The sequence below is a fragment of the Mesoplodon densirostris genome, chromosome 6 (genome assembly GCF_025265405.1).
Source record: "Mesoplodon densirostris isolate mMesDen1 chromosome 6, mMesDen1 primary haplotype, whole genome shotgun sequence".
In the NCBI taxonomy this organism is placed as follows: Eukaryota; Metazoa; Chordata; class Mammalia; order Artiodactyla; family Ziphiidae; genus Mesoplodon; species Mesoplodon densirostris.
In genome coordinates, this window is record NC_082666.1 from 62,777,575 (window position 1) to 62,921,753 (window position 144,179).

The window sequence follows — 144,179 nt, forward strand, 5'->3', positions numbered from 1 at the left end:
AGAAGGTTGTCCTGAGAGAGCGGAATGTGAAATTTACAGTTTAGAGGTGGAGAAATTCCTGGGAGTAACAGGGGTCAGAATGTAAAGGTGATGGAGAGGCCAGGTGGAGTGGAATCATCAGATTTCAGCCAGGGTACTGAATAGGACATCATGTAATACTGATGGCATGTTATTGGTCAGACCCATCCATGTGGATCCTGAAATTTCCCAGGGTAATAACTGGATCTGGGGTGAAAAGAAAGGCAATGAGCCAGATGAGGAAAGCATGGCAGGTGGTATTTTTTCTGGCAAGGTTTAGGGACATGAAGTTAAGTGCCTGAGATCATGTGGCTTCATAAACTGCAAGGCCGGGCCAGATAAAGTTTTTCTGGCTTCAAATCTGGAGTTACTTCCACTTACATTACTCTTTCTGAGAGCAGCTTTCTGCATAATGAAAAATGATCCAGGTAAATTTTAATGATTAGGAAGAAGGAGCATGACAGATGCTTAGCATCAATGAAGGCATCCTGGACTAGCTATAAATAGAGGCTGTAGGCAGTGGGGGATGGATGGATGGTGGATGGTGGGGCACATAGTGAAGTCGCCTTGGCTGCCTTGGCCTACTTCTCAGATTTGTAGGAGCCCTCTATGCAATCTTGGTAAGTAGCTTATTTGTCAAATTTAGGTATTGTCCATGACTTGTGCATAGTAATAGATACATCCCCAGGTGCAAAAAGTAAAATGCTTCTTTACAGTGTGGGAGTGTTTTGGACAGAGAGCAGTAAGATCATTGAAACTGCTAACAGAATAATCTGACCTTAAAATGTAATGCTGAGATCAGTGCCGAAGAGTGGAAATGGGGAAATTTTATAATATGGTACACCATTTGGTATTTGTCCTTTTCTATTGTCTACATATTTTTTCTCTTTGAGTGATGTATTAGTTTGTTACGGCTGCCATAACAAAGTACTACAGACTTGGTGGCTTAAACAATAGAAATTTATTTTTTCACAGTTCTAGAGGCTGGAAGTCCAAAGTTAAGGTGTTGGTAAGGTTGTTTCCTTCTGAGGGCTCTCTTCTGGGAATGTAGACAGCCGTCTTCCCCTTATGTCTTTACATGGTCTTTCCTCTGTGTGTGTCTTTGTCTCAATCTCTTTTTCTTTTTTCTTTTTTTTTTTTTTTTTATTTTGTGGTACGTGGGGCTCCCACCTTTGTGGCCTCTCCCGCTGCGGAGCACAGGCTCTGGACATGGCTCATGGGCCCAGCCGCTCCGCGGCATGCGGGATCCTCCCGGACCAGAGCTCGAACTCGTGTCCCCTGCACCGGCAGGCTGACTCCCAACCACTGCGCCACCAGGGAAGCCCTCAATCTCTTTTTCTTATGAGGACATCAACCTTATTGGATGAAGCCCCACCCTAAAGGCCTCATTTAAATTTAATTACCTCTCTAAAGGCCTTATCTTCAAATACAGTCACATCCTGAGGTACTGGGGGTTATGACTTCAACATGTAAATTAGGGGGAAGACAAAATTCAGCCCATAAGCGGTAACAATTTTAAACAATTGAATATAAATAAGTTGACAATACTGATGGCCTCCACGGGAGGACAAGAAGCCTGGGAGTTCAGAGGAAGACTTACTTTTTACCATACAATTTTTTTGTATAATCTCAATTTTGTTGCTACACCTATTTATTACCTAATCAAAAATAAAAGAAAAATTTTGCATGACATCTATTGCACTGCCTGGTGCAATATTTATTTGCAAATGTTTATTGAATAAAATTAGCAGAAACACAGTGTGACAGTCCACCGTGCCTTTGGGATTTGGATCTACCTGAAAGTCCCTGATTAGTACTAGGAATATTGTGTGCCTAGGTTTTCCTTGTGTAACTCATTTTGAATAAACTATACTCTCCCTCTAGATCGCAAACTTCATTAGGCCTGGACAAGGACACCTTCACTATTTTATCCTCAGGACCTAGCACAGAGTTGGCACTCAAATATATGCTGTATGAGTGAGTGTATCCATGAGTTCAATAAGTTAAGTAGCTTTGGGGAAGGAGGCCTTCCTAATGTTTTCTTTCCATAGAAAGTGGAAAGGAGGGGAGTGGAGAGGGAGAGAGAACTATGTTTTAAATAATTACTAAACTAAATCATGATAAAGCGTTTAAGGGGAAAGCACGTACCCTAATTTGCTGTCTTCCTTGTCCTTTGGAAAAGAAGAGAAAGATTTTGCCTTCTTTTGAGTTCTTTTTAAATAATCTAAACTCCCATGGTCCTGTGGCTATTCTCTATTTTGAAAAGAGAGAGAGTTTTGAGGCAATGGCATGTACCCTAGACAGGTTTCTTCCACAAAGCCATAGCCCAAATTCCCCTTTCTGTCTCTCAGTTTTAACTCTAATGCCTATCTCCTACCCCAACGCTGCCTCTCACCTTTTGTTGATTTAGGTCTGGGGTTTTTACAAAAGAATTGAGTTTCTCCATTTCCCCTTAGAGAGCACTGGACTGCTTTTAGCTCCTTTCTGAGAGTCTGTAAGAGGGACAGGAAAACATAGCTGTTACTGTTCTCTCACAGGCACACTGGGAGCTCCACCCAGTCCTGAAGACATCCTAGTGCCTAGGAAGCCAGGTCAAGTTGAACTCAGAGTTCAGATCATGCCGAGCATGAGTTGTAAATCGGAAAGAATGAAGGATGAGATTGGACCCTCTGGCTCGCACGAAGGCTTGAGATGGTCCCAGAAAGCAGATTTAGGCAGGCTTGGGCTCATGAAAGCTCAGGCCTGCCTTCTGCTGTGGCATTTGGTACTAAGGACACCAGCAATTTGTGGTGCTCTCTCCACACAGCAGCTCCCTGCTGTGTCTGGAGACCCCCTCCACACCTATATCTCCATTTGGCTTCATCCAAATTGGGAGGTCACGGTATGCTTGTATGACTGAAGACCCACACCAAAATGTTTATGTTTTTAAGAGTAAACTATAATGTACCACATACACAGCTTTAGAACTGATGTAAGGACACAGTGGTGAAAGGAGAATGTCGTCTGCCCTTAACTGTAAAAGGCAGGGGTTGAAGATAGACTTCTGTACCATAGTACTCGTCACAGAAGGCTTTACTTTGCTAGATTTACCCTTCAAGATATTTGCACATTTTCTCAACAGGAATGACAGAACAGCAAAAGGAAATGCTCCATGAGTAATTTTTAAATGACATTTATAAAGACCAAAATTAGTATCAGAAGAAGAGGGTTTTAGGACTAAGGAAAGGATAAATATGCATAACTGACATCCCTACAGCTAATTTAATAAAGTTATAAAATGTGTGATACCACTAGGCTACTTGAGGGCAGGAAGTAAGTTTTCATCATTTTCTATCATATTCTAGTATCTAATATGATGCTTGGCTCACAAAGTAAGTCTTCTACCAATTTTAATTCAAAAGAAATTATTTGAATTGTACCCTATGTTCAGAGACAAGCAACCTGAGACCCCGAGTAGAATTTCTGGAATAGTTTTCAGTCGGGGGAAAAACTGTGATTGATGACAATGGAACTTCAGGCATGAAAAAGTAAAGTCTAAAAGGAATCAGGAAACATATCATAGTTAGCTCCCACACCATATTTATAATTAAGTGGTCAGCTAATATAAATTATGTAATTTATATTTAGAGTGGCTAGCTCTGGAAGGCCTATTGCATTGGATGGCTGAGGGAAATTAAGAAACTCAAACAGCAGGCAATTTTTAAAAAAACACTTTAAGAGAAATGGCAAATACTAATGTTCATTTAGTATGAATCAACTGTACCTTAAGTAAAACTAGCACAGGTTCTATGGGTACTTGGTACAAGTAAAATATATCTCTTCTGATAGATTTCTGGAAAAATGATGGTTCATTTAAAAATAATGCATTATTGTAGGTAAAAGGACTTGATACTTTGTCTCACAGAAATCATGCCTGACTATTAAGAAGAACACTAGTGTCTGAAAAAAATATTCAAATGGATCACTTCTTGGAAAGAAAGATTAATTGGTACTGAAAAAGAGAGGGGCATGTTCCAGGCTTATGTGTGTTACTGAAAGCAAACAATATGATGATTAAATTAAAAGGGGAGAAATACAAGCAAGTACTGAGTCAATTCCCAGTGGAAATACTGTTAGTGTAGAGGGTAGATTGAACTCAATTCTGGGGTTCCATTTTTGTGGATATGTTCCTTTCTCATACCCTCATCTGATTTATAATATTTTTGAATGATAGTCATCTAACAAATTTTCCTTTGATCCCTGAAGAGTCATGTTTGCCTTCATCTTTATTTAACCTGGTCATCAATTACTGCAGAATAAAGATGATGTGGATTCTGTAAGGTAAAGAATGGACCAGCCAGCTTCATGCCCAGAGCTATCAAACCTGGTTCTTAGAATCCACGTTCTCAAGTCTGGCTCTTTGTTTAGAGAAATTAAAAAAAAAAAAAAAGTCAATACGGTGACTTGAGGGAAAGACACTTCCCCATCCTCAGTGAGGGCTAATGAGCTGTCAGTCTATTACTTAGGATCCTGTTGAGAAATTTGTGAACAATTGAAAAAGCTTATCTGATGATTGACCAGTTGTGAAATTTAGCACCAAGTATTTGATTCTTAAGGTGAGGGGATTACTTGGGAATTGTGAGTTTCCATGTGTGGAAAAGGAGAATATACTCCCTTTACTGTTACCATGCAAAAAATCAACAACCCTAACCACATCTCAGTAACAGGGCGTGTCCTCTGCTTCACGAACTCAACATCCCTCTACTTCTTCCTTTCCCTTTCTTACAACTTTTATATACTTTGGCTGCTTCTCTCTCTCTCTCTCTCTCTCTCTCTCTCTCTCTCTCTCTCTCTCTGTGTGTGTGTGTGTGTGTGTGTGTGTGTGTGTAGAGCCTAACAGCCTGATCTTTGGCTAAATGTATACGTGAATTTTTATCTGATATACTTCTCTCTTTAAAACATGTCTGTTCTATCCCAGCACAAAGCAGATGCACCACAAATGTCACCTTACTCTGGTCCTTCTAACAACAGTGATGGGAAATCCGGGCAAAGAATGTGTTGTTTTCACTAATACTGCTCTTTAAATCTCAGACGATAAAGTGTCAGCTAATTACCCCCTGGGTCCCTGGCTTTCACTGAGGCCTTCTAAAATACACAAAACCAAAATGAAGGCAGGACACCATTAGCACTACATAATTCAAGCAAACAAGGAATGTGTTTACTCTGCCTGGCTACTGACCACCTGCCTTCCCATCCCACAAGGCAGGTATCTATATATAGCATCTCCTTGTTCACAGTCCTGCAGAGAGTGAACCTCTTTTGGGGCCTCACCATCTGTGAATCTGCAAGAAGCTTCGGCCCGGACAACATGCATCTTCTCTTCCTTCAGCTGCTGTTGCTCCTGGCTCTAGGGAAAGCTGCAAGGCATGGGGATGGCCGCCAGAGTCAGAATTCTGTTTCTCTCTTGCTCCTAGAAAGGCATCGCAGAGAGCTCTCCTTGGGCAACCATGAGGAAGCTGAGGAGAAGCCAGATCTGTTTGTGGCAGTGCCACACTTAATAGGTGACAGCACTGCAGGGGAAGGCCAGAGGCAGAGAGAAAAGATGCTGTCCAGGTTTGGGAGATTCTGGAAGAAGCCTGAGAGAGAGCTGCACCCACCCCAGGGCTCAGTCAGTGAGCAATTCTTCCCTGGGACCCAGGGTCTCACTCAGCCAAAGGAGGGGATGCCAATGGAGAAATCTCCTCTTCGGGAAGAAGCCAAGAAATTCTGGCACCATTTCATGTTCAGAATGAGTCCAGCTTCTCAGGGGATCATCCTGCCCATCAAAAGCCATGAAGTGCATCGGGAGACCTGTAGGACAGTGCCCTTCAGCCAGGTATTTGCTCTGGGTGGGGAAGGGGATCCAGGTTTTCAAGAGGGGGTGGACAGCTGGGACAGGTGGAAAGTAGGGGACGAATGTGCCAGGAGCCTGAGTCTCACCTCATTCCCAGATTTGGTCCTTGGGCCTTCATCAGTGGATTTTGCAAAGTATGATCATACTCCCTAAATTTCCTTCCAACCTTGGAAATGCTACAAGAATGGTATGATGGTACTGCTAATAATAGTAATCATTCATATTGATGGCATAGAGCTTTGTTTTATGGGGTTTTATTTACTTATTTTTACATCGGGGTGGTCTTATCTGGAGAGATAATTGACTGTACCCCCAGTTAGGAAATTGGGAATTTAGAGCAATCACTAGAACTTCTCTCTAGCTACATCTCTACACTCTATTAGGATATGGATGAGCAGGTGGATTCCATCTGTAGGTAAGATGGGATACATTGGACCCCTCCCCAAACATGCATGTATGATGGTCTTAACCCCTATATTTCACACCTAACTACTTCATAGGTCTATAAAATATGTTGAGGTTGTCAGGCAGAAGTTGCCATATTACTTCTAGCATTACTATCACAAAAATGATTTAATTTAATGTATTTTCTCGTAAGCTTTCAAAAAGTAATCTTGATGTGAAATCACATTTCCTCCTCGTAGAAACGCCTGTTTCCCAGTTCACGTTGTGTTGGCTGATTTGCAGTTATTATGATTGATTCCACACTATTAAGACAAAGGAGCGTTCTACTATCTACTGCCTCCAGTCAGTCCTGGCAAAGCCCACACTCCAAATGTTAAATTAAAATTGAGAAATTGCATCAGGTCCTTAAACACAAAGATACTGAACCAAAAGCAATGCAGGATAGAGTAAAATTTTACAGTCCAGTAAAGCTACACAATTAAGCAGGCAGTATTATAAGGTAATTGACTGTGCAAGGCAGTTAAGTATTCTGAAAAGGCAAGGATATGTAGCAACGACAAGTCAATGATCAAATAATAATGACTGCTTTGTTGGCCCATGTATAATTAGAAAATTGCTCCTAAGCATTGGGCAATCAAATTCCCTTTGAACTCTTATTTTGAATTCTATCACTAATTAAATTAAAATTAAGGTGTTTGGCTCATATATTTTGAAGGACACATAAAGCTAAGTGTATGGGGTTATGGGAGACGCAAAGATGATATCATGCATGATGACTTAGAGGCACAGGTGCTGCAACTTTGCTCCATGCAACTTAATAGATTTGAATGTACTATAAGCACTGTAAAATAGGACAGAATTAAACTCTGGATGTTCTGATCTATTCTATGAGCAATTGAACAAACATGTATTGAGAAGTTATTCTGTGCAATGCACTGTGAAGAGTAGAAGGGTAAGGCACATTACTTATAAGAAGCTAGCCGTTAGAATTTTCAGACAGGTAACACCCAATTAGACAAAATTTCTTAGAGTTTGGCATTTAAGTGCAGAGTAAAATAGTTTCATATTACCTTAGTTATTTCCTACAGGCTAATTTATTAATGTATCCAATAAAAAATTTAGTTAAGGTAGCTCCATGCTCTTAAGATACCATAACTTGATCATTGCAAACTGTATCCAACATTGGAAAGATTTTTAAATCTTTTAATTTATTTTTTGGCCACTGCACTGCACGTGGGATCTTAGTTCCTTGACCAGGGATCAAACCTGTGCCCCCTGTAGTGGGAGTGCGAAGTCTTAACCACTGGACTGCCAGGGAAGTCCCTGGAAAGGCTTTTAAATTTTAGTCTAAGTTATCCTCGCTTACAGTCTATAGCTTTGGCATCATGTATGGTAAAGAAATGACTCAAGATAATTTAATGGAGATGTGTTTGCCTTTTAGACTATCACCCATGAAGACTGTGAGAAAGTGGTTGTACAGAACAACCTTTGCTTTGGAAAATGCGGGTCTGTTCGTTTTCCGGAAGCTGCACAGCACCCCTACCCCTTCTGCTCCCACTGCCTGCCTGCCAAGTTCACCACAATGCACTTGCAGCTCAACTGCACTGGCCTGGCCCCCGTGGTCAAGCTGGTGATGCTGGTGGAGGAGTGTCAGTGCAAGGTGAAGACAGAGCAACAGCATGGCCACCCCGAACAGGCTGGCTTTCAGGCAGAATTTCACGTCCAGGATCCCTTTATCCCAGGATTCTCAACATAAAAAAAAGCCATCCCACTATTATCAGCAAAGTTGCTGATTATTCAGTCTGAAATGTTAAGTGGGTATGTAATATTTTAAGAGAAATGTGGTTTACAAAGTAAGAACGATTTAGAGGTCGTGGCATTCATCTAGTTATCGGTGCACATTTGGGATCTGGTCTTGACTCTGCCGCTCGCTAACTGGCTGTAGGATGTTAACAAGTTGCAAAAGCTTTCTCCCCCTTAAATTTTTCATCTATAAAGGAGGGACTTGAACTAGATGATTGCTAAGGTCCTTTCCGCTACTAATATTACATGATCTATTGTCTACAAGTTTTGGTAAAAGCCTTCCATCTGAAGAAGGAAAAGAAACTAGACCATACAAATGGGTTTCTTTAATAGCTTATCAAAGCATTAGCAGAAAACTATATGTATATATTTATACATATATGTATATATCATGTATATATACATATCTGTATGGTATTTGTAGAAAGGATTCCTCATACTTATAGCTGCCTTTGCCCTCAGGCCATGTTTTATTTGACTTCTATCAGATGATTAAGTAGTTCCATAGATAGAAGGAGTAACTTGTTTGGTTGCCTCCTTATTTTTGATACTCCCCATATAAAATTCTTGATGTCAGATCTCCAGCTTTGAAGAAGGAACATTGACGTTACTTTTAGTGGTTTACATAGGGATAAGGAACAATCATCAGTAGCCAAACTATACTTAAATTATGGGGAAGGAAAAATATATGACCAGTACCAGGTTTAAAGTTTAATCCAGAAATGCTAATGCAAGTGACCAAGGAATTCCAGTAGATGTCAAATTAAATAAACTGCAAATGATTTAAAATTTAAAAAACGATTTACAGGTGAAATCCTTATCCACATGCATTTTGGATTAGGTAGTTTAGTAAGGGTTCTGTGTTTGGATGACTGTGTTTTTGCTACTGTATAAAAACTCCGTACTAGAAATTTTATTTGCCAATGTCGCAGTTGCAAATTCTGAAAATATTCCAAATATTTTAACGTATTAAATTTTAGAGTATGAAGCATTCTGGGAAATGTTGTGGCATTCAATTTTCTTATATTTTGTCCTTATTTGTTTTGCCTGTCCCATAATTTAAAGACACTATTGGGAAATTACCTAGTAAGAGCATTTCTGAAATGGCTTCATAGGCTAATGACACTGGTCCAAGTGTTTCTTTTAACACTGCAAACAGCTTTCTGTTAAGGTCCTTCAATCACTGTCTTTTAGTCATTACATTTCTCCTGTCTGTATTTATTTGTATGAAAAATGTGCCGAACTGGCTTTCCTTACCCATATTTCTTTTTCTAAAATCATTCTCTAAAAATTCATCTTAAAAATAATTTTATTTGAATCCCTTTACTTTCAGAATATACAAAAAGTATTTCTCAGAATAATTGTTGTTTAAAAGAAATTAATGCCTATTTAAATTCTATTCCTCTTTAATCACACCATTTAACCTTGTGTTCTGAAGAAACGAATGCATTTATATTTAGTGTATATTCTACAACACATCAAAGCAGCAAGATACGTGCTACACATATACACATGTGGCATTTACATCAGAATATATCATACCCTTCGGTGGTCAAAGACAACCTAATTGGCCAAGGTATGGTCATGAGGATAAAACTGTTAAGCATTAATGATATCCCAGCTGGTCAATATATTTTGGTGCCAAAAGCTATTGAGCAGCTGTCTAGCTTGCAGTTGCCTAACCCTGATTATGTAAACCCTTCTCTGCCAATTGGACTATCCTTCTCCTCCTTACACACTTGCAAATCCCTTTTATCTATCCTTGCAAATAGACTCTCCAGCCCAAGCCCCAAACAATCATCAGTTTTATTCAAACTCTGCTCTGCCCTTCCCTCATGTGTGAATTCAAGATGAAGTAGCTGATGGTTGTTATCAGAGGTCACATTCAAAGAGTAGCAGCATGAACCTCACAAAATTGTCCATATTCAATGATTTTTATTAAAAAAAAGGCAATTTCTAACTGTTCAACATAATACATGGTAGCATAAGAAACTGAGAGGAAACACACAAATACTGAACAATCTATTAAGTGCCAGATACTACGCTGTGTCTTTTATATATATATTATATAATTTATGTCATACATAAATACATAAATTATACAATGCTCACAAGAAGCAAATGAGGTAATGGGACTTCCCTGGTGGGGCAGTTGATAAGACTCCACGCTCCCAATGCAGGGGGTTGGGTTCGATCCCTGGTCAGGGAACTAGATCCCACATGCATGCTGCAACTAAGACTTCTCATGCCACAACTAAGGAGCTGGCAAGCCACAACTAAGGAGCCCTGGAGCCACAACTAAGGAGCCTGCCTGCTGCAACTAAGGAGCCCATGTACTGCAACTAAGGAGTCGGTGAACCACAACTAAGGAGCCTGCGAGCCTCAACTAAGACCCAGTGCAAAAAAAAAAAAAAAAAAAAAGAATCAAATGCTGTAAGTAAATACCCTATTTTATAGGAGAGGAAAACAAGCCTTAAAATGTTAAGCAACTTGCCTGAGATCATGTGAGGCATATTTTCTATTTGTATTAAAATATTTACCTATTTGTTGTTCGTCAATTTAGATTTAACTCTTCTAGGTCTCTTGCCTATTGGCCTCAAAGCTAATTTTTTTTTACCTCTGGTCTAGCCCTCATGTTTGATGGGGCAGTGATGTTATCTCTTGAAAGAGAAATCGTCCCTAGGTCAGGTTCTCAGCCAAGCATCGCCCTTATCAGCAAGCCCCCTTATCAAGCTTGGTCTCATTTTCCTCCTGTATAAAATAAGGCTGGTAATAATTACTTCAGAATTACTGTGATGATCAAGTATAGGTAACAGCACATCAGAGAGCTTTAGATCCTGTAAAGCTAGGATAAATTCACTCTTCTCTATTCAGACCTTTAAAAAACTTGTTTTGAGAAATTTAAAAGATAGAGAAAAGTACAAAAAGCAATATAACAGACACTCAAATTCTCACCACCAGAATAGTTAATGTTTGTCATCTCGTGCTTCTTGTCTATTTTCTTAAAGAAATAAACCATTTCTCATGTAAGTAAAGTCTCCTTTAACTACCGTGCTGAGTTCTATCCTCCAAGACTCTGACCACTCAATACTTACCCCACCCCCAAAGATTCTTGTTTACACTTCCAATACCTTTTATATTTTTGCAAAGGTACATAAACATCCGTAGATAATACATAGTATTATTTTTGTGAATGTGTTCCTTTATTTGGCAGGTATTTATTTGTCCACCAGCTTTGTGCAATATATAGCTCTAGGTGTATAGTTGTGTCTATAGCAAGGAAACAAGTCACACAAGGTCCCTGGTCCTATACAGTTCACATTCTGGTGGGAGGAGACAAGCAATTTGAAAATCAATCAATTCATCAATCAATCAGCTGAAAAGGAAAAATATCAGATGGTTGTAAATGATATGCAAAGAATGAAAATAGAGGAGTGTGCTAGAAATTAGTTACCTTAGACTGAATAGTTTCTGAAAGGGTGACAATAAAGCCGAGTTTTTAATTACAAGCATGATATTCTATATAAATTGCTCTATGGTTACTCTTCTCTCCATATAGGATTCTGGTTTGTTTTTACAAAAGATTTTAGAGCTGTTTTTCCCATATATTTTATCTCTATTCTAGGAAGTTGGCATTAAGTATTCCCTACAGAAGGTGGTTAACTTAGCTTTGATAATTCATCAAAGCTATTGGTGTACATAGTCTCCTTAACCTGTCAATTTAATTCCTAATTAAGAATGTTATGTGTTCTCTGAATTTTTACTGATCATTTATTCTATACATGACACTATTCTGAGGACCCTCGGATAACCAAAGATAGATAAAACACATTTTCCCCTACCTTGTAGCTTATAATATAGTAGCAGAGATAATATATGCAAATTATAAAGCAATAATAGTGAGCAAGCCCTGTATATTATACATCTTTGTTATTCTTCCATTTCTAATATGTTTTATATTTTATATATTACATTATTGTAATGTATTATTAGATATATATATTTCTGTATATATTATAATATGTATTTATATATTCTGAGATTGATATATTTGCATGTATATATGAACATACACCTATGTCTACAATGTATAACTTTAATGTTTTGTAAGGAATAGAGGTTTATTACCTGTAAAGCTAAATAAATGAATTTTGGGAGATGCTCTTGAAAGTATAGGTAGGATATATATATAGCGTGGGGCACTTTGAAAGGCAGCCAACAGGTCTTAAGCATGTATTTGGTAGGCCATGGGGCGTTTTTGAAGGTTTTTGAGCAGATTAGATGGTAAGGATTTACAACAGTAGCTTCAGAGGGGCTCATGACCCACCTGAAGTGTGCACAAATATTGTGGATATGGACATACTTCAGGGGAGATCTCCAGAATTTTCCTCTGCTTCTACAAAATTTCCATGAGCCAAAAATTTTAACAGTCGGGCTGGTCAGTTGGAATGGAGAGAAAGCATGGAGGCCAGAAGAGCTGGAAGAAAACTTGGAAATCATGTGCACAAACCTCTTCTGCCTGAATCTCAAGAAAGTCAAATTTCCATGTCAGGAACAGAGGACAAGTTTTAAGTATACGTCAGTGGGTCCTCTTCACCTTGTTTAATCTACTGTTCACATTCAGGAGTTGGCAGTGGTGAAGTGGGTGAGTAATAATACCTTGAGCAAAGGAATGGACTTTCCTGAAATACTAGTTTTCCAAAGCCAGGCCCCACTTATCCACCCACATATCTGGGAGAGAGCTCAGATTTTCATTTTATTGCCTTCCTCTCTCCTATTTTGTTTTGTTCCTCCTCCTTTCATCCAAAAGAAAGAATCACCAGTGACCCATCTCTGGGTGGGGACTTGGGTTAATGTTTCTCAAGGGAATGATCACAACTTCCTCTTGTCTACCAGCTAAGGGAAACACACCTATTTATGTTCAATATACAAAGAACAGTAGTTTCCAGTACATGCTTCTTTATAAGTCACAATTCCATTACTAAAGGAAACCTGCATGCTGCCCAAACCTCAGGCAAGAAATAGATAAATATTTAAATGGATACACAGATTTTACATCTTACAGCAGTTCAAGTAAGACACTAAAAGGATGCCTCCATCAGGGGCCCTGGGATCCATGGGATTTAGTCATCTTTGACCATTAAAAAAATAATATTCTGGAGCTTTTCAGGACCATGAGAACACAGTGTGAACCTATCATGGAAGGGGCTCCCGCATGTGTAGAGATTGAAAAAAGAGGCTTTATGTCCCTCACTCTCCTGTTCGTTTGCAAAGGAGATCATGAGTCCTGGCATAGCTCTAAGGAAAATGGCAAAGCAGGTGGAATTTTCTTTGGTGTCTACTTTTCCTTCTTTCTGCCTCACCCTTGAGCTCCCTTCCCTCTCTCACCTTGATTTTAGGATATTCAAATTATCTACAATTGCCCAGGGTTCCTAATTCATGTCCATTCATCTGTGTAGCTCATCAGTGTATTCATCCAGTTAACATCTATTTAGAATGGATTAAGCATCAGGCACTGGGCTGACCCACTGGGGTACCAAGATGGCTCTGACAGCTTCCCGTCCATGAGGAGACAGAACTTACTGACTAGAGAGTTCGGCTTTCGTTGTCGAGGTAACTAGTTCTTAACCTTGGCTGTGTATTAGAATTATCCATGAGCATTTTAAATACAGAAATTCTGTTCTAATAGTTGGAGGTAGGGGTTGGGTACAGCAGGTAATAGTTGATATATTTTTTAAAGCTCCACTGGTGATTTTGCCACCAGGGCAGATAATGAGTAGGTGGGAGCCACTGCAGAATTCTGGTCACAGGAATTCTGAACACTTGCTCAGACTTCTTCTAGAACAAGAATATCATGCTGTTCTCCCAGACCTACTTGATCCTCCTGTTGTTCTCCACCAAAACTCTCTTTTAAGTTCTTTAAATTTCATTTTCATGCAATTTATGAGTAGCATTACTCTTGCCCAGTTAACTAAATTGCACTTTTTTGCCCACAGGAAATAGAAGTGTTTAATTGAGTTGATTTTTCTCCCCCAAATCATTTCCTCTTTTTCTCATGTACCTATTGCATGTATGCTTCCATGAGCACTTAGCACTGTAATTCAATAACTCTCATAGTTCAGTGTGCCTAAAACTTACTTTGGGTGCTCACAAGCAATGCGTTTTTCATTTCACACCCAGGGCATCTGATTCACTGGGTCTGAGATATGTTTGGGAGCCTGCATTTTTTCCACTTTTTCATTATGGAGGTTTTCAAACATACCAAAAAGTTGGAAAAAACAGATCCAAGAATACCTCCATAGCCTCCACCTTAATTCAACAATTGTTGTTTGCCATATTTGCTTTATCTCTCTGTTTGTATGAATGTGTGTATATGTGTGCTCACTACATACTTTTATAGTGTTGAATCATTCAAAAGTAAATCACAGATATCATGACATTTCACCCTTAATACTCCAGTATGCCTCTCCCCAGAATGAGGAAGTTTTCCTATGAACTAAAGATAATGATATCGTTATCACTCCTAAGGAAATTAGCAATATTTCCAACACGTTACCAAGTTATTTGCATTTTAACTGATGTCTCCTGGATCTAGCTCACTCTCTCAAGTATAGAGGTGGAAATTTCTGACTTTATGGTGGGCTAGTGGAGGAGATCCCAGGGCAGCAAGCAGGACTTATGAGACAACCCAAATAAGTCTTGACTTAACTCTGAGTAGATTTCACAAATCAGGACAGACCAATGTCCCAGCTGGCCAGAAGACCCATTCCACTCGACACAAAGCCTAAGAGAAGCCAGACAGGTCATACAACTCCTAGGGTGCACTCCCGCACACTGGCTTGAACTCTAAGAAAGGTGAAATGTTGTTTCCTCCCTTGGGAAACTTCAAAGAAAATCCTCCTGCTCTTATGTTTAATCTAGAAAGTTGGGTGGTGAGTGTACAAAAAGGTATCTACAATCATTAACTACAACCCTAGTTTAAGAGATAAGATTGGTTCCGTGGAAATGATGTTGAATGATTCTCCGCTGTGATTAAAGAGTTAAAATTGTGGTCCAGCGTCAGGCTTCAGGGGAGCTGTGAGGAACAGGGATGGTGGGAGTGGTAGCCTGACACTTTTGCATGCTCGCTAATATCGTCTCCATAAAACAGCATCAACTGCTGCTGCTGCACACAGTGTAAGTTTAACATGCTCCTTTAATATTTACAGCATGCCCGTAAAAGATTTCAGTGATGACTGTTGGTGATTTCTGTGGCGAGTAATGAATGACAGCACAACCATGATCAGACAGCTTCAGGAAGAAGTCTCTCAGAATGCTGGTATTCACACATCCAGACCCAAGGACAATTCCTGGGTTCAGGATTTTCTAAGGTTGGCACCATTTCATTATTGCCTACATTCTGTGGGGTCATATCTCCAGGTTCTCTCCAAACAGCAAAAGTGGACTAGGAAAAGGTGAAGGGAACAAGGGGGTCGCTTGCTAGAACAGGTATCAGCTTGGGACAGACTTTTTGTTTTTGTAATGCAGATACAGTGAAAGTTACTCCTTGACTAAGAGAGCAAAGAACAAAGATATCCACAGAAGTGTGTGTGTGTGTGTGTGTGTGTGTGTGGCGTGCATGTCTATCAGTTTGGCAGGTATTGCTATCCAAAGCAGCACAGGTATTTAGTAAACCCAAGATGTGGTCAGCGCATTCTAATAGTTCATCAGTCTCACCATCACTTGCACTGAATTCCTCAATTACGCATTTGCTGGCCTCATGCTCTTCTTCACTGTGACACTCTGAGCCTGCATTACCTATGGAAGTTTCCCAGGCATCTCTATTTGGTGGAGCACCCATGTCAATTACATTTTTTTTTTACCACCTAAGGCTACAGCTTCCTGCTGTGGCACTGCAGGCTGTCAAAAGGTGAAATGCCTCGGGGCCTCAATTTTTTTCATCTATATTAGGTGTAGATTCCATGAATCCAAAGCAGGTCTGTTGAGTTAGTATATGTGGAAACCAACAAAAGTTAATCCTCTAAAGTGTTTTACAGCCATAAGTACTATTATGCAGAACAGCAGAAAGTACTATTTTTATTATCTCTGGCATCTGGGTTTTCTTTGAAGGACTCAGAAATTGTTTTATCCCCCTAGTCAACATTATCTCCACATGAGCCACGTGGGCTGTCCCTTTTAGCCTCTTCATCCCCTTTCCTAGTGCTGAATATTCCCCTATTTTCTTTCCCTTTCAGAGAGCCCAGCACCTCCTGTTCTTGTGTCTGCACAAAGATGGAAGCCATTGAATTTTAACTCTTAGCCACCCTCCTCTCGCCTTCAAGATTTCCCACTTGGTCACCCTCTGGCTCTTCTTTGCTCTGACTTTGAGAATTAAGCAGCTGTTTCTTCTCTACCAAAGAAAACCCTCCTATTTGGACTCTTGATTCTACTGGTGCTCCTGCCCTTCACTTTGTTTAAGCTCCCAATTCTAACTTGTCTTCCTCTTCTCTGTTTTTATGGTTTCGTCTTGTTGGTTTTCTCCGTCTCTTTTTGCTGTTTTCTTTATAATAACATCTCTCAATGAAAATCTCACTCAATCTTTCTCTGTCATGCAAAGAGGTCGGCATCATCAAAATTGCCCTATTTTTAATACGTTGTTTGCATCGAATCAGGGCAGAACTTGCCATCATCTCTCTAGACCCATTTTATTTCTGTCTTGGAATTCTGTTAATCCCATTTACTTAGAATAAGCTGTTTTCTGAAAATACCACTCACAGAAATAGTTTTTAAAAGCATTTAAAAACCTTCTATCTCAATCCATATTTCTCTAAAGGATGAAGGATCAGGGGGATCTGCCCAAAGCATCACTTCCTCCCATGTTGGAAGAGTCCACGTGTGAAACTGCTGAGTCTCATTGCTGAGAATGGCAGCTACTTTGCTGTGCCTTTGACACAGAAAGGGAGACCTCTTTCCTGAAGAACCTTGACTTTTGAGTCCTGACAACAGGTAGCTTTCATTATCAAATGGGTTATTAAAACTTACTCAGCCAAAGACTACCAGGAACAAGTCTATAGCGTGAAAAAAAGCAGATTTATTTCCTTGGAAAAAGGGAGGGCACATCAGAGGAGTGCCTGCTGCTAGACAAGCAGGAAGAGGTAAGCATCTTTTGTGAACTGGGCTCTCACTGAAGGACTTTGAAGATGGTCTAAGGGAAGCAGGGATCAGTTTTGCATTGGTTGTTGTTTTGAGGTACGATTAGAAAAAGAGGCAATTAACTGGGAACTGGGTGTTGTCATGAAGTGAAGGTGTCAAGATGACTGAGCAATTGGGTATCCCTAGTAAGAAATGAAAATAGCACGTGGTCTGGGGCATCACTGGTCAGTAACCACCCAAAGAGAGGGTCGTTATTGTTATTTCTAACGGCTGCTGGATCTTGGCAGAAACAGTGTTTTCTATTAACGTTGCAGCTGCCTTCATCTGTGTCTGTCCTCCCAGCCTGATTAGTGGCAGGGCTTTTTTCTTTTTTTCTCTTTTCAGTCCAAGTTGGTTTTCCCTCTTTCAAGATTCCAAACAGATTTTCAGCATCCCAGACTCTTAACTCACTGAAATACATTCCCCCACCTAACCAATTGTAAGTATTTGGGTTCATCTTGATTTAACTTAATAGAAAACTCTAGAGCAAACATCAAGCAACCTTAAAAAGTTGAGGCAAAGCCATGTGGTTTCGCTCACAGGTTCCAATTTAGGATATTTAGAACTTTTCCAAATGCCCCACCACTCTGCCTTTTGATGATGCCACTGCCCTCACAAATAGTCTTTCCAGATTAGAGCAGGTCTATTACCCTACTCCGAAAGCTTAATGGCTCCTCATTGGAAATCTCATTGTCTTTGAAGCTCACCATGATTTGGCTCTGTTCTACCTTTCCATTCTCCTCTCTTTCTATGTGTTTCACATTTGAGCCACATCAGAGCGACCCTTGTACTTCTACACTTCCACACCTTTGCTTACACTTTCCCTCATCCTGGAGGGATCCTCTGTCCCAATCAAAATCCTATATTCATACTTATCTGATGCAAGAACTTTCTCCACGAAGCCACTCCTGAATCACCCTGTTGGCACTACCAGCTGCTTCTTTAGCATTCCCATAGCACTTTGTTTATGCCTCTGGTTAGCGTTCCTTTTCTTCGGTCTCCTAAGAATGCAGCGTTCTTTAGAGTTATCCTTGATATTTGGGGGGAAAAGTGTTATTTTACCGACTCTCTACGTCCTGGGGAACATAGAACTCTCTACGTTCTTAACCTGAAGTTCATGACTTCATCTCTGGGGACATGGGAAGGTGAAGTATCTTGTGAAACTTTGTATGTATACATCTGTATGTACATGTTATATAATTGTGTAACTTGTTGGGAAGAGGGTCTACAACTTTCAGCAGATGCTCAAAGAGATGTGTAACCCCAAAGAGGTTAAGAATAACTATTAGAATATTAGACTGTTGTGGAATGGGCACTCTGCCACTCAGACAGATGGGGGAGAGGACTACAAGCAACCCAGAAATCATGAATGTGCATCAAATGTGGGTGCTTAGGGCATGGTACCCAGCTGGGCAGGTGGAGAACTCTATCCACCCAAAGCTGCCAAGGGCTATTTGCCAGTACTGATTAAACTCTGGACTGTACTCTCACTGACTTTAGGAAATTGCAATAAAATTCTATCCTCCCCAGTCAAGGCACAGCAGCACAGTCATTGGCTGAGTTTGTCCACATAAATGCCCTGACCGTGCCTTTGTTGAGAAGCCAAGTTGGCAGTGGCAGCAATGCTACTTGTCCTCATCTACTTTTTCTATTCCCAGATAAATATTACTTGGATTAATAATCACATTTCAGTCAGTCACAGGCACCATGAAGACTAACATTCTGGAGGGAAAAAATAGTGCATGACATATATCTTTTCTTCATCCTTAGACTAAATAGAAAAGCTCCTCAAAAGGATTATATGATGCCATATCTTCCTATTCTCTCACTTTAACACAGGTGTCTAAGTATATGGGTTGCAAGACAATACAGTCAGTGTTGAGCATGAATGAGAGAACTAGGACTTGACCTTCAGTGCAAGGGATAGGCCCTTGATGATACTGCCCATGAGAAAAAGACTCATGATTTTGAGAATGTTTTTCCTGCCACTTCTCTCCTTCCATGCCTTTCTTAGAAAATTCTCTGTGGAACTGGTTTGGCTAATAACAGATTAGCATTAGAAAAAGGCATGAAAAATATGTACACTTCCAATAGTCATGTGCATTCACATGCCCATCAACTAAGTCTCATTTTGGCACCTGTTGAGATCATTTGCCACAGCTTATTCTCTCTCACAAGGGTATGCTAAGAGAGAGCAAAAGAATATGCTATTCAGTACCAGGGTTTAGGGGGCAAAACTCCATGTTTCCTTTTCCTCAAAGTGACTAGTTATCATTATTACTTCCTTCTTTTCAAACAAACCCAGTTACAAAAATCCTACAACAGCAAAAGCATTATGAAAATCAATGATAATTCTTCCAAAAGCAAGTGTGACTACCTTCAAACCTAGCTATTCGTGAGCGAAGGAGCTTAGTTCTCAATCTGAAAAGCAATAAAACTTGCATATAGTCAAATCAACCCCTACCAATGAGTTCCTTTGGGATTAACAGATATTTTAACTCAGTAATTTTAAAATGAGCATGCATTAGAATCATCTGAAAGGCCTGTTAAAATACAGATTGCTGGGCTTCACCCCCAAAGTTTCTGATCCAGCAGATCTGGGGTGGAGCTGGAGAATGTGGATTTCTCATGAGTTCCAAGGTGATTCTGATGCTACTGGTGTGGGAACCACACGCTGATAACCACTAATGTAGGACTTTAAGGTTGCGAGGTATTGGTAATTAATTCAGAAACCAGGACATAACATGTTTTAAACTACCTAGTAATACAAGGTAACATAAGGGTCCAAAATAAGCTACAGTGTGTGTGATATTGAGAGGATTTGAGCTGATATTTGGATTTGAGTGATATTTGGCAGGATTTGAGCTGACTTCCAAGTCCAGATGGAATTAAGATCATCAGAGAGGAAGGTGGAGGGCATTCTAGGATGGGCAGAAGAATCAAGTTAGTTAGCGGTAAGACTGGAGGGGTAGGTAGGGACCAGTTTGTGGAGAATGGCTTTCAATGCCATTCTATAAAGAGTTCAGACTTTATGTAGCAGGTAATATTTCTTCCATTCCCACGTTATTCCTCCCATGGCATGCAGTCACAAAGCTCTAGTTCCAGGTTACTGCAAACATTTTAACCTTCCCAAAGTATTGTTCAGCTGAGGTGAGGGGGGAGAGGGAAGGTTTTAGCGTATCTCCGATGTTTGATGAAGATACGAATTGAGATTGGGAGGTGGATTATTTGCAGTGTAGAGTCAATTTATTTTTCCTAGGTTGCAGGGATGGGAAAGCCAGCAACTTTTGGAAGGCATCTGGAACACTAAGTAAAGCTTGTTTCAGTATGGATTTTGGTTGCCGACAGGAATAGGAAAAAATCATGGATGTCTTGGGCAACTGGCTCTTGAAGTGGGCAAGACCATTCACTAGAGGCCAGTGCTTTTCAAACGTTAAGGTGCACGTGTAGGAATCATTTGTAGATCTTGTTAAAATACAGATACTGATTCAGCAGGCCAGAAATGGTGCATTTCTAAGAAGTTCCCAGAGGATGCTAATGCTGGGGTCTGCAATTTGAAGCAGGGTACCAGAGGACATTCAGGGCGCGTTAGGGGTAGAGAGGCCCGTGGGGCATCCCTCCCGAAGTACGGAAGGAGCATAAATGCGATCCTTAAAGGCCCTTCTCCAGTCACTCAGGAGAGCGGGACAATGGTGTGGAAGGAGGAGGAGAGCGTGGGCAGAGCTGGGAAGGTGGCAGCCGGGGAGGGCGGCGGCGCCGAGGTGCGTCAGGTACGGGTGTTCGGGTGATGGCTGTCCGGCAGGGCACGCTGCCGCGGCGCGTCTCCGCGCGCTCGAGGCGTGATTTCTGGTCTTTAGGCCCTCGGCGGCTCCCATCGCGGCTCCCGGGCGCCCAGCTGGGACCGCGGCGGCGGCGGCGGCGGCGGCGGCGGCGGAGGCAGCCGGTCACTCCACCGCGCGGGCGGCGCACACCTAACCCACCGGCCCCGGCGCTCTGGCTCCCGGAAGCGGAAGGGGAGCGCAGCCCGGCTTGGGCGGTGGCGGCGGGACTAGAGGAGGAGGAGGCGGAGGGGGAAGAAGCGGAGGTGGAGGGGGAAGAGCCGCCGGCGGCCGCGAGAACAGCGGCGGGGAGAGGCGAGCCCCCGTCGCCGGTGAGTGTGTGCAGGCGCGAGAACGCCACGGCCGCCCCCCCGCCCCCGGCCCCTGCAGCCCGGCGCCCGGCCGCCCGCCCCTGGCTGCGCCCCTGTTCCTCGCCCTGTTCCCTGCCCGCACCTGCCCTCGTTCCCGCTCAGAACCCCGGGTCTTCTGCGTGCCCTGCCCGCCTGGGGCCTGGCCTTTCTCCCAGCATCTTCAGCCAGAGCTGCAGCCGCCCACCAACTGCCCCTCCTATAACTGGTGGTGGGTGGGTTCGTGCTCCAGTCAAGATGATTTGGGGTAGTTTTTCGTGTGTGTGTGTGTGTTTAATTTAAAAAAACCTGTGCCCTGAGTTTCTCGCGTATGAACTGTAGTTACCCTCTCTGTACCCGCTCCCGGCGACCTGCGTAGGGATCTGGGATTTATCCTTGCCATCACAGCCTTTCATTCATTTCCAGATCGCTGGGTGAGGCTTCAGAAGACTTGCAGGAGGAGAAATAGTTTGCTCCTTTACTGACCTTCTGCCTCCCTCCCCCACATTCAAGAGTGGTTTTAAGAAAATGGCTTATGGATGGCAGCAGTTTGCACTTGTTACCATTCACTGTAATAGACCGCTAGATTTTAACTGGAGAGTCTATTTAAAGTTGTGGTCTTTCTCAAGCTGTATTTGGAGCGTATTTTAAGATCCCTTGTGAGTCAGTGGAGGATGTCTGTATCTCTAGGGCTAAGAGAACCTGACCAGTTTATTACTTGAAAATATTGCAATATAGCAGTCTATAAAAGTACAAGGGGAAAAAAGAATCAAGGTCGTTGTGAGCGGGTCATAAATCATAGTGTAAAGTTACAGTATAAAATCATGACAACTAACGATAATTAAGCATGCAGGTTAAAAATATTTGTCAAATGGATCCAAGGCCTAATATGTGTACTTTGAAAAATTCACTGCCTTCCTTGTAGTAAAAAGTAATAATAATTATCATCTGATGATTGCTTAGTATGTGCCATTCCTGAACTAAAAGGCTTTTGGTGTAATATCTTGTTAAATCTTTCCAACTCTTTAGATTTTATTTATTTTAAAGATAAAATCCAGAGAGATGCTTTATTTTGCCGTAGGTGTGCTAAGTTGTCGTGGCAAAAAAGATTTTTGAAGAGCTGAGAAATCAGTTGGAAAGAAGGAACCAAATGATTTGGTGTCGTGGAAAGAAAAACTAGATTTTAGTTCCATTGCTGTCACTGTTTAGCTGTGGGGTCATGGGTAGGTCAGTGACCCATGCCATTTTTCATCTATACAACCAGGAAGTCAGGATAAATTCTTTAAGCTTATTTTAGCTTTCCCATCCTTACTTGGCGTATGCTAAGTGTGTAAATAATTTAAGACCCTTTAACATGTTAAAGTTACTTTTAAAACATTTACCTGAAGAAGTATTAGTAAAATTATATCAAAATATAACCAAAAATGTATAATTCCATACTTTTAGAATAATATTTGGTGTAGTACTATTCCAGAATTCCTCATTTTGGAGGTAAAACAATAGGATTATATTAAGTCCCTTCAAACTGTTGTGACTTCTGTTAAATTTAACGTACTTTCGAAGCCGTAGTTGGAATAAATGAACTGGAGCATATTTTAAATAAAACAGTGTCACATTGCCTATCTCTGGGGTGTTTTACTTAATAAAAAGGAATTTAAGCATTTAAAAATGCAAACACGTAAGCATCAGCTTAACAGGTATGTTCTAAAGAAGTAACTGGTGAATCGTAAAATTTTTTACTTCTTATTTACTCACTGCCTGATTTCTCTAATTCATAGAGACTGATTCAGAACCTGTGGAAAAGCACATGGATAAAATAATGTCGTGTATTAGTGAAGAAATGAATTTAGAAGTCTAGTAATGTCTCCATGGAGCTTTTTTTCAGGAATTGTAATTGAATGTGAGTCAATAAAGTCTTTTTCAGTGTAGGAGGCTACATAGTGGCGTTATCAGTACTACCAGGCATAACAGGGAAGGCGGAGGAAAAGCTATTTTTATTACCAGGAAGTTGTTCCCTAAGCTCAGTTTTACTTTTATATTAAGGAATGAAGACATTTTATATTACTTTAGTAAAACATTAGGGCTCAGTTTCAACTTTTCAAATGCACTAAGTATAAACGGCATCGTAGCATGTAGTAGAATAATCAATGAATTAACACCTCTTATTAAAGTTGAAGATGTATTGATTTGAATCAGTAAAAAATATAGGTGAATGACATGAAGAAGAAATGGAAAAACACCAGTCTTGCTTATTATCAGAGTAGTGATTTTTTTTTCTTTATTGGAGTATAATTGCTTTACAATGGTGTGTTAGTTTCTTCTTTATAACAAAGTGAAATCAGCTATATACCTACACATATATCCCCATATCTCCTCCCTCTTGCGTCTCCCTCCCACCCTCCCTATCCCACCCCTCTAGGTGGTCACAAAGCACCGCGCTGATCTCCCTGTTCAATGCGGCTGCTTCCCACTAGCCATCTATTTTACATTTGGTAGTGTATATATGTCCATTGCCGCTCTCAGAGTAGTGCTATTTTTGGTTAAGAATCTTTGGTAAATTGAGTTAGCCTAGGACCTCCCTGGTGGCGTAGTGGTTGAAAGTCCGCCTGCCGATGCAAGGGACACGGGTTCGTGCCCCGGTCCCGGAAGATCCCACATGCCGTGGAGCGGCTGGGCCCAGTGAGCCATAGCCGCTGAGCCTGCGCGTCCGGAGCCTGCGCGTCCGGAGCCTGTGCTCCGCAACGGGAGAGACCACAACAGTGAGAGGCCCGCATACCGCAAACAAAACAAAACAAAACAAAACAAAAAAATTGAGTTAGCCTAGTTTAAAAAGCATATCTTAATAGACATGAAATAGCACTGCTCTCCATGGTAGCTACCTTCCCCAAAATATCTTAAAGTGATGGTAGATTATTTACTTATTTCCCTCTTTTGATGTAGCATGGGAAAAAATGTGGTATTTTCAAAGTTTGTCTTCTGCCTTTTAGGCCTCCTCTTTCCCTGTGCTTTTCCTCTCAGGTAGATTGACTTGATCCATTTAAGAGACTGAATAGGTTTCTGCTCTCTTCATCTATCTGTTGCTGCCACTTCCACAAAAGGGCAAGTTAGGTAAAAATTAGTATTTTACTACTCACTGATTCATTCAATTTTAACTTAATGTGCTCCACTGTGATCTCAACCAGGCTTCTGATTTTAAGCCTTTTATCTGTAATTATGGAATGAATAACTTTTTTACCTGCTGCAGGATTTTCAACTTCAGCAAGCAAGGAGAGATTTTTTTTCTTTTAGTGTTATTGGTTTTAAATCATGTCTGCTCTGGTAAAGCCTGGTGTGAAGGAAATCTAATTTAGCCTTTTGGTTTGTGGTTTTTTTTTTTTTTTTTTTTCAATCTGTTCTTGGTGCAGTGGGTACTAGATAGAGGTAAGTAGCTGGCTTGCCTTTCCTCATGGAAGAACATGTCTGATTCACACCCAGGAATGATGCCAGAGCCTAATTTCTGGCTTTTACTGTAGCTGAAGTTTTTTCCTTGTGCTGTTTTTGGAGCAAAGGTTACCTGTGCCTCCTGTTCCTACCCTGCATTTAACTCCAGTTCTTCCCTTGCCTGTCCTGTCCTTTTTCCCACACCCATACCTTCCTAAATGAAGAGTCCTGCCTAGACATTTTGTACTGATTGAAACAGTATTTGGTAGTCTTTAATTCATATCATCACACACCTTCCCAGTTATTTTTGCTTTTTGTTGGGAGAGTCTGAAGAAGTGTGTCGTTGTAGTGCAATACTTTTAATAAAGGTATTAATTTACATTTTTTTCACTCACGAGGCGGGTACACAGAAGAGCAACAGCTTATGTTCAGTTCTGCCCAGAACATAGTGATTTAAAGACTTGTTCTAGGAAGTGGATCCTTGAAACCATTGATGGTACAGGTTTGATATGCTTTGACACTTTGTCTACCCACATTTTAACAGAGTCTTCCTGGAGAACTCAGCAATTGGGTCAGAATTCCCTACTTTAATTCTGCATTCTTCCTTAGCTTTTGAAATCACATCCTGATTATCTGCCATGCTTCATTGCTTAATTTCCCAGTCCTTCCACTTTTACCTGAAAGAAATTTAGTTTACAGGCTTTAGTTCAGTCACTCTATTTTAGATCAGAGCTCTATTTTTGGTTTTCTGCTTGAAGAGACCTCACGCCAGCCTTGTGGAAATACAACCTCCCTACGTGCTTATAGTGTGATGCGAGGGAAATGGCTGTGTACTGTACTATCTGAGGTTTCTCATCTCTGACAAGTAGTTCTCAGACTTCAGTGTTAGAGAAGGTAGGCAGCTGGGTATAGTTAAATTGTATTTAATGATGGTGACCCAGAAATACTGTTTCACCCTGGAGTTTGTAAGACTAGATGTACCACTCATCTTTAGTCCCCCCTGTCCTCCACCCCCCACAAATGCCCCTTTAAAGTTGCCATTGTTGGAGGTGTTTATCATTTGCCAGGCAATTTCCCTTTTAAGTATGACAACCACCTTGTGTGTTGATACTTTTATTACCATTTTAGAGATGGTTAAACCGAAGCTTGAAAAGAAACTGAAGTTTGGAAGCTAATAAGAGGCTGTTTCATAATTTGAATGTGGCTCTCTTAAGTGTCTGTATAAGATTAATTTCCTACTCTATTGAAATAAACTGAATACCTCTGATGTTTTAAAAATTGGATTACCTCTTTGGCTAATTATTAAAGACAGCTATATCCTGATATTTTAGGTAGAATTACTTGACCAATTTTTCAGAGTTGATAAAATCAGAAATTAAATAGCTGTGTAAATATGTAAGATTCATTTTAAGCTGCATTTATAAGGTTTAAATTTTATGTATTTTAAATTTTTATATATTTGTATATTAACCATTTTGTTTTGACCCTGGGGGGGATTTTTTTTTTTTTTGGTTTGCCCTGTAAATTGTTGATTGCAGTCTCAGATGTAGCAATGTTAAAAACACTTAACATTTTGTAGTTATAGAACTTTGAGATATTCTTTGTTATCACAAAATGTCTTGGGTTTTTAAGACTAGAATTGCTTTTATATCACGTGGGTGAGATTTGATTCCACAGTGATGGCGATGCTGAACTAGATAAAATGTTCATCTCATTTTGGATGCTATGGCTATGATGTAGTTCTGATAACTGTAAATGTAAAGTAGGATTTTTTTCCTTGATTTTAAGCCAGTGAGTGACTAGGGTTTGACTCATGGATGGTTGACTTGTGCTGTTACCTAATGTTACTGATGGAAACTACTGTTTTGCTGCAACAGTAAGAAGCCACCCTAGAGTCATAGCCTTAGCAGAATTACTGACTTTGGCTATGTTTCAGAGCACTTCATTGTACCACACTTAATTCTGCTTGAGATCTTTTCTAGAAGAAGATGAATTCATTCATTGCCACTAGAGTAGCACCTCCTTTACTAAATCATTCTGTATTTTGTCTCTAAGAAGCAAATGTGCAGCCAAAGAGACCACTTTAAATTAGCTTAGAAAGTTAGAGTATAAATAAGTTATATTTCACAGTCTAACAGTCATGGACCATAGAAAAAGTGACCCTGGGAGAAAGTACAGTTTAAAAAAAAAAGTCTGTAAGGGGAATGGAAATGTAATGATAATGATTTTGATGTTTTTTTCCACATCCTCAGATGTGGAAAATAGATTCCTATTGCTATGGTAAGCAATATGCATAACAGACTCACAACTTGTCCTTTATTTCCTTTCTTGGAGAATGGTACCACCATTCACCTAGACCCTAAGCCAAAAACTTGGGAGTCATCGTAGCATCTGCCCTTTGCATGATTGATTACCACGTCCTATCAGTTTTACTCATTAAGTTCTCATTCTGCCCTTTTCCAGCATACCTCCTACCTTAAGTGTTCCTTCCTCACCCCCTCCCCTCCCCACTTCCTTTAGAAGTTACTGCTTTTGGGGTACTTACCATGTGCCCTCATTTCTCACCTGAATAACCAGTAAGCCTAGCTTATTCCATATAGTCAGTCTTGGAGCTTTATGCATCCACCCAAGTTCATTCTTCAGAGTGTTACTCTTCTTTCCAAAATGCACATTTCATCATGGCATTCTTCTGCCTTTAATCCTTCAGTACTTTCCAAACTACTGTCTTCAGGGTGAAGTCCAAACTCATTGGCATGGTTTAACAGTGTTTTTTATTCTTAGATCACTCTCTTCTTGTAGGTCATGAAATCAGTCTAGCAGGCTGTGACCAGCATTATATATTTTTAGTAAAGTGAAATATAATAAAATAGTACAGTATCAGAGTACGTCACATATAGTCAGGGTGAATATCACTTCATTAAACTTTTTCAGTTATATATTTTATATATGTGAAATATATACTCACATATCTCATATATTTCTGTGTATATATTACCAGATGTCCTGAACTATATTTCTTAAAGATGCTTGTGGTCGAAAGGTTAAACGCGTTTTATCCCATTCTTCTATATTCAATGACTCTAGTCATTTCAGTTTACTTAGATTTTCTTTGCCTGCCCTTATACCTTTGCATACTCTGCTCTCTTGTTCAGAAGAGCCTCCATTCTTCATCCACAGGTTTTGCTCTCTCCAGAAATCTTTTCCTGATGGTAACTTACCAAAAGAAATAAATTTTTTATTGCAAGCTCGTACACACAAATATTTACATAATTGAAAAGTTCCATGAATCAATACCCTTCCTGTATGAGATGCATTATTGCCGCCTTGCCCTCTGTCTTACTTTGTCTTACTTGGTATTGATCATGTCTGTTTACTAGTTTGTCTCTATTGAGAATAGGGATGGTCTCTTTTTTATCTATACCAGTGCCAAGGCGTAGTAATATAGATAGTGATTGAATTAGTGAGATACTGAATCAGTATATGTTTTCTAGAACTCTTTACAGTATTATTGTTTAAGCCTGAACTGTAGAAACTAACTTTAATGGTTGATTCTCTTAATGGTTTCATTATAGGAGGATAACTTTTTTTCCTTAAAACATTTAAACTAATACGTGCTTCTATTTTAAACTCTTTATTTTATGTTTATCAATTGTGATTAGATATTCCAGGCCTAATATCTTGATAGATATTACATTAGATTTTGTCACATCAGTGACCTCAGAATTTATTGTCATTTTGTGATTTGTGGTCAGTAAGTTTGATGAAGCCCAAATGCTGGACATGTAATACTAATTTGATTTTATGGGAACTGAGTGGTTTCAAAAGAGATAATGTTCATGTATAGTGGTAATCAAATAAAGATTTTGGGGGGCTGGCTGGATTAGATATGAAAGCATAGAATTAAGTGGAGTTGAATCATTTTATTTCTAAATTTAAACTTTTTTTTGTAATTGAAATTTTTACGGTTAGAATATTTAGTTGCTTACAGTTTTTATCTTTATTGTGAGATATTATTTGTTAAACCATTAATAGATTCACACGGAGAACTGCTCTTGAGGAGAGATCCATTTGTTGGGATGTAATTTAAAAAAAGAATGAATCAAGATAAAACCTCTAAATGCAAGTACCAGAAAAATTACAACACATCTCAGTGAATTTGCAGGTGGTAAGTGCATTTAATTTTAATGGGAATATGTTTCTGAATTGTGTGGCGTAGTATCCTTAAAGTGTTATGTTTAGATGAATTTAACAATCTTTCATTTACAAAAAAAAAGATAGTTACTTTATGTTTATATAAAATTTTTCATATTAACTTTTAACTACACATTTTCTTAAATAAGGCTTTTTCCATAGAGAAAAAAATCTGTAAATAATACCAGTTTCAGAAACATCTTCCTGAATTATAAATCTTATATGGCTTTACAGCTGATGCTTCTGTGCTGCATTTTTAAAGATATTAATTTTAAAAGCATTTCATATAAGGATAATACATAGTGATAAAGAGAGGCTAAAAGTAAAAATTTTGTTTGAGGTTGTAATGTCGAATCACACCTCATTGGCTATCTTTATTTTTCAGTTGGTCGAGAAGAATTTAGAAGTACATATGTCTATTAATAAGCTTACATGAACACATAAATATATACATAAAATGTGACAGCATTCCTTCTCACTACTCTTTCCTTCGTCAGCCAAGTGGTAACCGCTGTTAACAGTTTGGTAGATGTGTTTTCCTCCACCCATACGGAAATTACTTATACATATATTTTTTTTAACAAAAAAAGAATCATGTTATACAACGTATATCTGAATACCCGTCACCTAGATTCTACAACTAATATTTTACTGAACTACATCACATACTCATCCATCTCTCTGTCCACACATCAGTCCATTTTTTGGGGGGATCCATTTGAAAGTAAATTGCAGACATCAGTATACTTCCTTCCTCCTCTCCCCAATAATACAGCATTCGTATCATTAACTGGAGTTCATTATTCGTTTAAAGGGTTTTTTTAAAGGTGAATTTACGTACCATGAAATGCACCAATCTTAAGTGTATTGCTGAGTTTCAACAAATGTATGACCTGTGTATCTCAAACTCGTGTTAAGATAGAGATCTTTATCAGCACCCCAGAAAGTACCCTTATGCTTTTTCCTAGTTTGTCTTTATCCTCCCCTCCCTCCAGGAAGCTACTGTTAGGATATTTCTCCCCACCATAGATTTTGCCTATATAATTTGCCTCTTTTCACTCAACACTATGCGTGGGTAGCCATATGCAAATCTAGATCTACTTCCTTTTTTTCTTCTTTAAAAATTGCAGTAGCTTGGAAATAGTCTACACTATGGATGTATTATAATTTCTAGTATATGACCATTCCCTTCCCTCTACATGGGCATTTAGGTTGTGCAATATTTTTGTGATTACAAATAGTGCTATATAGAACATCCTTGTATGTGTATATACCTGTTCACTCTAATGAATACTTTTGTAGATATTACTAGAAATAAAACTGCTGGGTCAAAAAGTTTGACGTTTTAATAGACACTGCCAAATTGCCCTCCAAAGATGGTTTTATCAGTTTACATGCATATCAGCAATGGATGAGATTGTCCTTTTCTCTCTACCCTTTCAACATTGGGTGTCACCTGTCTTTCTAGAATTTTGTCAGTATGAAGGGTGAAAAATATACCTAGTGATTTCACATTTTCCTAATCAGTAATGATTAACCACTGGATTTTTTTTTTCTTTTGTGAATTGCCTCTCTGTGTATTTACTTTGTATGCCTCTTACTAGTCATATGGTATATTCTTTTTTTCCAGGGATGCTTTGTCTTTTAATTTTGTTTCTGGTGTGTTTTGAGCTTCAGAAATTTTAATCTTTATGTGGTCAAAGGTGGCTTATGGGTCTTGTTGAAGAGCTTCCTCATTCTAAGATTATAAAACCACTTGCTATATTCTTCTACTAGTTTTGCTTTTTATTTGGAATTTTGAAGAGAAGGAGGAATCACTGTGAACTAAGGTGCCAGGAAAAATTTCATATGGCGAGTGAGATTCAAATTGACCTTGAAGTATGAGTTGAATTTAAATAGAGTAGACAAAATGGTAGAGGCATTTTGGACAGAAGGAATGAGAGAGGGAATATATTTTTCATATTCATGGAACAATAATAAGACCACTGGCTGAGGTGGCGAGTCATATAAAACTGCAAGTTTAGAGATATTCATTTGGCTCCATTTCTTGTAAATTATTTTAGCTCACTTTTATCATTTTTAAAAATCTGTATTCTGGTGTTATAGTTTTCTGTCATACAATAGTTTTCTGTCACTTTCTTTTCATAGTGACTTCAGTATTCTTCCTGAGGAAAATATGTGGTGAAATTTTGTTGCCTGAAAAGGCAAAAAAGGGAAAGGTGGTTTCCTACCAGAGTAGTTTGAACATTGTGAATATATACTAGTCTAGTTTATTAGAGTTGAGTTATAATTTCTTTAAAAAAAAAAAGTCGTGCTGTAGTAATTTACACCATTAATGAAGTGAGAGCACTCAAGTATAGTTACCAGATATCAATCTTCAAAAATGTTGAAATACCAGTGTGTCCACTAGTTACATCAAAGAGTTATGAGCTTACCAATTAATATACAGATTAATATGTTGGATTCTCTAGCTGATGAAAGTATTTACAGATGCCACCCTTAAGACTGAGTAGCAGCATTGTGTTCAGTTTGGTTGTTGCTCAGGATGTGTAATAGTTTCTGTTCAGCCGTGATCCACGCCTGGTAGATAATAACTGAGTGGAGTGATCCTGCAACTTTACCAGTTACACCTTTCTGGTTGTAATCTGATTTGGAGCTCTTGGAAGGCTACTGTTTTCTTCTCTACAATCTAGTTGTAAGGATTATGTGGATTAATTTTCACTACTCAGGTATTTAAAAAAGTATTCAACATCTTATTTGTTCATTGTTTTATTTTTCTCTCCTTAGCGCACTTTTCCTTGGGGATGCTTGTTCTTTTAGAGCTTGTTGTCTTTGTATGTTTATATCCAGGAAAAACAGACACATTTTTAACTATACTTTTCATTTATAGTTTCTGTTGTGAGGAACTCTTGCTGTGATAAGAAAAATTTGTTATTCTCTGATAGAGGAGAATAAAAATAGAGTTTAAAAAAACAAATGAGTGTTTGATAATTTTGCTACTTGTTTTGCTGGCTCGTATGCTTTTCTGTTTCTAATACTAATACATTTAGAAATAAGTAATGAAATTACTCTGTTCTGTATAGTTACTAGAATTCACTGTCTGTTTTTTTAGTCGTGAATGGAACTGAAACATTAAAAGAAAGAAAGTACATGAAGTTAATGATATTGAACATGTTGAGAGACAGAGCCTTCTGTCATTCTTTTAGCACTTGATGGTTGGCAAGACTATAAAAATAAACATTCTTTTTAATGTTTCTCTTTTTAGGTATGTTGATAGCTTGTCATTTGTATTTGAGTTCATTTAGCTTTTAAAATAATCATACCTAGAAAATTAAATCCTCTGTGACTTTCCTCACTTTAATGATACTGATAGGTCTTTTAATTTTTAAATTAAAAGGTAATGAAGTTCAACTTTTACTTTTTTAAAGGCCTAGGCACTATTCCTATTTTAAAATTCGTACATAAGTGCTAACTGAGACCATATCTGATTTAAAGAGTTGGGTGGTGAGTTTGAGTTCTTGTCTTTTTTTCTGCTGTCCCAGTGTTTCCAGGTTCTAGGGATAACAGGATAGGGGTATTCTTTTAAAATTAATCCTTAATCTTTTTTTCTTTGTCCTGGTAGCTTTGTAACTTTAAAGAACATTGGCAAGGCCTCTAAAGGGTAGTACCCTGAGGCTCTTCAACTGATGATAAATTATCCTTAGAATGAAGTAGTCTGGGATATAAGCTGGAAATCTGGGAGTCATCCTCCAGAAGCTTACTGGTTTGATTCTGTTTTTTCAGCTGATCTCTCCAAAACTAATTTTGGCTTTTGCCTTCTCTTAGCCTAAATGATCTTTGTCTTTAATTTCATCCTCCACACCAGAGCTTTAATCCTTCATTTAAAATACAAACCTCATTATGTTACCCGCCTGCTTTAGTAGCTTTCCAGTGCCTAAGAATGGCATCTTTATATCCATCATGATATAGCCCTTTATTTCTTACCACTTGCTCTCCACTGAAAGGTTTGTGATTTATCATGGCAGTTTGTAATACCTACTACAATTTTTACTCTTGTCTACCTCCTGCTCTTCCTTCTGTTTGCAGTATTGTTGTCACTTTTCTTTGCTTGGATAACTTTTACTCTTTTAAGATTGAACTCAGCTCACTCCCCTGCAGGGGGTCTTGCCCTGATTTAATCAGTCTCCATCTTTCTGTGCCTATAGTAAGATCTTGTCCACATCCCTGTAATGTATTATATTAAACCCATTTTATGGCTCTTTTCCCAATTAGACTGTTAGTTCCTTTAAGCAAAGACCATGTCTTATTCATCATTGTATCTACAGTGTCTAGCAACTGACAGGTATATAGTGGAGGCTCAATGAATATTTGTTGAACTGAGTTCAGCTCATTGCTGTACGTTGAAGTCTTAGTGAAGCTCCTGGATCCGTGGTTCCTGGATACCAGTCAGCTGTATCGAGACACCTGGGGAGCATTTTAGAACATTTTATAGGTTTTTGAGCATTACTCTGTAAAGAATTATGATTCAGTACATCTGGAATGAAGCCTGGGAATAAGTATTTTTAAAAAGCTCCTCAACTGATTCCAGTTTGCTTATAGGTTTGAGAAACATTGTCCTAGTGTATTGTTGTATTATTCCATTGTATTTTGTGTAAAAATGTTGCCCCCTAGATCTCATATAGTAATTTATTATTTAAGGTTTATAAGTTATAGCTACTAAAGTAAGGATATATTTTAGGTCACTTTTTAAATACCATATGTAGAAGTATCTTAACTTTAAGCCTCTTATTGTGAGGCCTATTAGCATTTTGTTAATACTGAACTGAAAAAAGCCCCATTTAAGCAGGAGTCTTCTCGAATTGATAGTAATATTAGTTGGGCTTCATTCCATGAATTTAAGTATTTTTGGCAATTTGTAATTACTTTTCACTTTTTATTATAATTTTTCAAAGTGATTTTTAAGCATTTTGTTGTGGTTTAAAATTAAATTAAATTGAACAAATCTTAAGTGTTTATAGTTCAGTGAGTTTTTACATATGTAGATATCTGTAAGGCAACAGGTCAACATCTAGAACATTTCTAACTCCTCAGAGTTTCCCCCATTTCCCTTCCCAATTAATAAACACCCCTCCCACCACAAGATGAGCACTCTTTTGACTTGTATTGCCATCAGTTAGTCTTATGTACAAAACTTTTTAGTAGTTTAAATCATATCTTTTGGTGAATATGTGCACTCATTTCTCTTGAATTTACACGTGGAATTGCTGAGTTAATGGCAGACTTGTGTTTAACTTCAGAAGGTAATGCCAGTTTATACTCTATGATTGCAATTCATATGAAAATTGAAATTAAATTATTTGAAGCTTATGGTGAAATTTTAATAGGCTGAAACTTCCCTTTGTTTTACAAAGTGTTCTATTTTGTCAAAAATATACATAGAGGGGGCCTCCCTGGTGGCGCAGTGGTTGAGAGTCCGCCTGCCGATGCAGGGGATACGGGTTCGTGCCCCGGTCTGGGAGGATCCCATATGCCGCGGAGCGGCTGGGCCCGTGAGCCATGGCCGCTGGGCCTGCGCATCCGGAGCCTGTGCTCCGCAACGGGAGGGGCCACAACAGTGAGAGGCCCGCATACCGCAAAAAGAAAAAAAAAAAAAAAATATATATATATATATACATAGAGGGCTTCCCTGGTGGTGCAGTGATTGAGAGTTTGCCTGCCAATGCAGGGGACACGGGTTCGTGCCCCTGTGCAGGAAGATCCCACATGCCGCGGAGCGGCTAGGCCCGTGAGCCATGGCCGCTGAGCCTGCGCGTCCGGAGCCTGTGCTCCACAACGGGAGAGGCCACAACAGTGGGAGGCCCGCGTACCGCTAAAAAAAAAAAAAAAAAAAAAAAAAATATATATATATATATATATATATATATATATATATACACACACACACATACATAGAAAGAAAATTTAAGTGTCATTTTATAGTTGCCAAAAAGGTAGTTTTGTTTTATTCAAATAATTTTTCCTATACAAGTAATTTTTTCTTTTTCTCTTTCCTTAGGTTCATCTTTCCTTGTGGGTTGGCAGGCAGTCATAGGACTGCAAAATGGGTCTCCGGATTCACTTTGTTGTTGACCCACATGGTTGGTGCTGCATGGGTTTGATTGTCTTTGTCTGGTTATACAACTTTGTTTTAATTCCCAAAATTGTCCTCTTTCCTCACTATGAAGAAGGACATATTCCAGGCATATTAATAATAAGTAAGTTTCTAGATCTTTATTTATTTCTTTGGATAATTAAAGATTTTTCTCATTGTGAATGTTTTTGGAGTAAAATACCACTATAATAACCTTCCTTTTAATATTATTCAGTGCTATTAATATGAAGTTATTTACTAAATTATGGACATTTTAAAAAAGAATGGCCTTTATATATTTTGCAGGGTTAGATAAGTGTGATATCTTCATATCTAACTCTACAAAATATATAAAGACCATTTTGTTTAATAAAAGACTGGCACAATAGTGCTATTTATGTAGGTCTGTGTGTATTTTTAATGTTTCTGTTATATACTTATTGCAAATGTGGAAGGAGTTTTAAGAATGATTATGATACACATTGTTGAAAAAGTTTCATGATATAAAAATTATTGATTATGATTTTGATTATGATAATACTTTGAACTTCTGGATAATTATTTTCTCCTATAGTTTAATGGTGATGGTTTGCGTATGATTAAAAGAATAAGATTGAAGTGATATGTTTTACATGTACATGACATTTATAGTTTTTATGTACATTCTGTCATTTTGATCTCATAAGAGCTGTGGGAAGTATAATCTGTTTTACAAATGATAAAACTGACCAATACCATGCAGTCGGTCCTGGAGTTAGCACTTGAACTAAGTTTCCTATTACAGGTGCAGTACCTTTATCCCCCCAACAAAATGCCTATTTCTTTTTCATCTAAAAGGTAGAATTATGATGAATGAATATATTTTCCTTTACTGTTATTTTTTCTGGTTATTCATTTTAAAACACAAAAATTTCTAGATTCTTTATTTTCAAATTAACTATCTTAAGATCTATTGAAAAGAACAATTGAACATCACTAATCCAATGTAATTTTGAAGCTAGCCACTTAGAGTTAATGAAAAAGTTTAATTGTAGCATAGGTTTAAAAATGCTGCTTCGATTCTGTCAAATATAGTACATGTAATAATTAAAAGGGATTCATTTATACCAATATTAGTAGGGAATTTCTGTTAATAAAGAATCTGGTTTATAACAAGTTTATCAGTTATTATTATACAAAATAACTATTTAAAATTACTACATTTTAGATAATCCTCTTGGCAGTATTATTTGATGAATGAAATGAATTAATCATCTTTCCATCTTATTTTTGAAAATTATTTATCCTGATGGTATTAATTAAAATATACATTTATCCTTTAGATATGCTTGTTGAAAAATGTTTTGAAGGGTAAATACTAATTTTATTTATTTACTTATTTGTTTGTTTATTTCCAAGTATTCTATGGCATTGCCATATTTTGTCTGGTTGCCTTAGTGAGGGCCTCAATAACTGATCCAGGAAGACTCCCTGAGAACCCAAAGATCCCACATGGAGGTATGGTACCCTTCAGATTTATCAGTTTTACAATGCCAGAATTATCATCTTTATTAATGTATTTGACTGCCTTTAGTATATTAATTATATATGTCATGTAACGCCACTTTCAAGTCTTTCCTCAATTGTTTCCTTTCCAGACTTCTCAATTTAAAACCACAAATCTTAGCTGACTCCTCATATCCCCCACTCTCTGGCTCTCCTTTTCACTTTACTTGTCTATTTATTTGTCTCTCCCTCCTCCCACTCCAGATCTATATAACCTCTGTGAGGGTGTAGATTCTTCGTGTTGTTTTCTTCATGTGTTCAGTACTGTATCCTTAGTGCCTAAATAGTCTCTGTCACTTATTAATAGTTGCTAAGTAAGTATTTGTTGAATGATATATAATTACTGAGAAATTATATTTTTATTTAGTAAAGGAATTTTTTTTTTTTTTTTTTTTTTTTTTGCGGTATGCGGGCCTCTCAGTGTTGTGGCCTCTCCCGTTGCGGAGCACAGGCTCCGGACGCGCAGGCTCAGCAGCCATGGCTCACGGGCCCAGCTGCTCCGCGGCATGTGGGATCCTCCCAGACCGGGGCACGAACCCGTGTCCCCTGCATCGGCAGGCGGACTCTCAACCACTGCGCCACCAGGGAAGCCCTAAAGGAATTTTTTGATGGTGCCACTTCATGATATTATTGATATAATATTGCTTAAATATTTGTAGTATTATAATACTATTGCCTATATTTCTTCAAGTTCGAACAATTCAGTGAAAATTTTGAAAGCCTTTTATTCTAGTGTCAATGAAGGTAATTTTTGGTCAGTTTATTGCATAGAAACCATTCAGGCAACACACAAAAAATTACAAATGTATTGCTTGTTTTATTACATGCCAGATATAGTAAACCTCCTTTACCCTCTTTCCCAAGTTTCACTTTTCCATCATTTGCTATGTAAGCTTTGAGAACTCGCTGTACTTTCTTCTAGAAAGAAATTTATATGTCTTTGTTATACATTATAGAACCAGAAAATTTTTTATAGTAGTTTCCGAACTTGCTGTACATTAGAACCACATGGGGAGCTTTAAAAAACCTCAATGTCCAGATCACATCCCATATTAATTAAATCAGAATATCTGGGGGTGAGAGCCAGGTATCCGTATTTTTGAAAGATCCAAGGTGACTCTAGTGTGTCACAAAGTTTGGGAACCAATGTACTAATTCTTTCCAAAATTAGATTAACTGTTAAGTCACTTAGATAGCCTCCCTTTAGTTTCCGACTGTTTTTTGAGATCCATCATTTGGGGCTTACTTGGTCTTGCAAGTTTAACGATTAAGTGGGAATGATATGACACTGATGTTTATGTAGAAGTTTCTGAAAATTATCTTGAATATTTAGTTTTTATTAATTTATAGAAACAGTATCACTGTCATTTAGCAGTTATCATGTGTGTGCGCGCGCATGTGTACCTGTGTTTGGACAGGGAGGATGGCACTCTGTAATTTGTATAGAATTTCTCTTCTCTACTAGCCTAAACCAAAGGCTCTCTAAAATATTGATACATGTATTTTCTACTTCAACTCTAAAACCCAATGTTATCAGAAAATCAAAGAAGCAGGCTTTTCCTAACTCAGGACTCATTTCTGATGAAATCTTTAGTTTGCTGTGGTCAAACATTCAAATGCCTACATCTGTCAGATACTGCAAATCAGTGAAAGGGGCCAGGGAGGAACTATTTTATGTTGAAAATCTCATATCTTATCTAAAGGGAGTGGCACTGTTCAGCTACAGTGAAATAGTCATACAGGCCTGGTATTATTAGATACTACAGTTTTTGAAGAGAAAATATGGAATCTCAATTTTTATGAGACATTTCATGATTTTTAAAAATATTGGCAACTAATTCAAAATTTTTAAAGCATTGTTTTAAAATAAATACCAAACAGATTATACCTGTGGGTCAGATTGAATCCACCTGAAACTGCTGTGTTACCTTTAGCTTATAGACTCCAGTGATGGAGGACACCATGGCGTCTTGCCAACTGTTTGGATATTTGCATTATATCTGGTCTCATTGACATTTGGCTTGTTTTTCTTCAGTGAAGAGTTCCCATTTGCCCAACCAAAAAAACATGCATTCATTTATCACATTTTAATGTTTCCAAAGTCTCTTGGTATTGTTATAAAGCTACACTGGCAACCGATTCTGTCAGAAAACCTCTGTTAAAACCCAACCCTTGGGCTTCCCTGGTGGCGCAGTGGTTGAGAGTCCGCCTGCCGATGCAGGGGACACGGGTTCGTGCCCCGATCCCGGAAGATCCCACATGCCGCGGAGCGGCTGGGCCCGCGAGCCATGGCCGCGGAGCCTGTGTGTCCGGAGCCTGTGCTCCGCAGCGGGAGAGGCCACAGCAGTGAGAGGCCCGCGTACAGAAAAAAAAAAAAAAAAAAAAAAAAAAAAAAACCCAACCCTTGTATTGATTTTTGTAGTTTCAAGTTATATTTTTCTCCCCAAAACATTAGTTTGTGATTTGAGATATAGTAATTGAGAAAAGGCCCTCTAATATGTGAGTCTTTTAAAAGACTCAAATAGAAGGTGATTCCTTCCTTTTTGAGGGATAAACCAAACCAAATCTTGCTTTATAGTCATTCATGCATTTACAGAATTAATAAGGTTCCCTGTTAAACAATGAGATGTTGTTTACCTTACATTAAAGAGCATCTATCATTTATAGAGTTTACCTTTTTTCTTTTATTTGTTTTATGTTTTGATTTTTCTTTCCTTTAAAAAATGTATCTGTTAATTTTTTATCTTCTATAGCTACCATAAATTAGCAGTTGGATTCTGTCTCCCATAGGCTTTTATTTTATTTTGTTAGATGGGTAGTACAAAAGTCTTGTAGGTGACCATCAGACACCAGAATGTATCAGTCATCAAGATCCTATTTGGACATGAATAAACCCTGAAGAAGAAAAAAGGGAGATGACTAAGAAATGGTTTATAGATACATAGGGTGGTAGGTTAAGATGGATGGCTTTTTTTCTTGCTCTGCAAAGCAAAAACATAGATGCTACTTTAATTTCTGGATTTTAAAAATAGTGATTTTTTTCTTTTCTAAAAACATAAATGTGTGTGTGTACTTGTGTGTGAAAATGTGCATTTTCATTCGTATTTTTCATTTTAGATTCTTACATCTTAAATTGAGCCTTAAATGGCTCATACCCTTTCTTTGAACAAATTTATGTTCCAGACCATAGGTCAACACATTCTTCTGTACTGTTAAGGGCCAGATAGCAAATATTTTGAGCTTTATGGACCATATGGTCTCTGTCACAAGTCCTCAGCTCTGTCATTGTAGCCCAAAAGCAGCCATAGAAATATGTAAATGAACGGGCATAGCTGTGTTCAAATAAAGCTTTATTTATAGACACTGAAATTTAAATTCCAAGATTTTTATATACCACAAATTATTATTGTTATGATCATTATCATTTTCAATCATTTAAATTTGTACAAAACATTCTTACCTTATGGGTCACACAAAAACAGGTGATGGCCTGGATTTCCCTGTTCACCGTAGTTTGCCAACCATAGTCTACACTACAGAATGAATTACAGTCTTTCTCTGACTCTAGCCAAACGCTCTTTTCTGAGGATACAACATTTTAAGTATGAAATAAATAATTTATTCTTTGCAGTATTATGTGCTGAAATTGCCAATAACGAATACCCCATATTTATTTTTTAAGGGGCTGGTTTAAGAACATAAAGTTTTCATGTTGTCTTTTAATGAAAATCGGCTCATCGAAGAGAGTCTCCTTCCTGACCATATTCCTTGTAGTATGTGAATTCAAAGTTTTAACATTGGGATATTTGGGAACATCTAACATCCACTAACATCTAGGGGGAAAAAAAAGTGACATGCTTGTGACCTGGTATTATGCTACATATGAAATATTTCTGTTTCACTAACAGTTAAATTATCATAGTTTAATTGTACCTAAATTAAGCTTTAATATTGTTGCCCTCTCATGTAATATGTTTTCATTAAAATAAGGATTGTAAGTAAGAAATGGAAGAGAATTTTATTTTAAAGTGAAATATTTTAAATGTAAAAGATAATTTCTCAACTTTCATATTGTTGGAATGAACAGTTGATTTGATATAGCTTTTATTCATACTTTATTGATTTCTTCAGAGACATTTGTAGCAGAATGTTTTTCTAACACTTTACTATAAAATTCCAGTATATTGATTTTACTTCTGGCCATTAAACTAGAAATAATGGAATTAAAATAGGGTATCTTTTTAGAAAATTGAAAACTACCCACAATTCTATTACTTATATTTAGAATCTTTCATTTAAAAAATTTTTAAACTTTTCATGCTTTAGCAAGGATTTAGTTACTACTTACTGTGTGCTAGGTCACACTTTGCATATACTAATACTCACTCTGAGTATTGGAGTTAGGTTAATTTTACTATGCCCATACTTTTAGTGAGGTTAGGATATAGTTTTCCATAAGTGATATAAAGTTTAAGAATGTTTATAAAAAAATTCCATTTCAAGGGCCTCCCTGGTGGCGCAGTGGTTAAGAGTCCGCCTGCCGATGCAGGGGATACGGGTTCGTGCCCCGGTCTGGGAGGATCCCATATGCCGCGGAGCGGCTGGGCCCGTGAGCCATGGCCGCTGGGCCTGCGCATCCGGAGCCTGTGCTCCGCAACGGGAGAGGCCACAACAGTGAGAGGCCCACATACCGCAAAAAGAAAAAAAAAAAAAAAAAAAAATTCCATTTCAAGAAATATTAAAATGATATGTTCTATATAACAATTGCCTTATCTTGGTAGATGACTGTCCCATAGAGTTTTTATGGATCTAATTAGAGCAGTTCTTAATGAAAACAAATGACTTTTCCCTTTATTCCTGTAAACTTCATGTTTTTAGCACAAAGCTTAATTGTGTGCTCTTTCACAACAGACTAGAGGAAATTGCTACTTGGTGGTAGGATAGAATTTTGTAAAGAACTCCTTTATTTCTGTTAAATAGTAATCTTCTTGTAATCTTCTTCACTTCTGAAACTATTCTAGTACCTCTTAAAGCCATCTGAAATCTTTTTCCAACCCTATCTCATTCCCAAATGAATCCATTAATATTTTAAAAAATGGTTTCGTGTGGGGAGTTTGGGGGGATGCCATCTCTGTTTTTCTTACGATATCATACGATTGATTTTGACTTATTAATCTATTAAACCAATACTCAGCATTTTTTCTTCTTTAGAGCCTTTAGATAATAAATTTCTAGAAATTAATTTGTTTAAATATAATTCTGTTTTAATGTAATAATTTGGTTGTACTTCGGGGTTTTGTCATTAAATTTTACTTACAACAAAATGCTTAAACTCAAGTATGTTGTTTTCTATCTCTTAGTTTGACTATTAATAGTGTCTTATTTTTATAGTGTTTAAAATTAGAAACGTACAAAATAAAATATGCATAGAATAGAGCAGCAACATTTTTGGCAAACATTTACACTGAAGACTTAGACATATATATCGAAGAATTCCTATAAACTCTTCTAAACACTTGTTGCTAAATTTCAACATTATTCATGTGCCTTTATTAAATGGATTTTAATTTCCTTCTCTAGAAAGGGAGTTCTGGGAATTGTGTAACAAGTGTAATTTGATGAGACCAAAGCGTTCCCATCACTGCAGCCGCTGTGGCCACTGTGTTAGAAGAATGGATCATCACTGTCCGTGGTAAGAAATAAGTAATTCACTTTTTGGAAAAAAAGGTAATACAAAATAAATCTTAGTACTTAGCAGATTTAAACAAAGGTTATATTAGAGTTATACAGTTTAAGAAAACCTTTTAATGAAGATCCCTTTATTTGATCATATGGTTCTGTCAACTCCCAAACTCATTTTTTCCAGAGATCCTATATTTTCTCACAAGGAGATATTTGAGCAGAAAACTAAGAATTAACATGCACCCAAATAAACAAAAGAACTAAGGTGGTTTTATTAAATGAGGCAATGTATGTAAAGCATTCAGTATAGTATCTGACATAGAAAATACTTAAATATAAATATAGTAGCTGTTATTGTTTCTAACTGTAATAAACCGTATACATCTCATTGTTTGTATTTCCCTTCCAATTTGTTTAATTAAAGAGTAACACATTTCAGATACCCTTATACCTCATTTCACCCACTTTCAGCCTTTTTCAGTGTTATGAATTGGTAATAGGTGTTAATATTACATGCTGGCTGGATGTGTAAAAAGTGGTAGTTAGCTGATTCTGCTGAACTGCCAACATTTTTGGTCAATAGGGGGCTCTCTTGTAATATTTAAAGAAAATGTTCAGTTGAGAAATAGAATTTTTGAAAACAAATGCTGTGAGAGTTCTTCATTGTATCTCATTTCAAAGCTGTCACAAAAATCTGTGAAAAAGATATTGTATTTAATTCTGCTTTCCTAGCATGGGATCTCTGTATAAATATTTAAACTGGTATGGTGTAGCACTTTATAAATATATCTATATACATATATATTTATGTTTGTACACATATACATGCATATATGCAAAGTTAGCTACGTAATAATCTTAAATTTATAATTGCATTTATCTAAGGTTGACTCAGGGTAGAGTTTAGCTTTGCCTAGTAATGCTAATCAATTTAGAGTTTCCCTTATTTTTGATAACACAAGTTATTATTAGCAAGCTTTTAGTAAGAATTTGGTTTTCACTATAAACTGATTGTTTAAATACAAGGTAATTTCCTGAGATTAAGAAAAAGTAAAAGCACTTTGTTACTATGTAAAAAAGTTGAAAATTCCATCAACAGGATAGTTTAGTATATAACATACAGTTGGTGTTGAAAAAATGTGCGTTGACTTTAAACAGATTAATTCTCAAGTGATTTTACAAACCTCAGTGTTCTGTTTACAGTTGCAATAGTAGTAGATTTTTTAAAGTTATATAAAACATGTATTCAGGTAAGGGATAATCACACTTAAAAACTCAATTTTATACACTTTTTAGAGTAATATTTCTGATTAAAAATCTAATAAATGTTCAGGATAGTTGGTTGGATATTGATACCTCCTTTTAAGTGAATGCAATAGCTTAAGCTTAAAAAATAATCAACTAGGAACTGTTTTGGTACTATATAGATTAGTGATTTTATTTATTTATTTATTTTCAAGGAATAAAGATTGACTTGGTGACAAAATAAGGTGCTGTTTAACCAAAATTCTAAGATTGGGGTGAGCTCTCTGTTCCTAGGCCTTGTGCCTCCATAGTTTTAGTCACCTTCTCAGAACACTGGTGGGAAGAAGAGTGAAAGTACAAAGAGCTGGAGCATAGGAAGGGAGGGTAGACCAGGGGGCCTGAGTAGATTTAGGGATTTATGTGATTGAATTCCCTAATAGAGAAATGCTGAGATATTCAGAGAGTGAGGGAAATGTACAGTATAAACTAGAAGCAAGGAGAATTTTTAATTTTTTTCAGAAATTGCATTATCTTAACTGCTTAACAGCTTTGGATTTGGAGGTCAGTTCTCTGATGACCTCAAGGTTTACTCTATTTTTGGCTCTAATCACTCCTTCCAAGGAACTTGCTACCAAAAGAACTCTTACATGTAGATTATCTTAGTGTTTCTTAAAGTTCTGTGCTTAAGAAGAATGCCATGATCATAGCAGTTATTTCTCAAATTTTGGGGGGACAGAAAGGAATGGGGCAAGTATAAGTCATCTTTCAAGCAACAGCTATTGAAGAGTATTTTTGAGTGCATACAGAAGCACCCTTCTCTGGTAGCCTTGCTTGCAGATAACAAAACACAGGAAGTTTTCTTGTTTACGAAGCATGCACTCTTTAGTCTAAGAAATGCCTCTTCCAGGTTTTCTGTTCAGTTATATATCTGATTTAAAAAAATAGTTAGCACACCTTTAAAACAACAATTTAAGTTAGGAATTTGACCCTATTTATTTATTTTTTCAAATAGTGGCAGTGTAATGCTATATTGAAATGAAAGCATTTGTGAAAGGTAATTTGTAGTTTTGAACTAGGGTTTTCTGCTGGAATTGTAAAATATTTTGAAAATTTAGGTACAATAAATAACCTTGGAACAATAAAATAGCTTGCATTAATCTTGAATATTTTGGGATTATGACATTAATCCTTTTTCCTAGTTGTGGTTCACTGTTATATTGGTGGAAATGTAGCTTTAAGAATTTATAAATACTTTTGAATATGTGTTTATTTTCAGGAACCAAGGTTAGATTTTAAAAGTAAGAAAAATTGTGAATGCTTAGCAGTATGTCAGAGTGGCAGGTTTAAGTTATTTCACTTCACATCATTCAAATTGGTCTGCACAGCTAGAATGCTGCAGTGGAAGGGCAGTATAGAGAAGAGGGTTCTTGTTCTCTTGACCACTGTCTCTCTTAACTGTACATCCTCTGGCAATTGTCCTAACTCCTTTGTTCCTTTTTTGTATCAGTGAAGCAAAGAGGCTGCCATCTGTTCTTCCTTGCCTCACTGGGTTGTTGTTGAGTTGAAGGGGAATCATATACAGGACTTCTTTAAAAAGTAGAATGTGCTTTACAAATGTGAAGTGGCATATTTGTGTCGTATCTTATGTACTCTTTGCTTTTAGGTTTGAGTGACTTTAGCTTACCTCCGTGAAGTAAAACACATATGAAGTTTGTGCTTTATGTGAAGTTTGTGTGTGTTTGAGTTTATCTCTAGTTTTACCATACTAAAATTAACATTAAAGTTTGAAATATTTTTTCTTTCTCCTTTTTTTCTTCAGGATTAACAATTGTGTTGGTGAAGATAATCATTGGCTTTTTCTGCAGTTGTGTTTCTACACTGAACTTCTTACTTGCTATGCACTGATGTTTTCTTTCTGCCACTATTATTACTTTCTTCCACTAAAAAAGCATAACTTGGTAAGAAATGTTTATATCAACTAATGTTAGAGCAACTATATTATACAGTTATTAACATGTGGTGCTTTTAAGTGCAGAAAATTGAAAACAAAAACAACAAACATAAACTCTCAAATTGGTGCATTTTAAAATATATTGGAATTGAGAAAGTGGACCCTGTTCTGACATTGCCTTTTAACCACATCTATTTATGATTATTTATTAGTTTTGAGTTCTTTAAAAAGTGACATATTAGATCTCTTAATAATATATTGGTTTAAAAAATCTACAATAATGAAAAACAAAGTGAAAAATGTTAGCTTCTTATTTCTTCTCAGGAATAAAAATAGACTAGTTTAATTCTTAAAGGTTCTCAAAGGAACATTAAGTTCTTGAGAGAAAGGACAAGACGAATTTGCAGGATGCCTTAAAAAGTTATTGCATACACCGTTTGAGGCATTGCTTTTTCCATTTTGTAGAGGAACTACAATAGATGTTAACAAGATTTGCCCAGAATGGTGGTGTTAGTGGTGGCGGTGGTAATAGCATCACCTAGGAATTTAAGGCTTGACTGTATATCAACACTATGCTATGGGCGTGTGATTTTAATTCTCACGTTAATGCTCACTACAGCCACATGAGGTGGGTATGATTTTCCCCCATTTTATAGATGGAAACAGACTAATAGAGGTTGAATAAATAGTTACTGAAGATGAAAAGCTAGGAAGTGATTATTAAACTGGTTTTAGTTGTAGAGCTGGGATTTGAACCTGATTTTGTGTTTTCTGAATCATATCTTGTGTGCTTTGTGTGTAGAACTGGTATTTGAGCCTGATCCTATGTGTCATTTGGACTTAGATTGTGTTTTTAAAATGCCGTGTGTGTGTGTGTGTGTGTGTGTGTGTGTGTGTGTGTGTGTGTTGTGTGTGGGAGAGAAGGAGAGAGAGTATGATCAAGGGTGCGTGTGAGGAAACCGGTAGGGAAGAGAGAAGGAAGAAGGAATAGATTCCCTGATGGAGAAGGGTGTTTCCTTTCCTATTTGTATCATTTTATACTGTTTAAATCTTTTTTATTAAAAATAACAAGTTCGGTGGTGGTACATACAATTAAATTTTGTAATAAGAGAGCGATTGAGAGAAGGTCTTTAAGTTCTGCGTATTTAGATCTTTTTTATACACATGGTCATTGTGTTTAATTAAAAGAAGATATTTACTGTTGTTGCTTAGTTGCGTATATTAGTGGGGCCTTGTGATAATTTTCCTTATTAAATACAGAGTGAGCAATTAAAAACTAATAACTGAAAAAAGTTCAAAAGGGAGAACTATAAATATAGGTGTTTGACATCATCACACACACTTTAGTGTATGCTAGTACTATGGTTTTAGAAACGTTTTATTTATAGATTAATTTCTTTTTTTATGCTTTCTCATATTTTAATTTTACTTTCTAATAAGACCAGGTACAAAAGAATGGTCACCCAAAACATCCAGATCAAAAGTTCTAATGCAATAGCAGCTAATATTTAGAGAGTCATTTAGGGTCGACAAGGTACTTTTTCTGCACGTGTTATTTCTTTTAATTCCCACAACAACTGTGTGAGGTGACCTAGCCATGAGTGTGACTTTAAAGCCAAACTCCCTGGGTTTGAATCTCAATTATAGGTTAATTTCCGATATAATTGGTATTGTAGTTAAAATATGTAAAAGGTTATACATATTCTCCCAAGAGTAACCTGTTTCAAGTAGATTGAGCCTAATAAGAAAAGCATTAAAATAAAAATTTACCAGTAAGATTAAGATCAGAATGTTTTAAAAACTGAGAGAGGTAAAATTTAGTGGTATTAATGAAAAGCTACTAGAGCTTCTCTAGGAGGGAATGCATTATAGTATAGTGAAGGGATTGGCAAACTATGGGCATTGGGATAAGTTTGAACCTCTGCCTGTTTTTTTTTTCTTCTTTTTCCTCTGCCTGTTTTTGTTAATAAAGTTTTCCTTGAAACACAGCTGCTCTCGTCTATTTACATATGTTTATGATTGCTTTTGTGCTACAACAGCAGAGTTGAATAGTTGTGAGAGAGGCATATGGCCTAAAAGCCTAAAATATTAAGTATCTGGCTCCTTTATTTTTTAAAAATTAATTAATTTATTTATTTTTGGCTGCATTGGGTCTTCGTTGCTGCGCGCGGGCTTTCTCTAGTTGCGGCAAGCGGGGGCTACTCTTTGTTATGGTGCGCAGGCTTCTCATTGCGGTGGCTTCTCTCGTTGCGGAGCATGGGCTCTAGGCACGCAGGCTTCAGTAGTTGTGGTAAGAGGGCTCAGTATTTGTGGCTCGCGGGCTCTAGAGCGCAGGTTCAGTAGTTCTGGTACACAGGCTCATTTGCTCTGTGGCATATGGGATCTTCCTGGACCGGGGCTCAAACCTGTGTCCCCTGCATTGGCAGTTGGATTCTTAACCACTGTGCCACCAGGGAAGTCCAGATTAATTCTTGTATCATTATAAATTATACCTTTTTATCTGTAGTAATTATTCTTGCCTTACAGTGTTTTTCTTTGTTATTAATTTAGCTATATCAGCTTTGTTTTGGTTAGTATTTTCATGGTATGTCTTTTTCTATCTTTTTCCTTTCAACCTTTATCAGTTATGTCTTGTCAGTGTGCCTTGTAGACACCAAATATTTCTTTTTTTTTAAGTTTAGTTTGATAATCTTTGTCTTCTAATTGGAATAGTCCATTTTTATTTACTGTGACATATTAATCCTATCATCTTACTGTGTATTTTCTATTTGACCCATCTGTTCTTTGCTTCCATTTTTCTTCTTTTCTTACCTGCTTGGAAATTTTCAATTAAAAAATATTTCCAATTTATCCCTTCTCATGGTGTTTCTCCTTTTACTCTTTTTAAAGTGATTTTCCCAGAGATCAAAACATTCTTCCTTGGTTTTCTGAAGTTTGATATAAGTTGGTACTTTAAACATTGCTTTGATAGTAAATGTAGTGGCCTTAGAACCCCTCCTATCATCGTTTTTGGTATTCTGGGCGCATAAAATAGATGTTGAACTAAAACTCATGACAACAAGAAGTAATTATTGTCATTTATATATTATGTGTTATAATACATATGTTATATGAAGTCACTATTTGTTTAGAGTTACCCACATATTGATGCTTTTTCTAGTCCTTCATGTCTTCGTAAGTTTCTAAGTTTCTTTCTGGGAGTATTTTTTTTCTGCCTCTTGGTGGAAGTGTACTGGAACAGATGCTCCCAGTTTTGGTTCATCTGAAAATGTCTTTATTTCTCTTTCATTTTTGAAGGATTTGTTTGCTTAGCATAGAATCATACGTTTGGAGTTATTTTCAGGTTTTAAAAGATGTTATTTCCTTGTCTCCTGGTTTCCATCATTTCTGTTGTAAAGTCAGTTGTTAGTTTTATTGTTCCTCCATTGAAGTAGTGTATCTTTTCTCTGACTGCTTTTATGATTTAGTCATTTATATTATTTCATCTTTCTTGAGGCATAATTATATAATTAACATATAAATTTATAAGATACTTAAATTGTGCATTATGATAATTTGATATATGTATACACTTTGAAAGGATTTCCCCATCTAGTTAATTAACACATCCAACACTTCACATATTAATCTTTTTTTTTATGAGAACATTTAAGTTCTTCTCTCAGCGAATTTCAGTTGTACAGTATGGTGATAAAACAGTGGTCACCATGTTTTACATAAGATCTTTACCTTATTCATCTTATAGCTAAAATTTGCACCCTTTTACCAACCTCTCCCTATTTCCCACAACCCCAGCCCCTGGCAACTACTTGTCTACTCTCAGTTTCTATGAGTTGAACTTTTTTTTTCTTAATTCCACAGATAAGTGATACCATTTGGCTTATTTCACTTAGTATAAGGCCATCAAGGTTCATCCATGTTATCACAGATAGCAGGATTTCCTCCTTTCTCATGGCTGAATAAAATTCCACTGTGTATATATACAACATCTTTTTTATCCATTCATCTATTGATGGACACTTAAGTTGCTTCCATATCTTGGCTATTGTGAGTAATGCTGCAGTGAACATGGGAGTGCTGATATCTCTTTGATTTCCTTTGGATATATACCTAGAGGTAAAATTGCTGGATCATATGGTAGTTCTATTTTTAATTTTTTGAGGGGTCTCCATACTGCTTTCCATAGTGGCTGCACCAATTTCTATTCCCACCAAAAGTGCAAAAGGATTTCTTTTTCTCCACATCCTTGCCAACACTTACCTTTTATCTTTCTTATGATAGCCGTTCTAATCTAACAGGTGTGAGATGATATCCCATTGTGGTCTTGATTTGCATTTCCCTGATGATTAGTGATGTTGAGTACCTTTTCACGTACCCATTGGCCATCAATATATCTTCTTTGGAAAAATGTCTGTTCAGGTCCTCTGCCTTTTTTTTTTTTTTTTTTTTTTTTTTTTTTTCGGTACGCGGGCCTCTCACTGTTGTGGCCTCTCCCCCTGCGGAGCACAGGCTCTGGACGCACAGGCTCAGCGGCCATGGCTCACGGGCCCAGCCGCTCCGTGGCATGTGGGATCTTCCCGGACCGGGGCACAAACCCGTGTCCTCTGCATCGGCAGGCGGACTCTCAACCACTGCGCCACCAGGGAAGCCCCTCTGCCCATTTTTTAATCAATTATTATTATTATTTTTGCTGTTGAGTTGTATGGGTTCTTTATATATTTTGGATGTTAACCCTGTATCAGAGATATGATTTGCAAATATTTTTTCGCATTACATAGGTTGCCTTTTCATTTTGTTGGTGGTTTCCTATGCTTTGCGAAGGTTTTTAGTTTGATTTAGTCCCACTAGTTTATTTTGCTTTGGTGACTTTGCTTTTGGTGTCAAATCCAAAAAATCATTGCCAAGACCAACGTCAAGGAGCTTACCCAATATGCTTTCTTCCACAAGTTTTATGGGTTTAGGTTTTATGTTAAAACCTTTTATTCATTTTGAGTGGTTTTTGTGTATTGTGTAAGATAGGGGTCCAGTTTCATTCTTTTGCTTGCGACTGTCCAGTTTTCCCAGGACCATTTATTGAAGGGACTGTCTTTTCCCCATTGACTCTTCTTGGCTCCTTTGTCATAGACTAATTGACCATATAAGAGTGGGTTTTTTTCTGGGCTGTCTATTCTGTTCCATTGATCTAAGTGCCTTTTTATGTCAGTATCATACTATTTTGATTACTATAGCTTTGCAATATATTTTGAAATCAAGACATGAGATGCCTCCAGCTTGGTTCTTCTTTCTTAAGATTGCTTTGGTTTTTTGAGATCTTCTGTGGGTCCATACAAATTTTAGGATTGTTTGTTCTATTTTTGTGAAAAAAAATTCAGTCAAATTGTGATAGAGATTGCACTGAATCTGTAGATTGCTTGGGTAGTATGTCCATTTTAAGAATATTTAATTTTTCCAATCTATGAGCGTGGAAGAGCTTTCCATTTATTGGTGTTGTCTTCAATTTCTTTCATCAGTGTCTTCACTGTACAGATCTTTCACCTTGTTGGTTAAATTTATTCCTAGGTATTTTATTCTTTTTGATACAATTGTAAATGGGATTGTTTTCTTAATAACTTTCTGATAGTGTATGGAAATGCAACTGATATTTGTATATTAATTTTGTATCCTGCAACTTTATGAATTTGTTTATTAGTTCTAACAGTTTTTTGGTTGAGTCTTTAGGTTTTCTATATGTAATACCATGTTATCTGCAAATAATGTCAGTTTTACTTCTTCCTTTCTAAATGGATGTCTTTTATTTCTTTTGCTTGCCTAATTGTTCTGATATCCAGTGTTGAATATTGGTGATAAGAGTGGACATCTTTGTCTCATTCCTGATCTTAGAGGAAAAGCTGTCAGCTTTTCACTGAGTCTGATGTTTCTGTGGGTTTGTCATATATGGCCTTTATTATGTTGAAGTATGTTTCCTCCTACACCCAGTTTGTTGAGAGTTTTTAATCATGAATGGATGTTGAATTTTGTCAAGGGCTTTTCTACATCTTTTGAGATGATCATATGATATTTATCATTCAGTTTGTTAATGTGGTATATCATACTGATTGATTTGCAGATTTTGAAGTATCTTTGCATCCCTGGAATTAAATCCCACTTGATCATGGTGTATGATCCTTTTAATGTATTGTTGAATTTGGTTTGCTAATATTTTGTTGAGGATTTTCACATCTTTGTTCATCAGAGATATGGTTTTCTTTTCTTTTAGTGTTGTTGTCTGGTTTTTGTATCAGGTTAATCCTGGCCTTGTACAATATTTTGGAAGTGTTCCTCCTTCCTCTTCAATTTTTTTTGAAAAGTTTGAGAAGGATTAGTGTTAATTCTTTAAATGTTTGGTTGAATTCATCCATGAAGCCATTTGGTCCTGGACTTTTCACTGTTGGGGGTTTTGATTACTGATTCAATCTTCTTACTAGTAATTGGTCTGTTCAGAGTTTCTGTTTCTTCATGATTCATTGTTGGTAGGTTGTTTGTTTCTAGGAATTTATCAATTTCTTCTAGGTTGTCCAGTTTGTTGGTATATAATTTTTCATAGTAGTCTCTTATGATCCTTTGTATTTGGTATCAGTTGCAATGTCTCCTCTTTCATTTCTGATTTTATTTATTTGAGTTCTCTTTTTTTTTTAGTGAGTATAGCTAAAGGTTTGTGTATTTTGTTTATCATTTCAAAAAACCAGGTTTTAGTTTCCTTGATCTTTTCTATTGTCTTTTTAGTCTCTATTTCACTTACTTCTACTCTAATCTTTCTTTTTTCCTTCTTTCTACTTTTGGCTTATTTTGTTCCTCCTTTTCTAGATCCTTGAGATATAAAGTTTGTTTGAAATCTTCCTTTTTTCTTAATGTAGACATTTATAGCCATGAACTTCCCTCAGAACTGTCTTTGCTGCATCTCGTAAATTTTGGTGTGTTGTATTTCCATTTTAATTTGCCTCAATATTTTTTAGTATCTGTTTTGATTTCTTCTTTGGCCCATTGGTTGTTCAGTAGTATGCTGTTTAATATCCACATATTTTTGAATTTTCTAGTTTTCTTCTTATAAATGATTTCATACCATTGGGGTTGGAAAAGATGTTTGATATGATTTCAGTCTTCTTAAAATTATTAAGGTTTGTTTTGCCGCCTAATATATGATTTGCCCTGGAGACTGTTTCCTGTGCACTTGAGAAGAATGTGTGTTCTACTGTTGTTGGATGGAATGTTCTTTAAATGTCTGTTAAGTCCATCTGGTCTAACACGTAGTTTAAGTCTGATGTTTCCGTATTGATTTTCTGTCTAGATGATCTATCCATTGTTGAAACTGAGGTGCTGAAGTCCCCTACTATTATTATAATGCTGTCTAGTTCTCCCTCAGGTCTGTTAATATTTGCCTTATGTATTTAGGTGCTCCTGTGTTGCATGCATCATATTTACAAATGTTACATCCTCTTGTTGGAGTGACTCTTTATTGTTTTATATTGACCTTCTTTGTCTCTTCTTATAGTCTTTGGCTTAAAGTCTATTTCGTCTGATATAAATATAGCTACCTCTGCTTTCTTTTGGTTTTCTGGTTTTCTCTGGTTTTCATTTGCGTGGAATGTCTTTTTCCATCCCTTCACTTTCAGTCTGTGTGTCCCTAAAGCTGAAGTGAATCTCTTATAGGCCCTAGATAATTGGATCTTGTTTTTTTTACCCATTCAGCCATTCTTTGTCTTTTGATTGTAGAATTTAGTCCTTTTATATTTAAAGTAATTATTGATAGGTATGGACTTACTGTTGCCATTTAAAAAATTGTTTTCTGGCTGTTCTGTAATTCCTTTGTTCCTTTCTTTTTCTCTTGCTTTCTTCCTTTGTTTTTTGGTGATTTTCTTTAGTGCTGTGCCTGATCTATCAATATAAGATTCACTCAGCTAGTTTCTGGATTTCATTCAAAGGGATTTGCTTCATGCTTAGTAGTAGATTCATTATGTCTGTGGGAAGAGTTGAGTTCACGAGCCTTCTCTCTTGCCATCTTGGACCAGAACTCCTATGATTTCATTTTGTTTTTGTATTTAGCAGTTATTCTGTGATGTGCTTCATTGTTGTTTTCTTTGCATTCTTCCTGTTTGAGAGTTTATATAACTTCTTAAATCTGTGGCTTGATGACATTTTTAAGTTATGGACATTTCTTGGCCTGTGTCACTTCAACTGTTACTTCTGCCCAACTTTATCTCCTGCATTTCTGGGATTCTGATTATATGCACATGACATCTCACTGCGCTGCATAACTTTTGCAGTCTTTCCTGCATTTTTCCTTTTTTTCCCTCTGTGCTTCAGACTAGGTATTTCCTACTGACCCCTGTTCTGGTTTACTGCTCAACTCTTTTGCTCTGTTTAATCTACTGTCAAACCCTTCTGTTGAAGTTATTAATTCAGTTATTATATTTTTCTCAGTTATAATTTCCATTTGATATTTTTTTCATAGATCACTTCTCCGGTGAAATTCTTCATTTGTCATCTAAAGTTTTGAACATTTTAATGAAAGTTATTTTAATGTTTATGTCTGATAACTTCAGTGTTGAGATCTACTTGTGGGTCTGTTTCCGTTGACTTTTTTTTCTTCTCTCTTGTAGTTTCCAGATAGTTTGTCCTTTCTTCTGATATATCTAATAAATTTTGTTAGATACTGGGCATTTTATATGACAAATTGTAGAAGAGCTGGTTGATACTTTCTTTTTCAAGATATGATTTACTTCTTTTGTGGACTGTCAATAAGAGAAGACTCATCTTGATTCAGTCAAGGATTTGTATAATAAATATTTCTAAGGCTAATAACAGAATATTGGTCTTAATACAGCAGTGCTTTTGAAGATGACATTTACTGTGTTTATTGAGACTTTGTAAGGATTTATGATTTGGGGTTTTGTCTTCATAAAGAACTAGTTTCAGTTCGCCCTTTCTCTTATGTCATAGCCCTTCAGGAGTTTCTCAGCTGGAAACTTCAGTGTTAACAGTGGATTGTGCCTTCTCCTTGTTGTTTCCCCAGTTCTGTGGGATTGCAGAAAACTCTGAGCCTCCACTTCTACTTGACCTTTCATATGTAATGTTTATGAGGTGGCAAGTACCTTTAAGTAAAAAGCACTGAGGAATGTAGGACTCACCTTAGTGCATTTCTGCTCTTTCTGGGATCTTTATCCTTTAAGTCCTGGCTAGTTTGGCTACTTCCCAGTGTCTTCAGTCAACTGTTTATTTACCAATTAATTGGATTTTATCTGGCTTTTAGTAATGTTCTTATTGGTAGGGTTAGTCTCATACAATCTCTTCCTGCCTAGGTGTCATTGGCAGTAACATTTTGTTTAAAAATTTCTTCCCAAGTGATTTTAATCATTGCTCCCAAACTACACAACTCCAGGAGACCACACTCATGTCATAATCTATGTAAACAATATCCTGTGGAGTTGTGCAGAACCATACGACTATAGCCATAAGGTTTGAGAACTATTGTGCTGTAGAAAATGAGACTGGTGATGGACTTGATAATATTGGTAGAGATTAACCAGATGGAGAGGTGAAGGAAGTCATTGCTGGACAAGAGAATAACAAAAAGCTTGAGGCAGTTAATTGGAAATTGGTTTTAAGGTCACATTTCTTCTAAGATACTAAAAAACTCTATAGCAAATATTTTTAAAGCTAAATAATAGAAAATTGCCCTTACGTATAACAGGTTTTTTTTTGTTTGTTTGGGGTTTTTTTTTGGTGATGACATTTATTACATTTTTTTATAAAGGTAGAAAATTGCCCATAATTTCAATACAAAAGTCACTATTGGCATTTAAAAAAAAATAATGTTTTGTAGTGGAATATTCTTCAAACAATCCTGCCCCATCAGTTTTTTTCTAAGTCCTTGCCTGTCTCTCTTTCATTTTTCTCTAAAACAAACAAAGTATATCCAGGTCTTCATTTTGTGTGTAAAGTTGTTCATAAACCTTGTTATTCTTTCCATTATATGGAATATGGTATAAAGACCCCCCAGATATCCCTAATTGTCTTTGGAGATTGTGTTATTGATTACTGTGCTTCTTTCTTACGGAGAAAAAGTACAACGAATGTATGCCATGGACTTTGACTCTATAGTCTGTCAGCCAGAGGAAGTGAAAGCTGTAGTCTGCATTTTTCTTTATATCCTTTCAGGTAGATAGATGGCAGCATAGTATCTTTCGTTAAGTTCTAAAACTGAGTGCTTATCTCTGGGTGGGAAAAGAAAGTGTCAAAAACTCTTACTTAGGTTTTTGTTTCTTTTCTTTTTTCTTTTCTTTTCTTTTTTAACATGAAAGTGTTTATTCATTGGACTGACTTTTAAACTTAGTGGTGATGTCACTTAACCTGTATTTAGTAGAAAACTGGTACATTAATGATTAAGCACATGGGAAAGAAAGTTGAGAGAAAGCAGGCTGTTCACAAACTCTGGAAAATAAAGGATTTGGGACCTGATTTTCTTCCATTTCTCTCTTCTCTTGCTTTCTCTTTTCAGGGGAGTGCTTTCTCTGCTGGATTGTTTGAATTGCTTTGCAATAACCCCATTGTTTTTGAGAGTAACTCAGTGCTTTTTAGATTTCTTCTTAATCTTTACTTTTAAAATATCCACCTATCATGGACTTTCAAGGATTTATGTGTTTTTACTATGTGAAGTTTTGAGGAAATACTTTAATATATCCTTTAGTTAGAGAAGGAGTTAATAAGAGGTAAGGAAGATAAGGAATTTATCCATCATGAATCAGTGCCCCAAAAAAGGATTTATTTTTATGCTGTAAGTATTGATTTATATCCTAAGTCTTATAAAGAAGGCCTACAAACCTAAGAAGAATTAGTATTACCATCTTCTTTGTAAATAGTAACTAAAAAAAATCTCTAAATTCTCAGTTGATATTAAGACAAAAATTCATATTTAGAAAATTGCAGAAATGTAATAATAGGTGTCTTTCCAAATAAATGGGGATAAATAAAGCATTTTTAGTTAAAATCACAGAATCCAAAATTAGTAAAGATTATAAGCTTGGAGATATTTGGAGAAGATTTTCAAATGTTAGATGTCAAATTAGTTTGACCGTCATTTGTATTTATCATGCTGCTATAATGTTAACTTTTACTTAAAATCCTCTTGAAACTAATGTCTTCCTTTAAGTAGTTATTGGGATGAAAATCATTTTAAAGATTTCAAAACCTGTAGAGTGGGGAGTGATGTGGCATTTTAAATGAATAAAATGGATAGATATTAAATAAAATAAATTTTCTTTGGCCAAAGTCTATATTTGACTGTTTTTCACATAGTTATTTTAAATGTTTATAAGCAAATGCCTGGCCATTTGGCGTATTATTAAATTACAAAAATATACTTCGTCTTATTGTATGCTGGTTGTTTACCAAAACCATTATTAGAAAATTATAGCATTTTATTGGGTTGGCCAAAAAGTTTGCTCGGGTTTTTCTGTAACATCTTATGGAAAAAAACCCAAAAGAACTTTTTGGCCAACCCAATGATTAAATATGAAGGAAGGTATCATTATAGTTAGGGAGTATACTTTCTAAAGATTATTATTTATTGATCCATGAATATTTCATTAGTCATATGTTTCAGGATTTTTATATTCTCAATTTGTAAGAATTGGATTAGTGGAAAATGTCAACTTATTTAAAATATCCTTGAGAGGATAAGTAGTATGGTTCCCATTGTACAGAGAAGGTACTGAGATTCAGAGAGGTCCAGTAACTTGTTTAAGCAGAGAATTATCCCACTTGGCAGAGGTGTGATTTGGGCCCATTTCTGTCTGTTCCTAAGTCAGTGTTCTTTCTATAGTATCAAGCTGCTATTTCTCTTTTTCACACTTTTCCCTGAGGATATTTTTTAGCAGTTTAAAAAATACTCAAGCATCACAAAATTTCTTCTTCAGGGAAAGCTTATTGAATCTCCTGATTGGTAAATTCATACTTTGCTGTTTTCATTTTTCATTGAGGCAGTACATTTTTAGTAGTTAATCTAATCTAAAGACTGTCAACATACATCTTATAAAGGCATTATAGTAGGTTAAAAATATTTTTTAAATTATGTACCTGCTGATAATCACATATTGTAGGCAGTACTATCTCTACTTGCTTTCTATGTGAGAAAACCAGTTGTTTTCTTTCTTAAACAATTGGTAGCTATTAGTGTAGAGCTTATGCAACTAGTCATTTGTGTCATAGTTCTAAAGTAATATGTTTTAAATTGTTTTTAGATGAAGTAGATTCAGATAATTTTCAGCTGATTCCTTTGTATCTATTTTTATGTGAAGGGCAAAAACTAATATACTAACTGCATTTAAGGTTATGGGGAGAGTGATAGAAGTGGGGAAGGAAGGGTGAGAATTTGAATAAAGGACATACTACCAATATTCAGAAGAGGAAAATAAATAATGTTTAGCAGTCCAGCCAACAGCTTCAGCTAGGAAGATACATTATTATTCTGATTAGCTCCTATCTAATAGTGTTGCTAGGGATTTGATGTCGGATAGAACTATGCCACAGAGTTATTTGCGTAGCTTTTTGGCTAACAAAGAATAGAAGTAGCCAGAGGACTTAGTTGCAGGTAGCTCTGAATATTAGTAAAGCTCTTTACAATTTAGTTTAATCTTTTTATATAATCAATCTCAAAATATCCTGAGCACTTCTGTTATTTATTGCTATTTTTAAAAAATGATTTAGGCTTTACTCAATATTTATATAGGGTCATTTATTGTGGGCACTTTAGAATGAATAAAATTGCTGAAATATGTATTTAGTTTATTTTTGGCACGAATAGCCAAGAATAGTGTGGAATTAAGATAAATATGAAATGAAAATTATTTCATTAGCAAGTATAAGGGTAATTTGGTGTTTTTGCCTCTGTATCCTGAAATGTTAGTGGAGGTAGTAGGATCTCTTGGTAAATTTTACTTTCCTTTCTCTTTTTCTTTTCTTTTTTTTTTTTTTGCTTGGAAGGTATGGTGTCAGATATATAATTAGTTTACGTTTGTAAAAAAAAAAAGTATAAGACTACCCTATTATTCTAACAATTGTCAATTCTATATGTCATATATCCCTGTGCTTTTACTGACAGATGGAACAAAGAAACCTTATGCTAAATCTTGACCTTGCCTTGCAGTACCAGGTCTACTGAATATATGTCCTCATTAAATTTTCTATAGCTAATTATTTATGAATATTATAGCACTTAGCATAAAAATTTAGCAGTTTTATTTCTCTGTGAGAATGTTTCAGTCACTTTGAGTTTAAATGGTTAAACGCTGGCAGCAATTTTATTGTCTCACTCATCTTTTACTTTTATCAAATGCTATAGCCTGTATTAAACGGTAAATGTAGCAAGAAAATATGGTATCTTGTTTTCTTATTGAACAACTATAACTTTTCTAGAGTTTTTACTGCTAAAAGATGGGAAGGCAGACAAAATGATTTTTCTGAAATATTTTACCCTCAGCCATGAACCTAGCAGTCAGGTGCCAGTGAAATTTGCTCCCTAAGAAAGCTGCAGTTATATCTGTATCAAAATTGAATGTGTAATTCTGGTCACTCAGTGATAGCCATGAGTCAAGTATGAATAGTGATTTTTTTCATTTAGATATTAATTTCCATTAGGATTTAACAAGACTGAAAAAAAGTACATTTTACCTGGAGGCTGGAGGTAAGAAGGATATACAGAATAATCGTGTAACTTCTTTGCCTATAATTTTGAATGTAATGATAAAACTTAAGCTGAGGTCCATTCCCAAAAGTGCTTGATAACCATACAGATATGGTAGGATTTTACTTTATGCAAGAGTAACTGCCACATGAACCTAACCTTAGCATGTGAAGTTGGTTATTTAGCCATTTTGAAAATTCAAATCTGTATACTTTAGATATCTTAGTTGTGATCTAAGCTATTTTCATTTTTGAAAAACAGAGAAAACAAATCCCTTCCAGTAGTACAGTGGGAGAAGGAGGGAGTCTCCGGCCCCACTTCTCCCCCTCCACCCTGGAGACATTGGTAATAATATCTGGAGACTTTTTTGGTTGTCACAACTGGGAGAATGCTATGGGCATTTAGTGGGTAGAGGCCAGGGATGCTGCTAAATATCCTATGATCATAGTACCACCTCCTACAACAAAGGCTGATCTGGCCCAAAGTATAGTAATGTTGAGGTTGAGAAACCCCTTCAGTAGGAGGACGATAACAAATACCTCACATGTTAATTTTCAGGCTAGTCTCATAAAAACACAAAGTGACTTATAAATAATAGTTTATAAATAAAATTGCTTCCTACTGATTAATATAAGATTATTATTTTATATGTAAAATTTTATTTGTAAAACAGTTGTTTATTTTCAGAAATTATGAAGAACAGTCAGTAAATCATTTAACAAATATTTATTGAATGCCTGCGATGTGCATGGTAGCCATTCTAGGCTCTGAGGATGCAGCAGTGAACAAAACGAAGTTCCTGAATTAAAGAGCTTACATTCTAATTGGGGGAGACAGGCAATAAACAAATATATGGTGTACAAGATTAGTATTATGAAGTGTAATAAAGGTGAGTAAGGGATAGAAAGTAATGATTGATTATATAGTCAAGGAAGGCCTTTCTCATAGTGACACTTGAGCAGAGACCTGGAGCTCAAGCATGTCACTGATATTGGGAGGAAGAGCATTTCAGTGAGAGGAAAGAACCAATGCCAAGACTGTGAGGTGGGAGCATGCTTCACATTTTTAAGGAAGAATAAGGAGGCCAGTGTATCTTGAGTGGAGTGAGTTAGGGAGAGAGTTGTAAGAGATGAATTGAGAGCAGTGAGGGCTGGGATTGAAGGTGAGACTTTGTTTTGTCAGGATGTTTAGTGGTTGGGACTTTGGAAGCTTTTGAAGGTTTTTTAGCAAAATTACACAAACTCATTTACATTAGGGAAAGAAACCTGATTGCTAGGAAGAATAAATTTAGGGACAGTCATGGCAGCAAGAAGACCAGTTACTAGACTGTTAAAATATAGTCCAAACAAGATGATGTGGAGAGTAGTGGAAGTGTTGAGAAGTGGTGCGTTATAGTTTAAGAGCTGACAGGATTTAGTGTTGATTTGGATGTGGGGTATGAGATAGAAAGTGACAAGTAGAGGATGATTGCAAGGTTTTATGTCGTGAACAACTGGAAGAATAGAGATGTCATTTACTGAGATGGAGAAGTTTGGAGGAAGAGTAAGTTTTAGGAAAAAGTTAAAAGATTTTGGTTCTATTGAGGTGCCTATTTGATATCCAAGAAGAGATGTTGTTAAGTAGACAGATATGGGAATCTGGATTTCAGTAGAGTAGTCTGAGCTAGATATATAAATTTGGGACCTTTAGGTGTAAAGATGGTATTTAAAGCCATGGGACCTGATAGGAGATTTTCTAGGGAGTAAGTATAGCTAGATAAGAAAGGAGGTCTTAAGACTAAGCCTGGAATACTCTTAAATTTTAGAAGACAGAAAGATGAGGAGGAAACAGAAAGGTGACTAAGCAGGAGTACCTGGTGAAACCAGGGAGCACTGGTGAAAGAGAGCATCAAGGAAGTTGACGGGGGCTTCCCTGGTGGCGCAGTGGTTGAGAGTCTGCCTGCCGATGCAGGGGACACGGGTTCGTGCCCCGGTCCGGGAAGATCCCACATGCCGCGGAGCGGCTGGGCCTTGAGCCATGGCTGCTGGGCCTGTGTGTCCGGAGCCTGTGCCCCGCAGCGGGAGAGTCCACAACAGTGAGAGGCCTGCGTACAGAAAAAAAAAAAAAAGAAAAGAAAGTTGATGGTATATATTGAAGGAGAAATTATAACAATGTAGTGTGGGCTGTAAACAAGTAGGAAGTCAAGTGAAGGTACTGGAGGAAGGCATTGATGGACAGTGAAATGGTGGTTGAGTCAACAGATTGGAGGTTCATTGAGGTTGCAGTGTGTCTGTTTATTTTGCATGTTTGGTAGGGGGGTTATTTGACTTTTTTTTTCCTGGTAATTGTAGGATGTTTTAGATTTGAGTCCTTTTATGATTATGTATGTTGTAAATATCTTCTCTGTAGCTAAATTTTTTACTCTCTTAATGCTATTTTTTGATGAACAGAAGTTTTAACTTTACTCCAACTTACCAGTCTTTTCCTTTTTAGTTAGTGCTTTTGGGGTTCAATTTAAGAAGTATTTTTCTATCCTAAATCATCAATATAATTCTCCTATATTGTCTTCCAAGTATTATATTTTTTATATTTCCACCTGGAATTGATTTTTATAATGCTTATGAGGTAGGAGTTAGGATTTCATTTTTTTCATAGATGGATATCCAATTGATTTAGCACCATTTATTGAAAAGATAATTCCACTCTGCTCTGCAATACCATCTTTGTCATAAACCAAGAGCCATATATGTGTGTATCTGTTTCTGCTTTTTTTTTCTAGTCCATTAGTCTATCTTTGTGGTTGCACCATACTGTTACAACTGTAGTTTTATAATAAATCTTGCTATCCAGTGTAAGAGTGTTTTTCTGCCTTTTTTTTTTCATTATTATTGCTCCCATCAGGAGCCTTTTTAGACACTTTCTCTTCTTTTCTCTATGAAGTTAAATACTAAGGAATAAGATTTTGTCAGGTAGGATTGATTTGTGGACAGCCACAAATCACTGTAATAGCTAAATTTTTTTTTCCTCCAAGAACCAATTTTCTCCCTCCTGGGGGCGATACTGCCCCTACTGATAATGCATGCAGTAGAGCAGATCCTCTTCCTTGTTCTTTTTATATAGGAGTGGTATGCTATCCTTTGCTTTTGTCTTTTTCAGTGAAATTTAGAAACAGCCTACTTAGCAATTTACAAATCAAAACAAAGTAAAAAACTCCTACCAGTATATAACAGTATATACTCTACTGGTGGGGGAATTTTATTGGGATTGTATTAATTCTATACATCAGTTTGGTTAGTTGACATCTGTACCTTACTGAGTTTCCTGATCATAAGCATAGTATAGCAGCAAGAAGAAGCTGGAAACATGGGTAGTCCTATGATCATGAGTGAGTAGTTAAAACTTTTCCTGAAAAGAATATTCACACATTTACCAGTGAGTCCTAGCTCTATCATATATGAAAGGAAACAGTAATTCCAGTCTTATGCATACTCTTCAAAACACTAGAAAAAGAGGAAGCTCCCCAACTCATTTTATGTGTATAGCATATGTTGGGTATATCCTATTAAGGACAATAAGAGAATGTAAGGAAATTAGTCTGATTATGAACATAGAGAAACAACCCCTAAACAAAATTTTAGCAAACTGAATCTGGTCATATATAACCAGCTTGATCAAGTTGAGTTTATCTTAGGAATGAAAGGTGGCTTTTACACTAGAAAATCAGTCAGTATACTTTATCAATTAACAGATTAGGGGGAAAAAAACCCAGATGTCTGGAGACTGTATGTATTAGTGTGTGAAGACAAAGATAAAATTCAGCCTCCATTCATGTTATAAACTCTTAGCAAACTAGAACTAGAGAACTTTTTTAGTGAGATAAAAGCTTCCAAAACAACCAAAAACCACACACAGAACCCAACACAATAGCTGTAGCATGCTTAATGATGAAATGTTGACCTTTCTCCCTCCAAGTTGAGGGACAAGGTGTTGATGCCTGCTGCACCCCCATTGCCATTGTTATTAAATATAGTCCTAGGAATTCTAGTCCATGCAGTGAGGCAAGAGGAAGAAAGAGACGGTATAACTGCTGAAATGAAGAAAACCATCATTACTCTTAGATGGTATGATCATGTAAATAACTTATCTGTAGATTCTTTGGAATTTTTAAGAAAGTTTAAGAAGTGTGACTATAAAACAATATTTTAAAAAATCAGTTTTATTTCTATATGCTAGCAAACAATGCTTTAGACAATGAAATTAACAGCAGAACCATTTATAATAGAATCAAGAAACAGGAATTAAATCTGACTTTGAAAAGCACAAGACCTCTAGGGGAAAATTGTGACTCTTAGTGGAGAGAATATATCATATGTGTGTGTATGTCTGAGTATGTTGTAACTCGAAATCTAATTTAAAAATTTTTATGGGAATACAAATTACAGTTGACCTTGGAACAATACACATTTGAACTGTGCAGATCCACTTATATGCGGTGATTTTCAGTAGTAAATACTCCAGTAGTACAGGATCAATGGTTGGTTGAATCCACTGATGCTGAGGAACCGTGGATACTGAGGGCCTGCTATAAGATATAGGCAGATTAACACCCGCCTTGTTCAAGGGTCAGCTGTATCTAGAATAACCAATACATTCCTTTTTTTACATTGAAGTGTAGTTGATTTACAATATTATGTTATTTTCAGGTATAAAACATAGTGATTCAATATTTTATAGATTATACTCCATTTAAATTTATTACAAAACAAAGGCTGTATTTCCCTGTACAATATATCTTTGTTGCTTATCTGTTTTATACTTAGTAGTTTGTGTCTCTTAATCCCATACCAAGATATTCTTGAAAAAGAACAAGTTGGGATGAGTTGGCCTACTAGGTATGGAGAGTTATTACAAAGCCATAGTAACTAAGATGTGCTCACTAGTACGGGGATAAACAAACCAAGAGAACAGGATAAAGAGCCCACATCAGACTCAGGCATGTATGGACACTTGACCTCTGATCCCTGAGGAAAGGACAGCTTTTTAAATAAACCGTCCCGGGACAATTGAGTATTCATATAGTAAAAGTAAATTCAGAACCCTGTATTTCACAGTGCACAAACATCAATTCCAGGTGGATTAGTGACCTAAATGTGAAAGGCAAAGCTATAAAGCTTTTAAAGGCTTTAGAAGGCAATATAGGAGAATGTCATCATTACGTCAGGGTTGAGAAAGATTTCTTAAACAGGAAATAAAAAGCAATAAAAGAAAAGATTGATAAATTGGACTACATTAAAATTAAGAATTTGGGATTATCCAAAGATGCCGTAAAGAGAATGAAAAAGTAGACTCAGAGTAGGAAAAGATATTTGTAATATGCAACTGAAAATAGTAGTATCGAAAAGGTCTGAAGAACGAATCAGTAACCTTTCTCTTTAAGGTAGGGATGCGGGAGAGGATGTGATGGGGAAGAAATGCACTGAGGAAAGCATCTGCATGTTTTCAAATGTTTGCATTCTTTTCTCTAAACTGAACTTATGTTTTATGCATTTATCTATATATAAGCACATTTCTTAACCAAAAAATGGAAAGGAATGAAAACGATAAAGAAATACAGTTACTGTATTAGTTTTCTAGGGCGACATAAAATACCACAGACTGGGGGCATAAACGACAGAAACTCATTTTCTCACAGTTCTGGAGGCTGGAAGTCTAAGATCAGGATGTCGGCAGGTTTGGTTTCTCTGGAGGCTTCTCTCCTGGCTTGCAGATGGCACCTTGTTGCTGTGTCTTCACATGTGCTTGAGCATCCGTGGTGTCACTTTGTGTTTCTGAGTTTCCTCTTCTTATAAGGATACCAGTCAGATTGGATTAATGTCCACCCTAAGGGCCCCATTTTTCTTGATCTCCTCTTTAAAGGCCTTCTCTCCAAATACTCTCACATTCTGAAGTGCTGGGGTGAGGGTGGGGTTAGGGCTTCCACATACGAATTTCTGGAGAGACACAATTCAGCCATAATAACACTGATTATGTCATAAAGATTTGAATAGCAAATGGATGCTTGTGATTTAGATAAAATTTCCCAAGCCAGTTTTTGGATTCAAAAAGTGCTAGATCTAAAAAAAAAAAAAATCTAAGATAGAAGTAAAGATGTTGTGCTCTGGAGAAGTATGTTAAATGACTCAAAATATGGATTTAGTACTGATGTTAATTATGTGTATGTAAAGTTGGGATGCATTTTTTTGAAAATATAAGAGTGATAAAAAGCAATTTCTGAATTAATTTACTGTTTTACACAAGTACTCTCTAACATAAATGTATACCTAAGTGAATAAATGTAATTTTAAGTAGATCTTTTAGTCTCATCTTCATCCCTAACATGTATAAATTCTAGTGGACAAAAAAGTTTTTTAATCTTTTCACTGGGAGAAAAGAGGATGCATTTTATTTGGTCATATATGGCACAGATCTTCCTTGACTTACAGTGGGGTACATCCTGATAAACCCATTCTAAGTTGAAAATATCCAAAGTTGCACCATCTTAAAAGTCGGAAAATTGTAAGGTGAACCGTTGTAAATTGGGAACCATGTGTATTTTTATTAGGGTAAGCTCTACTATGACACAGTATGTTCATTCCTAAAATTTGCCCCACTGTGCAAAATCATGCGATGAAAACCATAGGGCTTATGGGAAAATGAAGACACAACACTCAAGAACTTTGTCAGTGACACTTAAAAGGGTTCCTAATAAAAATAGCAGCACAGTTTTATACATGTTAACTAGTTAAGAAATATGTAAATACTATAACAAACATTGCACTTTACCTTAGAAGAGACCTGAAATTTTCTTGTGGAAGTGGGCATCAGAAGGGTTGCGTTATGTGAGTTATTACGAAGTGATGGAAGGAGAGTCATATGAAATTGGAGGGAAAATTGTGATACCAGGTACGGATGAGTGTGGCTCATAAACACACATGACAAATTGAGTTAGCCGGTAGATGTTTGGGGGGGAGGTGTTTTGTGTATTCCTGTATGGCTTGGTTTAGCTGGGTGAAGTTTTTACTGTTCATCTTGGGTTTCTTGTGGATAAAATCACACATAAACACAAGAGTCTTGCTATGCTCAAATTGTTGTTTAATGTATCAGTCATGTTGGAACATATTTGTGTTTTCATACAGCATAATAGCAGAGTTTACTGTACTGAATTTTTAATATCATTCATAGCCCCATCTTTTCCTCTTTACATGTTTGGTAAAGATTTTGCATTAAGCTCTTTTTAGTGAAATTTTGAAATAGTCAAAACTAATATGTAACTGTTACATAACACCTTAAGTGTCTTGGTGAATTTTAAGTTTTCCCTGGCTAATAAACTGAGTGGTTTGGGTGTGGACTCAGAGTTTTGCTTAAGTCAGGTGGATGATCACTGTGCCACACAGAAAAGCATCAGTTCTTTTGTTTCAAACAAGATCATTATGTTCGGTAACCCCCCTGTTGCTGGTATTGCTACCAGGGTACCTTTAAGCCTTAACCTGAATCAGTATTAAAAGAGCATGTGGGTGGTTATGTTTTGGGGTCCTTCCCATTCGTTTGTTGCTTTTTATCCACTGTGGCTATTTTATTCCAAAGCTTAGTAACTACAGGTTTCCAGAAGTATTTGTTCTTTCACTCTCTCTCCCTCGACTGGAATGGTCTGGCCAGACAAGGGAGAGAGAGTGAAAGAACAGTGAGGGTAAATGAAATGGCTTCTCCTGGTTTTCCTGACCTCCTGCCACAGTTTCTTTGGATCACTTTCAACACCCTCATTTTCATGCCCTGGGCCGGAAAATCAGTTTTCCCTCACAGCGTTTCCATTTCTCTCTCCTGTCTAGGCATTCCTTTATGTCTCTACTGTCCTCTGTGCACACATTCCTGTTAAAGTATATATCACATTGTTTTGGAGTTTTGCAGAGTTGGGCTCTCTCTCTGAATAAACTGCATACTTCTTGAGGGCACAGACCATCTCTTTATCCTTTTTACATTTCTACTACATAGCTCAGTGCTTGGCAGTGGTAGTTGAGTGAGTGGATGGATGAATGAGTGAGTTGGTCTTGCAGAGAGCTGTTCATGTGATCCTATTATTTGTGTTACCCCTCATTTTGACTAAAATACATAATCCCTAGGTATCTTGGCCACTTGAACTTTAATATTATGAATCAGACTTGTGCATTCAAGCTTTTTAGCAGTACCATAATACAATTTCCTTTTGTTGAACCAGAGATTGTACACCATCTGTTTTGTTTTTGTTTTTTGATTTTTGGAGGGTTTTTTGTTTTGTTTTTGCTCCAAATAGTAAATGAGCATGGCTGATTTGCAACTTTAGGATTGAGGGGTTTTTATGACAATAGAGTAGTAAAATCCCATTTTTCAGCTTGCTACTATGAATTAAAAACAATTATTTTTGAAATTTTCAAATATTTATATGTTTATTAAGTGGAATAAACTAAAAAATGGGGAGAGTAGTTCTTTTAAGATAATAAGGGAAAATGTTATGGCTCAGTTCTTTATTATTGCAACTATTACTGCAAGTAATTTTTGAATTGTTTTTAAGATTTTCTTTTTCTTCTTATAGGACCTCTTTGTTGTTAGGCATGAATTGGCCATAATGAGACTAGCTGCCTTTATGGGCATTACAATGTTAGTTGGAATAACTGGACTCTTTTATACTCAACTAATTGGCATCATCACAGTAAGTATATTTTTAATGTAAAGTAATGTATTTGTGAACATATTCCCTAATTACGAACTTAATTCTAAAAAGTTATAGGAAGTTTAGAAATTAAAGAGGAAACTTATCCGTAGTCATTTATATATTTCCATTTCTGTATGCTTGTGTAATTTTAAAGTAGTTATAATCAGTGTACAGAGTGTACATATAATTTTGTATCCTGCTTTTAAAGATTAGATTAAAGTATTTTTATATGGCTACAGACATCATGTTTATAGTTTTTAATAGTTGGATATACTATTTAGTGAACATACCATATTTTAATTAATCATTTTTCTGTTGATCAGCATCTACTATGCAATCTTTTTTTTCTAAATTACAAATAGCTCTTTGAACATCTCTTTTTCCTCTTTAAACTACTAACTTAAGGTAAATTCCAAAAAATGGAATGTTGCTGGTGGAAACATTTTATTAGTAATTAAACTTTTTTTTGAATGTATTTATTAGCCAAAGTGGATTTGTCACAACAGAAAAGATTTTAAAAATGAGAAGAATAACATTGGTTAAGTATTTAAAAGTTTGGAAATACACTGCATTGCAGAAGATGCAGAGTAAATAGGCTTTTTCGTATGTTGTTGGTGGGGGTATAAATTGGTATAAACTTTTTGAAGCACAAATTGTCAATGTCTATCAAAATTTTAAATGCACAGCCCTTTTGACCAACCTCTAGACACTGTTTTTTCACGTGTGTAAATAAGTATGTATATTAAAAAAGATCTTCATTGTTATATTGATATGTATATAGTGTATGAAAACTTAAGTGTTTGTAAGACTATATTCAGTGGGAAAAAATGTAAGAAAATGCATCAAAACTTACTTTAAAGCAACAGTAATCAAGAAAATGTTGTACTGGCATAAGGATAGATGAAATAGAATTGGGAGTCCATAAATATACACATATATCTATGGTCAATCAGTTTTTCAGCAAGAGTAGCAAGACTATTCAATAGGGGAAAGAAAAGTCTTTTCAACAAATACTGCTGGGACAGCTAGGTATCCACATGCAGAAGAATGAAGTTGGGCCCTTACCTCATACCATATATGTAAATTAACTCAAAATGGATCATAGATCTAAATATAAGATCTAAAATTATAAAACTCCTAGAAGAAAGCATAGGATTAGGGAATAGTAAGGATTAGGCAACAGTAAATCTTAGACTAGGAAATAATATCCTAGATATGAAACCAAAAGTGTAAATCAAGAAAGAAAAAAAAAGATAATTTGGACTTACTCAAAACTGTAAACTTTTGCACTTCAAAGGATGCTATCAAGAAAATGAAAGGACAGCTCACAGAATGCGAGAAAATATTTGCTAATCGTGTATCTGATAAGGGACTTGTATCTAGAATAGATAAAGAACTCTTAAACTCAATAATAAGAAGGCAACCTAATTAAAGCATGGGGAAAGGATCTGAATGGACATTTCTTCCAAGAAGATACAAATGGACAATAAATACTACATGAAAAGATGCTCAACATCATTAGTCATCAGGGAAATGAAAATCAAAACCATAATTAGGTATCACTTCTCATGCACACTAGGAGGCTATAATAAAAAAAGATAATAACAAAGTTTGGTGAGGATGCAGAGGAAGCAGAACCCTCATGCACTACTAGTGGGAATGTAAAATGGTGCAGATACTTTACAAAATAGTCTGACCATTCTGTAAATAAACATGAGTTATGTTTTGATTCAGCAATTCCACGCCTAGGTATGTACCTAAGAGAAATGAAACGTATGTTCACATAAAAATTTGTACATGAATATTTATAGCAGCATTAGTCATAATAGACCAAAACTCTCAGCAATCCAGATATCTATCAGCTGGTGAACGGATAAATACAAAATGTGGTATATATCCATAAAATGGAATATTATTTGGCCATAAGTAGAAGTGAAGTACTGATGCATGCAACACCATGGATGAACCTTGAGAGCATTATGCTAAGTGAAAGAAACCAGTCACAAAAGGTCACATATTTGTATGATTCCATTTATATGATATGTCCAGAATAGGCAAGTCTATAGAGACAAAGTAGATTAGTGGTTGTGTGGGGTTGGGGAGCTAGTGGGGGCTGGAGATAATGGCTAAAGGGTACAGGGTTTCATTCATAGGGTGATGAACATGTTCTAAAATTGATTGTGGTGATGGTTGTATGACTCTGTGAACATACTAAAAAACCATTGAATTGTATACTTTAAATGGGTGAATTTTATGGTATATGAATTATATGTCAATAAAGCTGTTATCAAAAAAATATTTCTAGCATAAATTAAATGTTAATTTTATTCATTTGTTCACATTCATTCATTTATTTATTCATTTTATATATGGTTTCTTGATGTCCTTTGTTTTCTATTCAGGTGTTCTTTTCTCTTATGGTTTAACAAGAAATGTTAATAAAAACATTAACTTTCAAAAAAAAAGAAATAATGAGGAGGTATCTCTCTCTCTATTCCTCTATCTGTATGCAAAGACTATCTATGGAAAGACACATGAGATACTAGTAATGGTACTGGCCTCTGAAGAAAACTGGAAGAATGCAGTCAGAAATGGAAGGAAAACATATTTATTGTGTAACCATTGTTTTAATATTTTGCAAGGTACTCATAATAACCTTTCCTCTCTAGATTTTATAGGAAGAATTTTAAACACACAGGAAATTTTAAAGAATCTTACAGTGAATCCTCAACCACAATTAACATTTTAGAGTATTTGTTTTATCTCACTTCAAATTGTCCATCAATCCATTATATGTTGTAATATATATCAAAGTAATTTGCAGCATCAGATAGTTCACACAAATCATTAACTAGAGCTCAGTGCTTGTTTATGTTTTTGCCTTTGAGGCAAATTTTACATACAATGAAAGGCATAAATGCACACATGTGCAACCCAAACCCCTTTCACAATAGAGAATATTACCATCACCCTAGAAAGTTCCCTCATGCCTCTTATCAGTAAATCCATATCCTCTGCAGAGGCAGCAGTGATCTGTTTTTTTTTTTCCCATCCATCACAGATTAGTATTGGTTATAGAATTTCATCTATATCCATTAATATGTCTTCTTTCTTTCAATGTAATGTTTTTTTTGATTCATCCATGTTGCATGTATTGATAATTTCTTTTTATTGCTGAGTAGTATTCCATTGTATGACTATACCACAGTTTGTTTATCCATTCTATTAAGAGACAACTGGTCTGGTTCCAGATTTTGATAATTATGAATAAAAATGCTGTGAACATTCTTGTTCAAGTCTTTTTGTGGAAACGTTTTCATTTTCTTGGGTAAATACCTAGGAGAAGAATTGCTGGTCACTTAAGACAGGTTTACCTTTTATTTCATAAGAAACTGCCAGGCCTTTTCCCTAAGTAACTGTATCATTTTGCACTCTCACCAACAATGTATGAGAATTCTGGTTGCTCTACATCCTCATCAACATTTATTGTTGTCAGTCTTTTTAATTGCAGCTGTTCTAGTAGGTTTTAATAGTATCTGGTTGTTTTAATTTGCATTTCCTTGATGACTAATGATATTGAACACTTCTTCATGTGCTTATTGGACATTCATGGATTGTATAATGTCTGTTTAAATATGTTTTTATTATTATTCAGTGGCTTGAAATATTTTCTAATATCTCTTGTGATTTATCTAATGATGATGATAAATAACATGATATTAATCACATTCCTGTGGATGAGAATAGGTCTTCCCCTAACATCTTTTTTCTCTGCTTTTATACTCATTCATAATTACTTTATAGCCTATTCATAAGTCAAGTCTAAATTGCCAGGTTATGCTTGCATTTTTAAATTTCCACTTTTGAATTTGCCCAAATCATTGGTATATATTTATATTTCCTGGAATGAAGTTTCTCTGATTTCCCCCAATTTCTTATGATTAATGACTGGAAATGGACGTTTGAGAGTGTTGCTGTTAAGACTACAAGTTACTTCTGAGAGCCGTCAGAGGTTTATAGTTGAGGGTAACAGTTTCCTTCTCACCTAAGCAGAAAGTGGGGTTTGGCAGCAAAGGCTTCAAGATATTTTAAGAATTCCTATTCTCAAATTTTAGTATTCACTTCTGAGCTGGACATAAAGTTATTTGTAGTATTTGCTGGTTTTTAAGGGGTATATAATATCAGGTTCCTTTCTGACTATTCCGTACTACCAGTATGTTAATATTAATTTTCAAATTGCATGATTTTCTCTTTTGCTATAATATTGAACAACATTTCACCACTTTAAGACAGGGAGATTGGTTCTGATGTTGTGATATTTCTAAAACTGAGTAGAAACCACATTTGTTAAGTAATGTTCTCTCCCCAAGTCTCATCTCTTTCTGTATACATTTAGTACCCTCTCAGAACACTCTGTGCTAGACAGGTCTCATGTCTTTGGAAATTATACATTTGTGAAACATTTAAAAAGGAATGCAAGCATTAAGAGAGAGAATATATTCCATTTGTTAGTCCAACCTTTAGGCACTGTACTTCCTCTTGAATCTAAGTACTTAAAAAAATTACAGTAAATTTCAATTCCATTTACCTGGGCTTTCATAGTGAACTTCAAGTTCCACTCTTTTTGAATGAAAAAAACATTTTTTTAAAGGTTTCCAGAATTCACTCCTCCCCACATTGATTTAAAGTTCTTTAGGGCTTAATTATTTGAAGTTGTTATGCATTCAGTATTTAATTTTAAATCTAATGAATTATTAGTGTTTAAAAATAGTATTTAACATTAAAATTCAAATTTAAAATATAGATTTTGCTTCCTTTATAAAATATGCTTGCTGTTTCATTTTATGAAAAAATTAATACTGCCTACAGGGTATTTCACATCTGGACATGTTTTTGTCATAATCTGAATCCATGGATCTCTCTTTACAGTGTGAAAGAAGTGACGAATTTGTCAGTTAGCATAAGAAAGAAAAGGGGGAGAAAGAATCACAGTAAATTTAATTACTTCATTGATGTCTTCCTCCTTCCCCTACTCCTGCACCCCAAAGACCAAGAGGCATTTTGGGAAAACACTGGTGGGGGTATCATTTCATTATAGAAACTACGTAATTACATAGCTTGAATATAGGCCTGTTAGACAACAAACAAGCAAAACAAGTGCTATCTCTGTTTAGGTTTAGGTTGAGGTTTTGAGGAAGCAGTGTATTAATTTTCAGTCATTTTTCCCCATTATTTGTTCTTGCAAAAATCATTTCTCTCCTGAATAAGAGGAAAAATCCCATCTTATTGATAGTAGAAGGTAACAGGATAATCATAGTAATGATAATCTGATGTCATTTTAGACCTAGTAAGAGCAGATTATCTGTGACGCAGATAAAATAATTACAAATTACTTAAATTTAAAAACAGTGGATTTCTAATCCCATTTCCAAGGTTAAAAGATCTCAACACAACCTGATGTTTCTATGGAACAGACTAATCTTAAACCCAGTTTTAAAGGATTACCTTTGATTATTTTTAGATTTAATTTTAAACAAGATTTAACTATACTTGTTCCTTTTTACTAAAATTAATACTGAAGTTAAAGTGTTTTCAAAGTCTGCTTTGAAGCATTCTTTATTTAGTTAGGGAACAGATTATTCTAATTATTCCTTACTTAGACCGTTTAGCCTTTTTGTTTGTTTCTGAATGAAATGGATAGTGATGTTGTCATTATTGTAACTGATGTCAGAATTTCTTATTGAGCAGTAGTTCACACACAGCCAAGAATAATGTCCATTCTGATGAGCACCAACACTGAGAGTGCTGGGTGATTGTATTAGTCATGTTTTGAGTTGCTGGGCTTGCAGAGAGTTAATCAAGAAGCTCTGTAACAGCTGGTACAGCGCCTTCTGGTGAGGGTCTGACAGTGAGCTATTGTATACCATGACACTGCTCTGACAGTTTATCTAAATTTTGTATACAAGCATTTTTGTTTTCAGGGCACCGTGGAGTTTGTGTAAAAGCTTAAGCTTTTGATGGCGTCTCTGGAGCTTAGTGCTTTTCTCAGTTGTGGTGAGATTGAGGGTGGGGTGGGGAAGATATATTTAGTTGAAATTTTGTAAAAGGCTTTAAATTCTCAAAGAAAGAAATTGAGCTTTTTATATTTGGTCTCACAGGTAACTATTGTTGGACGCTACTTGAATTACTAAAGATAGCTTAAAGCAAAGCTTTTCAAAATAAAGGGAGAAAATGTTTTCCCCCCTAAATACTGGCTCATGATTACCTAAATAAATATAGACAGAATCACAGATGCAGGAGTGACTTAATTTTAACTTGATTATGTTATACAATGAAAAGTATCTTGTGTTCAAAATGTTAAATTAGTTTAAGTGGGATTATCTATTAAATAACATTCTTATTAATCAGATGATTAGTGGACTTACCTGCCTTTTAACATGTACCTAGAAATGTAGTCCTGAGATTATTAATCCTTATAATGAAATTTTGCTAAGTGTCCCCTGAATCAGTGTGGTGAATTAACAGCATTCGGTATAGTCTCTATACAAATTATGTTTGGTTTACTCAACTCCAAATCAGCATTGCAAATATGGAAATCATTGCTAATTATGCTGAACCCAGCTTACTTACATTTCTGTAAAGGGAGCTCTGTACAACATTTTGTTTTCCTTTCTGAATTATGTTTTCATTTAATAAAAACAAAATATATTTTTAATACAGTATTTCTAATTATAATATTACAGGAAATATCTTCTCTTGTAGCTTTTTTAAAACCTAGAAAAATCATTAAAATTTAAATTGTTACTTCTTATATGATTTTAATGTCATATTCTAATATTGGCTATAATATTTCTTTGAATTTTGGATACAGTAGAGAACTTTATAGAAACTAGGTTCCTCCTCGCCAAGGAATTAGTTTAAATACATACTGTGTTACATTGTATAGTAATAGAAAAGCTTTCTTTCTAAAAATTCCTGCTAGCATCGTAATTATTACATGTGGAAGTGGATTGCTCTTTAGCATAAACATGTTCCTATGTGAAAATGTATTTATTTTGCATCCTCTCTCTTTACTCAATGTAATAAACTTCTTGAAAGTAATTTAAAACAACTTAAATCTATTTCTATAGATTTTTTTCAATAGAAATAGTGCATATTAATTTTCTTAAAACATGATGAACAGCTTGAGTGATTAAATAGATGCTTTTTTTTTGGTAAGGAAGCTAAACATTTATGAGTTGTACTTGCTGTTTTTCCCATTTTATTGTTCATGTTCTGAATCCACGTGAATTTTTAATCTGAATTTACAACTTTATAGGATTGGAGAAAACAGTGAATTTTATATTTATAGTTAACTTTTAGATCTTTTTCCACAGTGATTCATATGCTTCTCTCTGTCACAGTCTATCACTATATTAATTACTTCTCAAATTCCAGCCAAAGGGGCACATTAGCCCATCTTACTTCTACTGATAATGAAAAATCTTATGAAAGTATAGTTTTGTACTAAAAATGTAAGAGTAGTTGACCTTGATTTGATTGTTGATTGCAAACGTAAGTTTTCAGCTGTTTCTAAATAGTGTATGGCTTATTTATATATGTTATTGTATATAATCCTCCTCTCTGGCATCCTCGGTATATTCCTGTATAATTATTTCTTGTATGTTTAACTACTTTCACTAGACTGTAAGCTCCTTGTTGCTAAGGACTGTGTCATAATATGTACTTAGTAAATTTTTGATAGACAATAAATGAGTAAATGAATCATGTTTTATGTACTTAGTACTTATTTTTTCAACTAGATTATAAGCCCTTTGTGGACATTGGATTTTATCTGTGTAGTCTCCTACAGTCCATGTCATTTTATCTTTGATTATAAAAACCACTTTTTTGTTTAAACATAAATTTTTCTAGTTACATTCTAAGGTAATTAAGATAGCTCCAAACCCTACAATAAAAACTTAGGCCTGTCATTTATTGAGGAGTTATTAAGGGCTCTAACATATTAACTCATTTAATTTCTACAAAAACCTATGAGGTAAATAGTAGTATTTGAAAACTGAGATACAGAATTTTAGTAACTTTCTTAAGGTTTTATACAGCCAGAAAATGGCTTGATGAAGAGGAGTATGGGAATTATGTTGGAAAGAAATGTTTTAAGTGGCTATAAAAGTAACATCTACTACCTTCTCAGTTTGGTTTCATGATTGATTAAATGTCTATGTTAACTTAAGATCTCTAATAAAAGATGTAGCTGGTCCTTTGTTGGAGATGGATGCTTATGAACCATTTCTTTCAAGTGAGTAATAAAGTAGTGAGTTCTGGCTTCAAAGGAGGAGAGAGAGCTAAGGTTAACAGAAAGTTTTCTCTCTTTGGATTGAAAAAAATTAAAGATAAGGAATCATGTTATTTCTGTCCATGTTCAATTAGTTTAGTGCTGCAAACATATATTGAGTACCCACTTTGAATAATTTGTGCTGTTCGGTGCTATGAAAGATACAAAGTTAAATGAGTTGCTCTCTGTATGTTGAGCAGAAATTCTAGGAAGTCAACCAAAAGTCTATTTTAGAAATAGCAGAAATCAGTAGTAGACAAAACAGGTATATAATCTCTAGTTGTGATAAACTTTCCTTAATAGTGTTTTTTACTCCAGGTTAAATCAGCAGAGTCATTGAATCAGGTATGTGCAGTAGAGTTAAAAGCATCAACAAGACCTATGATAAGACTAAAGAGTGCAGGTGATCCTTGAGGTTAGATTGAACTGTCTTCAAGGAGACTTTCTGACAGAATGTTCTTACTTTCCTCAGATCTTCAGTTTGACAGATCTGGAAACTCCATTTTGAAAATGTTTCCAGGGTTAATCAGGCCCAGAAGCAGTGACTCTACTTCTAGACTCAAAAGTGATAGTCATATAAACCAGGTTGACTATTTATTCCCTTATGTATGATTGTCAGGTACCAAAGGACTCTGCAGTACATTCTTTCTCCTGTACAACAACATATATGGCAAAGTGTTGCTTTGTGAGAATGAACTCAAAGCAGAATGAGTTAGTTGGATGGATTGTATCATCAAGCTGTCTATTCCAAGAGGACTAGATTCTCAGGTCTGTTAACCAGGAAACGTCTGGTGATAAATTCTTGCTCTTTGCCTCTCACTTCCCCCCCTCAATTTTTCCAATAGGCAATGAATACCTCCCTCTCCCTTCCTATTAGAAACTTTTTTTTCCATTCCAGTTATAATCTTATTAGTTGAGATACAGTTTTCTTTTAAGTCAAACATATTTCCTTAGACTGAACCTGAAAGATCATTTTTTAGAGTAAGATGAGCCATCCGGAGAAGATAAAGTATAGTTGATAAAATACTTGAGCCCTATATTTCTGTAAGTCTTTCTTGTTTCTAGTTTATTCTTTTTTTTAGAAGATAAACTTCCGGTTTTTAAAATAGGAAAGCATTCTCATTTATCTCAGTTATGCAGACTGGCAGAAGTCTTGGATATTTTGATCATTAGGCCATAATCAAGACATAAATATTTCTTTGGAAACAAAAAAAATATTTCTTTTGGAAATACAATCTTTGACTGTAGATAATACAATAAAAATGTCTCTCTTATCATTCCTTGAAGAGTGAGTTTTTCTAGATAGCTGTTTTACATATAACTAAGAATTTATAAAATATACTCCATGAAGATAGCAATTACCTTTTTGGTCATTTTTGTGATAGTCACTAAAGGTATTGAGTCTTTTATGTTGAATGGAATTAGCTGCACTAAAATCTATTTTAAATATTTTTAGGTTTTTTTTCATGTGTGAAATATTCCACAATTCCCTGCTTAATAAAACAAAACAAAAAGTTTATTAAACCTAGTTTGGCACTTGGAAATAACTTATGGTTGTCAATATTCCTGCCAGTAGTAACCTCTCTTCTCTTCTAGTTTGCTGTTTCTATTGTGCATATAAATATGATAGCATGATAACTTGTGTTGCCCTGAGTATGCTGTATAAATGCCAGTGCAAAAACTTTGTGACATGTTTGGCTGTTCTTTTTTCTTATAATAGTACTCTGGATAGCTGAGAGATAAGCATTTGCCATTTCTAGAGGAAAAAAATAGTCTTTTTTGGCTGGCCTCACAAATCCTGTTCATAAAGTCATGGTAAACATCACATCCTTTGATTGAATGACAATCTGTTTATGATGACTTGAAAGGTAGTGTTCCTCGTATTTCTTAAACCAGATTCTAGAAGGATGTCAAAAGCACTTGAAAACAAGAGCTTTTCCCATATGAAGTCTAAATTCAAAGTCCTTAAAATTGATTATTTTATTGTCACAAATATATTCCTCAAAGTTATAATCGAGTTGTAAGTTTCTGCACAGTAAAAATATCCTGTAACATTGGCTAGTTCTAGTAGTCTAACCTTGTAATTGCCTTCCTTATCCTGAAATAGTTTCCACTTTTAAGTGTTATCTACACCTGCAATTTGGGGCCATTTATATACCTTTACTGATAACACTTTTAAATTTCTTTCCTGTCTTTTCCTTTGTATTTTTGTGCAAGCTATCTTAATTGTTTTGGAATAACCTGTCACCATCAGTTCTAAGACACCATTTAAATTACTTCCTTCACTTTTTTTTTTCTGACATGGAACCAGATCCCCAGCTTTCCTCTAAGTCTTTAATAAATTTTTTATGTATTTGCAGACTGTGTTTTCACAAAGTAAAACATTATTTTGAGGAAATTATGCAACAGAACCGGGAAAGGTTAATTATAAATAGAATTGTCATTGGAAACCATGAATTTCAGAAAATGCTAGGAAATTAGTGAATATAGAGTGACTAATCTATAGCCTCCTCACAGATTCCTGGGAAATCTGGAAATGAAACTCTGTTATTAGTTACTAGTCACCTAAAAAATGATAGATTTGTTTTCCTGTATGTGGGCCAACTGTAGTTAGACAGCTGTTCATACATAAGAATTTAATGTTCTGAGCCATTCGTGTAACTTCTTTAAAGAATTTTTTGAAATAAAGGTGCTTTTCAGTAGTATTATTGGAAGAGAGTTCTATAGCTAAAGAAGTTCTTGCAATTGGAGTTGCAGCCACAAATATTTGCATGAATAGTACTGCTTAATAACTGCAGTCCACCTGCTATATCTGAGGAAGCTAATAACGGAAAGGATAAAAGGAGGAAGACTTTTTTGTATATTTAAAAGAATGTATTTTCTTTTGTACAACTTAAAAGTATATTTAAAATGTAAATATATATCTAAAATAAGATTATATAATTTGTGTTTTGATTATTTGGATATTCCTCATCATCACTGTTTCTCAGTCTAATGATAGGTCTTCCATTAACATGAATTAGACCAGCATGTCTAGAAGCTTTCTTCTCTTTATTGAGTTGTTTTTCTTATATATTTGTGTTAACAGCTTTATAGAAAACACATAATGAGAAATTGCATTATTATGAAGGGACTGGTTTTTCTCTTAAAAAAAAAAAACAGTTTTTTACCAAATAACAGTAATCAGTTAGCTTTCCTTTTCAGAGTAATAAATGTTGTAGTACGGCAAAGGCATACATTGCCTTGTTGAATTTGGCTTTGTTTACAGAAATCCATAACCAGTAGCACTCTTTGGCTCTTGACAGTTTTCTGTTCAATAGTGTCTTTCATTTATCATTTTGGTATTTATTTTTTAATGCATATTTAATGACAGTTGAATTAAATATAGACTTTTAAAAGAATTATCAAGAAGGCAAGTGTAATAAAAGGTTATTTTTTAATGAAGTGAGACTCCTACAATTTGGGTGGGGTGTAATTGAATAAACTGGTTTTTTTTAGCACAACATAATGTTGATTCTGTTTTTCCAAGGGAATTTCAGCAATGTACATAGATAATTTAAAATTCTTTTTTTTAACATCTTTATTGAAGTATAATTGCTTTACAATGGCGCGTTAGTTTCTGCTTTATAACAAAGTGAATCAGCTGTATGTATACATATATCCCCATATCCCCTCTTGCGTCTCCCTCCCACCCTCCCTATCCCACCCCTCTAGGTGGTCACAAAGCACCGAGCTGATCTCCCTGTGCTATGCGACTGCTTCTCACTAGCTAGCTATTTTACATTTGGTAGTGTATATCTGTCCTTATATACACTACCACTCTCACTTTGTCCCAGCTTAGTACCCATATATAAACTTTTTATATCTTTAGAATATTCTCTGAATATGATTAAAAACATCATGAAATAGATATAGAATCAAGCCTTGATAACTGTTATATCTGAGTATTTTTTTTTATTTTTAATAGGATACAACATCTATTGAAAAGATGTCAAACTGTTGTGAAGAAATGTAAGTATAAAAGTGAAGTCTGTAGTGTTATTTAAAAATGCAAACAACTGGTTACATTTGAAAAATGTGTGCATGTAGTGGAAAGATAATATAATGATGGCTTTTTCTTGGTGCCTTTTCTAAGACCTGAGCTAGCAAGCATAATCCAGTCTTACAGTAGGGGTAGGGGTCTTGTAGCCGTGATAGTTTTCAAACAAAATAAGTACCAATCATTCTTGTTCCTTGTCCTACCAAAGTAAGTTAAATTATTTGTCCTGAAAATACATCAAAAGAGATTTGCTACTGTGTTGTTGACACACATTCTGTTAATCCTGAGATTCTCCTCTGCTTCAAAAGTTGCCCTAGGTTGATTGACGACACAGATACAGTATCTGCTATCCAGAGTTAAAACTCAGCTGCATGCCATAATGAAAGAAAAGCTGTATTTGTGATGCTGGGACACAATTCATCAGAGTCCAGTAATGGATCCCCAGCCAACCTGTATTGTTTTAGCTGACTGAAGTGCACCATGGGAGTGCTGTCTTTCACTAATAATGCTGTCTTCTGTAGATCGAGGCCCCGAAAGCCATGGCAGCAGACCTTCTCAGAAGTTTTTGGCACTCGTTGGAAGATCCTGTGGTTTATTCCTTTCAGGCAGAGGCAACCACTGCGAGTTCCCTACCACTTTGCCAATCACGTCTAAACAGATGGATGGTGGGCACAGATGGGTCCTCCATGCTGGAAATGCGTTACAGGTTTTCTGATAATAGAACTATGACAGTCTTCAAGTCAATTAAAATCCACCCACCAATCTTAAGCATCATAATGTGCCCCAGGCTTTATTTTAATAGTGATCTTGATCCTGTTGTGGGACTAATACATGATCTATATTTAAGTTTCAAAGCATGTTTACTTTCAAATTAGCTTTCCACAGGGATTTCTTTAAATGCTTTTGTTATTAAACTCAAAAGGCAGTGATTGGGATGAAATAATTGTACATAATTTCTTTTAGTACTGACAGTGTTACAGATTTTACTTTATGGGAAACTTCAGATGTTTATTTAAATTTTTCACCCTTAAGCAGTACTAACCAAATCTGAATTTCATTCTTTAGGTTTTACAAAAGTTGATACACCTTATATGTAAATTTTCTTTTTCAAATACAATTTTATGTTATACTTCCTTTTATATGTGCTGCAAGATTTTTTAAAATTTAGCATATAGGATTGAACAACAAAAAAACAAAAACAGCAGCAAAAAAGGACAGTGTTTTCTTAGAAGTAGCTTTCTAATGTTTTTTTTTCTCTTCACCAAAAACAAAATAAAAACACCACTAAAGTAAAACACCAACTACCTACCTTACTTTAAAGGAAAGATTACGTTTTTTTTCACATTACCTTTCCCATTTCTTTCCCCTGTACTGTTGTAATTATTGGTTTTTGTTAAAATATTTGCTCCAAGGGGAAATTTTTGACCAAACAGGCATGTGTTCCTATTTTACCCTAAGATTTTTATTAGCAAAAAGGGTAAAGAATTTGCAATAATTCCACTGATACCTTTTCTAGTGTAGTTATGTTAGAATGCATATGTTTTTAAAATGCTAGTATAACTAGATAATATATAATGTATAGTATAAAGAAGAATATTGTGCTTTTAAAAAAATATGTATACTTTTGTTTACCTACTAGTAGATCTAAAATTACACCTTGAAGTTTTTTATATAATAGATATTGGCCAACTAATATTGAAATTTTATTTATAGGAAGTTACTAGTAAAAGTAAGTAAATTTTGTGTACCTGTAATCACCCAGATTGAAATTAAATTTTAATTGACCAACTATAATCTGGATTGAGAGACCTTTTGTTAATAGCCAATGTTAGGAAATGACCTTAAAATGAGAAAATATAATAATCTATATTCATTATTAGCCTTATACAAATTTAAATTGCTAATTGTGATGGTCTCTTGGAAAGCATAGAATATTTGTGTGAGAAAAAATTTAGCATGGTTTGAAAAAAATTCAGTTAAAAATTTTTTTCCATTAGAATACTGCAAAATCCATACATCTTTAAAAAATAATTATGTACTCAGCCTTTCCTTTGAAGAGAGGATTGAAGGGGTATCTAGTGTTCTTGGAGCATATCAATATTTTCTTTTTGGTTAGTTTTGGTAGCAAGGAGTCATACCTGAGAAATCATGAAACAGAAGGTTACCATTGTCAGCTAGTTAACTATACTGTGGTTATTTTTTAGAAATTATAAATATCTCCTAAAATAATAGAATAAGGTCTACTCAGAGATACAAGTACCATGTCTTTCATGTTCTGATTACAATGCTTTATTATTTAAAAACTTAGTGGCAGATGGAAATATTTATTGGTGCTGATAGGATTCATAGTAAATTTAATATAAGTATATTTATAGAGCTTAATGAACCACAAAATTAGTACATATATTCATTCCAGGCAGATGGGTTGGGCTTTGACCAAATTTGGCCTGGTGACTGAACTGTTATAAGGAGTAATGTATAGATAATGTAGATAGATGTCAGTCAGATGCCTTATGCTGTATACATTCCTTTCAAATAAGGACATTGAGAAAACAGCAAAGCCAACTGAAGACCCCCTAAAGAGCTTTATGGACGTATTTATACTTCATATGGTAGCAGTAGCTACCTTGAAAGGTACCAGGGAGGTACTCAGTGCCAACCTCTGCCTCAGTAATGAGAATCAAGAGGTGGTCTCTTCCCACTCCAATGGTTTCTGGTTTTGGTTTTCTTAGGTTTCCCACTTCTAGGGCACCTCTTCCCACCTTTTTCTTTACCTTCCCTGATCCTGATCTCTCTGTACCTGATTTCTCTAAATTACTGGAATACAAACTAATGCACTAGGCAAGGCATATATTTATTTTCGTTTGAATGGCAGAAATGCTACATATCAATATATTTATGTAGGAATCTATATAAAGTATATCTATATATACTTATGCTGTAACTTTCAGTATTTCAAAGTTAGCACACCTAACTGGGTTTTATGATTCTTGTTAGACAACTTGAGAGAGAACACCTGGCACTTTCCTAGGGAGTCCATAAACTCTAGTGTGCTCTCTGCGCCCTCTTTTGGCTAATTGATGTAATTATACTGGCTCGAGATTTATTACCCAAATGAAATGTATACCCAAATTCTGAACATAACAGAGGTACAAACTTAAGGGAAGTCTGTGTACAAAAATGTAAGGTTTTATGAAAATGAATGTGTTCCTATTTATGATTCTGATGTCTGGTTCATACATATATGACTACTTTGCTTCATTTATGTATATTCATATTTTTTACTATCAGACAAATTTATATCAGATCAGGATAAATAAATATAAATCACTTCATGAATTTTATTTTGAACCTTATTTTGGCAAATTAAGTTCTTAGAATTAAAAAGTCATTACCTTAAAATTACCAATTTATTACAAAACAAATTTATCGTAGTTACAATGGCAAGCCAGTGTCTAATGTGTTTTACTGAATATCTAAAAAAATACATTCAGTTTTTTAATCCCAGTTTTGGAATGATTTTTTTAACTGATTCAATTGCATTAAAATAATAAGAGATTAATAATTCTTTCTATACTTCTCTTCATTCTTTTTAACTTTCCTACTGTGAGTTAGAGCTGTAGCTTTAGTAGCCAATTTATTATATATTCTGGATAACCATGAAAATAACTAATGATGTCGAGCATTAGAAAATAATTATGAGCAGTGAGATTACTGATGTAATCTCTATATTGGATGAAGTATTTCCTTATAAACATTTCATTTCATTTTAAGCAAAATGTATTTTAAAGGATGTTTTACATTCAGCATAGTCATTAATTGGACTTCTGGAAATGAAAGTAGTTGTTAAGTACTTGTTATAAGTTGCACCTCTTGAACAATTATGTTTGTTGCTGTTCTTTTCTGCAAACAAAAATGTTTATGGGCTCAAGATTGTAGGCAAAAAGTGACTGAGTTCAGAATTTTAAAAATATTAAGTTAGCTGATGTTCCATTGTGAGAAAAATACTATTTTGCTTCAGAGTTGTATAAAAAATATTTGTGGTTAACATAAGAGATAGGTATACTTAAAATATTAATATATTAATCTCTTTGAACAGAAGAAAGCATAGTTTACTTTTAAGTAATAGAAATAGAGAACATAAGCATAAAGTTTAGTGTAACAGCTAAGTTAAAACTTCTGTCAGAATGAACATCAGTGAATGTTTGCTAATGCTTAGAGGTATTTTCCTGTAAGGATGGTGGCTAATTATAACTGTTCTTCATCAGGCTTTTTCAAGTCACTTTCCTACAAATAATTAGTTGAAGGTGTGTCACCCAAAAGGGTGTATTAATGCTAATCATAAAGACTTGAGTTAGGGGGCTTCCCTGGTGGCGCAGTGGTTGAGAGTCCGCCTGCCGATGCAGGGGACACGGGTCCGTGCCCCGGTCTGGGAAGATCCCACATGCCGTGGAGTGGCTGGGCCCGTGAGCCATGGCCGCTGAGCCTGCGCATCCGGAGCCTGTGCTCCGCGATGGGAGAGGCCACAACAGTGAGAGGCCTGCGTACTGCAAAAAAAAAAAAAAAAAAAAAAAGAAGACTTGAGTTAGAACACCTCCACCCAGGAAGTATGAAGTAGTTTTGATTATAACCACATACCTTTCTATGTGTTAGATAATGGAGCAGTTTGAATGTTCTCACATATGTTGGTATAAAATCACAATGTATCCAGCTCTAGTTTACAGTGGTATTAATATTAACAGAGCTGCTAGTCTTTCCCTGGACTTTTCTCTAGTGTCTACTTCCCTTGTGCTTCATGTATGAATAGACTACTTAGCTCAAGTTTACTAAACTATTGCTGCTTCATTAAGTAAGTTTTTGACATGACCTCTATATATATAGATATATCTAGAATTTACTTGGTACAGTTTACACTTACAAACATTAAATAATTTATTAATAGATATAAGTATTAGATTTTTTACCCAATTCTACTGTTGCTTTCAAAAATATAAGTACTGGCAAATGTAGTTAGTAAGTCATGTACATTTAGTATGTTCTACTTGCTAGTATTAGTAACCATATAATAAATGAATGAGTGTATTATTTAATGTCCACATTTGTTACTTTCGATCCTGAGAATCCTCTGAATTTCTCTGTAAATCACAAATTTCATTATGCTCTGAATTTAGCCATTCTCAATTGAATTCTAGAATATTCTTCAGCAGAATGTGAGAAAATAATAGAACCAACTTGCTTGAAGTATTTTGAACCAATGTTGTTCTTCTGTATATCAATCAGTATTTAGCATTTCAGCTGCATTTAGGATGATGATGGTTTAACTTCAGGAAGTGTTTTCTCTGATGTCTCCTTTCATTATCATTGTGCAATTTTTAACAACAAAATTTACTACCATTTTGTCTGTTCTTCAGATGCCGTTATACTGCCTGCTAGTGCTAATTTGAAACAGAAATAATAATGGTGTTTATCCTTACATCATTGGTATTTTCGGTATTTTCCATTATTTTTTTTTTTTACTATTATTATTTCCTTTTTCCCTTGTCTACCATAGAGGACAGGTACAAATGAGTAGTGAGTAGCCAAAATTGGATAAAGAGAGTATTAAGATGGAGAGAAGGCTAGACAGAGCATGTATAATCAGCATCTCAGCAGCAGGGTTTACTGGATACAGAATCTGTGACATCAGAGAATTCCTCTGCTACAATCATTTTAGCCTTATCTCTTGTTGACACTGTTTCACTGTAAGAGTTGTTGATGCGTGTAAGCATTTCGTTTGAGTTATTTTATCCAAGGAGTGTATATTGCTGATTCTTGTCAGCTAGTCAGATGCCTTTAAGAAATTATTTTGAATTTTAAATATCGTAAGTGTCCAGTGTACGCTAACATGAAGTTCAAGAAAGTACAGCTACTTAATGCCAAGCAGAAATGAATAGGCTGCCCAAGGTTTGATTGAAAAAGCTGGGACCTTTTTATAAGTCTCCTCTTGCAGAGAAAGGATATACTAACTATTGTAGTAAGATCTGTCAACAGAGGGAAAATCAACAGTTTGTATATAAAGGGTGATTTTCACTTTAAAATTTGGACTATTTCAGTTTTTCATATCTTGAGGGTCTCTGTAGCTATTGGTATTGTGGATATGTAGACTCTTGAGGGTCTCTGTAGCTATTGGTATTGTGAATCCCTGTAACATGTAATGTGGTGCTTACCACAGTTGTTCAACGCTCTGATCTTTTGGGTATTGATAGCTTTATATCTAAACAGAGATATGGACAAAACAGTAGCAGTGAAAGGTGGTCTTTTTGTGATTTTGCTTGTCTATTGACTAAATACAGGGTTTACCTGGGTAGGCTGTCAAGTAAAGGGACAGCTAGTCTGCATATTGCACGCTTGGTGTTCTTGCCAGGGTGTGTCGGGTGACATTGGAACTACTGGTGCCTGAAGTTAGTGTTTCACCGCCTCAACAGCTAAGACATCCTGGTGCTACTCACTTTAGCATTGAGTGACATTTTTAACTTCCGTACCAAAGAGGTAATTTTCTTTTTGGTTCACTGAGTTTTCTTCTCACATCCTTGTATTTGTAAAGTAGAATTTAATGTCACTAAGAACAATTTTGATTAATAGATCTTAGTTTTTGCACACTGCTGCCTCAATTTAATTGGCTTTAAATGTCTCTCACTTGGTCTGTTTTTTTTTTTTTTACTTAGAAAGTAAAGTAAAAAAAAGAGTTTTGTTTTTTTTTTTACTTAATATGGTCTTTAATTTTGTATTTTCGTATAATTGGCTACTTTAAAAAGTAATTTAATAGGTCGAACTTAAAAAAATAATTGAAACACTTTACACAAGATTTTTTTGTTTTATTCTGCAGGAATAAATGAGAAATAATAACACTTATTTCTACAGATGAATTCTGTAGCTTGTTGGGCCCTTTTAATAAATGCTAAAGCAAAATGCTAAAAGGAGAAGTTAAGGGCCCATTCTGATTACAGATGAAGAATTCTGCATCTGTGTGTGTGTATATGTGTGTGTGTGTCTGTGTGCGCGTGTGTGTGTGTGTAATCCTTAGTGGTATTAAAGAATGGTAATTGCCATTTGTTTTGCAAATAAAGATAAAATTAAAGAACGTTTTAAAAATATACGCATATGTGATATATGTATGCACACACACACACACGCACGCACACACACACACTCTTGCCCAAGAGGAAATGCAAAACTTTGATTTAAAAGCAAAACGAAAATTGAACTTTACCAAAAACAAAAACAAAAAAAAGCCTGGATGTTGTTACTCATTTTACATAAGTTAGAGTTAAGAGTATTTTTAAAACTAATTCTGCTTTGTGATTCATTTTACAAAAAATGGGAGAGAACATCCTTTAGAAGTAGTTGTCCAAATGTAATACTGCTATGTGTACTATCCTGGTTCCCTATTTTTTTCCACAGACTTCTAAAACACTCATTTAGTGTCCTTAAAAAAACCGTAGCTGAAATGATTAAAAATTTTGGCAAGAAGATAACTGTGTGTATGTATTGGAAAAGTAGACAATCACATTTGAGAATGTTTTGCATAGTTTTCAGTCAACTAAAATCATTCTGTCTTTGAATGTAGATACAATATATGGTTTTGCAGTGAATTCTGAATGGAAAAAAATCAAGTCAAACTAGTGTGAGATGTGACTTAGGATCATTTGAATGATATGTAGAAATACAGATGTACATATTTTTAGGGGTAAAGACAAAATTTAAAAGCAAAATGGGAAGAGACAACATTGTCTCTCTCTGTCAACAATATATTTTCTAGATTTTGTTGGGACAATATCAGTTCTGAGTTACTCAGCTTGTTTATGTGTTACTTAAATTAATGTGGCTGAATGCAGTTATTTGTTCAAGTTATTGGGTAGTAGAAGATTCACAACTATCTGCTCTCCTCCAGAGATGAATATTAAAAAGAAATATCTACTTTAGCATAGGTACAGTAAAGCGACTAAATGATACAATAGGAAGAAGTTTCTCCACAATTGGAGATACTCAGACAAATAAGTTGCAGGTCTAACCTGGGGGAATAGAATAGGCTTTTGGAAGAACTGAGCATAGATGATCTTGCTTGTAGGAGCTTTATGCCCCTGGAATTAGTCTTTTTAAAATGTGACTGGCAAGTTTAATGAATAGGCAAAATTTGTGATATTTCAAGGCTCCTAAAATTGTGTGTCAACCTCAACTGGTGTCTAATATTATATCCCTAAAATAAAAGACTTTTATTTTAATAGTGGTATGTTCCAAGTGCCATATGACGATCCTGTTTTTACATTTATCAGGCATTTTTTTTCATTCAGTGCATATGTTTAAATCTGAGTGCTGTTTTGCTGCATGTCTGTTTTACTTTGTCAGTTCCCCTAAGAGCATTTAAAGAAAAATCTTCACTGACATTTCTTGTGCTAAAGGTAATAAGGAAAATGGTAGTTGAGAAATATGAGAATAGATTGAGAAGAGGGAGGAAAATGACAAGTGGGAGCCATGTATCTGAGATATACTTGTTTAAATGAAAAGTCGACACTGGTTCTTAAAATGAAAAACAAACCATGTATCTACTTTAAGAACGGTGTTTTGTTTTGTTTTTAATTTATTTTAACGATTTAGTTTTATTCATGTAATATTTCTGTTTTCTTTGCAGATTGTTTTTAATTTAAATTGTGGAGTTTTTACTTCTCTTGAAATGTATTATGTACTGTATTTTTAGAAATCTTATTTTTAAATAAATATTTTTAAAAAACATAGGACTGTTCTTCTCCCCCACCTCTGTATTTATTAAAATCAACCCAAATTCTAGATTTCAGCACTATCAGTGTGGCAGGCCACTTTGTTTAGTTTTATGCAATTTGGATAATTATTCATACTTAGTAGCCTTAGGATTTTGTTCTATTATAATCTCAAAATTGTTTATATATTCAAGAAAAACTGGGTATATGTAGTAGGGTTGAAATTGACAAATGCAGTATTTCTAGTTAGGCGTATTTGTTTAGAGATGACCCAGTTGGCTAGATTCAGTCACCCCGTTTATTTAACATTTATTGTGCCAGACAGTATTTTATGGAAATATTTTTTCTTTGTGGATAATTTACATAAAATAAAATGCAGAGAGTATATATCTAGGCATTGTTTTAGATCTAGGGGTATTAAATTACCTAGAGCCTTTGCTGTTATGGAGTTATAGTCTAAGAGTATCTGGGTAGCTTTTTATTGACAAATTTCCTAAGTCTCAACTAATTGCTTTACTTGTATATGCAAGAAGTGAGAACAGAGACGTGTATATCAGTGGGTATAAATTGGTCAAAAATATCTGAAAAGACAAATCAGTATGTCTTAGAAATAATGAAGGTGTAGAAACTGAGATTGAAAGATAGGGGCTTAACTTTATTTTTAAAATCCCTTCTTAAATTTTTATTACCAGAAAAGTAATGTTGATAAATACTCTGAATTAACAGATAAGTTAAACGACTTGATAGAGTTTCAGATAAAACTATAAACTTTGCTGTATTGGTAAATGAAAGCAAATTGTTGCATGCTGACAAACCTTAAAGGATTATAAAACTTTATTCTTGTTCCTTTTTCAGTTTCCTTTGCTCTGATTCAAAGCAGCATTTAAAATAATTGTGCTTTCTCAGTGATGATAAATTATAATTCTCAAACTTTTTAGTCTCAGAACTCCATTGTATTCATAAAAATTATTACAGGCCCCAAGGAGTTTTTGCTTATGTAAATAGTCTTTATCAATATTGACTATATTAGAAATTAAAACTGAGTATTTAAAATGCTTATTTATTAATTCATTTAAACATACCAATAATAAACCTATTGCATGTTAACATAAATAATGTATTTTTATTTAGAGATCCATGATTTTACATTTTTTTCAAAGTTCTAATATCTGCCTTTATAAAAGAGAGTTGGATCCTGATACTCTTCTACACTCAATCCATTGCATTGTTATTTTGGCTGAAGTATCTAGAAAAATCTGGTCTCATGCAAATAATGGAATTGGAAAAAGGAAGAATATTTTAATAGTCTTTTCAGGTGCCTGTGGATATTCTTTGATAATATAAAAATCTCAACAAGTTATGGTTTCTTAAAGTTTAGTTGCATTGTAGAACCGGACACAATACCAAGGAACTTTTCCTACTCTGTTACATTAAAAGCCATTGGTCTCTTTTTCACTTTGGAAAGTTCTCTTCACCCATACATGATTTTGTGACATCATTCATTAGTCATTTGGAAACTATTGGAGTGACACAGATCTTCCAAGTATTACACATTTCATTCGATAAAAATAAGATAAAATTAGATTAAATTAAAAATTTTAAACTAATATTACCACTGATCTGGTCAAAAAAGTAAGTACTAGAAAACTGTTAAGCTCATAATGACACATTACGTTTTGTAAATTCCTAATTTTCATGTAAAAGCTTGAGTTTTATTATTGGTAACCACAATGTCAGTGATTTTCCTTAAGGTGACAGGTTCACTTCACTCATTTTGAGAAAATGTTTGCCAGATACCCATGTCTGAAAAATGAAAGTTTGTCAGTTATTCTTTCAAGAAAAAATGACGTTCCATGAAAAATGTGGCTAGTTCAGCTTGCAACTCAGCACCAGTGCTTTTTTCCTCAGGAATGAACAGTCATACTTGGGAATGCAGGTAAAGGGCTTCATGTTTACTTTCCATGTTGTCAAACAAGAATATTCAAAAATGTACTCAAAGGACAAGATTTAATAAAAAATATTTTTACTGATTCATCAAGGGCATATTAAGTGAAACTGGCTTGTCATTTTCTTTTTTAAGCTGAGGTTTGTTTGAGTCTACTTAATTTGAGTCTGTTTAGGGAGAAAAGCAATGGGGTGGGGGTGGGGGGAGGTAGGACAGAACACTATGCATTTGAGACTCCAGTTCATTTACTCTATATTTGATAAGTGAAAAGGAGCATTAGCTGCTTAAAAAGAGAATTTGTATTTCTGTATGCCTGCTTTTGAAGTACTTAAAATGTAGCATTCTTAAAGATTCACATCTATTTAGCCTTGTTATAAAGAGACAAAAACTAAAAATACATGATAGTATTATAATACTGCAAAATCATTTGAGAAGCTGCCAGATACTGTAAGTGAACAAATGTGCACAAATGCTGCTCTAGGCTGATCAATTATCCATATGAGCAGCAATTACATTAGTGTGCAAGGGCAGTTGGTGGGAAAATTGGACCCTGTGGACATCCAGCTGAGCAAACAGGACTGAGGAAGGATAGAGGATGTGTGCTTTGAAAAAAAAAAAAAATCTAAGCTTACTTAAAAAAATATTTGTATCAGTCACAACACATTCTTTATATGTCCTCTGGTCGCCTAGTATTTTTCAAATTAGCCCTTTTCTCCAAACAAAAGCGCGCCTCTGTTTAAAGATCAAACACCCAAATAGCAATGTGTTTTGCATGTGAAAAAGCCAGAATAATTCAGGAAATAGAGAACTTGGAATATGCAAATCCAAACATTCAGATGCTACTGTACATATATGCTTAAGTATGTTGTTGGTAGTAAATTGTGGAATGGTCTGGATGGTATTTATCTTTCTTAATACTGAAATTTACTATTTTTATAACTAGAAGTGTTCCCTCACTCTAATGAGTGATGGTTCTTGGCATAAACAATGATTGAGGATCTAATACAATGTGGAGTTGTTATAGTTCCACCTTGAAGCTGTGGGTGAGTAATCTTGATGAATAAGGAATGATCATCAAGTTAATGAAATTTATTCTATAAACTGTATAAGCTATGTAGCTGTTGGACCAAATACCCTCATTCCATTTAACAGGTTCATATTTTAATGGCACCTAAAAATAACCAATATCAAATTTTTGGGGTGGTCTACACATGTTTTAACTTGATGTCTGATTTAGAGAGTTCTTGAGTGTTTGAAAGCATTTCACATGTTCTCAACATGGAAAAGTATCCACAATATAAAATACCAATCCATACAAAGTGCTCTAATTTTTGCCATTCATTTTCCATGTGTATTTTTTATATTTGAAAAATAATTTCAGTAATTTGGGTGATCCTGGTGGTAGATAATCTCTAAAAGGACCTCGGGTGTTCCCCACCTCCTGGTATTCAAACTCTTGTAGAATTTTCCCCTTTTCCCTCCCTGGAAGTAAACACTATCCTAAATTTGGAATGTATTATTCCCAAACATGTTTTTGTACTTTCATGTGTGTAAACATGAGAAATATTATCTGATGATTTTTAAAATTTACATAAACCTCCTCACAGCAGTTCTTATCTTTTGTTCTTGCTATTTTTTTTTTCTTCTCCATTAGCACTTACCACCATCTAGAACAAAATGTGAAAAATCCCCTCTTCCACTGTCCACTCCAAAGGTAGCTACTGAATAGCCTGGTATCCATCATTCCTCTTCCTTTCCTTCACATATCTCATATCTATCTAACTATCTATCTATCTATTCTCATACGCATGGTTATTTGGCTTTCAAGGGAGACCCAACTAACTTTTCTGTGATTTGCCTTTTTAACAATATATCTTGGAGATCATCCATATCACGACATAATAGTCTATCCCATTCTTTCTAACTTTTCTGTAGATCTAATCATATTAATATCCTATAAGTATAAAATAAATATAAATATATAAAATAAATAAGTATATTCAACCATGCCTCTATAATGCACTTCAAATATATTTCTTTTTTTTTTGCTATTGGTAACAATGTTACAGTAAACACTTGTACAAAAATCTTTGTGTCCATTTGCTAGTATTTCTGTAAGTAGATTTCTAGAAGTGAAATAAGTCAAAGGATGTGCATATTTTTAATTTTGATAGGAAATACCAAATTGTCTCCCAAAATTCTTTAATTTACACACAGCCTCACTTGGTACCATTAATCTTTCAAATTTGTGTCAGTCTAATAGAGGTGGGCATCTGTTCATTTTTTTTCTTCTCCAAATTCCTTGTTTATGGCATTTGACTCTTTCCTTATTGAGTGTTATTAACTCTTTATATTTTCTGGATATTGTTTTTTAATTTATTCAATATGTTTCTAAATTTTAGCCCAGTCTCTTGTGGTTTTTCTTTACTGCTGTGTAACAAATAACCCCAAACTTAGTGGCACAAAACAACCAACCATTTTCTTATGGTCACAGATTCTGTGGGTCAGGAATTCAGAAAGGGCACAGCAGTTTTTCTCTGTTCCATAGTGTCTGAGGCCTCAGCTAGAAAGTTTTGAAGACTGTGAAGAAATCTATTACTGGGAACTGCAATCAGCCAAAAAGCCTCATTTACTCACACGTCTGATGGTTGATGCTGGCTGTCAGCTGGGACCTCAGCTGGGGCTGTCATTGAGAACACCTGCCTGGGTCTTTCCATGTATCTGAGCTTCCTCACAGTATGATGGCTGGGTTCCAGGAGAGTAGCCCAAGAGAACCAGGTAGGAGCTATATCACCTTTTGTGACCTAGTTTCAGAAGTCACAAGCCTGCTGTAGTCTCAACCCTGCCTGAAAGAGAATGTGGACTCCACTTCTTGGGAAGAGTGTCAATACACATCTAACAAGAAAATCATCTTGGAAGGGAGGTATTGTTGAGGACATATATGGAAAATAAATCTGCCACAATCATATTTTATGAAAGAATTAAGTTATCTTGAAATTTAAACATTTTAAGATGTCTGGGGTTTTATCTTGTTTTAAAAAGCCTTTCCTCAACCAAGATTATATATTTTCCTTTATTTTTCAAAAAACTTTGATAGTTTTGCTTTTTTGTATTATGCTGCTGAATCCATTTAGATACTTTTATAAACTCCAGTGTAACTTTAATTTTAGTAAACTTCAGTGTTTTTGTGTATTTCTGTAAACTTTTATTTTTGTAATAAGTGTATAGTGGGAGACTAACTTTAAATTTTTTTAGATATACAAAATATCACCAACACAATTTTTTGCAAAGTTCATTTTTGCATATATGATTTATAATGTCATTTGTGTTCTTAAAGGTAAGTAGCATGCATTTTATTCTTCTAATAATTATTGGTAAAAATTTCAAAAGCATTCACCTATATTTTTCTAATTGTAACCTTCATGTAAAAATAGTATTTTTTAATTCCTCTACCCATTTGAAACAATAATTTTTCTATGTTTTAATTCCCTATTTCCACTTATTTTTTAGTGAATATAATTTGGAATTTTATAGATTATTTTATATCATCCATTTAAAAATCAATTTTATTAAGGTATAGTTTATATACAACAAAAGGTACCCATTTTAAGTGTACATTTCAATTAGTTCTTAACAAATATATACACCCTATGACTACCAGCACAATCAAGATATAGAATATTCATTCAGTCACCACAAAAAATTCCCTGGGGCCGCTCACTCCCAACTCTAGGAAACACTGATCTGCTTTCTCTCACTCTAGATTAGATTTGCCTTTTCCAAAACTTCACATAGCTGGACTTATATAATATGTCCTCTTTTTTTGACAGGCTTCTCAGCATTGTGTTTTTGAGATTCATTCATGTTGTGAGTATCAGTTTGTTTCCTTTTCTTACTGAGTGGTATTCTGTTATATAAATAAACCTCAGTTTTTTCATCTGTTCCACTGCTTCCTGAAACAGTTATGAAGGATTGGTATTATTTATTTAAATGTTGGTTAGATTTTACCAGTGAAGCTAACTGGACCTTGGCTTTTCTTTGCTAGAAAATTTTTAGTACTTATTCACTTTGTTAACCTGTTATAGGTCTACTCAGGTTTTCTATTTCTTCTTTTTTTTATTTTTTTAACCATTTTTTAATTGAAGTATAGTTAATTTACAATGTTGTATTAGTTTCAGGTGTACAGCAAAGTGATTCATTTATATATATACTCTTTTTTAGATTCTTTTCCATTATAGGCTATTACAAGATATTGAATATAGTTCCCAGTGCTATACAGTAGGTCCTTGTTGTTTATTTTATATATAGTAGTGTGTATACATTAATCCAAAACTCCTAATTTATTTCTCCCCCCCACCCCCTGCTATCCCCTTTGGTAATTATGTTTGTTTTCTATGTCTGTGTGTCTATTTTTGTTTTGTAAATAAGTTCATGTCTATCTTTTTTTTTTTTTTAGATTCCATGTGTGATATCACATGATATTTTCCTTTCTCTTCCTGACTTACTTCACTTAATATGATAATTTCTAGGTCCATCCATGTTGCTGCAAATGGCATTATTTCATTCTTTTTTATGGCCGAGTAACATTCCAGTGTGTGTGTGTGTGTGTGTGTGTGTGTGTGTGTGTGTGTACATATATACACCACATCTTCTTTATCCATTTATCTGTCGATGGACATTTAGGTTGCTTCCATGCCTTGGCTGTTGTAAACAGTGCTTCTATGAACATTGCCGTGCATGTATCCTTTCAAATTAGAGTTTTCTCCAGATATATGCCCAGGAGTGGAATTGCAGCATCATATGATGACTCTATTTTTAGTTTTTTAAGGAACTTCCACACTGTTCTTCATAGTGGATGCACCAGTCATTCCCACTAACAATGTAAGAGGGTTCCTTTTTCTACACACCCTCTCCAGAATTTATTATTTGGAGACTTTTTAATGATGGCCATTCTGACTGGTGTGAGGTGACACCTCATTGTAGTTTTGATTTGCGTTTCTCTAATAATTAGTAATATTAAGCATCTTTTCATGTGACTGTTGGCCATCTGTATGTCTTCTTTGGAGAGAGATCTATTTAGCTCTTCTGCCCATTTTTTGATTGTGTTGTTTGTTTTTGATATTAAGCTGTATGAGCTGTTTGTCTATTTTGGAAATTAATCCCTTGTCGGTAGCATCATTTGCAAGTATTTTCTCCCAGTCCATAGGTTGTCTTTTCATTTTGTTTATAGCTTCCTTTGCTGTGCAAAATTAGGAAGAAATAGAAAATATGAACTGACCAATTACCCATACTGAAATTTAATCAGTAATTTTAAAACTGCCAACAGACAAAAGTCCAAGACCAGATAGCTTCACAGATGAATTCTACCAAACATTTAGAAACGAGTTAACACCTATCCTTCTGAAACTATTGCAAAAAAATTTCAGAGGAAGGAACACTTCCGAACTCATTCTGTGAGGCCAGCTTCACCCTAATACCAAAACCAAAAATACCACACACACAAAAAAAGAAAATTACAGGCCAATATCACTGATTAACATAGATGCAGAAATCCTCAACAAAATACTAGCAAACCGACTTTAACAATATATTAAAAAGATCATGCACCATGAGCAAGTGGGATTTATTCCAGGGATAAAGGATTTTTCAATATCTGTAAATCAGTGTGATATACCACATTAAATAATTGAAGAATAAAAACCATATGATCACTCAATAGATGCAGGAAAAGCTTTTGATAAAATTCAACATTCATTTATGATAAAAACTCTTCAGAAAGTGAACATAGAGGAAACATACCACAACATAATAAAGGCCATATATGACAAACCCACTGCTAACATCATGAGCTCAATGGTGAAAAGCTGAAAGCATTTCTTCTAAGATTAGGAACAAGACAAGGATGCCCACTCTTACCACTTTTATTCAACATAGTTTTGGAAGTACTAGCCACAGCAATCAGAGAAGAAAAATAAAAGGAATCCAAATTGGAAAAGAAAAGGTAAAACTGTCACTGTTTGCAGATGACATGATAATATACATAGAAAATCCTAAAGATGCTTCCAGAAAACTACTAGAGCTCATCAATTAATTACATAAAATTTTTGGATACAGAATTAATATATAGAAATCTGTTGCATTTCTATACACTAACAATGAAATATCTTAAAGAGAAATTAAGGAAACAATTTCACTTACCATCTCATCAAAAATAATAAAATACCTAGGAATAAACCTACCTAAGGAGGCAAAAGACCTGTAGTCTGAAAACTATAAGACACTGATGAAAGAAATTGAAGATGACATAAACAGATGGAAAGATATACTGTGTTCTTGGATTGGAAGAATCAATATTGTTAAAATGACCATACTACCGAAGGCAATCTACAGAATCAGTGCAATCCCTATCAAATTACCAGTGGCATTTTTCATGAACTGGAACAAAAAATTCTAAAATTTATATGGAAACACAAAAGACCCTGAATAGCCAAAATGATCTTGGGAAAGAAGAACAGAGCTGGAGTACTCACACTCCCTGACTTCAGACTATACTACAAAGCTACAGTAATGAAAACAGTATGGTACTGGCACAAAAACAGACATATAGATTAATGGAACAGGATAGAAAGCCCAGAAATAAACCCACACACTTATGGTCAATTAATCTACAACAAAGGAGGCAAGGATATACAGTGGAGAAAAGACAGTCTCTTCAATAAGTGGTGCTGGGAAACCTGGACAGCTACATGTAAAAAAATAAACTTAGAACATTCTCTAACACCATATACAAAAATAAATGGATTAAAGACATAAATGTAAAGCTAAATACTATAAAACTCTTAGAGGAAAACATAGGCAGAACACTCTGACATAAATCGCAGCAATATTTTTTTGGATCCATCTCCTAGAGTAATGGAAATAAAAACAAAAACAAATAAATGGGATCTATTGCTTCTTAAGTCTGTTTTGAGAATTTATGTCTTTCTAGGAATTTGTCTATTTCATCCAAGTTGTCTAATTTGTTGACACAAGTTGTTCGTAGTATTCCCTTAGATACCTTTTAATTTCTTTTTTTAATTAATTAATTTATGGCTGTGTTGGATCTTCATTGCTGCGTGCAGGCTTTCTCTAGTTGTGGCAAGTGGGGGCTACTCTTCGTTGTGGTGCGTGGGCCTGTCATTGCGGTGGCTTCTCTTGTTGCGAAGCACGGGCTCTAGGTGCCTGAGCTTCAGCAGTTGTGGCATGTGGGCTCAGTAGTTGTGGTGCATGGGCTTAGTTGCTCCATGGCATGTGGGATCTTCCCGGACCAGGGATCGAACCCGTGTCCCTGGCATTGGCAGGCAGATTCTTAACCACTGCACCACCAGGGAAGTTCCACCTTTTAATTTCTGTAGTGTAAGTAGTGATGTCCCCTCTTTTATTTCTAATGTTGGTAACCTGTCTTCCTTTTTTGTCAGTTTTGTGATCTTTGTAAAAGACACATTTTGTTTTCACAGATATTCTTTATTTTTTCTATTTCATTGATTTGTACTATAATTTTTATTTCCACTCTAATTTCTTTTCTTCTGCTTGTTTTGAGTTTAGTTTGCTTTTCTTTTTCTAGTTTCTTAAGGTGAAAGTTTAAATTACTGATTTGAAACCATGACTTTTTTTAACATAGATTTTTCAAAGCTATAAATTGCCATCTTAGCACTGCTTTAGCTGTATCCCATAATTTTGATATGGTGTAGTTTTTTCATTCCATTTTAAATACTTTAATTTCCCTTGTGATTTATTTTTTGATCATAGATTATTTGGAAGTATGTTTAATTTGCAAGAATTTAGGAATTTCTCAAATTTATTTCTGCTGTTGATTTCTAACTTAATTTCATTATTGTTGGAAAGTACACTTTTTTCAATTCTTTTAATTTTTTGAGACTTATTTTATGGCCTAGGATATCATGCATCTTGAAGAATGTTCCAATTATGTTTGAAAAGAATGTACATTGTGTTGGTTTGGGGTACAGTATTCTGTAAATGTCAGTTATAGAAAGTTAGTTAATATGTTTGTTCAAGTCTCTCCTTGGTGGTTTTTTGTCTAGTTCTTCTGCCAGTTATTGAGATTAAGCTATTGAAATATTCAAATATATTGTTGAATTGTTTATTTCTCCTTTTAACTCTTTCAGTTTTTGTACCATTTATTTTAAGGCTCTGTTGTTAGATGAAAGTGAATTTATAATTGCTACATCTTCCTTGTTGTATTACTGTTTGGTTTATAACATAGATATTTTATAAAATGTATATAACACAATAATGCAAAGGAGGAGAGGAAATGGACCATACTGAAACAAAGTTTCTGTATTTTACTGGAGTTAAGTGTCATTCCCTAGTAGATTGTGATGAGTTACAATGGACATTCTAGTAGCTGAAGTAACCACTGAGAAAACAGTCCCCCAAAATACAGTTTAAAGTCAGTAGAAGAATTAAAATGATATACTAAAAATATATATTTAAGACAAAAGGAGGCAGTAGCAGAGGAACAGAGGGGAAAAAAGGTGTAAGACATAGGAAACAAATAGTGAAATGGTATCTGTAAATATAACCATATCAATAATTACTATTACAATGGTACCTGTAAATATAACCGTATCAATACTTACTATTATAAATTGAATAACAGCTCCAATCAAAAGGCACAGATGGTCAGATTGGATAGAAAAGCAAGAGCCAGGGCTTCCCTGGTGGCGCAGTGGTTGAGAGTCCGCCTGCCGATGCAGGGGACACGGGTTCATGCCCCAATCCCGGAAGATCCCACATGCCGCGGAGCGGCTGGGCCCGCGAGCCATGGCTGCGGAGCCTGTGTGTCCGGAGCCTGTGCTCCGCAACAGGAGAGGCCACAGCAGTGAGAGGCCCGCGTACAGCAAAAAAAAAAAAAAAAAAAAAAAAAAAAAGCAAGAGCCAGCTATTTGCTGTCTACAAGAGACAAAATTTATATTCAAAGACATAAATAGATTAAAAATAAAAGGGTTACAAAAGATATACCATGGAGGCAGTAATCATAAGAGGGATAGAATAGCTATAATGATATCAGACAAAACAGATTTTATGCCAAGAAATATTACAAGAGACAAAGAGGGATATTTTATAAAAGAGGTACTTAAGGGTCATGATTTAATAATATCAGTAATTTTTACTGCTTCATGAAGAATTTTCTTAAGTGAGACTGACTCTTTTCTGTGCAGATTTAATGATAATGAACAATACAGTGATTGCCAGTACAGTTTGATGTAATATGTTGATTTCTGCTAAGGGACCATAAACCGCAGTTTTAGAACTGCTCAGGCCATTTACACTTAATGTAATTATTTTTATAGTTGTGTTTAAATCTGTTATCTTGCTATTTATTTATTGTTTGTCCTATCTGTTCTTTGTTCTGTTTTCGTATCTTTTTGGGATTAATTTATATTTTCTTAATACTTCATTTTATCCCCACTATTGGTTTATTAACTCTACCTCTTTTGAGTTTTAGTGGTTTCCCTCAAAACTGTAATATGCCTCTTTATCATTTTACTTTTAAATATTATTCTACTTCATGTGTAATATAAAAATTATATAATATTTTGCTTCTGTTTCCCTTTTTTTCCCTTTTGGATATTGTTGTCATATATTTTGTTGATCCATGTGTTATAAACCTCACAATACATTGTTACTACTTTTCTTGTACCAGTCAATAATCTTTTAAAGAAATTTTAAAGTAAGAAAAATATTTTAAAGATTTGCCCATCTCTTTACCATTTCTGGTGCTTTTCATTTCTTTTGTAGATCTTGCTTTCCCTGTAAATCTTTTTCCTTCTACCTGAGAATTTCCTTTCACATTTCTTATGATGCAGGCCTACTGATAATGAATTCACTGAACTTTTCTTTGTCTGGACAAGTTTTATTTCACTTTAATTTTTGAAGGATTTTTTTTTTTTTTTTTTTTTGCAGTACGAGGGCCTCTCACTGTTGTGGCCTCTCCCGTTGCGGAGCACAGGCTCTGGACACGCAGGCTCAGCAGCCATGGCTCATGGGCCCAGCCGCTCCGCGGCATGTGGGATCCTCCCGGACTGGGGCATGAACCCGTGTCCCCTGCATCGACAGGCGGACTCTCAACCACTGCGCCACCAGGGAAGCCCTTGAAGGATATTTTTGTTGAACATAGAATTCTAAGTTGGTGGGGTTTCTATGCCCCCCAACACACACATTCAGCCCCTTCCGTTTCATTGTTTACTGGCATGCATATTTTCTGGAGAGAATTGTGTTATAATTTTTCCCCCTTTATCTGTAGTTTTCAGCAGTTTAATTATAATGTAGCTTGGTGTAGTTTTCTTTGTGTTTATGCTGCTTGGGTTTATTAAATACCTTATTAAATCTATGGGTTTATTATATTCATCAAATTTTGAAAACTTTGGCCATTATATCTTCAAATATTTTGTCCACCTCATCACTTTTAAACATATGCTGTAACACTTTGTGTTGTTCCATAGGTGACTGAGACTGTGGGGTTTTTTTTTTTTCAGTCTTTTTTTAAATCTGCCTCTGTCCTTCTGTTTGAATAGTTTCTATTTTGATGTTTCAAGTTCACTGTCTTTTCTTCTGCAATGTCTAATATACTGTTAATCCCATGTAGTAAATTTTTCATTTTAGATATTGTACTTTTTATTTATAGAAGTTATATTTATTTCTTTATGTCATTCATTTCTCTTTTTATTATGTACATGTTTTCCTTTAAATACTTAAACATGATTATAACAGTTGTGTTTTAGGCCCCTTGTCTGTTAATTCCATTCATTTCTGTCATTTTTGCATCTGTTTAGATTGACTAACTTTTCTCCTAATTATTAGTTATATGTCCATACTTCTTTCTGTGTCTAGTGATGCTTGGTTGAATGCTGGACTTTTTGAAATTGATATTTTTGAGCAACGAATATTCTTTCTTTAAGAGTGTTGGACTTTGGGGGCTTCCCTGGTGGCGCAGTGGGTGAGAGTCCGCCTGCCGATGCAGGGGACATGGGTTCGTGCCCCGGTCCGGGAAGATCTCACATGCCGCGGAGCGGCTGGGCCCGTGAACCATGGCCGCTGAGCCTGCGTCCGGAGCCTGTGCCCTGCAATGGGAGAGGCCACAACACCGAGAGGCCCGCATACCGCAAAAAAAAAAAAAAAAAAGAGTGTTGGACTTTGTTATGACAAGCAAAGTTACTTCTGATCAGCTTGATCCTTTGGAGGCTTTGTTTAAAAACACTAGTTTGATCCTAGTACTGAGGCATGAGTGTTCAGCTTGAACTTCTCCAATCCTGTGTGAGCTCTGAATATTGTTCAGCTCACAATTTCTCAGTCATCTTTTGCTCAACCTTGTGGAGTCTCACCTTATGCAAGTATGGCTCAGTATTCAGCAGCAGTCTCAGAGATCCTCACAAAGACTTCTGGAGTTCTTGTTCTGTGTGGTACCCTTCCTGTGGTACTCTGCCCTGCAAATCCCAGCCTCCTCTGCCTGTCTGAATTCAGTGAGGGTACCATGCTCTTTGTAGGATTCCCTTCCTTATCTAGCAGCCTACAAAGTGACTACAGGCAGAAATCCAAGGGGATTTTAGGATTTACCTCATTTGTTTTCCCTTTTTTAGGGGTCATAGTCTTGTACTGCCTGTCAACCAATGTCTCAGAATGGTTGATTCATACATTTTTGTCCACTTTTTTAGTTTTATGGGGGGGTGGTTACATTACTTTTTTAACATTAAAAACATTTAAAATCTTCACCATCAAGGCTATAAACATACCCATCACTATGCAAAGTTTCCTGCCACTTGCTTTATTATTTTGTATGTGTGTGCTAAAAACACTTAACGTGAGATCTACCCTCTTAGCAAATTTTAAGTATACAATGCGGTATTGTTAGCTGTAGGCACTAAGCTGTTTAGTGCATCTCCAGAACTTATCTTGCATGTCTAAACCTTTGTACCATTTGACCATCACTTCCCCATTTTCCCATCCCCACAGTTCCTGACAACCACCATTCTACTCTGCTTTTATGAATTTGACTATCTTAGATTCCACATGTAAGTGAGCTCATATAATATTTGTCTTTTTGTATCTGGCTTATTTCACCTAGCAAAATAGCCTCCAGGGCCATCCATATTGTTATAAATGCTAATATTTCTTTCTTGTTTATGGCCTTGATGGCGGTGCTGGTTTCACAGCTGTATACTTATCCTCAAATTCATTGAATTGTATACATTATATATGTACCATTTTTTAACCTGCCAATCATACCTCAATAAAGAGGTTTTTAAAAACATTAAAAATCTTTTATTTTAAGGGTGCTTTGGACTTCTGAATGCATTCCCTAGGTATATCTCTGTTTCAACTGGTCACAGGTTTCACTTGACTCACTTGATCTTCCTTCAGCTAAAAAACAAATTAGTGTATATTGTTCCCCTTCCAGTTCTCTTTTCCAGGAGACTTTGACCTAGTGAACCTCTGCTCTCAGCAGATGCTCCTTCTTTACTGTGTGATTCTCTGGTGTTCTGAGCCAAGAAAAGGCATGGAGAAATACAGTGATCAGGGTGCACTTCTTTTGAGGCTCTCTCCATTAACCATTGCCAGTGCTTTGTGACATGGGCTGTAGATTTCAGACAGCACCACAGTTTGCCCTTTAGTTTCTGAGCCAGTTCTTTGTGTGTGTGTGTGTATGTGTGTGTTTGTGTTACCTACTTGGTTGCAAGAAGATGCTGATGAGGACTACTGCAGGAAAAATTGTTTTCATAGAGCATTCCTAATGCATAGAGAGGGATAGAAGCCTGGTTTCCTGATTTGTACAGGCTCAATCAACTGAGTCAGTGGGCTCATAGTGGAAAGATGGGGACTCTTGTACGCCTTTTCTCAGGCTATTTCTGTTTCATGATTTAAAGCTAGAGTTGGTTGTGACTTGAAGCCTTTATATGTGGTTCTCTTTTTAAATCTTGCCCCAACAGCCTTATAACTAATAATAATAACATATACTTTATTGAGGAATCTCAACATAATGAAGCAAAAACATGACACTTTTTTTTCTAAATAATTATGCTCTGTTAACTGCCATTTCCATCACGGGTGTTGGGTCCCTTGATGATATTTTACCCAGATTCTGCAACATTTTCAGTCACTTTTGGTTATCAAAACAGATTAATAAGCCTTGCTCATAATCAGTTTAAAATGTCAGTCTTACATTCAATTCAAAGCTCTTTCTATCCCCATCCGTACCACAAATCAGGCTGGAGATGGGACTTCAGAGCTGCTTCCTCTCCAGGGGTTTGAGTGGGAGAGGACAAGAGGCAGGTCCTTTCACTTTTGGTTGTTCCTGCTTCTCTGGCTACCACTAGCGGGTTATCGACACTTCTGTGTGGCCAGTTTCCCCTTGCCGGCTCTCTAATGGTCTCTTTGGAGGACCCTGGGAGAAACAAAGGACACTCTCCTATGCAGAGCCCTTGATTTGTGGAATCAGGTTTTGGCCTCTTTCCTCCCTTTTGATTCCAGTGAAAGACAGTTCCAGTAGCCTCTGTAGCTGGCCTGCTTTTACATGGTAGATGGGGCTCCTTGTTGAGATATAGGTGAAATGAAAAAAGTCCAGCCACCTCTAAGTGGTATCCATCCAACCATGGAACGTTCTTGTATCCTTGCTATGAATGTAGTGGAAGTGTAACCAGCTTCTCAGCCACTTCTTCCCCCAATTCCGCCATCTCTTTCACATTCACTTCTCCAAGCCCAAGGAACACATTAGATCCTCAGCTGACCTGTCGCCTCACCAAACTTCAGAGTAAGGATGATCATTAAATCTCTTGGTTAATGCAAAATGGGGGTGTTGGAAACCCCCAAACTTAGTTAGAATTTTTCTTAGGATCCCCCTCCCTTAGCCTCTTAGAGAAGAAACATCAGGTATCCTCCCCCATGGGGAAGGGGAGGTTATTATAGACACTTCTTCTGAATATTCACCCAGAGGTCACACTTGTCTGCCAGTTCTTCCTTTGTATTAGTAGTGGAGGTGGGTTGGGGCTAGGGGTGGGGAAGACTAAAATGAGCACCTCACAGTAAACGTAGAACATTCTGTACCATTGCTTCTGCATTTGCTACAATTCCAGGACAATAGAGGAAATCCTGTGTTACAATGACAACATTAATAACCATGAAACTATGCTACTCATGCTAACATTTGCTAAGTATTTACTTGCTGCCAATGCAGGGTGCTGAGGGCTTTATAGGCATATCTTCTCTAATCCTCAGAACAAGCCTATGAGATTGTCCCCATTATCTCTACTCTGCAGGTGAGAAAATTAAGGTTACTCAACTATTAAATAGTAGATTCAAAATTCAGAACTTGAATCTGCATTTTTAACCATTTCCCCCATATTGGGCATTGGGCTGGCAGTCTTTGTGATGCTATTGAGAGTTTCTATTTTTGGGTTTATCTTTTTAGGTATCGATTGGAGAAATTGCAGGGGAAGCCCTGGTACTGTTAGAAGCCATTCTCAACCAGAAGTCTCATTTTCCCCTTTTTAACTTTAGGATTCTGTGACTCAGACGTAAATATAAATATGGTTTAGCAGAGGTTAACAAAACACTCATTGACTTACTGCCAACTTCACTCTAAGTCCCAGGGTTGTTTTTTTTTTTGTTTGTTTGTTTTTTGTTTTTTGTTTTAGGGAATAACTACCTCTCTGGGAATTAATTTTCCCATGTGTATTTGAATGAATTCCCTCAGGCCACAGATCTATAATCTGGAAGAGTTCATTTAGCAAATGGCACCCAGCTTTTCTCACCCTGGTTTGCCAAAGGCACTGTGAGGCTCTGTTTGAACACAGGCAACAGTACTGGACAGCAGATGTTTGCAAATACAACTTGTTTAATTGCTCAGGCACTTTATAATATATTTTTATCCTAAGCTGTGGGAAACACATTCTTTATCAGTTTTAAAAAACAGTGCAACTTTGCAGAGCCACTCTGTCTGCCTGTTTTCCTTGTGCATTGGTCCAGACAGATCGAGTGAACAAAAAGAAGAGAAAGGGGAAGCTGTTGGCAGTTACCCTCAACTTTACCTCTTAGTAGCAGCAACAGCAATATAGAAATGAGTACCTTTTCCCATACAGCTCCCCACTCCCTAAAAAAAAAACAACAACAACCAACAGAAAAGCACTCATGACTATCAAGCTGAAAAGATGAAAAGACAGTCAAGGAGAAGGAGATTCACATGGCAGTAGCCCTTCCTAGCAACCCATCTTACAGTATCTACAGTTAGTGTCTGAATTCTGGGAATTTCACAGGGACTGGGCATTACCTTGGGGCTGGTGTAAGAGCTAATGGGAGGTTCCCATGGGTGCAGTGAGTGCCCAGCGTGGCCTCTCAGTCTGTGCGCTGTCATTTCAGCCTCTCACACATGCTACAGAGCCCCTTACAGTTGCACCCTAGAGGACATGGGTGTGTGGTAAGTTGGTCTAGGTTTCAGGAGATTCGGAGAAAAAAAAATTTTAAGTGTTAGGAATCAACATGAAGGAGACTTCTAAGGCAATTATGCTAAAGAGGATGGATGAAAACTACAATACCGCAGGATGGCAATGAACTTGCAGCTTAAGAAAAGATCACAACTTTGGATTTTATACCACATTCCACTAATATTAGAGGAGAGAAAACTATAGCTTCTGGGGGAAAAAAATACTCAAGTCATTTCCAACCCAGACTCCAAGTTTCTGGAAACAGCTCGTAATGCACCTGGCTACACATGGCCGTTATCTTGTAGATAAACAAGACGGCTTCCTCATAGCAACACAGTATTCAGTGTTCTCATATTAAATGCTTCATTTCAAAGCATTCATCTCATCTCTTCCAACAGATTACAACAAAAGGACAACATTCTTTTGTTTTCCTTTATTATTTTTTTTGCAAGCTGCTGTCTCTGTAACATGTTACAGTGATGGTCAGATTAAAACAGGCCCTTTCAAAAAACACCCAGTTGACATTGGAGTATTTGAAGTGCAGGAGAGCAAAAGTGAGGTGTTCATTTGAATGCAAAAATTAGGAAAATTACCTCAGAGGGTTAAGCTGTGAAATCAACACAACATGGAATACAGAGAAAGTATTTACAACTTTATGCTAAAGAAACTTGTGAGAAAGGGTCCCAGGATAACAATATGATTATTTGCCAATAACTGTATCTAATGATTGAGCATATTTATAAAGAATGATGGTCTATCAGAAGGTGATTTGATTAATAATGGAAACTTAGATAAGCAGGAACTGCTGAATCCCATGTTGGCTGTATATTCCCAAGTGAGACCATTCAGTTTCTTATATTCAGCAAACATTTATTAAACATCTCCTGTGGGCCATGCATTGTCCTCAGTGCAGGGCATGCAAAGATAACTAAGATATAGTGATATAGTGCTTGCCCTTCAAGAAGCTCGCAGTTTATTGGAGGAAACAGTTATAAACAGATAATTAAAACAACTGCACAAGGTCAGCTTGGCTATGTGGAAGTAGGGAGGAAAAGCACCCACCCCACCTGGGAGAAAATGGTGAGGTTTCCTGGAGGAGGTGATATTGGAAAGGAGTCTTAATGTAACTTTTCAAACTATCTATACTAAAGGGCTAATCCTTTTCTCTTTTTAATTTTCAGTCTGCCATGCAAATACAATAAAAATGATTGACTAGGAAAGCAAAACAAAAAAACAAAAAAACTCAAGCCCAACTTTGTGATTAGAGCACAAAGATATGAAATTACTCTAACATATTACTACAAAACATTTCTAAGTGCTGTCTTTCAACTTGCAGACTTACCTCAATTCACTGGTTTAAAAAACAAACAGAAAACTGTTCCTAGGCTGGCACACATCCTCGGAGCACACTTTGAGTGGCCTGGTCTTATAGGATGAGTTGGCATGGGCCATCGGCTAAGGGAAGGAACTGGTTAGTGGGGAGGACAGACTGAGTGAAGAGCTGGCTGTGAGATTTCCGAAGTGGATGGTAGGGCTGGAGATGAAGCGCAAGCATGTGGCAACTTCTTGGCCATTTGAATGACTTAAATGCCCTCCCTTCCTTCTGTCCTGCTTGTGTTTCTCATCCCTCTCTCCCCCACCCTTCTTTCTTTTGTTTTAAATAACATTTTGGTGTGACTTTTTAAACACGGGCTTCCCATCTGCCCTGATTTCTGCACTTACTTCTGACTGGATATGTTTTTACAAGTCAACTTAGATTCTTTTTTAGCAACAAGACTAATTACAAATCCATAAATTAAAAATAAATAAAGGGAGAAAATGTTTGCCTTATGAAGTGGCCGTAATTTAATCTCCACTCCCCACCTCTCTGCATGTTGGGAATGAATGTCTTCTGAATGCCCAGCGTTAAATTAAGATTTAGCTCTGACCTCAAAAAGCCTAAAGCCTAGTAGAAAGGTAGGCAATCGAACAGATACATTACAGGTAAAACGTGGTTAAATGTTTGACTGTGTTCTCACCAACGTATTCATTCATGAATGTGTCAATAAACTAGTCCTATGAACATAGTCACAGGAAGACACATAAAGTAGAGCCATGGACTTGGGAGATGGAGAAGTCTTTCAAGAAGAGAGGATGTTTAAGTAGGTTTTGTTTATTTAAAAAAATAATAAATTTTTATTCTGACAAAGTAGTGCATGTACACAGTTTAGTCCATCTAATAGTTTTATAAGCCTTTTTGTGAAATCAGCCAAGCCCTCTCTTTCCTTCTTAGAGACAATTATTTCCAGCACTTTTCACTTTTAGTTCTGCTACCAATATATTTCTAACCAATATGCCTATCATACTATTGTTTAATATTTTCAGAGGTAAGTATTGTGTGTTGACTTTTGTTTATTGGAAACGTGGACTTGCCTTTCTTATTACCCAAGTTCTGCCACCCACCTCCCCATCTCTTTGGTTGATGTTGGTTTTGTTGCTGTCTCTCATAGTAGAGGCTTTGTTCAAATGTCTCTTGACCTTGGCAGATTGTTCCTGCTTCAAGCTTCCTGGAACAATCTGTACAGAAGAGCTAAGCCTGTGGCTGGAGGCTTCCCTATGAGGGCAGTCAGGCAGGTATCTTGACATTTTACTGAGCAGCTCACAAATGTCAGTATTTTTACATCTTCTTTTTGAGTTGGTCCATTTCCCTAAAGAGGAATCTTACAGTCTCTTGCTTGGGGTGTATAAAGCTGATTGCCCACTTTCTCAGAGCCAGATTGGGCATGCCGCTGGAAGTTTCACCTTCTAGTGTGTAGACATCCCCTTAAGCCCTCCTTTCAGAATGGCACCCCTGCCATGAGCTATGCCTGCTCTTTCTAACTCCAGAGTTCCTCAGGCTAAGCCTCTTCAGGATTAAACCTCTAGGCCTCTGGGTGAAGAAGGGTATTCACCTGGCTGTGTGGGGAGAGTGGGAAGATCCAGGGATTGACGGCTTCCTGTACATTCAACAAATCCAGCGTTCAGCCCCTCCCACTCTACCTTACTAGGCAACCAGCCCCTCGTTCCTGAGTCCTCTGGGTTCTGCAGGAGATTCACTTTGTTGCTTGGTTGCCACACCTTTGGGCACACATCTCTTTCTGGTCTGCTAAGTTAGGCACCGTGCATCTGCTTTCCATATCCCGTTTTGTTGAAATACTTTGTCACCTGTCATTTTCTCTTCTCTCTGCCCTTGTGGATTTGGGAGCAAAGGAGAATGCATCTTCAATCGGTCTCTTTTAACTTGGAGTTGTAAGTCACTCTTTCAAGGACAATTTAAGTAAGGGTTAAGGCATGGGGGGATGAAAAAGGCATTTTAGGTCAAGGAAATAGCAAGTCCAGAAACATGTATGTCTGAAAGTATCTGGCATCGTGTTTGGGAAGTGAGGATTGGAGTTTGGCTGGAGTATAGGGTATAATGGACAGGGGGTAAATAAGGGAGTAGATGGCCCCCATGATAGATGGGTTGTAAAAGTGGACCAAATTATTTTCCTCCCTTGATGCACAGTTCTTGTAACGTGACTTTGAAGCTTCCTCCATCAAGAGGAAGAGTCTTTTCCTCAGCCCCTGGAATCTGGGCTGGCCTGGTGATGGCTCTGGTCAATAGAATGTGGCAGAGGGACAATGTACAGCTCTGACTAGGCCACAAGAGGCCTTGCATCTTCTACTCACCATTTTGGAACAAGCCCACGTGCCATGAGCTCAGCTAGCCTTCTGGAGAATGAGTGACATGCGACCCAGTCTTCTCCGTCCCCCCAGCCAATAGCCAGTTGGTCCCCAGAAGGACCGACACACAAGGATCTTAACTGAGACCAGAAAAAAACAAGCCTTCCTAGGACAAACCCAGGGGTCTCTCCATGCCAGGCTGGGTGCCGGGACCACAGTGTGAATCAGACACCACACGGGGCACAGTGGCAAAGAGGGAGACAGGATGCATTGGTGCTGTAGGAATAAGCTAACTCAAATCAGGAGCTACAGGACTTAGGACCATAAATACGTTCTTCAGTGATTCTGTGTCATCTCCGTTTCTTAGTAAAATATTTTCTGAACTTCAGGGGAGGTGTCCTTTAAAGAAATGGGTTTGCTAAAAGTACTGTGCAGTGAGGTAGTTCAGAGAGAATATGGAAATGTGGGCATGAGTGGAAGGATGTAAGTGCTGTCACTCACTGAGGGTGACAGCTGCCAGGGTTTGTGCATTAGAAAACCAAGCCACCCCCTTGCCTCACCCCCCCTCCTTCAGGTAACGTGGCCCCAAGAGGATGCCTATAGTGTGGGTCTCCAGGTCACTGGTGATGTTGTTCTCTTATTTTAAACCTAGACACCTTACATTTACAGTACAGCAGGACACTTGGAAACCCTCTCAAAAGATCTTCTGACATTGTCTTAAGTATACCTTAAAAACAGTCAAGGGCCTCCCTGGTGGCGCAAGTGGTTGAGAGTCCGCCTGCCGATGCAGGGGATACGGGTTTGTGCCCCGGTCTGGGAGGATCCCATATGCCGCGGAGCGGCTGGGCCCGTGAGCCATGGCCGCTGAGCCTGCGCGTCCGGAGCCTGCGCGTCCGGAGCCTGTGCTCCGCAACGGGGGAGGCCACAACAGTGAGAGGCCCGCATACCGCAAAAAAAAAAAAAAAAAAAAAAAAACAGTCAACACTGAAAACAAAGCAGCTCTGTGGAGGAGATACACACGAGAACTTTCCAGAGGCTTATCACAGGGTCCCCGAACATAGGATACTTTTAATGTAGGTGATTGGAACTTTTACTTTTGAGGGAGAGACTTGGTGTTACCGAAACCCGTTTTCCTCCAGCGTAAACGTTGTTTCTTACTCCTTGCCTTCCCTGTTTGATTCACTCCAGACTCAACCCTCTCTAGGAGTCGCCGTCAAGGAGCCGCAGTTCCATTCAGGGAACATGTGCTGTGCATCTGTGACTTACCGCCCCAAGACTAAATCCCAGAGATGCAGAGAGGCCCCGGAAATGGCTTGCCTCCCCAGCATTCACCAGCTCTTAAGGCAAAAAAATTTTCTTTCTACTCTTTGATGTCATTACCTCCAATCTCAGACTAGGGGTTGACAAAGTATGGCCCGAGGGACAAGTTTGGCCATTCACCTCTCTGTTTCAGGAACATCTTTTTTTTTTTTTTTTTTGCGGTATGCGGGCCTCTCACTGTTGTGGCCTCCCCCGTTGCGGAGCACAGGCTCCGGACGCGCAGGCTCCGGACGCACAGGCTCAGCGGCCATGGCTCACGGGCCCAGCCGCTCCGCGGCATATGGGATCCTCCCAGACCGGGGCACGAACCTGTATCCCCTGCATCGGCAGGCGGACTCTCAACCACTTGCGCCACCAGGGAGGCCCAGGAACATCTTTTTTTAACTGTGGTAAAATATACCACATAACATAAAATAATCTTACCCACTTCTAAGTGTACAGTTCAGTAGCGTTAAGTACATTCACATTGTTGTACAGTCTTCAGAACTCTTCATCTTACAAAACTGAAACTCTATACCCATTGAACAACAATTCCCCCTTCCTCTTCCCCCATCCCTGGTAACCACCATTCTTTCTGTTTCTATGAATTTGACCCTACCCTAGTACCTCACATAAGTGGAGTCATACAGTATTTGTCTTTTTGTACCTGGCTTATTTCACTTAGCATAATTCAACCATGTTGTAGCATGTGTCAGACTTTCCTTCCTTTTTAAGGCTGAATAATATTCCACTGTGTGAATATACCACATTTTTTTTATCCGTTCATCTGTCGATGGATATTTGAATTGTTTCCACCTTTTGGCTATTGTGAATAATGGTGCCATAAACAAGGGTGTACAAATATCTCTTTAAGTTTATGATTCTGATCCTTTTGGGTATATACCCAGAAGTGGGATTGCTATATCATACATTAATTCTATGTTTAATTTTTTGAGGAGCTGCTATACTGTTTTCCACAGGGCTGTACCATTTTATATCCCCACCAACAGTGCACAAGGTTTCCAATTTTTCCACATCCTTGCCAAGACTTGTGATTTTTCTTTACTTTTGATGGAAGCATCCTAATGGGTGGGAGGTGGTATTTCATTGTGGGTTTGACTTACATTTGCCTAATGATTAGTGATATTGAGCTTTTCATGTGCTTATTGACCGTTTGTATATGAGCAGCCATTTTCAACTTTTAGCTGTTTTTTATGTGTTTACCTCTGTACTTCTAAATAACATGATCAAGTGCCCTGTTTTGATTTTTCAGATTTAACACTGTTACCTTTATTATACCCTCTCCTGCATTCCCAATTCATGCACATAAACTTTCCCTTCCATATCCTCTCACTATAATTATATCATAAGTTTGATAGATACATATTGTCTTTACATTAATATAACTAGGTGAATATTTTCTCACAACTAAGCCATGTTATATATTATGACTACATTTCTTTTATAGAACAACTTTTTATTTTCCCTGGAGTTAATAATTGCCATGATTTTAAAAATTGTTTACTTTTCTATGAACCAATCAATGATTTAGCTCTAAGCTCATTGCCAGAAGTTAAAATAGTCCCTGAATATATTCACACATGTCAAGTAGTCCATCTGTTTTATTTATATTCTTCAACTTCAGCTTCCCGAACCCCTCTGTCTCCTCATCTGATTTTCCAATTTAGGGGGAATAGAGATGAGGTTAGGGGGAGACACTCAGAAGCAAAATATATATATCACTCTGGCATTGGAGAGAAGAGAAAACACTTTTCCTCTTTATTTATTATTAGTAGTAAATACCCACTTATTTTATTTTAATAAGTCATCAGTTTATTTCCTATGTCAAGGTATTACATGTCTCTTTGGGCTGTATGGCCTAGAGTTTACTCTGTTACTGGTTTGTGTAACTTACACAAACTTACACACAGCTGGAAAGCACTCATAAACCATAGATTTCTCCATCAACATATAATGGGATAATGACAATGGCTCTACAGAAAATAATGAACAAACGTCTCCAAATTATGTACATTTCATCTTGCAAGTACAGAGAGCAGTCCCAGAACAGGAACAGTTGGGTAGTGGTGGTTTCTTCCCTGTGGAGCTGCACAGGATGCTCTGAGGAGCCACATGGCTCTTCCGTGGAACATAGATGCACAACACGATGTGTTCCAGTTCATTAAACCTTGTCATTCCCTCACCCTTCCTTGTGTTTTGTATCTCTGGACTTCTGTTATTGCTGTTCCACCATCATGGAATCCCTTCCTCTCCATCTCCACCTGGAAAACATTTATTCACCCTTGTGAAGGTTTAGATATCACCTCGTCCAGGGACACTTTCTATGAACCTCCCAGAAGATTCCCTTCTCTGTGTTCTGCAGGGACACACTTTATCTGGCCTCCAGGAGAGCATGCCTTCTACACCAGTATCTAGCCCAGCACTTGGTTCTCTGAAGGTATGTAGTAAAGGTTGACTTAATTAATGTGCAAATGAATGTATGGGTGAATATTCTTAAGTAAATGTTCTCCATGGGCAAAGAACCTTTCAAATTCTCCAGAACCACTTTCCCTGAATAAGAAAAATTTCCAAAGCTGTTCCCCCTCCGTGATCCTTCTCCTATCTTTATTTTTTGTTATTTATTAAAAGTATTACAGAATGGAAAGTGACTGACCCTTAATTTCTGACTATTTTTATTAAGCCCGACTGGCGACTGAGTGCAAGTAATCCATTTCACTACTTTGTTATTTTGTTCAATATTCAACACACAGATTATTCATAAAAATGTGACTTCCTGCTTTATTTCCAGTGTAACACATGAGGGTTCCATAAAATCTACCAGAGAAAATGAAATGTAGTGCAGACAGGAGATTTTATCTATTCACTGTGGCTCCCAACTGTCGACTCATATCGTGTAATTCTACTTAGCACTTCTGGGCCCATTTCCTTCGAAGTACTTTCCAAGCATTACCTAAGTGATGTGAGCGGATGGGACGCCAGGAACTCGAGCTGTAAACGTAGAACTGTTAACACAGTTCTGAGGAAATTAGATTTTAGAATTGGAAAAGAAATATGGTCCTGACACTAACGCCTATCTCAATTCAAATGACCCAACCTCCACCTTCCTCTAGCATCTCCTCCGTGAGAACAAGGGGATATTATATTAAATGCAAGCGCAACTGAGAAGTGGCGTTCCAAAGATTATGGAAAGCTATAATCCCTGATGGGCAGCCATATTAAAGGACACTTTTTTTCCCCAAGGTTGTTGGAAAAAGAACTGCCATCACTGCATAATCAAGACACAGAACACTACACTTGGAAGAGCCAGTGCATTTTAAGAACAACCAATATTTTAAATTGTAATAGCCATCACTATTTATTGCCTACTGTATGCCAGGTGTTTTGCACGCAGTACTTTTAATCCTTTTCACAAAACTTAGAACAAGGTAATGATTCTACAAAATTGAAGAGTTTTGCCCAGTCTCTGTGATTCCTTGTAACTTCAATCTAGGAAGGTTCTCTCACATAAGAAGGACACCTTTTAGAAGATGCCATCGAGGGGAGAAGAAGGCAAGAGACTAAAGGAATTCTGCTCAGAGAATGAACTTATTCAGAGCTTTCTGATCTCATGGAAGATTCAAGTCAGCACAGTTGTGACTCCTGAGGAGTGGGACTAGAGGGTATTGAGAGGGGGTAGCTTTCAGTTATTAGTTTGTAGACTTCTGTATCACTTGCAATTTTTTAAACAATAAACATGTAGTTGATTTAGGAATTTTAAAGTATTATAATGAGAAAAAATATAAAGATTCTTTATAATCCAGGTCCTGTTTTCACGTGCTGCTTCTCTGTCCCAATCCGGTGTCACCTGCAAATCCTAGTATTCCTAGTTCAGTTCATCCTGTGGGCAGGACCATGCTCTGTATAGTTGATCACTGTACCTACAGCATCTAGCAAATGCCTGGTGCCTAGTCAGTGCTCAGCCATTCTTTTTTAAAATTTTTTTAAAATTTAATTTATTTATTTTTGGCTGTGTTGGGTCTTCACTGCTGCACACGGGCTTTCTCTAGTCACAGCGAGCGGGTGCTACTCTTTGTTGTGGTGCGCAGGCTTCTCATTGTGGTGGCTTCCCTTGTTGCAGAGCACAGGCTCTAGGCTCGCGGGCTTCAGTAGTTGTGGCCCGTGGCCTCAGTAGTTGTGGCTCACGGGCTCTAGAGCGCAGGCTCAGTAGTTGTGGCACACGGGCTTAGTTGTTCTGCAGCATGTGGGATCTTCCCGGACCAGAGATTGAACCCGTGTCCCCTACATTGGCAGGCTGATTCTTAACCACTGCACTACCAGGGAAGTCCATCCATTCTTGGTTGAATTAGTTGAATGAGTTCTCTACAGGAATCTTATATTTTCTGTTTCCTTTCAATGACCATATAAAAAATGAAAAGCTCTAGTTGTCTTGAGATCAACATGGTATTTTGGTGAATGGGTTTGCTTTAGTGTTTAAGACTGTGCTTGTAACAAGTGGTCCAGGCTGATGAGAAAAGAAAACTAGGCAACTGGACATGTAAATGATGCATGTGTGCTGAGCTGAGGCCAATGACACTGTATCAGGCTGCAGAAGGCTGACTCACAGACATCCCCAGCCCCTTCCAGGACTGCCATGTGGAGCTCAAAAGCACCTGCCTGTCGCCGTCAGGACCACTTGAGGTAAGCCAGTGATTTCATGTCAGCCAGAGAACATCACCTGTCACACTAATGCTGTTCACTTGACTTTCACGGGGTTTGCGTTTTATTTTTAACGTTTAGCTTTGGAGTTATATAAAAGCCATCAGCAACATTTAATCTTATTTGTGCCTATATTTAAGTAATACTATAATAAAATAATTTAAGTCAAACACTGAGGTCCATCAAAACTTTCTTTAAAAAAGGAATTACTTTGGAGCAACAAAATTTCGTATTGTGAAAATAGTAAACCAGACAAAACCAAAGACAGAGCCCTATGACGTATACCTTGAACTATTGATATTAATCCACAGTTTGGGTACATTTGGTCAATCAGGTAGAAATACACATAATGGAACTACTACCCACACTGTGCAGTGCCCTTGTCCACAGGATATACTCACAGACCTCATGTACTGTTTATCAAAATCAAGACACACGGTATCTTGGGCTACTTCCTCACCTGTCAGTCTAGTCACTCTATTAGGTGTTCATGTGATGGATATTTGCTGAGGGCTCCCTGGGTACCAGACCCTGTTCTGGGGCCTTGGAATCCCAGCTGTTGGGGCTTTTAGCATAGCCCTTCCAGATTCCTCCTCAGACCTCCACCCGGTAAGGCCCTACCACGTATACTGTTTACTCAACTGCACACAGTTTTTAATCATTATATGTTAACTATTACACTAGGCAACTGGAAGTGGGATGTATGCAGTTTCCGCCTTCCCTGAGACTTGAACTCCACTAAGCTAAGCTTCCATTTTGTTCTGGCCTCAGTCCTGAGGCCAAGCACTGCCCACCTTGCTGGGCTTTCTCTTCCTGCTCAGCCGCTTTCTCCATTGGGCCGAGGAGACCTGTGTGATTTCACCTGAACTTAACACATGTGAAGGAGCCCAGGTCAACCCTCCAGAGGAAGAGAAGCTGTGTGGAGAGAGGCCCCGATTGTGTCAGCTGTGCCAACTCTTGCAGTTTCCTCAAAGAATTGTGAGCTTAAAAAAAAAAAAAAAAAAAAAAAACGGTGGTTATTTATTTTTTTCATATTTAAAAAAATTTTTATTTTATATTGAAGCATATTGATTAATAATGTTGTGTTAGTTTCAGGTGTACAGCAAAGTGATTCAGTTACACCTATACATGTATCTATTTTTTTTCAAATTCTTTTCCCATTTAGGTTATTGCAGAATACTTAGCAGAGTTCTCTGTGCTCTACAGTAGGTCCTTGTTGGTTATCTATTTTAAATATAGCAGTGGGTACATGTCAGTTCCAAACTCCCAATCTATCTCTCCTCCCCCTTCCCCGCAGTTAACTATAAGTTCCTTCTCTAAGTCTGTGAGTCTGTTTCCATTTTGTAAATAAGTTCATTCTTATCTTTTTTTTTAAGATTCTGCATGTAAGTGATATAAGATATTTGTCTTTCTCTGTCTGACTTACTTCACTTAGTATGATAATCTCCACGTCTATCCATGTTGCTGCAAATGGCATTATTTCATTCTTTTTAATAGCTGAGTAAATATTCCATTGTATATATGTGCCACATCTTCTTTATTCATTCATCTGTTGATGGACATTTAGGTTGCTTCCATGTCCTGGCTATTGTAAACAGCACTGCAATGAACATTGGGGTGCATGTATCCTTTTGAACCATGTTTTTCTCCAGATATGTGTCCAGGAGTGGGACTGTTGGATGATATGGCAACTCTATTTTTAGTTTTTTAAGGAGCCTCCGTACTGTTCTCTATAGTGACTGTACCAATTTACATTCCCACCAACAGTGTAGGAGGGTTCCCTTTTCTCCACACCCTCTCCAGCATTTATTGTTTGTAGATTCTTTGATGATGGCCATTCTGACTGGTGTGAAGCGATATCTCGTTGTAGTTTTGATTTGCATTTCTCTAATAATTAACAATGTTGAGCATCTTTTCATGTGCCTCTTGCCCATCTGTAGGTCTTCTTTGGAGAAATGTCTATTTAGGTCTTCTGCCCATTTTTTGATTGGGCTGTTTGTATTTTTGATATTGAGCCACATGAGCTGTTTGTAAATTTTGGAGACTAATCCCTTGTCGGTTGCATCATTTTGCAAATATTTTCTCCCATTCTGTGGGTTGTCTTTTTGTTTTGTCTGTGGTTTCCTTTACTGTGCAAAAGCTTTTGAGTTTAATTAAGTCCCCCAAAAAACAGTTGTTATTTTAAGCTGTGAAGTTTTGGGGTGGTTTTTTTACCCACTGAAAGCTAATTGATAAGGCACTTTCGCCAAAAACCAGTCCACTTGCATGTCCAACAGGTGACTGGTTAAATGAAATCTCATTCATTCATGCATTGAAAAAGTGAGATGACTGTCAAGAATAATGGCATTGATATATGTTTACCGACATGGGAAGCTATTCTTGACGTGCTTGTTAAGTTGAAAAGAATATTATAAGACATGTAAAATATCTCCTTTTGTGTAAAAAATCAAAACCTAAGGAAACAAGCTATGAATATGTCTGGAAGTTTATACTCTAATGTGAACATTAGATTATTTTTAGTGTTTTGTTTCTGATGATTTTCAAAAGGTTTTAATATTAATTCTTTGGGTATCTCTATTGTCTCATTTGTCTACTTGGATTAAAAGAAATAATAAGGAGAGTTTTGTTTTATGTAGAAGAGATAGTGAATGTAGTTTGATTTCTACAGGTAATATTTTAATTAACTTTTTTAAAAAGCCATTGTCTCTATCTATGCCCTAGTCCCCGATACTGTGCTCATTTCTTTTCTCGCCTCACCTCTGCTTTGTGTCTTTTGCATCCCTACTCTTGGGCTCCCCTTTTTTTTATTCATTTTTTTGGAGTATAATTGCTTTACAATGTTGTGTTAGTTTCTACCATATAGCAAAGTGAATCAGCTATACATATACATATATCCGCTCTTTTTTGGATTTCCTTCCCATTTAGGTCACCACAGGTGCTCCCCTTTCGTGTCTCTCTCTTTTTCTGCTTTCCTCCCTGAGGTTGTTGGCCTCCATGAAACATTCATTATAATTTTATTCTTTGCTTCTGTCACAGCACCTTTCTATCTTGGGTTCCCATGCTGGATCTGTGTTTGTGGATGAAACCTGAGAGCACTTGGCTACAGACAGACTTTTGTCTTCTCAGTAAGCAAAGTAACCTGAGAAGACTGGGGACAGGACTAATGCTGCCAAGTGCATGGGGATGGCACTGATGGGGAGGTGGGAGATGGCAGAGTTAGTGGATAGGGAAAATGCATTCAGGCTCAACATCAAAAAGGAAGGCAGAGATAACACATTGCACCACACGCTGTCCCTAATACCTGCTTAGTGTTTTTACTGTGGCTTTGACTAACAAGCTGAATTTCCTTTTTTAAATTGTGACTAACCTTGAGGTAGGCAGACAGCCCCTTTCTACTGATGGAAATATTGAGTACCAAAAATGACTAAGTGATATATCTTAGGTCAAAGGAGAATCTAGTGTCAAACTTCATCATCTGATCTCTACCAGAGGTCTATGTATTTTCACTACAAATGGACACTCTGAAAAGAAAAGTGTGGCAATACTGCTGGGTATTTTTACAAGTAAAATGGCAATTTGCTCTTAAAAATGTAAAACACCAATGAATGCAAAAATAATAATTAATGGACTTATAATGGGAAAATAACAATAGTATTTGTCTCTTCATTTCTACTTATCTCCTCTCTGCATCTATCTTTGCCTAGAGTTTACATAAGTAAAGGCACCATGTTTATGATGCATTTTGGGGCAGTTTCTGAGTCTTTGTATCAGGTTTTTCAAACAATCAAAATGCTAAGTGATGCAGTGTAATTATGTGGTTTTGTGAGCTTCAGGATAGTTTTTATTTTTTTTAATTGGTTCAGCCTCACATTTTCCCTAATGGTTACAAATGATGTGAGGCTTGGAGCTATGAAATCTGCTTAGTGGAAGGTAATCCTGCACTGGGAGTCATTCACTGTGCCTGGGGGGAAGGAAAAAAGGAGTGTTTCATCTATTATCAGTGTAAATGGCTGCACTGATGCTAAACTGTAACAACTATGAACTGTGGGTATGTGTTAATCCATAATTACAGTTGAACCACTTTCCTGAAGTAACCAAAGATTTATCTATTTTGGGTATACTTTAATACCATGCAGTAAGTATGGAAATAAATTCCTCAAGCTATATAAAATCAGACTAAAGCACATTTCCTTTAAATGTGCTCTCTAAAATCTGTGCCTAACTTTCTATTTTCTATTGGAAATTCATATCTTATTGAGTTATGCATTTTTCTGGCTGCTTTTCTTTATAACTTATTATCTTTAAGTCCAAATATATTGAAGGAGCAGATAGCAGTGATACTAAAATAATGTTTAAACTAAACATTTTATTTTATTTGTTTTGCAATACATGGGCCTCTCACTGCTGTGGCCTCTCCCGTTGCGGAGCACAGGCTCCGGACGCGCAGCCTCAGCGGCCATGGCTCACGGGCCCAGCCGCTCTGCGGCATGTGGGATCTTCCCGGACCGGGGCACGAACCCGTGTCCCCTGCATCGGCAGGCGGACTCTCAACCACTGCGCCACCACGGAAGCCCTAAACATTTTATTTTTAATCACATAGAACTTGTCTCGTAGCTCTAGTGAACTCCACTTATGGGCCCCCACCCCTCCCCATGAGTGAAGGTTGGAAGCTAAAGTACCGCTGTGCGGGGGGGTTGGTAGGTGGCAGTACTTAAATTCAAAGGGAGAATGGTGTGCCAGTTTACTAAGTCAAATTAGTGCCTTCAAATATGATGTGCAGAGACTATTTGCTTATTCATTACATCCTCATTACCTATTATGTGTCCAGACTTTACGAGGACAGAGTCTTAGGAGGATGTAATCCAAGCCTAATTAGAGATACAGGCCAGCAAACATATCTGCACTGCAGTGTGATAAGTGAAAACCATGGAGGAAAGTATGCATTACAGTTACTTGGTCACCTTCGGTTGGAGAAGGCCAAAGAAGACTTCAGAGAAGAAGTAATGATTGTACACACAAAGATCTCCAACATAGGCACTGGAACAGAGAGCCCTGGATGTAAATCACACTCTTCTACAGAGAAAACTCACCCCATGACCTTGGGCACACTTACTCATCTGCACTCAGCTTTAGTTTCCAACAGTGGAAATAGGATAAATAATACTAGTGAGGAAATTCATGTAGAAAGCTTTGCACAATCCTTGGTACATAGTAAATTCTCATGAGATGAGAATCTAAAGAACTCTGTGGAGTTCTTTGATAAGAGACCCTTGCACCTGTCCAAGGCTCCAGAGTCCCCTGGGAGGCAGCAAGATGGGGGAGGGCAGTTGGAGTTGTGTTTCTTGGTGACATAAGGAGAAGGGAGCAAAGAAGGACCCTTGTGCCTCCTAAATCATCTTGAAACTCTGAGAGCTGAACTGCAGCTGGTAGCAGCCATGTCTCCCTGTCACAGATGAGCCAAACTGACCTCATTCAAACTCCATCCTCCCACGAAGTTTATATTTGTGCAGCACTCCACAGCTTCTTATCTGAACCTCCACAAAGAATCCATGCAACTAGCAGGCGTGGAACACTATCCTTCTCCTAAAGGCAAGGGCCTTGCAGTTCAGAGAAGTTGAATAATATATGCGGTTGATAAAGCTTATAAGGATTGAGCCAGGACTTGACTTTAGGTTCACATTGGTACAATGAGGAAATTGTGTTGGTTCATACACAATTTATCCTTGGCAAAGGGACCTGGAATAGTGAGAGTAGAATTATAATCTTCAGTGGAAGAGAGAAAGAACCCATAGCTTGCTGCTGTACTGGCAGCAGAAGTCCCTATCATTTGTAGTTTTAAATATTCAAGATAGAGACTTACCCCTGGGCTCCCACCCCAGGTTTGCATGGCCTCCAGTTCATAGCAGGTTGTACTCTTCCCATGCCCACCTTCATGGCAGCCCATGGCTCACATCTCCACTTCTGATTGCATTGTTTCATCTCTTTTCAGCCTTGCTCTAATTTCCAGCATTTCCACTCTATTTTGTATATTTTTTGTATCTAAGATGACAGCCCCCAGCCATACTGACCTGCCTACTGGGCAGTCCAATTTATCTCCCCAGCTACCATGGATCACCTTTTTGTTGGTGCTCTGGTTACAAAATTGCATAGGTTTTGAATGGACTGTCTCTAACTTTATGTTTCGCATTAGTCCTGTTACTTGATCCCTCAGCTTCTGATAAGGAATATGTATTTACTTTATTAAACACTTTATTCACATTATCATATGGGGTCATAACAAGAACAGGTAATGTAAAGCCAGTTCTGTAATTGAGTTTTATTGTTACTCCCATTTTACAGAGAAAAAAGTGGAGACTCTGAAAGGTTAAGTAATATTTCCAAGTGGCAGAATTGGAGTTAAAGGCAAGGTCTGCCTGACTCTATTCAGATGTGTAGGTTGTGGCTACCATATTGGATAGCACAGCTCTAGACCATTGTGCTGTGCTCCCTGGTGTCAGTTCTCTGCGTTTAATGGCACTCTGGACTTGCAGTTTGTGAAATTTTAAAATAATGCCAAATGACCTGCCAGTTGGGAATGCAGAATCAATGCTCAGAGTCATAAAATGATAGTTTTATAAGGAGCCCTTTGTTTTGTTCATATTATTATGAAGTATGGTGTTAGGATTTAAAAGAGTATTTGATTTCCTGTTTTTGTTTTGTTTTTTTCCTCCCAAAGCCACATAGATGTGGTTAGCCTGAAAAAGAGAAAACTGGGAAATATTATAAAGCAAAGTACAAGTATCTGAAAGGCAATTTTATGAGAAAAGACTAGATTTCTATGTGACCAAAGGGGCATGACTGGGAACAGTGGACATGACCACAAGGATAACAATGGATAAAGGACAGTCAGCTCTGTTGGGAGAGAGAGAAGGCCAGCTTGGAAGGCAGTGGACTCCTAGCACCGGAGCTGTTCGTGCAGAGTCTAAACAGCCACTTCGTGGGCACGTTGTAAAGCCAACCCATGCACTGGAACATAATTGGCTTGCATTCTTATATCACCAAGAGTCTGTGAGTTTGGAATGACAAAATATGTTTTTAAACTTTGCATGATTCCCTTCTAAATCTAAATTTAGACCTCAGTATACAGATTTTGGCACCATAGTGAAGATGTCTGTCTAGTGTAAATGTCCAACATATAGTCAGTAAACTCCCTTGAAAACTCCCTTGTGTGATGCCTGCCATTGGGTAGAGCTTGGATCTCTGCAAAAGAAAATAACATGCCTTCTTGTTTTATTTTGGAAACATCCAATAAGGATCCTTTAGCTTTTGAATTAATGTAGTGATTTCAAGACCATACCACCAAAATGAAATCTGCATTTCAGTAGATGTATCACTGGTTTGTTATCAACCCTAAGAAGCAGAATATGTTTGCAATCTGAGGATTACTTGTTCCAAAGACAGTGATGGAAAGGTGAGTCTAAATAATGATAAAACACCCAAAGTCAGAAGGAGCCTTGTAGTTATCTTAGCATTCAGTACAAATCAGACCACAGTAGTCATTTTAGAGTCTCAGGATGACTTGCTATACATTTTGGATAGATTAGGTCAGTGTTCCTAATACATATGAATTGTTAAGGACTAAATTGTGTCACCCTCCCAAATTCATATGTTGACACCCTAAACCCCCAAATACCTCAGAATGTGACTGTATTTGGAGATAGAGCCTTTAAAGAGGTAATTAAGTTAAAATGAGGCAATTAGGAAGGGTCTTAATCCAATCTGGCTAGTGTCTTTATAAGAAGAGGAGATTAGGATAACACCATGAATGCATGCAGAGAGAAAAGGCCATGTGAGGACACAATGAGAAGGCAGCCATGCAAGCCAGGAAGAGAGGCCTCAAGAGAAATCAATCATTCTGACATCTTGATCTTGGACTTCCAGCCTCCAGAACTGTGAGAAATAAATTTCTGTGGTTTACGCCACCTTTTCTGTGGTATTTTGGTATGGCAGTCCCGGAAAACTAATACATGAATTATCTGGGGATCTTCTTAAAATGCGCATTCTGATTCAGGAGGTCTGGGGTAGAGCCTGAGACTACATTTCTAATGCTTTGAGTAGCAAAGAGGTTGGGTTGCAGCAACAATTTTATCCTGAAATCACAATGGCTTAACAAAATAAAGTTTACTTCTTGTTGTGTATCTAAAGAGAGTGGGCTTGAGTGAAGCCATCCACATAGCCAGTCAGTAGCCATTCAGGAACTTACACTGACAAAGTCTTCTCACTACCTGCAATATCATTTGTTGCCAAGTTGGGGAAAGAAGGTGTTGAAAGGCTGCCCATCCACATAACTTCTGCTTATATCCCATTGGCCAGAACTAGTCATGCGGTCTTGCCTGGCTGCAAGAAGTCTGGGAAGTGTAGCCTTCCTTGTGCCCAGAAATGAGAGGCTACCTGGATACCAATGATGGTAATTCCACTACACTAGTAATTTCCACTACACTTCCATTCTGATTTTTCCCTTTCAGACATTTTACTGCTATCTAGCAATAGTGCTGAATGGGAACAGGAACACACTTGTTTTCCACTGGAGAAACGGAATGGTATTATCTTCCCCTTACAACCCATTAAACTATATTGTAAACAGATATTTGGGGTGGTGAATACAATCTACACCCTCAAGATATTAATATTAGGCTCTCTTTCCCTCGTGATGCTCTTTCAGAGACCATTCAAGATGCAAATCACTGAGGAAGATGTTAAAGAGTTTCACATTTTATTATTATTATTTTATTACTATTATTATTCTCTGTCCATGTATCCTTCCACGATATTTTAGAAACATAAACTTGCCCCAGATTTCCATTTCCTTAGAGGTTTGGAATATATTCCTAGAAGCTATCTTTCAGAGAATCAGTCTGATTGCAAGTCTTTGAGAAACTCTAAAGTCTAGTTTACAGGAAAGAAAGAGAGGCTTGTAAAGAAAACAAGGGTGTGAGTTTGGCCCTTGACAGGATGAGAAGCCTAGAGATCAGAATGTGGAAAAGGGTGGGAACATGAAGGCATGAGCAAGAGGTTCAGTGGACCACTTTTTAAAGGCTCCTCTCTAAAAGCAAGGAATAATAGTATCCTAGTCTAGGCCATAAAAGAAGTCTCAATAAATTTAAACGAATTAAAATATATAGCAAATGTTCTCTGGCCACACACAGTATTAAATTAGGAGTCAACATAAGTACACTATCTGTAAAATATCCAAATTTTTGCAAAGTTAAAAATATACTAGAACGTAATCTATGAACTAAAATAAAATCATGAGACATTAGAAAATATTTTGAAATAAATGATAATAAAAGGCAATATATCAAATTTGTTGGATGAAGCTAAAGCAGTGGTTAGAGGGAAATTTGTAATTTGTAGGTTTGAGTGATTATATCAGAATGGAATACATGTATAAAATCAGTGATCTGTGGTCAACCTTAGGTAATTATTAGGAAGAGAGAAAATTAAACCCAAAGTTAATTTTTAAAAAGGAAATTCTAAAAATAAGAGTGGAAATAAATGAAATAGAAAACATGAGCAAGGAGGAAACAAAGTCAAAGCTGGTTCTTTGAAAGATCAATAAAATTAACCTTAGCTAGACTGATCAAGGAAAAAAGAGAAAAATAATTACCAATTTTAGGAATGAAAGAAGAGTTGTTATGATATATTTCACAGATATGAAAACAATAATAAGAGAATATGGTAAATAATTTTAAGAATTACCAATTTCATGAATGAAATATATTTTCCACAGACATGAAAACAATAATAAGAAAATATTATAAATAATTTTATACCAATTAATTTGGAAACTTAGATAAGATGAATACATTTCTTTAGAACATATTTAATCAAAATTGACACAATAAGAAATAGGAAGTCTGAATAGCCTATAGCTGTTAAAGACATTGAATTAAATTTAAATTTTTTCCAGAAAGAAAACTCCAGGCTCAGATGGCTTCACTGGTGAATTCTATTGAATATTTAAGGAAGAAATAACATCACTCTCTTTCAGAAAATAGAGAGGAAAAGAACAGTTCCCAGTTCATTTAATGAGGCTGACATTACATGGATATCAAAAACAGGGTTTTTAGAAATTTCATTTAAAAATCTAAAATTCTAAAAATCTTATATGTTCTGGTATAATGTTATAAGTCATAATTCTAGTTATCACTTTAAAATGTATATCTCAGAAATAACTAAATTTCCTTGTCAATTGCATTATTATGAACTTTCATCAAATATTTAACCGTGATCATTTTTAAGTCTTTTGTCATTTACAGACAGTTCTGGGTGTATTCTGATGCTTTCGCAAAAATGTTCCTATAAAAGGGTTTCATCTTCAAGGAATTCATGGAAAAGACTCTGACAAGTACAGGTTTCTGGTAACTGACTATACTGCTGAACTGAATGAATAAGCATTTTCAGAACTCTAGTGGAAAACTGATGAATTCATAAAAGTGCTAACAAAAGATCAAGATGAAAAAAAAGTAATTACATGGGACTGAGTGAACTGATGAGGATGATTATAATTTTTGTGGCTTTCTGTTTGAGTAAAAAAAAAAAATCCCACAAGGACTCAGAGGCAAAAAACATACAAATCAGTTTTCACTGCAAAGTAAAGGCACTGTTACAGTGGAGGATTACTATACTGAATGTCAATATTATGACATAGTATGAGTGTGTTTCGTGTTTGGTAATTGCAATCATTGTTGCTTTTGTTGTGGTCATCCATTTACAATGCTTGGTGTCAGTTAATTTATCTCTTGTAAAAATAAAATACAGTGTGTGTGTGTGAAAAAAATAAAATAAAATAAAAAGTCAAAAAAACACCAGACAGGGTGATTACAAGAATATTACAGAAAATACACCTGATGAATACAGACACAAAAATCCTTATCAAAATATTAGCAAATTTAGCAATGTATAAAAAGAATGATAGGGCTTCCCTGGTGGCGCAGTGGTTAAGAATCTGCCTGCCAATGCAGGGGACAATGGTTCGAGCCCTGGTCTGGGAAGATCCCACATGCTGTGGAGCAACTAAGCCCGTGCGCCACAACTACTGAGCCTGCGCTCTAGACCCTGCGAGCTACAACTACTGAAGGCCACGTGACTAGAGCCCATGCTCCACAACAAGAGAAGCCACCGCAATGAGAAGCCTGTGCACCACAAAGAAGAGTATCCCCCTCTCACCACAACTAGAGAAAGCCCGCACGCAGCAACAAAGACGCAATGCAGCCAAAAATAAATAAATAAAATTAAAAGGAAAAAAAAAGGTCTTCCCTGGTGGCGCAGTGGTTGAGAATCTGCCTGCTAGTGCAGGGGACACGGGTTCGAGACCTGGTCTGAGAGGATCCCACATGCCGCGGAGCGACTGGGCCCGTGAGCCACAAGTACTGAGCCTGTGCGTCTGGAGCCTGTGCTCCCCAACAAGAGAGGTCGCGATAGTGAGAGGCCCGTGCACCGCGATGGAGAGTGGCCCCCGCTTGCCACAACTGGAGAAGGCCCTCGCGCAGAAACGAAGACCCAACACAGCAAAAATAAATAAATTAATTTTAAAAAAAAAAGAAAAATATTTTCACCAACTGGAATTTATCACAAGAATGCAAGATTGGTTTAACATTACAAAATTAATTATTAATTCAAAATATTAGATTAAAGGAGAAGAATTCTATGATCATCTCAATAGGTGCAGAAAAAGCATTTGACAAAATTCAACTCACATTCATGATTTAAAAAAAACTCTCACCCAACTAGGAATAGAAGGGAATTTCCTCAGTGTAGGTCACTATGAAAAACCTAGAGCTAACATCATACTAATGATGAAATACTGAAGCCTTTCCTTCCAAGAATGGGAATAAGACAAGAATGTATTTTCTCACCACTGTTATTCAACATTGTAATGGAGGCTATGGTCATTGAAATAATAGAAGAAAAAGCAGTAAAAATATACAGTTTGGAAAGAAGGAAGTATAACTCTCTTCACAGATGACATGATTGTGTTCAAAGAAAATCCTAAGGAATATACCAAAACACAAAACACACACACACACACACACACACACCCCAACTACATAAATATGAACAAATTTTGCAAGGTTGCTAGAAAGTGGAAGTCAATATATAAAAATCAATTGTATTTCTATAGCAATGAACAGTTGGAAAGTAAAATATAAAATTCCATTGGCAATGGCATCCAAAAATGTAAGACACCTGGAGATAAATTTAAAGAAAGACACGTGAGACCTCTACACAGAAGACTATGAAACATTGCCGAGAAGAATTAAAGAAAATCTAAATAAAGGGAAATATGTAACATATTCATGGATAGGAAGACTCAAAATTGTTAAGATGTCAATATTCTCTGAAGTGATCTGAAAAGTCAGTGCAGTCCCAGTGAAAATCTAAGCAGAAATCGGCAAGCCAATTATAAAGTTCATATGGAAATGCAAAGGACCTACAATGGCCATTTTTCATTTTTGAAAAAGAAAAACAAAGTTGATAGGCTGACACTTCTCAAAAGTGATAGTAATCAAGACAATGTGTATTTTTTTGTTAAAGGATAGACAAATCTAGCAATGGAACAAATAAATAGAAAGTCCAGCCATTCATCCACGAGTATAAGACCAAATGTTTGTCAAAAATACAAAAGCAATGCAACCATTTTCAACAAATTGTTCTGGAACAATAGGGTATTCATATGGAAGACAAAAACACTGAACTCCACCTCTTCCCAAACACAAAAGTTAACTTGTGTTATAAACCTAAACATAAAAACTAATAATGCTTCTCTTGGGGCTTCCCTGGTGGCGCAGTGGTTGAGAGTCCGCCTGCCGATGCAGGGGACACGGGTTCGTGCCCCGGTCCGGGAGGATCCCACATGCCGCGGAGCGGCTGGGCCCGTGAGCCATGGCCGCGGAGCCTGCGCGTCCTGAACCTGTGCTCCGCAACGGGAGAGGCCACAACAGTGAGAGGCCCGCGTACCGCAAAAAAAAAAAAAAAAACTAATAATGCTTCTAGAAGAAAGCAGAAGAATATCTTTGTGATCTTTGGGTAAGTAAAAATTTCTTCAATAGGAAATAGAAAGCACTAACCATAAAGTGAAAAAAGATAAATTGGACTTCATCAAAATAAAAAACATTATGAAAATAAAGAAACTCTGGACTGTGAGAAATATTCACAATACAAATATTTAACAAAGGACTTGTATCCAGAATTTACAAAGGACTTCTACATCTCAGTAATAAAAATAAAAGTCAAGTTGAAGATACACATTAGACTTCAGGACACACTTCACAGAGGAAGAGATACAAATGGCCACGTGAAAAAGGCCTCAAAATTATTAGTCATTAGGTACATGCTTGTTAAACCATAATGAGTTACCTTTACACACTCACCAAGAAGTCTAAAGTTTAAAAGTCTGACAACAACAAGAATTGATGAGGATATGGAATGATAAGAACTTTCATCTATCACTTGAAGGTGTGTAAAATGGTACAACCCTTCTTGAGAGCTGTATGGCAGTTTGCTATTAATTATACACCTATCTTATGCCAAGTAATTTCCTTGCTTATTTACCCAGGAAAAATAAAAACATGCCCAGAAGAAGATTTGTCCATGAATGTTCATAACTTTTCTCATAATAGCCAAAACCTGGAAGCAACCAAATGTCCATTAACAGGATACTGGCTAAGCAAATTGTGTATAGTCATACAACAGAATAAGATTCAGCAGTAAAAAGTAACAAGCCAGTAATGTACAATAATGCAGATAAATCTCAGAAACATTATGTTGAGTGGAAGAAGCCAAACACAGAAGAATCGATACTGTATGATTCCATGCATATGGATTTCTAGAGAAGATATACGTATATGGTGATAGAAATCAGAACAGTGGCTGTGTATGGCCTGGGGGGAAGTGGGTGTACCTTGGAGGGGGCAATAGGGAGTTTTTCAGGGCATTGGAAATGTTCTGTGTCGTAATAGGAACATGGATTGTCCCGGTGGATACGTTTGCAAAAACTCATCACTTATGACTTGTACAGATCGCTGTATGTAAAATGTACCTCAGAGGAACTTTACTGAGATGATATACATGGCAGCAGGAGTCCTATCTTTATGGCTTATAGTCCTCCTGGGTACATTGTAAAAGGAGTAGCTTGGGAGGACCCTCAGCAGAGCTTTTCAGTTCTAATCTTCATTTTCTCAAGACAGAACTCTCCATAGAACATGGTGAATTGAAGGTGCTTCTAGTCCCAGAACACAATCACTCTGTCCCCTGGTTCTAGGGAAGACCAGAACCTGAGACATAATATCAACTTCTGAGATAAAAGCAGTATGAACTTCAGGAACAATGATTGGTTTTAGAGTACAACAGGCCTGCTTTGGATTACAAGCTCCAACACTTACTCTGGGACAAATGACTTAATTTGTCCTGAGCCTCCGATTTTGTAAAATGAAGACGATTATCCTTGCCTTGAACGCTACTGTGAGAGATAGTGGCCAGCTCTCTCCTTTGGTCACTTCTGGGAAGACTTTCCCCATTTCCCGGACTCTTGCAAACCAACTACCTTCCCAATTATATGTGTTCATGGTACTTCTCCATCAAAGCACCCATCATAGATGTTATTTTGTATTTACTTGTGTGAACGTGTGGTTAATGTCACCCCCTGACCCCCGCCCCAGCCCCAGACTGTTAGCGGCTCCAGGGAAAGGTGCATGTATAGTTTTGCTCACCAGCACCTAGCACAGTGGCTGGCACATGGCAGGTAAACAATACATATTTGCTGGAGAAATGGTGACTGGCAAAAGCAAGTGAAACAGTGAAACTATGCGTCCATCCCTTCCTCCCTCCTCTAATTCCAAACATACACCACCCTCCCCCAGACTGCCTCTGGAGGCTTTCTCTTCACCTTTGCCCTTTCCCTGAGTTGGTTAGTACCAGCCTTTACTTGTGTACAGTGTGTAGAGGAGGGGAGTGGAGGGGGCAGGTGTTGGGGCAGCAGGGAGATTTGTCTCTTAATGGCAGCCTCAGAGCCATAACCCTGCCCTTAAGGAACCCTGCAGTAGGAGGCTTTGACAGTGATTAAGAAATCAGCAGCCCTCTGTATTCCGTCCTAAGAAGTTTTACACGGGAGGGCACTCCAGGCCGCCTCTCACTGCTTTCCGGCTTGGGGTTTCGTGCTTATCTGTATTATTCATATGTTGAACTTGTACTGCCTCCCTGATTGCTCTTAGGAGCCTTAGTTGTGAAACTCTCCTATCTTTTGGCAAGACTTACCTTGTTAAAAAGGGGCAACATGGCAATATATTGTTACTCTGCCTTCACTGCCGCTTTATCTTTTTTTTCCTTTTTTTAAAAACATCTTTATTGGAGTATAATTGCTTTACAGTGGTGTGTTAGTTTCTGCTTTATAACAAAGTGAATCAGTTATACATATACATATATCCCCACATCTCCTCCCTCTTGTGTCTTCCTCCCACCCTCCCTAGCCCACTCCTCTAGGTGGTCACAAAGCACTGAGCTGATCTCTCTGTGCTATACGGCTGCTTTCCACTAGCTGTCTATTTTACATTTGGTAGTGTATATATGTCCATGCCACTCTCTCACTTTGTCCCAGCTTACCCTTCCCCCTCCCTGTGTCCTCAAGTCCATTCTCTATACCTGCGTCTTTATTCCTGCCCTGCCCCTAGGTTCGTCAGAACCTTTTTTTTTTTTTTAAGATTCCATATATATGTGTTAGCATATGGTATTTGTTTTTCTCTTTCTGACTTACTTCACTCTGTAAGACAGACTCTAGGTCCATCCACCTCACTACAAATAACTCAGTTTCATTTCTTTTTATGGCTGAGTAATATTCCATTGTATATATGTGCCACATCTTCTTTATCCATTCATCTGTCGATGGATACTTAGGTTGCTTCCATGTCTTGGCTATTGTAAATAGAGCTGCAATGAACATTGTGGTACATGACTCTTTCTGAATTATGGTTTTCTCAGGATATATGCCCAGTAGTGGGATGGCTGGGTCGTATGGTAGTTCTATTTTTAGTTTTTTAAGGAACCTCCATACTGTTCTCCATAGTGGCTGTATCAATTTACATTCCCACCAACAGTGCAAGAGGGTTCCCTTTTCTCCACACCCTCTCCAGCATTTATTGTTTCTAGATTTTTTTGATGATGGCCATTCTGACTGGTGTGAGGTGATACCTCATTGTAGTTTTGATTTGCATTTCTCTAATGATTAGTGGTGGTGAGCATTCTTTCATGTGTTTCTTAGCCATCTGTATATCTTCTTCGGAGAAATGTCTCCTTAGGTCTTCTGCCCATTTTTGGATTGGGTTGTTTGTTTTTTTGATATTGAGCTGCATGAGCTGCTTGTAAATTTTGGAGATTAATCCTTTGTCAGTTGCTTCATTTGTAAATATTTTTTCCCATTCTGAGGGTTGTCTTTTGGTCTTGTTTATGGTTTCCTTTGCTGTGCAAAAGCTTTTAAGTTTCTTTAGGTCCCATTTGTTTATTTTTGCCATTTTATCTTATTCTCTGCCTTCAAAAGCATGAAGGGAAAGTACTCTTACAATCCCCTGGACAGGGGACTCTTATAGCACCACAGTCCTCTGTAGAGTATCCATCCCTGGCTCTAGGGTTCAGAAGTTCAAACATTTAGCTGGAAGTGTATTTACTTACTTTCTTTTCCAAATTTTTTATTTTGAAATAATTGTACACTTGCAAGAAGTCGCAAAAATAATGTACAGAAAGGTCCCATGCCTCCTTCACCATACTTTTTGTTTTTATTTATAAATGTAACACGAGCATCATAAAATTTGAGTACAAAAGTATATAAAGTACAAGTTTCTCCCATTAATAATTGTGTCAATATACTAGCAGTTATATATGCATAAATGAATATATGAAGACAATTGGAGTTTTTTATCAAAAAATTAGATCATGCTATACAGCAAACTTATTTTCTTACCAGAATCTAAGTCAAAAATCTTCCTGTGTCAGTGGCCAGAGCTGCCGCAAATTCTGGTAAACAGGTATGTAAAAGAGAAAATATTTCAAACACTTATATTCAGAAAATGTGGCTTTTTTTTTTTTTTGGAAATTTACTTGAGAAAAGTTAGTAAGAATGAGCACACTTCAATTCCAGAGTCACTTATCATAAAAAAAGGCATGTTCTAAGGGAAGCTCAGCTGGTTCCTGGTTTCAGTCACATTATCCTTCTCTGGAAACAAACACCTGTCTTCAGGAAAAGCTTCAGGTGGGTCATTACTGGTATATCTCCAACTTTAATAACCAGTTGTTTCCATTCAAACCTCAATCTCCTTGTTTGAACAGGTAAGAAGTCTGCCACTTGTTTCAAAAATGACCTTTTGGCCAGCTTGCTGGACAGGGCTCAGGGCATTCCTTTGGGATTCATTAAGGATGGGTGAGACCAATTAAGATTAAGTCAGGACAACACAGTGGGAAGGTGACCAGAAGCCATGGCAGCAGGTGGAGGGGAGCGGGGTCCTCCCGAGTGGGTGGGCACGGGATCGGTTCAGTCCGGGCTTCCTCCCAAAGGAGATGCCCAGGGGCCGCCGACCCCCTTCTGACAGCATCACCAGGAGGGAATGGTGAAGTGCAGCGTTGTGGAGGACAGCCGCCATTTTGATGGGCTCAGGTACTGGAGAGGCAGCCCCTGGGGCAGGAAACTTCCTCGGTTCACCCTTTGGATTCATCTCTTCTCCCCCAGCTCAGATCAGGAGGGCTCTGACTTGAGGGGATTGCAGCGTATGATGCTAGCACCTGAGGGCGAGGGGAAATAACTTGTAAGAAGGTCAAGGTCTCTCCCTGAATCTTCACAGAGGCTGGAAGGTGGGACTCCTTCCCTCAGAGGAGACTCAGAATGATTTAATACTCCTTTGCCTCATTGCCCCTCACATGCCACAAATTCCCTTCTCTGTTACCCTCAGCTGACCGTGGTCCCAGTGGAAGGCTTACTGAACTTTCCTGACCCGAGCCTGGCTTTTTCTATCAGGTCTAGGTAGATGATTGGAGAATGTGTCTGACTCTTCCAAACAGTTTCTTAGTGGAAAAGATTCCCTTCCTACTATTAGCTGGACTTGCCATTCTCCCATGCTTTTACGTTTTGGATCCACTAGGCCTCCCAAGCCTGAACCCCAGGAGGCATTGTACACCCCTCTCTCCATCAGCCCACACACCCAAGACCTGCCCTTCTCTTTTCCATAATTATAACTCTCCACTCCCATCACCACTGTTTGAGTTCAGTCATTCAGTGGACAAGTATTTGAGTGCTCGTGTGCCAGCCTCTGGGCACGGGGATGTGCAAACTCAGGCGTCACCATCCTTGCCCTCCTAGAGCACATGGCTTAGGAAATTAAAGTCTTCATCAGTTTTCCTCAGGCCTTCTCACTGGGTTTCTCTGTTCATTCTCAGCTTTGCTAACCAGTTCATCCCCTGTGTAGTGTCCAGCACATTAAAAAAAAAAAAAAAAAGAAAGAAAGAAACTAACAAATAAACCCCCCAAACCACATCTTCATCCTGTCTCTCTTCCTGGTGGTAAGAGGGGAAGAAGCACTAGATGAAGAAGTCAGGGAGCAAAAGCGGAATTTTAGCTCTTCCACTATCCATGTGACTTCTGGGAAGTGTCAGTTCCCTAACCTTGAAAATGGAGCTGGAGTAGATAACACAACTCTGTAATTTGTACTGATTTAAAAAATAACTATAGCTTGTGATGGAGCTTTACATGGTCTTATTCAATCCTCATAACAACCCTATAAATGATACTATTTATTGAGCACAGGGCTAACCTACTCAGCATTAGATTAGATTAGAATTGAATATCAGGGCCAAAAACCTAAATATAAAATAAATCACAATAGTTTAAGAAAATGATTCTTCAAATAGCATCTAAACTTGTAGTCTTCCATGGGTCAAGAGTCCCAAGTAGTGACCACTCCCAGCCACCGATCCCAACAGGAGTTAGGTAACCCCACAGCCTAGGGGCCGTGCAGGGGCTGGATCAGAAGCCAGCAGGGGCCCAGGGGAGGGTCAGTGTGAGCAGAGTGGGCTCAGGAGCCCCTACCAGGGGCTATGGGGACACCAGAGTGGCTTCATTTTTGCTGCTCATTCTCTGACTGTCCCTCTCTTTTTCTATCTCTGTATCTCTTTCTTTCTTTCTTTTTTCTGATTATCTTTATAGGTCTCTTTTTTTATATGTTGTTAAAATATCTCTTTTTTGGGAGGGAGAGAATTATTTCTTCCTTTCTCATCCCCCCTTAATTATTTTATATATATATATATATATATATATATTTTTTTTTTTTTTTTTTTTTTTTTTTTTTTTTTTGCGGTATGTGGGCCTCTCACTGTTGTGACCTCTGGTGGCTTCCCTGGTGGCGCAGTGGTTGAGAGTCCACCTGCCGATGCAGGGGACACAGGTTCGTGCCCCGGTCCGGGAGGATCCCGCCTCCCGCGGAGCGGCTGGGCCCGTGAGCCATGGCCGCTGAGCCTGCGCGTCAGGAGCCTGTGCTCCGCAACGGGAGAGGCCACAACAGTGAGAGGCCCGCGTATGGCAAAAAAAAAAAAAAAAAAAATGGTGATTGCATTGGGCTAAGATCTGGCTTTTGCCAAGCTTTTGTTCTACGGAGTGAGGTGTGGAAACTGGGGGAGGTGACTACAGGCAGCATGGCTGGAAACAGAGGAGGGGAGCCTGGGAGTCAGGGAGAAAACTGGGCATGGACAGATGCTATGATGAAAAGAGCGATCTGAGGGGAAAAGACTGAGATTGGAGGCATTTTAGGGCTTTAAAACAGGTGGGATGGAACAGTCTACTTACCTCCCCACAAATCTTCCTCGCTAGTCATTAGTGCTTTGCGAGCTTAATTGGTGTTTTAACATCTAGTTAACCTTTGACCTGAGTCAGGTGAAATTAGTTCGGCTAATGAATCCAATCACACCGGCTTCTACCCATGAGTCCGTTCGCCTGATCTCTCCGTGCGTGCACTAGACTGGCACACTAGGAAGTTTCGCGTCGGTGAGAGACGCCCCGCCAGGCCCGCGCATGGTGAGTAGTCAGCCCCTGGGTATGCATCTTGTGAATATGACCCCACATGTTGAGTTTATTCCCTTTCTAGCTCCGCCAGGGATCCCCCGTCTCCTGTTCCTTGGTGCTCCCCAGCCGAGCGAGTGAAGCGCACAGCTTTGTTATTTCTACCCCCGTGTCTCTGTTCCCCACGGTTCACACGTTCGTAGAGAAATGCCACAGCCTCACTCCCACCGGCCTCTGCTTCCCCGTCATCTCTCATCATTTCCCACTTGTTTGTCAACTCATCCGAGGAGGTGTCCCCACAGTGACAATGACAACGGACACTCAGCAGATAGACCTATGCGTTAGCCGTGCCGTGTGCCAAGATTCTTAAAGGATTCTGAGGCAGGCAGTGAAGTGTTGGTGGCTGAGGAGTGTTCTCATATCAGCACCCCAAAGTCAGGCTCTGCCCCAAAAGAGCCCCTTGAAGGCAGCACAGCAGAAAAAGTTAGAGGGGGGTTCTCCTTCCACGCAGGGCAACTGAGAGAGGTGGGCCCTGGCCGGGGCTGCCTGCAGGGGAGAGGGAGGAAGCGTGGAGGCCACGCTGGCCTCACCTCCAGCCCCACCAGCTGGCCCCAGTGAGGGCCCTGGAATGCATGCGGAGTGAGGTCCTGGGTGCCAAGGAGCTGCTGGGCCCGAGCAGCCCGAGGAAATACCTGCCTGAGCCCCTCCCTTCCCCTCCGCCCTGCCTGTCAGGACTTTGGGTGAAGAGGGCTCTGAGAGGAACGGGACGCACGCTGTAGCTCATTAACCTCTGGAGCCCCCGTGTCCGCCATGGGCTGCCTGACACACAGGAGGCGTTCAGCGGAGCTGCTGTTAGCTGAGCAGATTAAAACGGGAAATCATGATTACCATTACTGGGCTTATGATACAATCATTGCTCAAAATTTTTTTAAAAACAAACAAAAAAACCCCAAACGAATAAGACATGAAGAAGCGGGTGGGGAAAGAGAAAGGAAAAAAAGGAAGGTTTGGGGTCACGGGATACTTCAAAGGCAGAGGCCTGGGTGGGGCATTCCTGTCCTCTGCTCCCCCCCACCCTCCTGAGAATAAACACATCCAAAGTGAGGAGGGAGAAGCCAGAGTCTGGGGCCGGGAGAGGATCAGCCGGGTCTGCGAAGGGCAGGTGATTTTGCTGCCAGCCCAGAGGCAGGCCTCCGTAAGCTCCTGTCCTGTCTGAGACTGTGGCTGACAGGCCTCCTCAGTGAATATAAAAATACCTGACGGACCGGGCTCTTCACAGCAGGCGCTTTTCCTCTTTGAAGTTCACAGGCCGAAACAAGTTGCCTTTGCAGCCTCACACAAACCGCATGCAGAGAAAAGAAAACGCCGGTAATGCAGCAATTTTTTTCTCCCTTCACTGTGTCTGAATCAAGTAGGAGTTTGTCCTTTTAAACTGTCTGCAGCAAATGTAAATTCTAAGCCTTTTAAAAGTCATTCGGGGAACACTAGCAGCGCACACTGAAGAAAAAGGTGACTTCAGAGAGGTGACTTGGAGGGGTGGTGTGCTGTAGGGGCCCTGAAAATCAGTATCGCCCGCCACTCATGGAGGTATCTTTGCCTTTTTGTGTTTTAGCAAAAGAGAGGGCAGGAATCCATCTACTTGGCCTGGATTTCTAATTGTATGACTCCTTAAGATTCTCCCTGAAGTATTCAGATTTTTTTACTGTTTAGAATAGAAAAAACTATTCAGAGCAAGTGGTTTTATTAGTAAATGTTAGTTTCTACTTTCTGTGTGTGCTGACTGGAAGAGCTAATTCTAAGTCCAGGATGAAGCAAAAATGATCAGTGCCGAGGGGAAAATAAATGAATCCCTTTCCAAGAGTAGGACAGAGAAGGACTAAGTGAGGAATTAAGTCTGGAGTTGGGATTATGGGCAAACCCTGTCCTTCCCTTCTCATTTTTATCAGGTCTTCCTAGATGAAGGAAGTGTTTCTAGGCTATCTTCAGAAGGGAGAGAGCCCTGGGCCTGATGCCTCTTGACTGAGAAACTGTTCTCAACGCTGATTTATCTCTGCAGACTGCAGGGCTCTTCTTGAACAGAGATTTCAAAGAGTTAAACTACTTCCATATGTCCAGCATGAGAATGGAGTTTGTAGCCTTTGGCAACCTCGTCTGAATCCAGCTGCAGCTGCTACCTGTGTGTTCCACTGTGTGTGTGTGTGTGTGTGTTCGTGTTCGCACACACACACCCGCACACCCGTGTGTGCAGTGACATCTGAACCGTGTTCTGACTGTGTCAATGGAACTGTTATGTCTTTGTTGGGGGAGATATTAATTCTGAGCAATTACCGCTCCTTCTCCCCTCCCTCCCACCCCCTTCCCCTCCCTTCATCTGCTCAGCAAGGACCATGGACCATGTCAAACAATATACAACAGAGAAGAATGCAAATAAACTTTAGTCTGCATAGCCCAGCAAAGCAGTTAGCCGCCCACTTGCAAGATACTTAACTCTTGTACACATGATACACAAAGAACGCTAGCTACTTTCACCAATCCCTTTAGACCAAAAAAAAAAAAAAAAAGCAAAAGAACTGATCCTTGTCTTTCTATCTGTGAGGTTGCAGTGGTTCCTTCTGCTAATAAAGGAGCTTTTCCCATGATGCAGTGTGATAAGGATTGGCCTACATGTAGTCCAGAAAGCCACCGCCGATGTTTTCTTGATTAGGTGTCTTATCTTCCATTGAACTGCATCTGATGAAGATTGCTGACAGCATAATGGCTGGGAAAACATCGGACAGCTCCATAAAATGGCAGCTATGTTATGACATGTCAGCCAGGACCTGGTGGATGGTAAGTTTGATGGGATCCCATTTTTTTCCACCCGCCCGCCCCCAAACTTTCCGCCCCCCTGCTTTATTGTTCCATGCACATGTTATAAAGTTCCCTGCCTGCAGAAAGTTCAAGCTGAAGTTGTGGGAGCCTGGGGTGGCTCCGCACACCAGTGTGCGAGATAGGATTTCCCCGCTATTGTGGCCAGGGACATAGGCCTGCTTTTTTTAAAAAAAGGCAGTGTGAGTTTTTGTTCACTTCTTGAAAAAAAGAAAAATGCAAATGGTACAGTTGGCCCTGGGCTGGCTGGTGTGAAATGTATGGAGGTGGGACAGTCAGTGGGGGACTGGAGCCTTCTTGCCTAATTGTTCTTGCATTAGTCTTAGAACAGGGTAATGTAGTTGTTTCTGCAGCTTCTCTGAATAATGATTTAGATAGTGTATTGTATCATGTTGTGTGCGTTTCCCTCATCAGTATGCGACTGTCCCCCACGCTTCGCCTTAATTTGGAATCCACCTCCCTTTCAATGAATACTGTAACTGGAGCAACCACTGATTACTATGCTACTCAGTGTAATTAAATTTAGTTAATGAGGATATGCATATTCAGTTCATTATTTTTCTTTGCTCTGGCAAATGTGTGTGGGTTTGTTGTTGCTGGGGTTTTTTTTAATCCTCATATTTGTCCAGCTGCAAATTTGGGGAAGAGAAAAAGCAGCATAAAAATTCAGGACATTGATGAATCCGGTGATTCAACTTTAAAAATAATATTGGGAGGAGAGAAGTTGTAACGTTCTTTAATCAGAATGCTGGGATTCAAGGCTCTGGTTTTGGGAGAGGAAACCTTTCAGATCAAAAAAACTGCTACATGAAAAATTTCAATCTACTGATTTCTGTTTTGTGGACAATGGTCTCTTGTATGCAATAGTCGTGACATGAATGGGCAAACCTTCTGCAGGGAGGCATTCCAGTATGAATATTAAATTCATTCTTGGGTTAATTCATCTGAGCATTTATTGCCGTTCTTTTTCTTTCTTTCCTTCCTTTCTTCCTTTTCCTTTCTCTTCTTTTCTTCCTCTCTTTCTTTCCTTCTGCCCCTTTCATTTACATCTTGACTGCTTTTTGCTTGCTGGCTTTGATAATTATTATGCTTACTGCAAGGGCTGTTTTCCCTCAATTAGTACAGTGTGAAACAATGGGCACTTTATTCTAGGTAGAGAGGGCTATGGCCAGCCCAGCCCTGGTGGTCAGCCCATCTCCCGTGTCCAGATGAAAGAGAGCACCTTCCGATTAGTCCGGGCTTCTGGCGCTGCTAGGCAAGAGGGTTTCTTATTAATGTGTTTGAATTTCCCGAAAGGTGGATGCTGTGCTGTTGCTTCTGGGCTCTTCCTGAGAGCTCAGTGTGCAGAAGTTTCCCTGTACACTGCAGCTCTTCCCTGCGCCTTCTCACCAATGTGAGATGTGGCAGCCTGCGGGAAAACTTTTCCGCCGCTGCTACTTGTTGCTGTTTTGAGTTTCAGAGAGAAAGGCCAGTTCCTCAAGGAAAGACAGAAGCCTCTCTCTCTCTTTCTCTCTCTCTCCCTCCCTCCCTCCCTCCCTCCCTCTCTCTCCCCATTTCTCTATCTCTCCCTCTCCCTCCACCATTTTACTCCAGTTGGAGTACATTTTACAAGTGATAGAAGCTCTATGGTGGCAAATGTTCATTGATGGTTGTAGCTGTCAGACTTTCGCACTGGTTTGTGCATGGGTGCAGTGAACTCTTAAAATAACTGGCAGATATTTGGAGAAAGATATTGCAAAATGAGTATGTAAAAGATTTGCTCGACATGACTGTACCAAGGATTGAAAGTGGTGTTTGAATCGTTACTGTGCCTCTTCACTATCATTTTAGAATGTTCCCAGAAGTGAGTTTTAAAATCAATGTTTTTACTAAATGAAACATTTCTTTTCTGTTGGAAAAAAAAAGTAAAAGGTTTTACTGTAACTTTTTTTTTTATACTTAAAAACTGAGATTCACATGCGTAGACTGAGATAATCACTGTAAATATTTCGCCCTTAAGCTTCATCATTCTGGCTCTGTGCAGAGAGATCTTAGCTTCCCAAGAGAACTATGTTGTGAATACTATTGTTAAAGGTTTGTGTAAGCTGATTATTCATTTTTTTAAAACGTATGTTCTTTTATTGCCTGAGAAGATGCAGAATGGGTATAGGGACAGGTTCAGAGGTAAAATATTAAGTGAAAAGTGTTTTCATAAATTATTTTCATATTTTACCTTCGTTAGGTTACATGAATAATATGTAAGTTTCTTATTAAGGACAATTCAGTTTTAATAAGCTTGGTTAACTTGGGAAAAAATATCTAAGCAGTTAATATGTTATGTGTCATTGAAAACTTGGAATGACATGATTCATGGAAAACCTAATTAATTAAACTAAATTATTGCTTATTGTTAATAATATATCAGAAGAGGGAGGAAAGTGCATGCGAGCTACTTTATACCATGATTCCCCTGTTTTGGATTTAAGGAATGATTTTAAAAGGTGTTTTAAGATTCTTTACAAACTAGTTTATTGTGATTCTTCTCTCACCATGACATTGCTTCTTTTATTTTTACAATTACTCTGGGACTTTTGTGTAAGAAAGGATATTGTATCCTTATTTGGCTTAATCAAATGAAGTTTTAGTAACCAAATCCTGAATTCCAAAGCTACGGTGTTCAAGTATCCCGGCAATTGCTTCCTGACTTATTGTCTGTTTCACTTAGATTCTCTTATTGTGTGACAATGATCATAAATTCTACTTGACAGGGAAAAAACCCAAACAAGACGTAGTTGTCCAATTCTACATCTGTTTTCCTTCCTAGATAGGCATGTTTTAGTAAAACAGAGGGAGGAAAAACATTTTATTGAGACAGCTAAAAATAAACAAACACAAGAAGAGCGAATTCGTGTGTGTATGTTGAGTATGTACATACATGCAGTTTTTTAAATAAGGCAACCATGTATGTTTTACTTCTTTAGATTATTTTGCCTGTTCTTTCAAGGAGAAAAATCATGTAAGCAGTTTAAATTACAGTTGGTTGGCTATATTTAGAGTTCTGTTGATGACCTTTCACATTCTTTAAAAGGAAATACCACTTGGAATGTATTAAAGATGTGTCTTATAAATAGCACTGTTTCATTAATGGTTATTGATAATGCTGTATGTTTCCTTTTGAATTACTGAAAAAGGAAAATTAAAAAAAACAATTTTTGGACTTTCCATTCTATTTTGTACTGCTTATTTAAAGCTCTCCGTGAGACTTATTAGAACTTCTTTATTAGCTATTTAAAACTTCAGGGTAACGGGTATGCACCGGACATTATTTTTTTTTTTCTAAATTTCATAAGACTAATCCTTTGATCCCACAGAACCAGGACAGAACATTTGTAAATTTACCTTAATCATGAAAGACAATTATATAAATATTAATCCATAAAATTAATTCAGAAACCTAATTGCTAGTCTGAGACTTGAAATTCTCACGGTCTCGTAAATATTAATCAAAGGAAACAGGCAGGTAAACATAAAAATTTAACCCGTTCTCACATTATCAAAGGCACAAAGGTGGTTCTTGGTTGAATACCAATGAATCTAGTTGGATGTAATATACTTTTAATTTTTCTTGAAAGAAACTAATTTTCTTTTTGAGAAGTTGATGTGTTAAAATATGATACTTTTATATAATTTTATCATTCGGTTTAAGACAATACTAATAAATTTATCACTGTTTTAAAAGTCAAATTCTGTTCTCCATACAAATTTCAATTAAATGACTTGACAACACACATCAATATAGGTACAGTGACATTGAAAAGACTGTTTTCACGGCAAATATTTCTCTAAAGTCTTTGAGAAGTTGAGGTGAACTTAGGTTTACTATTAATTATTTTTAACTGAAAATCCTAAAATTAATGTATCTTCTTACAAATGCTAGAACTAGTATATGTTACAGTCGGTATTTTATTTTACTTCACCACAAGCAAGAATTCCTAAACAATCTGATTAATATGCTAAAATTATATATGAAAAAATTCCTGCCTAGTCTACTAACTATATTCACACTCCTTTGTAACCTACCAGCTATGCAAAGGTATATCTGAAAAATCAAAATTCAATATTTATTTAATTTTGAATTTTATTTTATTTCCTTTAGAAATGGAATAGAAACTAATACACACCATACAGATAATAACCATGTCAACTAGTTGCCTGAAGATATTATGTCTATACGTTGAATCTATTTCCAGAATTAAAAGCTATGACACTTATGTTTCATTTAGCAAATATTTGTTAAGAACTTACTATATGCCAGATAGTTTCTAGATGCAGATACAAACAAGGCTATGTCTCCATGTTGGAATTAAACCCATGTCCCAATGTTATAAGCAGGGGATACTCGTGATATTAGTAAAGGCTTCTGAATGATTTCTGTTTCCTCCATAGTGTTGGTAAACATGTAGATATTACACTTCCAGATTCGTCACTCATTGTCCAAGGTAGTTAATACATCTTTTCAGTACTCTCTCTTAGTCTTGTAGGTAAATGTTAACATTACCATTACCTAAGCCATCTCCTGTGCAGCTAGTGATGTGGGTAAAGACTAATAGTTTATTAAATATCAGTTCCTGAGTCAAAAAACAACAATAATGATGATGGAGATGTCTGAGTGAAAAAAAATGATTTCAGCATCTGTAAATAATGTTCTTACTTTGTCAATATTTCAAATTTTATCATAGGTAGATTGCACTTTTTTTATTACACATCTTCCATACCTATATTCTTTAGTGATATGTTTTCATTTGAAATACCACTTTAGCATATTTAAATAAAATTAAACTGTATGGAAGATGTAGCTAGATAAATACAAATACATTAACGTTCTTCCAAGACACTTTTATCTCAGAAAGATTTTTATTTCATTTTCTATGATTTCTTTTCATTTACGTGCTTGCATAACAAATTCAACCTATAAACTTTGGATAAGGAAAATATCCT

The 144,179-nt window shown here is 37.0% G+C and overlaps 2 protein-coding genes across 3 annotated transcripts; both read left to right on the top strand.

Moving 5' to 3' along the window:
- The first annotated feature begins 5,365 nt into the window (after nucleotides 1-5,365).
- Nucleotides 5,366-8,051, top strand: CER1 (cerberus 1, DAN family BMP antagonist). Its single transcript, XM_060102226.1, has 2 exons — nucleotides 5,366-5,872; nucleotides 7,737-8,051. Exons 1-2 carry the CDS (start codon nucleotides 5,366-5,368, stop codon nucleotides 8,049-8,051), a joined length of 822 nt encoding a protein of 273 aa, XP_059958209.1.
- Nucleotides 8,052-21,230: 13,179 nt separating this feature from the next.
- Nucleotides 21,231-81,432, top strand: ZDHHC21 (zinc finger DHHC-type palmitoyltransferase 21). 2 transcript variants are annotated; one of them, XR_009532782.1, is made up of 10 exons: nucleotides 21,231-21,419; nucleotides 28,887-29,019; nucleotides 35,101-35,299; nucleotides 36,574-36,672; nucleotides 42,301-42,412; nucleotides 45,467-45,605; nucleotides 67,900-68,016; nucleotides 76,974-77,122; nucleotides 80,322-80,365; nucleotides 80,915-80,945. XR_009532782.1 is itself a non-coding variant. In XM_060101273.1 (9 exons), the coding sequence occupies exons 3-9, from the start codon at nucleotides 35,146-35,148 to the stop codon at nucleotides 81,045-81,047; spliced, it is 798 nt and encodes a 265-aa protein (XP_059957256.1). In that variant the 5' UTR covers nucleotides 21,231-21,419; nucleotides 28,887-29,019; nucleotides 35,101-35,145; the 3' UTR covers nucleotides 81,048-81,432. The 2 variants fall into 2 exon arrangements, 1 of the variants encoding a protein (XP_059957256.1); XM_060101273.1 differs by lacking the exon at nucleotides 76,974-77,122 and having other exon boundaries at nucleotides 80,915-81,432.
- Nucleotides 81,433-144,179: the final 62,747 nt, after the last annotated feature.

What these genes read in the sequence shown, in the direction of transcription:
- CER1 (XM_060102226.1), top strand. Translation starts at nt 5,366, where the DNA reads ATGCATCTTCTCTTCCTTCAGCTGCTGTTGCTCCTGGCTCTAGGGAAA. An exon ending in GGACAGTGCCCTTCAGCCAG is followed by an intron (nt 5,873 to 7,736) that starts GTATTTGCTCTG and finishes TTTGCCTTTTAG; the next exon opens with ACTATCACCCATGAAGACTG.
- ZDHHC21 (XM_060101273.1), top strand. Translation starts at nt 35,146, where the DNA reads ATGGGTCTCCGGATTCACTTTGTTGTTGACCCACATGGTTGGTGCTGC. An exon ending in ATGGATCATCACTGTCCGTG is followed by an intron (nt 42,413 to 45,466) that starts GTAAGAAATAAG and finishes TTTTTTCTTCAG; the next exon opens with GATTAACAATTGTGTTGGTG. An exon ending in TCAAACTGTTGTGAAGAAAT is followed by an intron (nt 80,366 to 80,914) that starts GTAAGTATAAAA and finishes TGTCTTCTGTAG; the next exon opens with ATCGAGGCCCCGAAAGCCAT.